Here is a 102,943-nt window from a genome sequence, read left to right as displayed (position 1 = left end):
TGTCAAATAAGTGAGACTGTTTTGGCTCAAATGGTCATTGTTATTTACCTTATGTACATAAATAACACGACAGCTTATAATTCACGAAGTACCAACATCAAATGCCTATTGGATCCACTACAACCAAAATGTTTTATATCAGGAAAAGGTTTCATATTCCACTCATGTGCTCCAGTTTCTCAAGCATGAGATCAAAAAGCAGTAGAACGAAATTTTTAAATAAATGTGAAATCGTCATATTCTTCCCTATGATTTGGGGATTTTGTGTTCCTTCTCCCACCTCGTTCTAACAAACAATCTGGTCATTACTAATTCTGTAACTATTCCTGCCATTGTCAAAATTTATTCTTCGGTTAACTTCACTAACCCTGCAAGAATCACCAGTTTAGTTGTCACGCGTTTATTCACCAGTTAGGCGTCATTATGTGTTCGTAAAACGCGTTTTCCACGCTATTCCGAGAAAGAACTTATGCAGTTGCTAACCAGGGCATGTACAACTCGCCCTTAGTAGTGTAGCGATCTGGCAAAAATTTTCTGACATAATTTCATTTTCTTGGATACACTGAGAAGATTAACATGTGATCTTTCGTACTTGTTTTCCTGTTAGGCCTTTAATTCTACTCTGGTAGTCTGAATCTATGGATTTTACTAATAATTATAACAGCGCTGATCGTTTGCACACCCAATCAACCATATAAATAAACAACGATCGGCGAAAACCCGCTCGCATTTATCTGGTTCAACTCTTATAGCCCTGTCGCCTTTCGTCTGTGAGAAAGTTTTCTGTTTCTAGATGTGATGGGGATTCCCCTGGCGGAGATCACGTACACTATGCACACATCCAAAAATAAACTTACGATTCATTCAGAAATCAACTTAGAATGTGTTCAAAAACCAACAGATGCGTTTCAAAATGATATGAATAATTGATACACCAACATGCATTGGATGCTAGGCGCTTTGTGCAACAAGGTTTTTTCCTTAAATAATATGAATTTGGTGGTCCTGAAATTGCTACATGGGAGAGATATACTGGTTGCCCCCCCGCCCCTGCACCAGAATGAATATTAGAAAGTAAGGTTTTTGTCTGAACAGTTCAGCTTTGTTTTTATTTTAAGGCTTTGCCAAGATTCTAATAGGTTACAGAGGTTACAGGTGCTATAAATATACGTTTGTTTTTCCAGTGCAGTACTGTATTTAATTTTGCAACCAAACTTTGTACTACACTGCATAACAGTCATTACTCAATGATAGTTCCAATACAAACACTCGATGACTAAAGCAAAAAATTATCATCATTATACTGAAATAAAATACACCTTTATAGTATTGACTGTTCTGCAGTAATATGAAGCTCAGCAAGTTCACCCTCAGTCACAATACTTTTTAATTCTTTCTTCACTTCAAACGGTGTTGTGTTACTCTATTAGAAATAAGTTGTTATAAAGAGTTGCCAAATGCTAGAATGATGTCCCTATCACACTGTCTAAAAACATTTTTGCCACATTAGCAAGTATTTCCTAACTTAGTTGGAGTTTATGCCTGAGGAGGATGCTCGGGAGAGATACACCAAACAACACCTTATAATCAGGAGTTCATTTATTCACATCTTCACACAACAAAGGCTTACACAGAACTGGGTAGCGAAACAACACAAAGATGATGTTTTGCTTAGTCCAAATATGATACTAAGACCGATATTGGTGTCGATATCATCGGCGCCACATAGCCCCTCCCCCCACTGCAGTGCGGAGTACTTCTGAGAGGCCGGGGGGGGGGGGGGTGACTAAGGCGTCGGTAGGTGTGGTCCGCAGGAGCCGGACCACGGTCAGCTCAACAGCATCGTTGGGGAGCCGTGTGGTTAGATGTCATGAAGGAAGGTCCGGCCACCGAACCTGGAAGTCGTTGAAGCACGCTGTGTGTCGTACTGGGGTGCTCATCATGCGGCGACAGGTAGGTCGGCGGTTTGAGGGAGGAACGGAGCGACGACGATGATGTCTCCGGTGGGCATGGTGAACACACGAAGCATGTCCAGGTCGACGTTGGGCGAGAGGGGAACACATTTCACCAGGTGGCAGGGAATGGCGGAGGTTGTGTCATGAGAACCGGATGAAGGGAAACACATGACAAACAGTGTGTCATTGCATAGCATTATAGAGATGTCGTGGATTATGTCTGGGGGAACAGGGAAGGTGGTGCGGACAAAGTGTAGTGAAGAAGTAGTCTGAAATCAGGTTTTGTGTTTCCTTGTGGCGGGTTGGAGGTTAGGCAGTTCAGAGAGGTCTAACAGCGAATGGACAGTGTCAACCCGTGAAAGGAAATCAGCAACTATATTGTCAGCACCCTTTATGTGTCAGTTCGGTGTGAAGTGAGATATGAAGTCCATGTATTTGAAGCAGCGAGGAGGCGGGTCAGCAGGTGGGTTTGTAATGGCTGCAGCCAGGGGTTTGTGGTCTGTTAAAACATAGAAAAGGCGTCCCTCAACGTCAGTCTTAATATGATTAATCGCTTCATAGATGGCGAGCTACTCCCTGTCAAACACGGAATATTTCTGTTGTGCATTGGTGAGCTTACGCGAGTAGAACTGCAGAGGCGAAGTTTGGCCATCGATTGTCTGGCTAAGGACAGCACCAATGGCAGTATCGCTCGCATGTGTGGTGATGAAAAGCTGCGCATTGGGATGAGGATGCATGATGGTGCAGGCCTCGGCAAGAAGATTTTTGAGGGCAATGAAAGAGTCAGTCATAGCAGGGGTCCATGGAATGGGCCGTGATCCAGAAGTGTTGGTGCCTGCCAAGGCATCTGTCAGTGGAGCCTGGATCTCCACAGCGATAATAATTAACCATCCCCAGAAAGCGCCAGAGCTCTTTGAATGATGAAGGTCTGGGTAGGTTTAGTATTGTTTGTACTTTCTCAGGAGGCGGTGAAATGCTGTTGGCAGACCTGAAAATCAATAAAAGTGAAAGTGGGTTGATGTAGCTGCAATTTGTCCTGGTTGGTCTCGATGCCTGCTGCCGTGAGAGTGTTCATAACAGTTTGCACATGTCAAATGTTGTCCTCGATGGAGAAGCTGAACACAAGAATGTCATAAAGATATGCAAAGCAGAATTTTAGGTCAAATAGCACTTCGTTGATCAAGTGTTGCCAGGTCTGTGTTGCATTTGTTAGACTGAAGGGCATGAATCGAAACTGAAATAACCTGATCGGGGTGGCGATTGCTGTCTTCTTGATGTCTTCAGGTGCCATGGGGATCTGGTGGTAGGGCCGTTTGCAATCAATGACAGAGAACGTGGTCGCACATGCACCAGGACCTGTCTTTCTTGGGTGTCATATGTATGGGCATAGACCAGCTACTGGCAGAGGGTTCAATGACGCCAGAGCTTAGTAGTTCAGAAATCTGATTTTTAAGGTCGGAGAGGCGCTCGGGACTAAGTCAATGTGGTTTACTGGAGATCAGGGGAACCATGCCGTTGGTCATGACGGAAATGTTGTCGGCGGCATGGGAGGCGGTTTGTTTACAATGTGTGGCGGGTGGGGCAGGTGAGGCATGGTCGTGGTGTTCAGAGCCACTCGGCGGATCCAATGGGAGCCAAGGCGGCAAAGTGTCCCAGGAGTCAACGTGACAAGACGGCCGCCGGCCAGAAGCATTGGCACTGTGGTCGGGTGAGCTTGGTAGAGCCCGTGAGCCGTTAGTGAGTCCATTGTCTGAGGGTGCGGCCTGTGGCAGCACGGTCATGCGTGAAATGATTGGCATGAGTGCACTGTTTGTGTTGTCAGTGGCGGCCGCACGGCAGCGCGCAGGAGCCAAAGTTGCATAGTTTGAGGCGCTGTCCATGAGGGGCGGGGTAGGAGCCGTCAGTTCTGGAACACGTGATGCTTGTCACGCATGCGCACTTGTGTCCAGCGGAGTGTCAAACACTGCCGTGTTAGGAGGGTGTGACCCTGTGCAACTATCAGTACACGTTATGGCAGTCTTGATAGCACAATTGTGAGGGGTAGTGGGAGGTAAACACACGGAGGCTCGATTGCTGGGATTGCAAGCAGATTCAGCGCACTTACTGACCTTGCTTTGTCCTTGCTGTAGTGTCTGTAATTCCTTTGCTGTATCGGAGAGCTGGAGCTGTGTTTCGTGGAGTGGGAGGAAGAGCTCAAAGTTTTCCTTTCGTAGGCGAGTGACTTGTTCAAGCTCGAAAAGGCACTTGTGCGTGGTTTCTTGTAACGTCGTTGACAGCGACGAGCATGTATGGATAAGATGAGCCCGGACCAATGTGTCATGTGGGGGGTTGCTTGACGGAGCACAGGGGAAGTGAGTCTTGGACGGATGATGAAACACGGTGGTTCGCACTAGGTCCGGTGAAAGTTTGTGGTGTCGCAAGAAGTCAATGCCTAGTATAGGTTCGTCAATTTCGGGCACTAAAAAAGTTCACTCGAGTTTGTAGTTTGTGGAGAGTGAGACGATGTGGAAAGTTGAACCCGAGCATTGTAGTTTAGTTGAATTCACCGCTTGCAGTGAAGTATGATGAGGGCAGATGTTCGACGACGCTAAGGACGTAGGCAGTAGCGAAACATTGGCGCCTGTGTCCACTAGGTAAAGGTAACCCGATGAAATGTCTTTAATGTAAAGTGTAAAGTCGTCCGCAATTATCCAGTCATTCCCAGACAGAAAGGAGCAGGGGGGGGGGGGGGGGGGGTGCCTGTCATGTTGTGCACAGGAGGCGGCACCCGGACCTACCTGCGATTGGCGTTTGGGAAGTAGCAGGGTGGTCTGCAGTTCCGTGCCGCCTCACCAAACCATGTGTGGAAGTAACAGTATGGGGCTGCAGATTCCTCGACTTGCGCCATAGGGTGGTGGGGTTTTGGGTTCTGCTGGATGGGTCAGGAGTCCACTACACCTAGCAGTCGGCTACACGGGTAGCAGGGGTTGTGTGGCGTGGACTGGGCGTTTTTTTAGGTTAGATGGCCTCGGGCAAGTACAGAAAGGGCAACAGCCTCAAAGGGTGCAGAGCAAAATCAAGACATGCGGGGACCAAGCAGCAATCGGTATTGTAATTGTAAACTGTCGAAGCTGGGTTGGTAAAGTACCAGAACTTCAAGTGCTGATAGAAAGCATGGAGGCTGAAATCGTTATAGGTACGGAAAGTTGGTTGAAGCCAAGGGTGAATTCTGCTGAAATTTTTACAAAGGCACAGGCAGTGTTTAGTAAGTATAGATTACATCCAACCGATGGTCGCATGTTTGTCACTGTTAGTAGTAGTTTATCCTGTAGTGAAATAGAAGTGGATAGTTCCTGTGAATTATTATGGGTGGAGGTTATACTCAACAACCAAGCTAGGTTAATAATAGGCTCCTTTTACCGACCTCCTGACTCAGCAGCATTAGTGGCAGAACAACTGAGAGAAAATCTGGAATACATTGGTTGGTTGGTTGGTTGGTTGGTTGTTTGGGGAAGGAGACCAGACAGCGTGGTCATCGGTCTCATTGGATTAGGGAAGGAAGTCGGCCATGCCCTTTCAGAGGAACCATCCCAGCATTTGCCTGGAATGATTTAGGGAAATCACGGAAAACCTAAATCAGGATGGCCAGACGCGGGATTGAACCATCGTCCTCCCGAATGCGAGTCCAGTGTCTAACCACTGCGCCACCTCGCTCGGTGGGAATACATTTCACATAATTTCCTCAGCATATTATAGTCTTAGGTGGAGATTTCAGTTTACCAGATATAGACTGGGACACTCAGATGTTTAGGACGGGTGGTAGGGACAGAGCATCGAGTGACATTATACTGAGTGCACTATCTGAAAATTACCTCGAGCAATTAAACAGAGAACCGACTCATGGAGATAACATCTTGGACCTACTGATAACAGATAGACCCGAACTTTTCGTCTCTGTAAGAGCAGAACAGGGAATCTGATCATAAGGCCGTTGCAGCATCCCTGAATATGGAAGTAAATGGGAATATAAAAAAAGGGAGGAAGGTTTATCTGTTTAGCAAGAGTAATAGGAGGCAAATTTCAGACTACCTAACAGATCAAAACGAAAATTTCTGTTCCAACACTGACAATGTTGAGTGTTTATGGAAAAAGTTCAAGGCAATCGTAAAATGCGTTTTAGACAGGTACGTGCCAAGTAAAACTGTGAGGGATGGGTAAAACCCACCGTGGTTCAACAACAAAGTTAAGAAACTACTGCAAAAGCAAAGACAGCTTCACTGCAAGTTTAAACGCAGCCAAAACCTCTCAGACAAACAGAAGCTAAACGATGTCAAAGTTAGCGTAAGGAGGGCTAGGCGTGAAGTGTTCAGTGAATTCGAAAGTAAAATCCTCTGTACTGACTTGACAGAAAATCCTAGGAAGTTCTGGTCTTACATTAAATCAGTATGTGGATCGAAACAGCATATCAAGACACTCTGGGATAATAATGGCATTGAAACAGAGGATGACACGCGTAAAGCTGAAATACTAAACACCTTTTTCCTAAGCTGTTTCACAGAGGAAGACCACACTGCAGTTCCTTCTCTAAATCCTCGCACAGACAAAAAAATGGCTGACATTGAAATAAGTGTCCAAGGAATAGAAAATCAACTGAAATCACTCGACAGAGGAAAGTCCACTGGACCTGACGGGATACCAATTCGATTCTACACAGAGTATGTGAAAGAACTTGCCCCCCTCCTAACAGCCGTGTACCGCAAGTCTCTAGAGGAATGGAAGGTTCCAAATGATTGGAAAAGAGCACAGGTAGTCCCAGTTTTCAAGAAGGGTCGTCAAGTAGATGCGCAAAACCATAGGCCTATGTCCCAGACATTGATCTGTTGTAGAATTTTAGAACATGATTTTTGCTCGCGTATCATGTCATTTCTGGAAACCCAGAATCTACTCTGTAGGAATCAACATGGATTCCGGAAACAGCGATCGTGTGAGACCCAACTCAGTTTATTTGTTCATGAGACCCAGAAAATATTAGATACAGGCTCCCAGGTAGATGCCATTTTCATTGACTTCCGGAAGTTCGATACAGTTCCGCACTGTCGCCTGATAAACAAAGTAAGAGCCTACAGAATATCACACCAGCTGTGTGGCTGGATTGAAGAGTTTTTAGCAAACAGAACACAGCATGTTGTTATCAATGGAGAGATGTCTACAGACGTTAAAGTAACCTCTAGCGTGCCACGGGAGTGTTATGGGACCATTGCTTTTCACAATATATATAAATGACCTAGTAGATAGTGTTGGAAGTTCCATGCGGCTTTTTGCAGATGATGCTGTAGTATACAGAGAAGTTGCAGCGTTCGAAAATTGCAGCGAAATGCAGGAAGATCTGCAGATGATAAGCACTTGGAGCAGGGAGTGGCAACTGACCCTTAACATAGACAAATGTAATGTATTGCGAATACATAGAAAGAAGGATCCTTTATTGTATGATTATATGATAGCGGAACAAACACTGGTAGCAGTTACTTCTGTAAAATATCGGGGAGTATAAGTACAGAATGAATTGTTGGTAAGGCGGATGCCAGGTTGAGATTCATTGGGAGAGTCCTTAGAAAATGTAGTCCGTCAACAAAGGAGGAGGCTTATAAAACACTTGTCCGGCCTATACTTGAGTATTGCTCATTAGTGTGGGATCCATACCAGGTTGGGATGACAGAGGAGATAGAGAAGATCCAAATAAGAGCGGCGCATTTTGTCACAGGGTTACTTGGTAAGCATGATAGCATTACGGAGATGTTTAGCAAACTCAAGTGGCAGACACTTCAAGAGAGACGCTCTGCATCACGGTGTAGCTTGCTGTCCAGGTTTCGAGAAGGTGCATTTCTGGATGAGGTATCAAATATATTGCTACCTGCCAACCATACGTGAGTGGTACAGGAAAGGGAGGTAATGACAGTGGCCTGTAAAGTGCCCTCTGCCACACCCCATTGGGTGGCTTGTGGAGTATAATTGTAGATGTAGATGTAGTGCGGTTGTATTTCCTGCGGAAAGTTCATTGCCAGGGGCGGTGGCCGAGGTTCGGTGGCCGCAGCAGGTTCGGTTGCAGGAGGGGGCATGACCATGGGCGGAGCCAGTGACGTCCCAGTCGTTTGTTTACTGCGTCCCGGAGCGAGCTGAACGGTCGGCACAGTACAGCCCCAGCCGCATCCGGCTGCAGGGTGATGAGCCTGAACCTGAGACTTGTCAGGTATACAATGGCTGGCGAAATAGAGCAGTGATGCATCGTGTAGTTTGTCAGCAATTGTCATTCTTTGCTCAACAGGTTCAGGAGACCTTTGAGCCAGAGCAAAGCGGATGTAAGGAGATAGTTTACCTGACCAGATGGCGAGGAGAGCTGTGTCAGAGAATAGATCGGCACTGACCAGGGCACATAGCCGTCTCCAGAGCTGGGAAGGTTTGTTGTTGCCTAGTTGCTCGATGTGGAGCACTTACCATATTGCTGCCTCAGTTGAGCATGCAAGCCGACGTAGAACTGTCTTTTTGGCTAGAGTGTACTGGGTAGATGAGTCCGGGGCATCGACCAGGTCAGCAGTCAAGTCCTCCTGGTCATGCAGGTGCGTGATGAGGCACAGAAACCTGGTTGACTCGTCAAGTTTGTAATGGTCAAACACTTCGTCCACAATTTTGAACGAGGTTGTTGCTCTGTCGGGATTAAACGGCGGCAGTGTTGGTAAGCATTGTAGAATGTTCGGAAGAACAGGTTGAGTTGAGTTCATCGGGGCACTGCCTGAATCGACCTGTTGTTGCTGTAGTATTCCAGGAGTGTGTGCCTCCAGGGGATGTGGCAATGACGGCTGTTCGGGTGGCAGCGTGAAGGTGACTCGTTGTGGTTGAGCGCGATCCGTCGCGACGCAGAAGGCCGATGCGGGTAGTGAGCTTTGTGGTTAGGTATTTACTGCCCATAGATGTTCAACAGCAAACTGTTGTAACAGTATGCTGGTGTCTGCCTGCAAATTATTAATGAGGCTTTTCAAAAGTTAACCAATAGTGAACTGGCCATATAACTGTGTAATATTTGGGGTTGTGAACTGAAAGTAAAGAGCTGTGAAATGCAACTGTGCAACTATTGGCTACATCATTTACAGCAGTCAGTGTTGAACTTCCACCCCACCCCCCCCCCCCCTCCCTTTTTCAGCCAGTATAACAATGCAGTACATCAACACCAAGGACTATCGGACTATCAACAAAGAAACAAAGCAGGTGCACATCACAGGCTCCTCTCCCACTCTTGCTTTTTGCCAACCTTATAACCCAGGTACTTTAGCCAAGAATTTTGATCTATGTTAGATACAAAGTTCCATCATCACAATCAATGGGAGCTGCTGAAGGTCTTGTGGCTTCACTTAGTTCCAGTTTAGGTAGTGTGGTTTAGCCAAGACCAAAACAAGCCAATGACAGGTGATACCCCTCAGGTGCTTTCCAGTTAACACCACTTAGGAGACACATGTAGTTTATGGAACACTATGGGTTCATCAAGGTTTATCTCTCAAATAATATGAACAAACAAATGGTGTAGCACCGGAGTCTTCAGTCACATCAACAGAAGAAAAGTTCTTCATAGAATCATTCTACAAATTCATATTTCATCTGGTCACAGAGAGTAAAACAACTCTGTAACCTTCAAAGATACCTGTTTTATGAACATAGAAAAACTGAAATGCTCATTTATATAGTACTGCAGATACTAAACCTGGACACAGAGTCTGATAGTTGCATGCCATATCCAAGCACCACACAAAATAAAATCTGCACTACATTAACTGATCACAATAGCTCAATTGATACCATACTGCTGGGAACTTGAAGACAGACCTGCCAGTGGTACAAACTCATTACAGTGAGAGGAACACATACCAATTTCTGACAGCTTGGAATAATATTGCAAGAGTTCCAGAAATTGTGCAGTTGTATGTTGGTCTTCTGTACAAAGGATCATCATAAAGTTTTAATTATCAACTCAAAAAATTAAGTTACATAATTAATTTTCTTTTGTTTGAAATGTAGGACTACTAGACTGCACTCATTTTTAGCAAAACTGGCAGTAATGCCCTCTTTCATGTGTATGTCTAAAATTGACTAGTTGACATGAGCCATGATAACAATTATAAGCTACTGCTCAGCTCGCTATTGGCAATAAATGGCCAGTGGAATGACAGCACTTGCAAACTGCCTTATTGGGTGTGATGGTTAAAAGTGTGGTAGTCACCCAAAAGTTACAGAAAGCAGACACCTCTCAGATACAATTTGGTATGCCTAAGTGTGGTTGAGTTGTAGCTGTGGTTTAACAATTACAATAAATTTAAATCAATGAAGTTCTGGAACTCTTTCCTCATTAGTCAGATCACCTGATTAGTGTGCAGCATTTTTTGTGTCTATCATGTGAGAATTGCAGATACTAAGCTAAATGTCACATTATTAAAGGAATTTTACTGAATATAAAAAATGAGATTCATTACAATTTTCATCATTTCATTCTGCCTTATTTTTCAGTTGGACCTCAAAATCAGAAACTAATTACTAGGAAAATAAAACACATTTCTTGTAATTCTTCCTATATTCATACTTTTTTTACATCCCGAGAAAATATTTATGTATTATAGGATTTAGTAACAGTTGTTGGAATTAGATGACAGTCATTGAAAAAGAAGTTACTTTTTCATTAGAAAGTGAAGCAGTCTATGCATTTTTTAAATGAGGAACTTATAACCATTCCATTTACTAACAAATCATTGTTTATTTTAACCACAATGACATCAGAGTTGACTGTACAGTACATCAATAGATAAACATGAAAGAACACAAGTTTTACGGAATTACTATATTCACAAACAGTTCACTGACTGCAGTCATAATTAAGTGACAAAGGTCAAGAATGACTGTTTGTTTACTAACCTTTAGTATGTTTACCAGGTAATTAATGTCATCAAGTGAAGATATATATGTACAGGTATTTTTTAGTTAAATACAAAGAGTTTTAAGACATTTACAAATTGATGATAATCATTACATAATTAACATTTGAGTATATCTCATTACACATCTAGACAATTAAGCATGAATAAATACACCATCTCTTCCATTATGTAACTGCATATTGATTACAGAAGTACACACACTTTCTTCCAATTTCACGTTATATTATGGTAAATTTACATATTTCATATATGAACAAGTATATTATGATCACACATGTGATTTGAATGATTATGATCACACACATGATTTGAACAAGTACACAAATGTGATATTCTTATTTCCTAGTAATTAGGCATTTTTCCTTGTTATACATGTCTTTCATGTTACTTTGAAGGTGTTCTTCCACTGAATAACATGCCTTATTTTTAAACCATACCTCTATTACAACATTAAATTTACTTAGAATTAGGATTTTTACAGCGGGGGGCAGTTTATTATATATCTTCAGACTCAGTTTCTTGTGGCTGTTATGTATCACTGACTGTATTGAAAATTGTACAACTAGCATGCAGTTTTTTCTGGTACTGTGTGAATGTACATTCATTCTTAGGGTAAATTTCTGTATATTTCCTTTGACATATATTAAGCAGTTGTACATGTAATAACAGTTATAGAGACTCGAGAGTATCATTACACTGAGTCGACTAAAATGCTTCTTACAGTATTCTCTCAGACACAGTCACTGAATACATCTGGTTACTTTTTCTGCCATCTGAAAATACATTTTGTATCTAGTGAACTTCCATGATAACAGTACTCAATACTGCAGGAGTGACTGAAAGAATGTATAGTAATAAAGAACCAGTAAATTTCTGTCAATAGAATATCTTTGTTTATGTAGTAGAAAAATCATACATGCAAGTTTACCAGTCAAATATTTTATAAGCTTACTCCATTAGTCGGTAGATTAGATTAGATTAGTACTTGTTCCATAGATCATGAATACAACCCTTTGTAATGATGTGGAACATGTCAGGTTAATAAAAGGTGTCTATACAAGGTATTACATTACACAAAATATTACCAAATATTACGTGACACTTGAAATATGTCTGCTTGTGGCTGTATGTGTGGATGGATATGTGCGTGTGTGCGAGTGTATACCTGTCCTTTTTTCCCCCTAAGGTAAGTCTTTCCGCTCCCGGGATTGGAACGACTCCTTACCCTCTCCCTTAAAACCCACTTCCTTTCGTCTTCCCCTCTCCTTCCCTCTTTCCTGATGAGGCAACAGTTTGTTGCGAAAGCTTGAATTTTGTGTGTATGTTTGTGTTTGTTTGTGTGTCTATCGACCTGCCAGCGCTTTTGTTCGGTAAGTCACCTCATCTTTGTTTTTATATATAATTTTTCCCACGTGGAATGTTTCCTTCCATTACATTAATATTTATTTATTTATTTTTATTTTATTTATTTATTTATTTATTTGAGGTTGGGGAAACTACCCACTTACCACTTACTATATCCAAAAAGTCATCTAATGAGTAGAAGGAGTTGACATTAAGAAATTCTTTTAATTTCCTTTTAAATGCTATATGGCTACCTGTCAGACCTTACTATATCCAAAAAGTCATCTAATGAGTAGAAGGAGTTGACATTAAGAAATTCTTTTAATTTCCTTTTAAATGCTATATGGCTACCTGTCAGACTTTTGATGTTATTAGGTAAGTGACCAAAGACTTTTGTGGCAGCATAATTTACCCCCTTCTGAGCCAAAGTTAGATTTAACCTTGAGTAGTGTAGATCATCCTTTCTCCTAGTGTTGTAGCCATGTACACTGCTATTACTTTTGAATTCGTTCGGATTGTTAATAACAAATTTCATAAGTGAATAAATGTATTGTGAGGCTACAGCGAATATCTCTAGCTCTTTAAATAAGTGTCTGCAGGATGATCTTGGTCTGTTACGAGGCCCAACATTTTGACACTTTGATTCTCTTCTTTTGATGTCTTTAGGTTAAAATAAACATCCCTTTTTATGTTTTTTATACATAACTAGTTGGCTTTACATCACTGGCTACTTTTTTCAAATAGTTTCTTATTTCTGTCCATTCACTACCTGCATATTCTCACTGGATGAAATCAAAGTCATATCATCAGCATATAGAATATTTTTGCAGCCATATAGTTTGAGAAGTCGTGAACATAGACAATATAGAGGAATGTTCCAAGAACAGAACCTTCTTGGATATCGATGTAAATGTGTGTGTGTGTGTGTGTGAGAGAGAGAGAGAGAGAGAGAGAGAGAGAGAGAGAGATGTTATAGACACAATTGACATTGGTCTATAGTTATCTGGTATGTCTCCATCACTTTTTTTTGTGTTTGAAGGCTTTCAAAGGAAGTAACAACAACAAAAATTTTATTTACAACACAGAGCAGGGGCATTCCGATTTTCTTAATTATACATTTTACAAAATAGTTACTGAAACCATAGTACTCAAGTGTTCAAGAGTTGTTCAGCTTGTTTACAGAGTTAGTAATGTCTGTGGCAATAATTCTTCTCCAAGTGAATCTTTCATTTGTTTTACTCCATAATTGCAAAGGGAAGGGCTCAAGCATCAGATGTATCATTACTTTGTGATACAAGGGAATGTGCAGAGTTTACAAAATATTTGTTGGGAGTGTTAACTGGGAGAGTGATTTCTTCCTTTCCCACACTTATTTTACTTTTTGCTACATTCCTGGCTGCTTTACAGTTTTTTTTAGTATTTAAAATGTTTACATACATGATTCACTTAAAAATGCTGATGTTTTTACTTTGAATGTGTCACTCAGTGCAGTGACTTATGGGGCCGACCATAAAGGCATTTCCCATTTACAATTGCTTCCATCAGACGCCACAGTAAGTGTCAACTTAGTTTGTGCAGATATTACATGATTTCTGTGCAAGTATCAGTGATCTGGCCTAGTAACATCAACCAAAATGGCCTTGATGTGCTGGTACTGCAGATGGCTGAAAGCAAGGGGAAACTACAACCGTAATTTTTCCCAAGGGCATGCAGCTCTACTGTGTGGTTAAATGATGATGGCTTCCTTCTGGGAAAAATACTCCTGAGGTAAAATAATCCCCCAGGCCGGGACTACACAGGAGGATGTCATCATCAGGAGAAACGAAACTGGCATTCTACAGGTAAGTTAGAAAATTTAAAAAGGGACATGGGTAGATTGAAGATAGATATAGTGGGAATTAGTGAAGTTTGGTGGCAGGAGGAACAGGACTTCTGGTCAGGTGGATACAGGGTTATAAATACAGCATCAAATAGGGGCAATGCAGGAGTAGATTTAATAATGAATAAGAAAATGAGAATGCAGGTAAGCTATTATGAACAGCATAGTAAACAAATTACTGCAGCCCAGACAAAAATGAAGCCCACACCCACCACAATAGTTCAAATCTATACCAACTAATTCCATACATGATGAAGAGACTGAAGAACTGTATGTTGAGATAAAAGAAATTATTCAGTTGTTTAAAAGAGATGAAAATTTAATTCTGATGGGGGACTGGAATTCAATAGCAGGAAAAGGAAGAGAAGGAAATATAGTAGGTGAATATGGAATGGGGAAAGGAATGAAAGAGGAAGCCACCCAGTAGAAGTTTATACAGGGCGTAATTTAATCATCGTTATAACTTGGTTTAAGAATCCTGAAAGAAGGATGTGTATGTGGAAGGGATCTGCAGACACTGGATGGATTCGTATTGATTATGTAATGATTAGACAGAGGTTCAGAACTAGATTTTAAACTGAGGGACATTTCTAGGGACAGATGTCGGCTCTAACCAGAATTTTTTGGTTATGAACTGTAGAGTAAAATTGAAGAAGATGCAAAAAGGTAGAAATTCGAGGAGCTGGGACATGGATAAGTTGAAAGAATGAGAGGTTGTTGAGAGTTTCAGAGAAAGCATTAGGCAACAACTGACTAGCTCAGGGAAAAGGAATACAGTAGAAGATGAATGGGTAGACTTGTAACAGGAAATAGTGAAGGCAGTGGAGGATCAAATACATAAAAGGACAAAGCCTAGTAGGGATTCTTGGATATCAGAGGAGATACTGAATTTAATTAATGAAGGGAGAAACTATAAGAATGCAGCATACGAATCAGGTGAAATGGAATATAAACACATAAAAAAAATTAGACTTACAGGAAGTGGAAAAAGGCTAAGCAGGAAAGGCTAGAGAACAAATGTAAGGATTTAAAAGAGTATTTTACTACAGGGAAAGATAGATACTGCCTACAAGAAAATTGAATAGGCCATGGGAGGAAAGAGAAGCAGCTGTATGAATATCAAGAGCTGAGATGCAAAAACCAGTATGAAGCAAAGAAGAAAAAGCTGAAAGGTGGAAGGAGTATATAGAGAGTATGTGGAAGGGAGCTGAACTTATACACAATATAATGGAAAGGGGAGAGGACACAGTTGAAGGCAAGACAGGAGATATGATGCTGTGATAAGAATCTGATAGAGAAATGAAAGATCTACATCAAAACAAGACCCCTGGAGTAGACGACATTCCATCAGAACTAATGGCAGCCTTGAGAGAGCCAGCCAGAACAGACCTATTTCATCAGGTGTGCAAGATGTACGAGACAGGTGAAATACCCTCAGACTTCAAGAAAAATGAAATAATTCCAATTCCAAAGAAAACAGATGCTGACAGATTCCCAAAATATCATTAATAAGTCATGGATGCAAAATACTAAAACGAATACTTCACAGAAGAATGGAGAACTGGTAGAGGCCAGCCTCAGGGAAGATCAGTTTGGATTCTGAAGAAATGTAGGAACATGTGCGGAAGTATTTACCCTCTGACTTCTTTTGGAAGATAGGTTAGGGAAAGGCAAAAACTATATTTACAGCATCTGTAGACTTGGAGAAAGTTTTTGAGAATGTTCACTGGAATATTCTGTTTGAAAGTCTGAAGATAGCAGGGATAAAATACAGGGAGCAAAAGGCTATTTACAGCCTGTACGAAAACCATATGGCAGTTATAATAGTCAAGAGGCATGAAAGGGAAGCAGTAGTTGAGAAAGGAAGATAAGGTTGTAGCCTATTCCCGATGTTATTCAATCTGTACCCTGAGCAAGCAGTAAAGGAAACAAAAGAAAAATTTGGAGTAGGAATTAAAGTTCATGGAGAAGAAATAAAATCTGTGAGGTTTTCAAATGACATTGTAATACTGTTAGGCAGAACAAAGACTTGGAAGAGCAGTTGAACAGAATAGCCAGTGTCTTGAAAGAAAGATATAAGATGAACATCAACAAAAGCAAAACAAGGATAATGTAATGTAGTTGAATTAAATCAGGAGACTCTAAGGGAATCAGATGAGGAAATGAGATGCTTAAAGTAGTTGTTGTTGTTGTTGAGGTCTTCAGTCCTGAGACTGGTTTGATGCAGCTCTCCATGCTACTCTATCCTGTGCAAGCTTCTTCATCTCCCAGTACCTACTGCAACCTACATCCTTCTGTATCTGTTTAGTGTATTCATCTCTTGGTCTCCCCCTACGATTTTTACCCTCCACGCTGCCCTCCAATACTAAATTGGTGATCCCTTGATGCCTCAGAACATGTCCTACCAACCGATCCCTTCTACTGGTCAAGTTGTGCCACAAGCTTCTCTTCTCCCCAATCCTATTCAATACTTCCTCATTAGTTATGTGATCTACCCATCTAATCTTCAGCATTCTTCTGTAGCACCACATTTCGAAAGCTTCTATTCTCTTCTTGTCCAAACTATTTACCGTCCATGTTTCACTTCCATACATGGCTACATTCCATACAAATACTTTCAGAAACGACTTCCTGACACTTAAATCTATACTCGAAGTTAACAAATTTCTCTTCTTCAGAAACGCTTTCCTTGCCATTGCCAGTCTACATTTTATATCCTCTCTATTTTGATCATCATCAGTTATTTTGCTCTCCAAATAGCAAAACTCCTTTACTATTTTAAGTGTCTTATTTCCTAATCTAATATTCTCAACATCACCCGACTTAATTCGACTACATTCCATTATACTCGTTTTGCTTTCATTTATGTTCATCTTATATCCTCCCTTCAAGACACTGTCCATTCCGTTCAATTGCTCTTCCAAGTCCTTTGCTGTCTCTGACAGAATTACAATGTCATCGGCGAACCTCAAAGTTTTTATTTCTTCTCCATGGATTTTAATACCTACTCCGAATTTTTCTTTTGTTTCCTTTACTGCTTGCTCAATATACAAATTGAATAACACCGGGGAGAGGCTACAACCCTGTCTTACTCCTTTCCCAACCACTGCTTCCCTTTCATGTCCCTCGACTCTTACAACTGCCATCTGGTTTCTGTACAAATTGTAAATAGCCTTTCGCTCCCTGTATTTTACCCCTGCCACCTTTAGAATTTGAAAGAGAGTATTCCAATCAACATTGTCAAAAGCTTTCTCTAAGTCTACAAATGCTAGAAACGTAGGTTTGCCTTTCCTTAATCTTTCTTCTAAGATAAGTCGTAAGGTCAGTATTGCCTCACGTGTTCCAGTATTTCTACGGAATCCAAACTGATCTTCCCCGAGGTCAGCTTCTACTAGTTTTTCCATTCGTCTGTAAAGAATTCGTGTTAGTATTTTGCAGCTGTGGCTTATTAAACTGATAGTTCGGTAATTTTCACATCTGTCAACACCTGCTTTCTTTGGGATTGGTATTATTATATTCTTCTTGAAGTCTGAGGGTACTTCGCCTGTTTCATACATCTTCCTCATCAGATGGTAGAGTTTTGTCAGGACTGGCTCTCCCAAGACTGTCAGTAGTTCTAATGGAATGTTGTCTACTCCCGGGGCCTTGTTTCGACGCAGGTCTTTCAGTGCTCTGTCAAACTCTTCACGCAGTATCTTATCTCCCATTTCATCTTCATCTACATCCTCTTCCATTTCCATAATATTGTCCTCAAGTACATCGCCCTTGTATAGACGCTCTATATACTCCTTCCACCTTTCTGCCTTCCCTTCTTTGCTTAGAACTGGGTTGCCATCTGAGCTCTTGATATTCATACAAGTGGTTCTCTTCTCTCCAAAGGTCTCTTTAATTTTCCTGTAGGCAGTATCTATCTTACCCCTAGTGAGATAAGCCTCTACATCCTTACATTTGTCCTCTAGCCGTCCCTGCTTAGCCATTTTGCACTTCCTGTCGATCTCGTTTTTGAGACGTTTGTATTCCTTTTTGCCTGCTTCATTTACTGCATTTTTATATTTTCTCCTTTCATCAATTAAATTCAATATTTCTTCTGTTACCCAAGGATTTCTACTAGCCCTCGTCTTTTTACCTACTTGATCCTCTGCTGCCTTCACTATTTCATCCCTCAAAGCTACCCATTCTTCTTCTAATGTATTTCTTTCCCCCGTTCCTGTCAATTGTTCCCTTATGCTCTCCCTGAAACTCTGTACAACCTCTGGTTCTTTCAGTTTATCCAGGTCCCATCTCCTTAAATTCCCACCTTTTTGCAGTTTCTTCAGTTTTAATCTACAGGTCATAACCAATACATTGTGGTCAGAGTCCACATCTGCCCCTGGAAATGTCTTACAATTTAAAACCTGGTTCCTAAATCTCTGTCTTACCATTATATAATCTATCTGATACCTTTTAGTATCTCCAGGGTTCTTCCATGTATACAACCTTCTATCATGATTCTTAAACCAAGTGTTAGCTATGATTAAGTTGTGCTCTGTGCAAAATTCTACCAGGCGGCTTCCTCTTTCATTTCTTAGCCCCAATCCATATTCACCTACTATGTTTCCTTCTCTCCCTTTTCCTACACTCGAATTCCAGTCACCCATGACTATTAAATTTTCGTCTCCCTTCACTATCTGAATAATTTCTTTTATTTCATCATACATTTCTTCAATTTCTTCGTCATCTGCACAGCTAGTTGGCATATAAACTTGTACTACTGTAGTAGGTGTGGGCTTCGTATCTATCTTGGCCACAATAATGCGTTCACTATGCTGTTTGTAGTAGCTTACCCACATTCCTATTTTCCTATTCATTATTAAACCTACTCCTGCATTACCCCTATTTGACTTTGTGTTTATAACCCTGTAGTCATCTGACCAGAAGTCGTGTTCCTCCTGCCACCGAACTTCACTAATTCCCACTATATCTAACTTTAACCTATCCATTTCCCTTTTTAAATTTTCTAACCTACCTGCCCAATTAAGGGATCTGACATTCCACGCTCCGATCCGTAGAACGCCAGTTTTCTTTCTCCTGATAACGACATCCTCTTGAGTAGTCCCCGCTCGGAGATCCGAATGGGGGACTATTTTACCTCCGGAATATTTTACCCAAGAGGACGCCATCATCATTTAATCATACAGTAAAGCTGCATGCCCTCGGGAAAAATTACGGCCGTAGTTTCCCCTTGCTTTCAGCCGTTCGCAGTACCAGCACAGCAAGGCCGTTTTGGCTATTGTTACAAGGCCAAATCAGTCAATCATCCAGACTGTTGTCCTTGCAACTACTGAAAAGGCTGCTGCCCCTCTTCAGGAACCACATGTTTGTCTGGCCTCTCAACAGATACCCCCCCCGTTGTGGTTGCACCTACGGTACGGCTATCTGTATCGCTGAGGCACGCAAGCCTCCCCACCAACGGCAAGGTCCATGGTTCATGGGGGGGCTTAAAGTAGTAGATGAGTTTTACTATTTGGGCAACAAAATAACTGATGATGCTCAAAGCAGAGAGGATATAAAATGTAGACTGTCAATGGCAAGAAAGGTGTGTGTGTAACAGAGAAAGTTGTTAACACTGAAAATAGATTTAAGTGTTAGAAAGTCTTTTCTGAAATTATTTTTCCAAAGTGTAGACACGTGAAATATGGATGACAAACAGTTTAGACAAAAAGACAAACGAAGTTTTTGAATTATGATACTACAGAAGAATGCTGAAGATTAGATGGGTAGATCACATAACTGATGAGGAGGTACTGAATAAAATTGGAGAGACAAGAAATTTGTGACAGAATTTGACTAAAGGAAGGATCCGTTGATAGAACACATTCAAAGACATAAAGGTATCACTAATTTAGTACTGGAGGGAGGTTTGGGGGATAAAAATCATAGAGAGAGATCAAGAGATGAATACAGTAAGCACCTTCAGAATGATGTAGATTGCAGTAGTTATTCGTAGATGTAGACACTTGTACAGGGTAGAGTAGCTTGGAGAGCTGCATCAAACCAGTCTTCTGACTGAAGGCAACAACAACAACAACACACAACAACATTGATTATTTATTTCAGTCACAGCTGTGCCTCATTAATATCTGAAGTACCTCTGGAAGACAATACTGCCAGTCCTTGTACAATTTGGATAATTAGGTAAACCTTTCACTCAAGCAGATCAAGTGGAAAGAAAGGATGACACATTAATGAATACGATTTAGAAAAAATAGAATAGTTGATGAATTAGCTTTGGGACTTACCGACAAGTGATTATGCATAACTTTAACAAAATAAGGTACATACAGTTTTTGACACTCAACTCCTTTTACAGAGCGAGGTGGCGCAGTGGTTAGCGCACTGGACCCGCATTTGGGAGGAAGATGGTTCAAACTCATCTCCTGCTATTCTGATTTAGGTTTTCCGTGATTTCCCTAAATCATTTCATGGAAATGGTGGGGTGGTTCTTTTGAAATGGCATGGTCGATTTCCTTCCCCATCCTTCCCTAATCCGAACTTGTGCTCCATCTCTAATGACCTCGTTGTCGACAGGATGTTAAGCACCAATCTCCCCCCACTCAACTCGTTTAAAAGTGAAATTTTACTGCCCAAGGTGGTCAGATAATCAGTTAAATGGAACATTTTAAATTCTCAGAATCGAAGACAGAAGAAAATCTTTCCTGAAAATATCACTTTCACCATAACGCGCAGAAACCAAATGGTTACTGTGTGTACTACGAGAATAATCTCCATTGTCTCTGATACTGATACATGAAATCTGGTGTACTTTACATACTTTCACTCTGTTACCAGTGCATCCTGTGGCTTTTGGGACAGTTCTGTGCATTCACAAAGAATACTCTTAGTACAGAAAAGTGCAGTTTGGAAGATATGCAAACAATTGTTCAAGCATGTGGATGCTAGCTCTGCTACCCCTGTACACATACTTTCTCAGGGGGCTCACAGTTAATAAAATGGTCATATTCTAAAGAGACTGCATGCAGTAAACACTAGGTAGAAAAATAATTCCCAATTGGATAATACTTCTTGAACCACTGAACAGAATAGTATGCACTATTTTGCACATTCTGTTTCCAATAAGCAGAACTGAGAAATTTAGTAATCGACCTTAAATTAATGAAATTTAAGTTGTTAGTCTTCCTTGTGGCACAGCACTTTTATTCTTTTATAGGAGTTCCTCACAGTAGTTTAAAACCTGATGCAGTAACAGGTTATTTATTGTATGCAGTATTACTAATCTTTTCTCAATTTTTAAATTATTTTTATACTCTTCTGTCCTGGTTTCTAAATTTTCTTATCAGTTTTATTGAATTACAGTGTGATTTCCTCCTACCAAGTAACTTTGGTTCAGATGTTCCGATGGAATCTTACATAAAAAATAAGATAAAAAAGAAACTACAATGATGATAAACAAAAGTATAAGAATGCCGCCTGGAAGGCAGGTCAGGCCAAGGTGGAGGAGGAGTGATGAAAGCGTAGCACACCCTGGTCAGGCTAGCCCAACTACTAGTACCTCATAAAGGTCTCTTGACAGCATCACAGAGTGGAAGCAGAAGGTCTCTGTTATGCTTGCTACACAGAAAAACCTCATTCTGGATGAAGACAGAATTGCCTCCAGAAGTCATAGTTGCCAAAATTAAGAAGATTGCTATGGCAACTGTGATGTTACCTGTGCTTGTGGTGGGGTTGACTTTAATCAACACACATGTAATTCGGTATGCAACAAAAAAATATCACTTTATCTTTCCCCAGTAAACTCGGTTTTCTGCTAAAAATATTGTAATGAATTTCCCCGAGGTAAATTAATTTCCCATTCAAAACTTCAGGTGGTTATTGCTCTGGTGGATGTATTAGACACAAAGATAATACTATTAAGGGGAGGCTATAACAGGATGGCTGGGTGTGGGCAGTAGTTTCTGACAAGAATGGATGCATGTGTAGTAGTAGAAGATCCTGGTGAGGTTACATTAACATCCTAAATGCTGTCTGTTTACAATCAAGGGACTTCGAAAATGAAAGTGATGATAGCAAACAAGATAAATACTCCATCACAGCATCCCCTAATACAATGGCCTCTGGTTGGTGGCTGTTTGTCCTGCAGCTGCTGCTGCTGCTGCTGCTCCTGTGTTGTAAGGAGCTTGTATCCTCTTGTCAAAATACTACAGCTGTGGTGGCGGCTGTGAGAAGATCTGGCTGTGTCATGGTTTAGTGTCCCAGAGTGCAGAAGTCCTCTGTTGATGCCTTGGTGAAGGCAGGGATGACTGGGCCCTTATGTCATCCTCCCGAGATGGAGTCAAAGTGTTGAGTTGCCCAGGCGACAGGCAGGTATTCAAGGCCCAGTGGCAGTAGATACAGCTGTGTAATCAACACGGCTCTGTTCATCACAGACTAGGCATCACATGACAGCCCCAGCTGTTCGATGATGATGATGATGATGATGATGATGATGATGATGATGTGTTGGTTTTGTTTGGTTTAAATGCTGCAGCCTGCAGCTGAATTTGTGGTAGTGGGTGCATATGCGTGACACACCAAACAATCTGGGACACAGACAATGATGGCCGTCATACCTGGCAGAGGGTCAGGCTGAAGCACTGCCTGGAGACTTGAATTGTCCTGGCAGTGGTACATGTGGTCTGACAACACAGGGGTGATCACATCCACTGAGCATACAGTTCAGTGACCAGAGCTGGCTGGCTTTAGCTGTGGCCTGATTACTGTTCTGGCTCCATCTTCTGCTCCAAGTCTACTATGCTTTTAGTCCCTTACCATTCCTCCTTTCAACCAAAAATATGGGCCCAGATTTCCATTCAAAATTTTGCAGTAACATAGGCACTAATTTACTTACAAGTATGTACAATTTACATTTTTAATTTCACTGAAAGTGACCGTTGCTTCTTTTTCACTATTTATACTTCTTTGGACAACACTAGCAATTGGCTTGCACACAGAGTGTTCATTCACAATTAATTCTATCTTTTGTCAGTCTGTTTCTCACTGGTGAGCAGCTTTCGGCTCTACTATGTGGGAGGGAGCAGGTACCAGGATGGCTTCCTTGTACAGCAATCTGATTTGCTCTTATCTACTTTTCTCTATATCATTGTCTGCAAGTTTACACTACACTACCTGTTGCTAAAGAGTAGCAAGGAGAATACATATACTGTGAGCTAAACCCTTCCTTAATCTATGGACAATAGGACTGACTATGGAAGCAGAATGTTATGTGCACTGCCCTACTGTTTGGCAATACAACACTAAGTGAACCCTCTGATTTTCAAGATAGTTGGTCGTGGTGTCAAGACATTGAGAGTGGGGAATCTATCCAAACTCCTATACTGTAATTACTCTTTTCAGTCTTTTTTTAATTCTTTAATAATTCCTCTGACTCTGTGAGATTTATCCAGTGATAACACTGACCCAGCTATGGACACTATATCAGCCCACCTATGCCGCACAATAACCCTACCATTTTCCCAGCTACAGGCACTGCCTGAAGTTCTTTTCTGACTACAGGTGCTATATCGGCCTCATCTGTGTCACATGTAACAAAAATCCCTTTAACCCGCGTGGTATCAGACCTGGAAAAACATATCGTATGTCTGGGGTCTTTTGACCCCGAAGTGATTCATGCAACTTTATGGCGATACAATTTCAAATTTGTCCACAAACAGAATTATAATTTATTGAGAAACATATGCACAATGTTTATATTACAACTCCATAGTTTCTTAACATAATTAAGTTACATGTAAGTTTTAATTATTTACTACATTTGTTTAAAATATGAAAACAAATTTTGTTTAGTTTGTTTAGTTCCAAAAATTATTTTAACACAAAATATTCATAACCCACACACTATGTAACAATACTGTAATTGATTATTAATGTTATGTGTAATATCACTTACATGGAATTTTATTAGAAATGCACTCCTACTTGCTCTCCATGTCATATGATCAACAATCATTACACAACACACTTATCCTAGCGTGTTCTTTACAGGCAAACTTGTGACACCAGTCACATTGTTGATTCACTTTCCTGTCCTTTGACCTTGGGCAGGACTCACACCGTTTTCTTTTCAGGTTTGGAACATCAGATTCCTGGTTATGGAGTTACTTTTCCTTCCGAAGATCTTTGAAGCCTGAAGATATTATTGCTGAACGAATAGGTTGTGTTCTGAACTGGGGTGACAGGATTCGTCATTCAATGTAAGGTTTGAGTAGTTCTTTTCCTAGTTCTGAGAAGAATTCTCTTATTGAATTTTTACTTCTCATATCACGTAAAAATTTACAATACAGAACATAAGCATTGAGACAAGCTAAATCTAGTATATCAAAAAATACAGCAAGCGGCCACCTTTTTGTTCCACATTTCACTGAATACTGTCTAGCCATCTTATCAACTGTATCAACTCCTGACTTTGTTGAGTTGTAGAATATTATTATTGTCAGGTTTTTTGTGCTCATGCTCACTTCATCAAATGTTTGGTGTAGAGTAGGCAACAAAGTGACTGATTTATTTTGTGTAGGAACATACAAAGCTAAAGCAGTATTCTGTGCATACCCAAAAGTGGTCGATAATGGACGCCTCTGCTTTGACAGTAACATTTCTTTTGGTATCTCTTTTCATTAGCCCAAAGAGTTCCCATAAGTGTCAATTTATGAGCAAGAAGTTCTTGTCCCAAATCAAAACTTGTAAAAAAAGTAATCAGTGGTAATGTTTCTACACCTTCCCTTCAGGTGATCAACTAAATCATGTAACATTTGTTTCTTTTGATTTATTTCCCTTCCTTCAGCAGATTTCCCTATCTAAACTTGTGCATTTATAACATATTGGTCTCACAATCTACAGCAGTCCACACTTTTATCCCATACTTTCCAGGTTTCGAAGAAATGTACATCTTGAATGGACACCGTTCCCTGAAAGTACACAGATACTCATCAACTGTAATACAAGGTCCAGGGACATAAGATGAAATTCATGCATCAATGAACATTTCAAACACGGCCCTTATTGGTGCAGCTTTTGATCCAGAAGCAGCTTTTCTTTCTTCCCTTGTAAATTTATCATCGAAATGGAGGCACATCAAAATATCACGAACCTTGAAAAGCTCTTTGTGGCTCAAAAAATAGGTAAGCCATACTCTTCTGACCAAAATTCACTCAAAAGCTTCCCATGTCCCTTATGCAAGCCAGCTCTTATTAGTAGATCAAAGAATGCCTGTAGCTCTGTAGAATCTAGTCAATTCAGTGTTAAAGAGTTAGATACAAAATTTTATTACCTTTTGCATGATTATTGGTATGTGTTACTATTACTCTCTGCATGTGATTGGTGATAAAAAATCTAAAACAATCTGCCCTTGTCTGTAATTGTGGAGTAAGGTGATGTGGAATATAAGCAGTTTCATATATTATGTTGCTTGGAACCTACTTTCGCACATAAGATGGTACTGTATTATATGTTATTTGTCCACTTCTAGACATAAAAGTAGATGCACTTGTTACCTGAATACCATTGTTACCTTCTTCACAGTCATTCATATCTACTTCATCTTCGACTTGTTTTATCTTCCTCTATCAGATCTCCATCAGCATCACTGTCGTCTTCCTTTCTAAAAATTGACTCATTCTCACTGTCACTCTTTAGTAAATCTGCCAAAGCCTGCTCAAGACTGTAGCCCCTTGCAAAACGTATATCACCATCCTTGACAAAAAAAACTATAACACCATATGTTCCTCCCACAAAACTCAATTCCAAACTGTGAATTTGTCATAACAATGCATGTGAAAGTATTTTCTATTCACTGTTTGCAACAATGTACAAATGAATGTCCGTTTATAAGTGTGTTGTTGCCAAGACTTATTTTCGTAACAACACTGAAAAGCACATATTGTATACCTTGGGTATTTTCTGAACCACTGCAAAAATTTTAAATTGTTGTACTACAGACTGTGATATAATAATAAATATTTTACCCAGTTACAATAAAATCTCTGTGAATAGCGTACCTGGAGAATGAGTAGTCTACACCCACATTAAAATGTTTATTTGTAGTTAAACAAGCCTTGGGTGTCTAAAAAGACCCCACATATTACACATGGGTTAGTTCCTTTACTTCCACATGTTTTCCAACATCTAACTGATTTTCCTGCTATGTCACTACCTGTCTTAGCAAACTAAGTAGTATCTTCCTTGGGGGTCACATTATAGCAGATTATATCTCCTGATATTCTACTCTCAGGCTTTACCTTACATCCTACATGATGCCTATCTTTAATTACTGACATACGTTTTATGCCCACCCTATCATCCTTAACTCATCCTAAAAAAGTTACAGTGAAAACATTATGCCTATTCTGGCTTATCCTTAAGAAATTATTGAAGTTTTTGGGGTCCTCAGGGTTTCCCATGCCCGAGCCAAGCATCCACTCGGCATTGGCTGGCATAATGCCCTTTCCGTTGACATACCCAATAAACTACGGGAAGTGACTCAGTGCATGCACTGAAATACCCAGTTAACTGCACTGCACGCATGTTGCAGGAGTTTATGGTTTGGCCCTCAGTCTATTGCTGAACAATACAGTGGTATCCCACCCCGAAATTATAGGAGAAGTAGGAGAAGGTCAAACTGAAGGGTGTAGGGAACCCCATGAGTGAATATTAAAGTCCTGGCTGCTACTTGCATACCTTGCTTGCTCCAGACGATTCTTCAGGACTCTGCCTTCCATCCACTCACTCCCCTTTCAGAAAAGTGCTGCAATGGAACCAGGGAACTGGCTACTGACTTCTGGTTGCCCACTTTCATCTTCAGGAGCCCTTCTGACACCAATTATAGCAGGAGGCAGGGATGGCTGTGCCCTTGAGTCATACTCCCAAGACAGTGGCAAAGAGCTGTGTTGCCCATGTGTCTAGGTGCTCAGGTGACAGGCAGGGATTCGAGGCCCGGCAGCAGAAGCATCCCACATCTGACACCAATTATAATGGGATGACAGGAAAGCTGGGTGTGGGCAATGGTTCTCTGACAGCATGGATGCAGGTGCAGCAGTAGAAGGTCCTCGTGAGGTTACAATAACTTCTTTGACTTCTTTATTGCTGTTTGAGCACAATCATGGGACTTGGAAACTGTAAGTGGTGACGGTGAGTGAGGTGAATACTACATCACAATGTCTCCCAGTACGATGGACTCTGGTGGATTATCCTGTGCCTCTTTGCCACTGTGTTACGAGAAGCTCGTTTCCCCTGGCCAAAGCATGGGCAACCTGGTAGCAGTGGCTGAATGTAAATGTGGCTGCATCACACTGCAATTTTCAAGGGTGCAAAGATCCTCAGTTGATGCCTCAGCTAAGACAGGTAGGGCAGGGTCCTTGCTTCGTACGCCCAAGGTAGTACCAAAGTCCTGAGTTGCCCAAGCATCAGTGTGCTCAGGTGACAGGCAGCATTTTGAGGCCCAGTAGTGGTAGATATGGCTGCATCATAGATGTGGCACTGTCTGTCACAGATTAAGCATGACATAACTGCCCCAGATGCTCAATGGAAATGGACTGGTTCAGCTGGGCTTAAATGCTGCAGCTCCCTGGTGACACCATGGAAGTCATTGTGTATGTATGTCACACTGAATGATCTGGAACACAGGCAATACACAGCTGTCATAACTGGCAGCAGATTGGGCTGTAGTACTTCCAGGAGATTTAGTCTTGCAGTGGTGCTTGTGGTCTGACAATACAGGTGCAGTTGCTTCCACTGATCAGGCAGTTCAATTCCCTGTGCCGGATGACTCTGGCTGTGGCCTGATTACCATATTGGCTCTATCTTCTGCTCCAAGTTCTGCTACACTTTATAGTCCCTTATAGGGCATAAAGACTGTTATAACACTAAAACAGTGTGAAACTAGAACACTGAAAGATACAACTGGTTAGAGATTTATATTTCAGGAATTTGTAAGACATAACTACCAGAATAAGGATATTTTTGGAATAGGAACTGTAATATCATCCATACTGGGTCTGTAAATAGTAGAACAGGAGTAGAAATAACAGTGAACGTAAAAATAAGCGAGACTGTAAAGGGTTATCTGCAGCATAAAGAAAGAACACTGATGGTAAAACAGAACAGCTACCTAACATAAATTATGACATATTTTGTGCAGTTGGTGTTCCTTAGATTGTAAGTACTTGAAAAGAAGACCAGCCACTGAGAAACCGCAATATGATTTTAAACAATGAAAAATCCAGGATGGAGTGTAACAATATAATGAAAGAGAAAGTTGCTACTCACCGTATAGCGGAGGATGTCATGCGAGAAAAGTGTGAACTAGGTTTCAGAGTATCGATGTTTTCAGAATCGTCATTCTGTTCCAGATACTTCACTGGGTTTGAGCTCAGAATATGTTCTAAGGTTCTACAATAAGTTGATTGTCAAGATATTCAAAGGTACTTTTGTGGATCAGTTCTATGACCCATACTTTCTTCCTATTATTAAGCAAAGTTTTTTGTTTGAGGGATCTATGATGGATTATAGTTAACAGATGGGCTATCTCAGCTATGAATTGGGTATGGAGTCAGACAGGGATTCCAGTAGGTGCTGATGCTGCATTCAGTTTTAATGATTCAGCTGTTTCTCAACACCACCGACACGAATATCTATTTCACTCATATTTTCATTGGTGGAAGAATTAAGTTGTGCCAGTAACTCACTCCTGGGTTTTCCTTTGTAAAGGAATATTTTAAAACAGAGTTAAGCATTTCTGGCTTTGCTTTGCTGCTCTCAACTTCAGTTTCAGTCTCACACATGAATGACTGGACACTAACATTTGTGCCACTATCAGCCTTTACCAGAATTTCTTTGGGTTTTGTGAAAGATCGTTTGACAGTATTCTGATACAGTAGTCATTGAAGGCTTCATGCATTGCTCTTTTGGCTGCCAAACTTGTTTCATTCAGCATCTCTCTAACTACAGCACTGTGCTTTGTTTTATACCTATTATGCAGTAGTCTCTGTTTAAACTGTACTTTGTCTTAAACTAAGCTCTTAATGACTGCTGGAAACCTGTTGAAATATGCGTTGCCAAATATTGGACCTCTTCGACCAAAGTAAGTGATTTTAAGTCTGTATGTAAATTGTTTTTATTCTTAGTATTGATGTTATGCACTGAGCTGTTGGTTGGAAAAAAGACATACGAAATTCATTAAGGAATACATATAGTGAGAATCCATAGTTAGTACAGCTACTTCTTTGAACAGGTTTCAGCATGCTGTTCTTGAATTTACACCATAAGAGTCTTATTACATGCTACTGCTCTCTAAGAACTTTCTCTCGGCTAGTGGAGTTACCACAGAATGTGATACCGTATGACATAATAGAGTAAAAGTAAAGTAAGTATGGCAGTTTTTTTTTTTTTTTTTTTTTAATTTTATATCTTCATTGTCAAACATTTCAAGAAAACCTGATGGGCTTGAGCAGTCAGGTTTGAAAATGACGGATGTGGTGAGATTTATGGCAGAGTGTGAGAGGTGAATTGGAGAAGGGAAGGGGACAAAAAGTTAACATGAGATTTGGTCTCATATTACAAAATTACAGAAAAGTAAAGGAGATTTATAAAAGGGCAATGCTTAATGCCAGGACAAAAGTATATGCTCTGGATTCAGTTCATACTTTCGGTTTCTAGTACCTGTTTTAAACAAAGAAATCAGATGACATGACTATTCATGCCAGGTAGATTTGTTAAGCAGTTGCATTGGGAACTGTGATTGCAGTCAACATCACCAACTCCATTACCTGACAGGATAAACATTCAGTTTTTGCTTTTTCTATCAGTCTTAGTGTGCTTCGGTGCATCTCCTGTTACACAAAGGCTACTTCCATGCTGAAACAGAGACTACAAAAGATTCTGTTTACATCATAGTCAGAATCAAAAGAGCAACTTAGAAGGCTCCTTTTCTGCAAATCAAGTGTTACGTGAAGTGTAGAAGGTTACGGTAGGCCTACTAGAAAAAATATTTCTTAGCTTGATAATGTTTAAACTGCAGTATAATTAACTGAAATTAATGAGGCAAAATTCATCCCACTCATTTCTCACTATAAAGTATCTCATTATTTTTTGAGTGTTTTTAACAACACTCTGCTGGCCACTTGACGGAAGAAACGATATTTCACATGTGTGGTGCTACAACTGTAACAGGCTGGTATGTTCAACATATGGATGTTGACAGGTGATAGTATATTTTAATTCTGTTGAAGCTGTGTCATTGTAGGGGCAGAAAGCAAAAAATGGCTGGATGTAGGGACCGGCTCTCTAGTAGACTTTAATATTATTCTGCTTCCACCACATAACAACACTGATCTTCGAACTAGGCCTACCTTTGTTTTAAGGACTGCCAAGAAACGTTAGTATCAAATAGTAGAAACACAAACGGCTGTAATCATGTGTGTTTTAAGGTAGTGCATATATTTCTGTGTGTTTGTACACATTTCGTGTTTAACAGCTGTATCTGATACCGAAAATGATGTAGGACAAATCAAGTAAACATGTACTATCCAAATGCTACTATTAATCGAACAGTGAAGCAAACGTTATGGTGACAAATGATAATTAAACAAAAGCAGAACTATGCGCGAAGTTACTACTAATTTCGTGCAAAATACACTTTTGGAATAGCAATCAGCTAAAAATGAAACAGGGCGCGGGTGACTAGCAGTTGTGCAACCATCGAAGTACATTTATCGTTCATGACACGCACTTCGCCAAAGGCCTCCCGGCTTTCGTCAGTGATATTTTATGATTATGAATCTTTACAGACTAGTTGACATATGCGTGACAAAGCAATTTGGTATCTTTGTCCTCAGGAATATCTTTGACTGAATATGTAAACATAACGCTGAGTGTCAAATATAGAATTAAATAATCAATGTAGCTGCTCTTAAAAAGAAACCAATACTTAAATTCATAACATTTTAATTTGTTTTCTATTTTTTATGAAATACAGTTCAATTATAAATAAACAAGTTCCCGTTTCTGTTTTGCACGTTACTCCACTGACTACGTAGTCATACTTGGGTTTATATACACGCGGGCGGGGATAGTGTTTACATTATCGTGGTGCTGCCCGGGTCGAGAGGAGCGAGCTACAGCAAACACTAAGCGAAATGTCGCGCGATCCCGCAACAGACCAACTGGTGAACTACAAGAAGGGCATTAAGGTTTGCAGATTTTATGTCATCTTGCATCCATTTGGAAATGAGATTAACTACTTTCGTGAAATCGTTGATTTTAGTTTGGGTCTGTAAAATATATTGATGCTTTTTTTGTGTTATAGGACATCTACTAAAGTATAAGCTAATAACAGTAGCTCGTAAGGCATAGCAGTTATCATTGGTCCATAGAATTTAAGTTTGGTGTGCTCGTATACGTAATAAATCAAAGAAGACTTGCGGCATTTCGCACCCGCTGCCTTTCCGGAAGTGCACAACTGCGTTTTGAATGTGTTTGGGTGGTCATTGCGATCAAGAGCACAATCATTTTCATCTTCAGAACTGGATTCCGCATAAAAATTTATTTTGCGGAGCTACTTTACTAGCAATTTATCTTTTCTTTTTTCTGAACATCGGAGACACTGTGCTAATTTGTAGCAATTTTGTTATACGAATTACCTTTGTCTTCTGCGTCAACTTTTTATTTATTTATTTATTTATTTTTATTGAAAACAGCTTCTGACAATGGCATTGGCGCAGAGAATTGTTGATGAATTACAGTGGCACTGTAGATAGATTTCTACCAAGAATAAAGGAAGTAGCCAACTTCGGTTCATTGGTAGGATACGGCGAAGGTTATTTAAACAGTTCTTATGTGTTTCATTTCAACTCGAGTACTTGCAGCCCATCAAGTTACACTCACAGCGAATGTCAAGCGTTACAATATGTCAGCGGTATACATAATTTCACTCGGAAGAGTGTCGCAGTTATGGTGCAGTGTCAGAGCTGACACCTCAATAGGAAGACTGGAATATCTGGTGGAAAATTTACGTAGAAATTTTGAAGTACTACAAACGCCAGCCTTGCTAGTTTATAGTGAAACAGAGGAAAAGGTGAAAAGAGGAAATGAAAACTTCATATTTTGATTGCACCAGTTTTGAGTGGTTAGTAGCACTAAACAATTATTGTGCCCGAAGGGAAATTAGTTTAATGTCGTGGTCGTTAGGGTAGAACGACGAAGGGAATCTCACCACCAGCGTTAAACAACATTCGAACGCTACCCGAGATCTACATCTTTGATCTTCGCAAGGCCCACGTGCGTTTTATGGACTATCGCCCCTGCTGCTGGCTTCACGAGCTATATAAATGTCTTATTTCTCTGCGTTTCATACAGAACTATAGCGTTCCAAAAGTGGAAATCTACTTCAGTAAAATATTTAACTCTTTTTCGTTAAATTCAAAAACATATCTGCCATTTAGTGTTCTTCCATAATGGCATTAAATATGACTGGAAGTGCTTTTATTCTCATATGGGACGTTCCCTCCACTCTTTGGGAGACATTATGAAGTCGAGCCATTTCTCGGTGACGTTTCCTCTACGCACAAACAGACATCTTGTAAAGGAAACGCCTGTGAATTAAATTTAAAAAGAAAATAACTTGATAAATTGAACTCTTCCTCAGAGTGGAAATGTAGAGCTTAAGTTAGCTAAGTCTCATGATTTAATTAGTGAATATTTAAAGGCGATACAGCATATTTGTCTTCTCGTCGTGATCACTGAATTAAATGTAACAGATACAGAACTTTTATCAGTAATAAAGAGCAAAATCTTGCTTTATCATATTAAAGCCATTTCAATACATTATTCCCATAAGCGCAGTAGTAGTTGAAAGCTTGTATATAGTGATCTGTGCTGCAGTGTAGACACTTTGATTTGGCACGGCAATTACAAAACGCGCGCGACTTTTGAATTTCGTCAGCTGTGAAGATATCGGCTTAGTCGTTCTGAAAGGCAATTGTTACCAAAAGGGAGATTTCCTCCTTTTCCTGTACGCAGACCCTCCTGCCGACAGCAACGGGAAAGTAGAAGTGTCGGAAGGTAAGTTAGATGTTAACATCTATTTAAGAAGTAAATAACTACGGTTAAATTGACAATTTTACTTAATTTGCTGAAGTCTCACGTAACTGGGTTCTCATGCCAGCACGGTAAATGACTGTCTGTACGGCTCGCAGAAATATCAGAAAAGCTTGTGTTCTAAATCAGAGGGCGTACTATTTTCTTGGAGACTGATATCACATTGGATTTTCCTAAGAGCAGATTCAGAATACTTTAAAGTCAAGAAAAATACGCCGAACACGCTAATCCATGTAGCAATTATCTATAGTTCAAAGGTTCCACGGAGTGCCTGGAAGGACAAACAATTACGTAACGTCTGATCGTTCTCTTAGGAGAGTTGGTAAATTGGAAAATTACGAAAATGTTTCTCTTCACAAATGAGATGTAAAGTCATCAGCTTCCTAAGTATTGCATGAAAAGTTAGCTTTTTTTTAAATCCATACTAGAATTGTTATTTATCTGTTCTATATCAAGGTGCCATGATTTTCTGTGAATAAACCTCTATGTAATTTTAATGGAATAAAATAAATTATCGTTTAATAAAAGTCCATATCAGTGGAAAACTTATTTAAAACATTTCTGTATGCATGCCATCCATTAGGAGACTACGGTTAGTAAGAAAAGATAAGGGTATGAAACGTAGTTGTGTGAAAATGTGATGGACGCGGCAACGTATGCTTTAGAATGCATGACTGAATGGCTTTACTATTGACGATGCTGAGAACAGATATTTGTATATGTAGCTACTTAATAACGTATAATACAGGAATTTTGCCAACGGTAGACAAAACCAAAGTGATAAAATTACAAATACCTGCTCTGTACAATTCCCTCGATAATTATTTTTTTATGAAAGGCAGGAAACGTTGTTTCTGCATGGACAACGTAATGTACCTTGGCAGAAAAACATTTTGCTAAAAAAATGGTGAGAATAAACCGTAGTAGTGCGGTACCTATTCTACGATAAAATATAACTATTGTTGATACACTTGTTTTTATAATATAGTTCCACAGCCATAGGCTCTGATCATATGTGTGAATGATGTATGTGAAGAGCGTCAAACATTTTTTCGTATGAAGCTGCAGCGTCCATACGTACTGGGCGTGTGGCCTTGAGATTTTAATCGAAAGCATCCCTATAACTCCCGTGAAAAAATGTCCCGCAATCTTATAGTAATTGAAATCCTTAACACTGCCACGACTTAGACGTTGACCACGGCGCTAGAATCGTATAGAAGTCGATAAAGCCTCCGCGCAAGCGTAAAATACCTATGAACTTACAAGGAAATCGATAGAAGAAATAGGACATTGATCTCGCAAAACGTCCAGTGAAAGTGGAGAACCGGCACAAGCACAACTTCATGCCTTCGTACGGACCGTGAGATAAGAACACGCTCTTTCACGTACCGTACAGCAATTTACGATGAATAAACGTAGGTGTATTACACATCTTGTGTAAAAGAGTGCTCGTTCATAACGTATACATACTTGATAGGCTCACTGCTCGTACTCCATACACTACAGTGAGGAACGACAAGAAGGCTTTCAATATTCTTATAAACCGCCGCACTAAAACTATCACAAAGATAGTCCCTCCCCTGGAAACTTAAGCAATTGTCACTGTGGTTCTTGGTTTAGACCCACATTTGGTCATTTGGAAATAATTTACATCATCGTACTGAGAAGACGCCCTGCTTAGAACAGATATTGCCAACAGCATGACAACAGAACATGTACGGACAACACTCGGCGATATGTGAATAAAAATGCTTCGGTTTTTTCGACAGTTTTGATATGGTTTCCAATTCATTGCGATGTTAGATAACTTGGACATTATTATTATTATTATTATTATTATTATTATTATTATAGGACTGCAACCTTTGCAGCAGGCTTGATACACTAACTATACCCTTTTTACCTGGCCTGTTGAAAACCCTGATTTTTGTATGGCGGTAATTTGTTCTACAGCATTCATCTTGGATGGTACGAGTGGTCTGTAAGTATGGACCACTGTGAACGTGGCAAGAAACATTGCAGATATGTCTGAGCTGGAAACGTTGCTGCTATTTGAAGACGTGACGTAGTGTTGGGTGCACACTATCCCAATAGCTCTTAATGATAAAGCACACACGCAGCTCTCAAACTTAAACAGAAAACATTCCATACATCAGGTCATGGAAAAGGGAGAGCAGTTTGTTAAGAGTGCACCGAGGAGAACGTCATGTAACATGTTGGCGGTACAAATAGATTTTTGGCGTGAAACTATTTATCTACCACCTCTTCCGCTACCACCATCACCACCGCTCTTATAATTAAGAACATGAACTGTATCCTTCTGGCGATCAAAAATTTTGTAGGTTACAATGACACAAAGTAGACGATATTTAAAAGGTAATACTCTCTTCTCTACAATATAAACACAGGGTGACGCAGAGAAGACAGCCTTTGAAATATTTAATAAAAATAGAAAAAACAACAAAACATTTTGTTGATGGCTATTGAACCACTACAGCTTGTCTTTTGAAAGACAGTAATCAAAGTTATCAATGTTTGAAAATTACATCCTGTACCTGCCGAACTCCTGTACGTACGCATTCTTACAAACTGCTGTTTAGGTTCCCCACCGTGCAGCAACATCTCAGCTGGGATGCCACGAATTTCGTATTTAATTCTTTCAGTTCACCCCGTGTTCTTAGGCGAGTCGTGCAGTAACAATAATTCTGGTTACTTACGTAACCTGCGAGATGAAAATGGGCATCATCTAACATCCACAGCTTGTCCAGAAATCCACTGTCCTCATTTGGTTGTCATTATTAGCCGACAGAATTCTGCTCACAGCTGGCAATCGTTCTGCTTCATGCACTATCTGTAGCTTGTACGGATGAAACTTTAAATCAAAATTGAGAATTCGGCGAATACTCTGTCGGGAATCAGTGCCCGCAGAGGATTGCTTACAATATGAACTCCGTGGGGTTCGTAAGACTGAAACGCATACGTCTTCCGTATTCTGTGGAATACGAGCATTTCTCGGTCGTTTTCAAAATTTTAAAGTTTTTGGCGCGTTTTGAGTGAACACGACCATGACGATCAAATTTGAAAAAAGCTCGGAACTCCCTCTGCAGTTTCCAAACTGTCATTGTTTTTTGCAAAACAATTTTATGGTATAAAAAAACTGAGTTTCACTGTTCCATGATTACTATATGACGAGATTGTTACAGCTCAGTGCTCCTGCTCCCCAGTGCCGCCCACTGTATATGGCTGCTCTGTGTCACCTTGTATAATGACCATCGATAATACGACGACGCTGGACCTACCGGGAAAAACTGACACCAGTTTCGAGCGCTGTTGGTCTCCCGTTTGTGTGTATGGCTTTTCACTTTCGAATCTAGAAGTATATGATATTAGCTACCCGTATGAAGATTAGCCTGATAATTTCTGTTGTAGGGAAAAACATTTAGATTGCGTGTTTTTGCATTATTTTTAGGTAAAAGTAAGCACTAACGTTAAAAATAAAAATGCTATGAACAAAATCACACAACATGAAACCTTTAATACTTGTAGGTAATCGACGTTTTAAAAAAGTCCTATTGCTAGCTTTTCTTCCTAATGGGTTGTAAATAGTATATAAAAGAAAGGATGAGTATGATACTATAAAATTACTTCTATAATAAAAGAAATGCGTTTATGTTTAAACACGCCATCAAAATCCCTGAAAAAATACCTCGAATTTTGTTGATGGGAATCGTGGTCCCTCTAAATTGTAACGATGCGAAGTATTATTGCTCGTAGAATATATTAGATTCATACGTATTAAAGACTGAGCTGAACAGTTACGACTGAGTGTTCCCACCATAATATATATTTTCAGTTTGACAGCTTCAACTGCGTTCCTCATTAGCGCGATGCTGAATACTGGTGTATCGTAAACAAATTTGACCGTAGGACATAAGTTGCCAAAGATGATTTACATCTGAAAATACCTTCGTATTTGCAAACATTTCAAAGCGCTGGATAAGTGTAATCTCCTGCCATTTATGGTCATTATTGTTCCTATGAATCTAGGATGGATCTGTTTCACGTTGTATCTAGCAAATAAAGTTATTATGGCGGTGTTTTAAGACCCCCAAACTGCCTAGAGAAACACTGAGGAAGGCGAATAACTTAATCGAAGGGGTGAGAGTATTGTAGTTTTTCAATAAATCACGCTGATTCCTTACTGCTTTAGGCACAGAAAAGTGGATACCGGTGTGATCTTCTAGCGTGTTTTTTTTCTTCTTTTTAAGATGTCACCAGAACTGTGAGTTATCACGTACTGATTATGCTCACTTTGATTTTAACGCGACTGATGACTTTCTTCGCGACAGAGGCCAAAAGGGCAGTCGCTGTCATAAGCAAGGATAGGCGGTCGCCTTGATTACAATTATCGATGTCGCCAGAGTTGTTGCGCACATAGGTTATGCAACTGTGACCCTCTTTATCACTTAACGTGACCTAAATTTTAAAGATTCAAAATATTTTTTGTACATTCCCAGCTTTTACCCCGTCATTACGTAAGACGTTAAACGTCGCTGCCAGTCTTAGTCTCTTGAAGCTGCCCAAAAATTAATAGGACTATAGTTAATTTACAGATTCATATTAAAACAACTCTCCAAAAACAAATCTGGGTGGAAAAACTGAGACTGGTAGAGGAACGACTTGCAACAGGTCTGCTTTAAGCAAAATGATGCACATGTAGTGTTCTGTTCGAGACAGTTCAGAGAATTTCAAGTTTACAAGGAGACAACACGACGGCCGGATTTTTTAATTTATATTTTTCGTACGTGAAGTTCAGCACCCAAGTATCAATTTTGCAAAGCAGTTTGATGGAGCTCGCAGAAGTTCTCTAGAAAATCGACTTTGAAATTTTCCGAGCATCTTTAACCCTTTCCGACACACCGGCTACAATAGTGTCCATTAATATATGCTGTGCTTCAACTACCAGTCTTTCCCCAATGGGACCCTCACGTACACATTTGTGGATGTTCATTCTTTTTCGCTATGCACGAGAGCTGCTACCTGTTGGGCATCACTATAATGATGTCAAGTGAATGCAGCTTGTGACCACTGAATACGCAGAGGTAGTCGGTTAGTTGTTTCCCACTGTATGATTTAATATTGTTACTTAGCGGGGCAATTACTGAAGGTTAAGTTTACTTATTACAAAAATGGTTCAAATGCCTCTAAGCACTATGGGACTTAACTTCTGAGGTCATCAGTCCCCTAGACTTAGAAACTACTTAAACCTAACTTAAGGACGTCACACACATCCATGCCCGAGGCAGGATTCGAACCTGCGACCGTAGCAGCAGCGCGGTTCCGGACTGAAGTGCCTAGAACCCCTCGGCCACAGCAGCCGGCACTTATAACAACATCGAATATTTAAAAATAGTTTCTTCCAATAGATGGAAGCCAAGTGTACGAAGTATGTTTTGGGAAGGGGGTTCTTATGTTTGAATAAATCTGTCATATGAAATTATTAAAAAATCACCTTAGAGCATAACGAAAGTCTTTCTCCAGAAGAAGGTCTGAAAGGATTAATATACTAAAGTAAGGTCGATTTTTCGGCAAGCTGCGTTCTCCTGTGCAAGATGTGGAGGCGGCGGCTGCTTACGATTCTTGGGAATTCAAACTAAAGTACATGGTCTACAAACATTTCCACGAAGCGTAAAATACGTCAAGATGGAAAAAGTATGGGTAGCAATCGAGACTCGTATCGCAGAACCGTGTAGTTTTTTCGTCGCTCAGTTTGAATACTTAAGACATTTCATTATGATTTGCTAATTAGCACATAGTCTGCCACTTTTTTTATGAAAAATGCACGTCTTCTTATTTCTAATTACACATCGCACACAAAATGCAGTTTTAATTGCAAATATGTCCTTAATTACCGATCTTTTATAAAAGTTGTTACTGGCGATTGTTTGCATTTAAATTGTTTTTCCTCTTCATGTATGTTACACTTCACGGAAATGCTCGCGGCATATGCATCTTTGCTTAAAAATTTGCCGTGGTCGCGCTGACCACATTGCAGCTGAGCATTCTGCCACACAGCCATGCGCCCCATCAAAAAAAGTCCTTGCTCTGTTATATTAAAGACACTCTGAAAACTTCAAAGACGACTTTATCGAGAATTTTTGAGAACTGAAGAGAAATGACTGCCGTGTGGTATCCTTCAGATTGACAAGTCTGACTATAGCGTTATTCTCAGTAAGAAAATTTATTTCCTTTGACTACGCATAATGCAACATACTATGCCATCTTGCACTTGGGATCTACCTAAAAAAATGTTTGAACCTAGCACATTTGTGAAATGAAATGTATGAACAGTCATATTTTTTAGGGTAGTCGTTATTTATGAGTACAGTGATTTATAACTGTGATCCTATTTTCCATTGGATGGGTAAATGCAAATGAAATGATACAGGTTTGAGGATTTCACAACGTGATTGAGAATAGAAGTTGTGAGAATCCAAGTCTTTATTATTGGGCCTGACGGAAAACAGATTACCGGTCGCTGCACACGAGGGTAACGAAAAGTGCGGCGGCTGCTGTATTTGGGAGGTGGAAATTTCATTTATTATAATAGTGCTGGTTTATCTGAATAGTTAAATGTAAAGTAAATGAGTTGATTCAAAGAGACGTGACCCTATGCAGCAGTGCATAATCGTAAACTGAATTTATTTGGAGAATGACTAGTATTATCTACAACTTATTGAATACGGTTGGTTCATTAGAATGCCGCAGTTCTTTGCCAGGTATGGTCCTGTCGCTTTCTTTCGACCTCTGAATTGGTTCATATGAAACCACGAAAGCCGCAATATTGAATGTAGAAGTACATTAAGTAGACTTTCGTGAGCCCGCGGAAACTCAAGACTGTTCCCGCCCGAAATGTTATACAACAATGATAGTTTTTTTTCCCAGTTGGAAGAACGAAGCGATGCTTTGAGCAGCAACAGTTGGTTCAGACACGATCCAAGAAATTCAGAAAGTAATGAACTCTATCATTTATGTAGAATTCAAATATGCCAAACGCAGGAACAAACAACGAAACGCACACAAAATGGGACAACCAGCGACTCAAGATCTTCGCGACTTAGAAACCTCGAGATTATAAAACAAAGCAGCTTGGCAGCATTCGGGTGGAGAGTTGAAGACTAAAAAGATGAAATTTAGCTCTAGGAGTCACCTTTCGTACTCGCTAAACCTCAGTTCCTGCGACTTACGCTTCTTCCCACACTCAAAATAGGGTCATAAGCGCATTATTGCGTCAGGTATGGAAGCTAGTCTGAATGTCTCAATCGACGAATCGAAACAATGGTATGCCATTAGTGTAAATAAAAATTTAATAATAAATGGCGAGTCCGTTGGAAGCTGAATGTATGGCCCTGCAGCTCAAGAAATGGTCGTTATGACCGTTTCATTTTATTGAAATGTAAGTTTGCTTTCGTGAACTGCGATTCACTGAAGTTATTAGTCGTACGTTCTGTGAGTACACCATCGGGCGCCCCCATACCCACCCCCTTCTTTCCTCTCCTCCAAATCTCCCCCCCCCCCCCCCCCCCGCCTCCCTCATCCGTCCATGGCACTGTTTAAACTTCAGCCTATTAAGCTCAATTACGTCGGAAAATGGAGGCTGCTGACGTGTCTTCCCTTGTTGCTTTCAATCCATTAGCTTAACGCTGGTAATTTTAATTAGTAGCTAACCATTGTGTAATTAGTCCTTAGAATAATCTGGATAAAATTAGTAGTAAATGAAGCAGTTAAAGTTTGACGAGAGATTATGGCGTTGCACCTTTACCAGTACCAAGGCGATTTGCACTCGAATCCACGCCCAACTACACGAACTCTGACTAGTTTTCTCAGTTTCATGGTGGAGTCTGGAGAAAATGACCTCTTAGTCATTATGACGCCACTATCGAATTAATATATTTTCTGTCTGTGTAAACCATCGGTATGTAGTATAAATCAATCAGAGGACTCATTAATTTCCGCTCGTCACCGTTTCTGGCGTCTCCTAGATGTAGTACAAAATTGTTCATGATAGCATAGAAATACAGGGTGATTCCGCAATGAAGTTAAAACTTTTCAGGGATAATGGAGATTGATAAATGTATCAATCTGAGATGAGGAACCTTAGTCCAGAAACGACAGTCGAAAGTTACAATTAGAAATCTTCCCGATACTCTGACAGTGGAATACATGTACCGGTACTGTTGTTGCTAAGATTGTAGGGTAGGTAACTTTCAGCTATGGCAGTATGGACAAAAACAAGAAAAAAATTCTAGTGAAAGTGCGTATCGTACGAGCTGTGGGCAGTTTTTCATCTTAGATGCCGAGAAACAATCCTTTCTATTGAACAAGTGCCCAAAGCTCGTATGGTCTGCATTTCAGGGCACATATTTACTAGACTTTTTTCTTGTTTTCGTCCATACTATGACCCCTGAAAGTTGCCTACCCTACAGTCTTAGCAACAATAGTACCGGTACACGTATTCCAGTGTCAAAGGTATTCCGGACCAGGGTCCCTTACCTCAAATTGACAAGTGTACCCTTCTCAATCATCCCTGAAAGTTTGGAACATAAAATGAAATCGCTCTGTATATCGTCTAGTTGTCTCGGACTGCTGTATACTTCTAGGCGATGGCGGAAGAGACTTGCTCTCACGAGCATGGGACTCGACCTTGTCTGACCGGTTTCACGTCACATTCTTCTGCCGGCATCTTGATCCACAGTCCTCGTCCGGCGCCTGTTATGCAATGTGTAGGCTGGTTAGAAAAGAATGCACCAGGAGCAAAAGTTAAGAGGTGGATGTGTGCATTTCACAATGCATTCTAGTGTCTGTTTTCAAATGAGTGTTAGCCGTGAAGAGTGCTGTAATTAAAGGTAGTAAAGCAAAATTATAACTGCTGAAGTGTTTTAAAATGTTCTTTTACAACGGAAAATGGAAGAGTACTGACCACTTAAATTCTCCCACCACTGGACAGAGGACCGAAAAAGATAGTAGTTTTAGTTGTGTTGGGAAATGTCTGGAAACTCTAAAATTAAACAAGGCCCCAGACGCCGATGGAATCAGTGTCACATTTTATACAGAGTCTACAGGTGAACTAAACTTCTCAGGTTACCGTAATATATCGCAGATCACGCGAACAAAAAAGTCAGGTTATAGGAAGAAAGCACAGGGCAGGCCCATCTACAAGAAGCGTAGCGGATGTAAATCAAAGAAATCCCGTCCAAAATTATTGCTATCCATGTACAGGGTGTTTCAGGGGAAGAGGTCAGTTTTCAGAGATGTGACGGGAACGATCAGTCGAAGCCAAAATGTCTAATAAAAATGGCTCTAAAATACATAGCTTAAGAGCTACGAACATTTCTTCAGTAGAAGAGACTTGTTTCACAGTAGCGAAGATTGAGTGCTCATAGTTCTTAAGGTATACATTTTAGAGCCCAAGTTTACTATATTTCCGATTCGAATGTTAGTTCCCGTCGCATCTCTGAATACTGATCATTCCTGCTGAGACACCCTGCCTTGTAGAATCTTGCAACGTATTCTGAGCTCTAAGGTAAAGGCTTCCTCCTTGCCAACCAGCATGGGTTCCGAAAACATCGTGCTTTTCTCAAATGACGTCCAGGAACTCGTGGACCTAGGCAGTCAGATGAGTGCAATATTTCTTGACGTCCGAATAACATTTGACGCATTAGAACACCAACGCTTATTAATGAAGGGACTATCGCATGGCGTACAAAAAGACTTCGTAGCTGGATTTGAATATTTATTTTAGGGAACACACAGTCTCTAATTGTGGATAAGAAGCCATCGACTGAAGTAGAAGTAACTTCAGCGGTGTCCCAGGGAAAAATCTTGTTGGTGCCTAATCTTAATAACCTGTCAAACAATGTTAATAGTAACCTCACACTTTTTTCATCTGATGTAGTTATCGATAATAAAGTAATGCATAAAAAACCTTCAGCAGAAATATTCAGGCTGATGTTGTTCACATTTTAAAGTTGTGCAGAGATTGGCGACTTGCTTTAAATTTTCAGACGTGTTAATCGCGCATTTCACAAAACGCAGAAACGTAGCTTGCGTGACTACAACGTGAGTCACAATTCGAACCAATTAACTCCTACAAATAGCTGGCTGTATCATTTTGAGATGATGTGAAGCAGAATGGTCACACTCTTTCAATCATAGGTAAAGCAGTTAGTAGTATTTGGTTCATTGGTAGGATATTGGCAATGGAGCTGGTCTGCAAAGAAGGCTGCTTACAACACACATGTCCCATATTAGAATATTGCCAATAACACAGGCAGCACGAATGATCATAGGTTTGTGTGACTCACACATCACGTAAATTCTGAAGAGAGGAAAAAAAAAAAGAAAATTAGCAGTTGCTTAAAGGTAAAAAAACTAATCAACTGGCGAAAGCTTATTACATAATTTTTCAAAAACCAATGTTAAGAAACCCTGGAAGATACTACGTATCGCTCACACAGGACAAAACAAAATTATAAATGTCATATTAACAATAGATTGACGTAAACACTTGCTGGTAATAATTTCTTTTACTGGACTAGTTTCGGGCATTGCTTACCATCGCAGGCACCTTACACTTAATGTGTTCCAGCATATGCCAGTGACGACATTTCGTAATAATAGCCGTGTAACAATACGATTATGATTTTTGTGTGTATATTGATGCAATCAATATGGAATAGAACTGGAAGAAACCGTAATCTGTGGTACAATGTGAAGTACTCTTTGCAGTATGCTTCATTGATTTGCATCGTATGGGTGTAGCTGTAAATCAGTACTTTCTAGCGTTTTTGCTGTTTTCATAACATATGGAAGGAACTATGGAAAAGATTCCTCGCCTTGTCGTGACCTGTTGAACGAGCTTCCTGGCCTTTAAAAGTATAATATAATCAGCTCGGAGATCTATAAGAGCATTACAGCATTTTCTCAGGTAAGATCTTTTTGAATGCGATACCTCCTTCAATTTTGTAAACTGATTAAAATGTCAGTCTGCAATCAGTCCAGGTGCAAATCGGCTTTTCCACACGTGAAGAAGGCATTAAGGTTTAGTAAAAATGGCTTGACCAGGTGGAAAAATGAATTCAAACCTTTTAAAGAGTTGCATAACAAAGTGACACTCGTCTTGGAAGCCACGAGCTGAGAATAAAACGTCTCTTAACAATATTTCTGCTTGAGACGACAGACTATTATTAACCAGACTTCATCTGCTGAAAAAAATCTGTGCGCTTCTTGCTAGGAAGCACAAAGCACAAACTGGAACAGAAAAAGCAAAATATCCCAGATACCACAGAACTTACAGAAGTTTTTATAAGAAAAATTAAATCGAAAAATTGTGGAATATCTAAAGGACTCAAACTTATCATATTTGTATCAGTTTCTAACTGTCTGTCAAGTGTATAGCAGAAAAAATTTGGCACCTGCATCAAATAATGATGGTAGTTAGATTGTCAGATAATGCACAACTATTACACCATCAACTTAAAAGGTGTAGTTAGTTATTTCAATAGAGGCTTTTCGATCTAGATTACTTCCTCTCCCGTCTTGTCCATGTTCCGGTACGCTTAAGAATAAAAGTTAGACAGTGACCCTGTAACGTTTAAAACGAAATAGTAACTCTTAACTGAAATGGTACCTCTGTCTGGTCACCAGTTGTGAAACAAACGCTCTCTTGTCCGTAAATAGAGGAATTATTAGGAGAAGGGCTTAGAGACGAGTCGTGATACGCCTAATGTAAAAGCGACCAGTGCAACCTTTCTGGCAGGCACAAAATTTACGTGATTAGCACTTCGGAATTTCTGGTTTTAATCAGATGGTGAATTGTCGTAACGGGTATATGACAGGATGTTGAGATGGCTGTAGCCATATAGATTCTCCCATATAGTAATACTGCGTTTAACAATTAAAAACAGCACAATTTGCACTTAAGCAGCACTGTACTCGCACGTTGTTACGCCACAATCCGACTCAGCACGCTAAGGCCTTTTGCGTCAAGGCTTATTTACTGTATGCATAATTAAGTATTTCCCTTGTGAGCGCTTTGTACATCAACCCTTTGTAGCTTAACTTAATACAGTGTGCCAGTATGTACAGCTTAAAAACCTTGACTTTACACACACCTCTATTAGAAGAAAGACTTTTTTCCAATTAGTTTTAATACGTTGTTTCACCAGTGATATTTAATAAAAATGGCGATGGTGTCGAAAGGCAAAACGTAATCACGGGGAAGGCCACGCTTAGAAACTGCTGTAGTTGCAAAGTACTTGAATTATCGTCATTTTACGATTCGGGTATGTTCCATCCTTCTTGCTGTTCCGTATCGTCATTACCTCTACACCACTATTTTTCTACGCTGTTATTTACACTGCCGTTTTACTTACTGTCTTTTTTTCTCTGGCTGTTTTTTTTGTGTCTACTCATTGGCAGCGTTTCTTGTCCTCAGGCGCGTTATCAACTTTTAGCAGTTTAGAAATACATGTAATTTCAAAACAATAGTAACCAATATTTAACCTCCATCATCTAGCATTTGCACTCTACGTATCAGCTTCTCGTTTAAAAAAAATAATTAGAAAGGGTTTAGGTGTTCTGTCACGTTTTTATAAGTTCTGGTGTGACAACTGTTAAAAAATCTGTTCTTTCGTCACAGCTCAATGGATAAGGTTGTCTGAATTTTTTATTACTTGAATGATTGTTAACCAACAGCAACGCCACAAACATACATATATATCTTTTTCCTTTCTGTAATTAGTGTAATTTGAATATATTTAAACTGGTTAATTTTTATTTGGTCTGCCTCCGTAGCTGATGGGTCAGTGTACATGGCTGCCATGCGGAGGACCCGGGTTCGATTCCCGGTACTACCAAGGATCTCTCAATAGTGGGAGGAGTGGCCTGGGATGCACTCAGCCTCGTGATGCCAATTAAGGAGCTACTCGATTGTGAGGTAGCGGCTCCAGGGTCGCGCCATCGACAATGGCCGAGAGAACTGTGTACCGCGTGCGGATGACGCCACGTGGCAGATAATGATGACACGGTGGCCGGCCGAAATCTCGTGGTCCTCAGGGCATGATCGTGGGGTTTCGTTTTATCATTTGGAGATAGTGAGTGGAATTGTGTGTGCTAGAAAATGGAGAGCCAAGTGGGGGAAGTCAGAACATGTCAGACATATTCTACTGTTGGAATTCAGTAGAGCGGAGGCAGAAGCGGAGCTAGCCAGAAAATTTGCACTCTGTACGGGGATGATGCCACTGGACAGAGCACGAGAAGAAAATGATTTTCTTGTTCTAAGGACATTGTTTTGACGTTAGTGACTATCCATGTTCAGGAACACCGTTAGGATGGCGTTTGATGAAGGTCGTGTGAACGCATTAATCCACAATGATCCATGTTAGTGTACTTGGGAACTGGCAAATGTGATGATCTGTGATTTCACCATCGTACGACAGTTGCATGCAATGGGGAAGGTTAAAAAATCGGGGGTCTGGGTACCGCGTGCTCAAAGGCAAAATCACACAAAATCTGTGTGTGGTCGTAAGCGTATCTCTGCTTGGTCAATTGGCTCGTGAACTACACCGACCATTCCCATCATTTATCGTTCTTGGTGACGAAAAATGGCGCTTTTATGCTGACACAAGGAAAAAGAGAGAAATGGTCGAGCCTGGACGAAGAAAGAACTTCCCGTACATAGACCTGCGCCTATTCACCAAAGATGTTATACATCTGGTGGAAAAGCGAAAGTGTGGTGTACTATGAATTGTTCTTCCAAGGTGTAGTCACCACTGCTGACATTGTCAACAACTGAGACGCCTTGGAGACGCAATCCAAGAACAACGACTAGGAAGAGTGTGAAGTTATACTATTCCACGATAACTCTCACAGACTGACAAAAAACAGTATACAGGAGTTAGGTTGGGAAGTCATTCCTCACCCACTTGATTTTGCGCCCTCGTATTTTCACCGTTTCCGCTCTGTCAGCCTTCAAGGAACTTCCTTTCCGTATGAAAATGTTCCGAACATACCTCGAAGAGTTCTTTGCCTCGAGACCAGGTGATATCTTACTGTAGCGGAATCGAGAGTTACACCAGCAGTGGGTGATTGTTGTAAATAGTGAAAAAGAATATATTATTGATGGGTGAAGTCTATATTGTATGTTTGTGTTACGTTTATTAAATTTATGGAAAAACGATATGAACTTACGCACAAATCCAATATATGTTCTTATTTCAACGATGATATCGATTTATGTTCAAATGTGTGTGAAATCTTATGGGACTTAACTGCTAAGATCATCAGTCCCTAAGCTTACACACTACTTAACCTAAATTATCCTAAGGACACACACACACACACACACACACACACACACACACACACACACACACACACACGGCCGAGGGAGGACTCGAACCTCCGCCGGGATCAGCCGCACAGTCTGACTGCAGCGCCCCAGACCGCTTGGCTAATCCCGCGCGGCGATATCGATTTATTTTATATCAGAAACAGTAATACACATCAGATCAAGTACAAAAACAAAACTGCATAAATAACGAGATACTTCTTTAGAGGCCCAATACATGGAAATTATATTTCATTTTCACATAAACATAATGTGAAACTTCCTGGCAGAACTCGGGACCTTTGCCTTTCGCGGGCAAGTGCTTTACCATCTGAGTTACCCAAACACGACTCACGACCCGTCCCCACAGCTCCAATTCTGCCAGTACCTCGTCTCCTACCTTTCAAACTTCACAGAAGCTCTCCTGCGAAGGAGACAAGGTACTGGTAGGGAAAGGTCCCGAGTTTGAGTCTCGGTCCGGCACACAGTTTTAATCTGCCAGGAAGTTACAATCAGCGCACACTCGGCTGCAGAGTGGAAATCTCATTCTGCAAACATAATGTTATTAAAAATATGAAGTAACAGCCCTCTTGGCAGTGCCTGACTGCAGCTTCTCCCAGGCGCTGGTCGCCGTCTACTTCGTCGGAGTGACCTGCCCTTCCACCTGCCTCGACCGCGGGTAAGCACCAGGCCGCTTTGTCACGAACTCGTGCGCTCCACAGGAAACACAAAAAATACACATTCAGAACTAAGGATTGTCATTCATCTGACTTCGCTTAGGCAGGAAATGGCGTCTTTGTTACAGAGAAATTCTGAAAAACTACAGTTTGTCACTATAATTCTTACAGTTTTCCTGAGGAGCAAGCAAGTTTCTAGTACATATGGGGTGACTCAGCTGCCCCTACCTATGGGTTTTATGCAACCAGCAATGCCTTCAAACACCACGGCAAGATTTTCATATTGTCTCGCTCAATATATGCAATCTACTAGTTCTGCAGCAAATTGAGCAGGGCCTGTTTGTAGGAAATCTTAGTTTAATTTTGTACTGGAACTAGTTTTCGTAGAGGCCGTAGTTTTCGAATTATTAAAGAAAAAAAGTGCATAAATGACCTAAAAATGCGTTTCTCCTGAGTAACTCTAAAACTATGGCCTCAAGCAAAAAAGCATGCAGCACGAAATTTAAGTACATCAAATTTCCAACATAAAGTCCCATTCATTTTTTTCTGTGGGACTAATAGTTTGCGTGTAGCGAGTGAAAGAATATGAAAATCTTACAGATGGTTTTTGAAGGTGTTGTGGGTTACTTAAAACCCACAGGTAGGGGCAGCTGGATCACTATGTACACTGCGAAGTGGAAGCATAAATTCGTAGCGGAAATTCGATCTCGTATCTTTGGTCGACTAGTCATAAGCTCCTCGCTAATTTCGGTATGCAGAACAGAAAGTAAAGTCCAAAGAGTGCGTACTTTGTCTTCTTCTACAACGCAGTGGATGTATCCATAGAAATTAATTTACTCCGCATGTTTTTTGGTAATTCAGTTATAAGATAGTTGACCACGGTTTCTTTCTGTCGTTCTAACACTTGCATGTTTTTTTTTTTATCTTTAGTACGGACAGGAGTAAGAGAAATTTCATTCGCCATAGCAATGCAGGGTAAATCGGCCCCCTTCGCCTTAGGAAAAAGAACTCATTGGGTGACTAATCAGGTTATTGGCTTTACTGGTTCAAAAAATCTGCTGATGCTGCTGTGTGAGCTGTTTCGTTGCTGGACAGGATATGACGGCTTTACTGTGACTTTGAACGCTACAAAGTCCAAGAGGCAATGACTAAAGGCAGCTGGTATTACGCACTGTACAACAGTGAGCATCTAGCGAAACAGTGGACAGGTGTGCCTTGTTGTTGATAAAATGAGATCAAGAAAGCTATTTTTTCTCTATAAAGGGATAGGTATTAAACGGCGGATTTTCGTTAGGTTCTGTAACATTTAGTAGGCCTTCCGTCGTGGGTAGAAATCTTGCAATTTTTTACTAAAACGGCAAGCAGTACTTCAGTGAGTTACTTCTGTGATTACGTAAAGTCACAGATAAGGTGTACATCTCTGCGTTCCCTCTTATGTTTTCCCTTCCGCGGAGGAAGACGGTATGTATTCAATTTTTGATAGCGAGTTCTATTCTGCCATTAGGAAGAAGCGCACTCGGTCTGCAGTCGCCATCGTATCGAACTTCAGAATTCTGCAAACCTAGTTGTTATTAATCGTGATTGATTAAATTAACGATGAAGTTCTGCAGTGATAAAAAGTTAGGTCGCAAACTCATACGCTGTTGTGAGTTTTGGAGAACAATGAAAAGTATATAAAGTTTTTATTATTTGACAAATGATACTACTCCCATTTAAAATTGTTCTCAGATCATGCCTCACCATCTCAGTTCAAGGTTTTTAAGATCTGCCCCACTTTTGTCTTTCCTGCAGTGCGTGGGTCGAAAACTATTTTACAAGAAGCAGGGATAGATCATATAGTTATTAGTCCATTGTGGTATATTATAAGAGTCTCTGTAGTCGTTATGTTGTATGGTCATTTAGTGTTCTCCATAAAATTTCTAAAAACGGATTACTCATCTCCCTGGTCCTTAGAATTTTAAATTCATTGTAGAACTATACCTGCACGACATCCCGAAGGCAGATGATGATTGTGGTGTGGGGGGGGGGGGGGGGGGGGAGGGGAGGAGGAGGAGGAGGAGGAGGAGGAGGAGGAGGTCTTTGTCTGCGAAATTCGCGATACCCGTTGGACTGTCGTTCTGGAGGGTACAGATAGTCCAAAGAATGTTAAAGCACGATGGTTCTGTTCTACATTAAGGTATTTTTTTTTTTATATAAGTGTGCAAAACCATGGCACGAAAGCCACTGCGCAGAATACCACCCCAAAAAGTGACTCCTCCATTTCTTCATTGTTACCAGAAAAACGTCCTAAGATGTCATACAATGTCTCGGATAACTATGAACGTTTTTTCTCACATCCTAACAATCGTATTATAGGGCCTTCAATATTACAGTTTCTAAAAATATTTTTGACATAACGTTCGTCTCATAAGGGAATTTAGTCATGTACAGGCTTTACGTAGAAAGCCACAGGTTTGCGAACGGCGAATGCTACAGGCACATTCTTCCCCAGTTATTTGTTGGTTCTCAGTGGAAGTCTATTGGAAAAGTTTCTTACTTTACTCGCTATAGCGTTTGGTAATCGGTATTGCTAATTGATCCTATGGGATAGCTTTCTGACAGGGATGAAAACTCTCTTCGGATGTAAGCCTACATCGATGCTCCTGCTCGCGTTATCACAAATGAGTTTGGCTTACGTGAGTATCTAATACGAGATAGGCAAGTATCAAAATGCTCATTAAGTAAATCGCTACTCATTGCTGATATCACAGGGCACTTTAGCAAGCATCTGCGTCTGGGACGTGTGGACAAATTCTATTCTGTAAAGAGTAATCGGTAAAAAGAGATCGGTCGTGTAGTAAAGATGGAGGTTTCCGAACCGTCACAGTTGGGCGCCAGTGTGTTGTATACAGAATACGAAAAAGATACACTTCCACTCTTTATACAGACGGACAACATGGCTGCTTTTTCTTCCTTGCTGTAACGAATAATATAATTAAGTTTAAACAACAAGCGAATATGAAATTCTTTGATCTACAAGTCTAGTGATAAGCACGAAAAGGAAATTGAAGTATAACAGAAACTGATGGCTAGAATGATTTGATCACTAAACTATCAATACTAAAACAGGCTTGCACAAGAGAGGAGTTTCAGAAATGAGCTGTTGCCTACCTTCATGTTCTCATGGGGCTAAGTGAATACCATACCAGTGCTCACACAAAGGAAAGGAAAAAAAACTCTGGCTGTAATGGAAAACTAACCTCTAAGCTCCACATGGCGACCAGTTAAGTTGAAGACTGCTGTGAAGTCATACTGGAGAGGAATATGTATATTTTAACTTCCATTAGTGTTCTCGAAGAATTCTTTTGTATCTGTTGCAAAGAGGCCCCAGAAACATGTACTCAAACCTGCAGCATTTCGATAAATTCTACTGCCTGACAAGAAAAGTGAACATCCAGAAGACAGGGTCAGAAGTCAATGTAACTTCGTACATGCACATACCATTGGCCGATAAGTAAATGATTGAGTTGCAACGGCCGCCAGAGTGCATTAGTTTGTCATGTTTGTCATTACCAGACCTGGTACGGCATACACTGCGGTGACAAGTCATGGGATACCTCGTAATATCGTGTCTTTTGTTGGATTAATGCAGCAATTCGACGTAGCATAGACCATGGACTCAACAAGTACCAAGTCCCCTGCACAAATCTTGAGTCATACTGCCTCTATAGCTGTCCATAATCGGGAGAGTGTTGCTGGTGCAGGATTTTGTGCACGAATTGACCTCTCGATTATGTTCCATAAATGTTGGATGGGATTCAGGTCGGGCGACCTGGGTGGCCAAATCATTCGCTCGAATTGTCCAGAACGTTCTCCAAACCGAACGCCAGCAGTCGTGGCCCGGTGACACGACCATTGTCGTCCGTAAAAATTCCATCGGTGTTTGGGAACTTGAAGCCCATGAAAGTCTGCAAATCTTCTCAAAGTATTTCCTGTCAAGGATTGGTTCTATTGGACCAGAGGACCCAGTCCATTTCACGTAATCACAGCCCACTCCATCATGGACCATGCACTAGCTTGCAAAGTGCATTGTTGACAACTTGGGTCCACGGCTTCGTCTGCACCACACTCTAACCCTACCATCAGCTCTTACAAACTGACATTGCATCAGTCGTCTGCTGCCATAGCCCATTAACTCCAATTTCACAGCATTGTGTTAACGGATATGTTCTTTGTACATCCCACGCTGATTTCTGCAGTTATTTCAAGCAGTGTTGTCTGTCCGTTAGCACTGACACGCAGACGCCGCTGCTCTGAAATCTGATATTCTCGGCACACTTGACTCTGTGGATCTCGGAATATTAAATTCTCTAACGAGTTCCATAATGGAATGTCCTATCCGTCTAGCTCCCACTATCATACTGCGTTCAGTCTGTTAATTCCCGCCGTGCGACCATAATCACGTCGCATTAATCACCTGAGTACAGCCGGCCCTTGTGGCCGAGCGGTTCTAGGCGCTTCAGTCTGGAACCGCGCTGCTGCTACGGTCGCAGGTTCGAATCCTGCATCGGGCATGGATGTGTGTGATGTCCTTAGGTTAGTTAGGTTTAAGTAGTTCTGAGTCTAGGGGACTGATGACCTCAGATGTTAAGTCCCATAGTGCTTAGAGCCATATGAACCTTTTGAACCTGAGTACAGATGACAGCTCCGCTAATGCACTGCCCTTCTATACGTCGTGTACGCGATACTACCGTTCTGTATATCGCTATACGTGACTTTCATCATCTTAATGTAAACGAGGGCGTGAACAGCGTCAGTGAAAGGCACGGTGATAACGATGATTCGTCAGCATCTGACAGTTTGAAAGGATCTCCTTCTGGGTGATCTATATGGCTGGCTGGTTGAATCGTGCACCACCCAGATTTGTGGAGCATTCGGATGTGACAGTGGCCAGATGTTGGACTCTATGGGAATGGGAAGCCATTCATTCTCGTAAAGGTTCCGGACGATCACATGACACCCCAAGGAAGGATCAACGTATTGTGCACAAAGCACATCGTAACTCCTTCACATCTGCGCCTGCCATGTGATAGAATCCCTGCACCATTCTGTAATCATCCTGCACCATTTGTTCGATGACTAGCTGTTGCTGGACTAAAATAGAGTTGGGTTAAGAAGCTCCCTGGCGGTTCCTATGGGCTGGGAATGGCAGTTCAATTCGCCTACCTCATCCAATTGCGTAACGCGATTTTGTAAAAGTGTCTGTGACAACGCATCTGGCATAAACGCTACTATCAGGGTTCTTCGTAGCTGACTCGACTGTTGGGAATTATCGTCCCATGCGTAGATTGGCGTTAACACAATACAAAAACGGCTTAGTTTGGAATGGTGCTGTGACTGGGAAGCATGAACTGATGATCAGTGCGTCACATTGCGTTCAGCGATGAATCAATCGCAGCTCCGCACTGACCACCGTCGGCGACTATGGTGGCGAGCTGGGAACAGGTAACATTCTTCCTCCACGCTATGGAGGGGCACAGAAGTTACTCCTGGCGTCATAGTGGGGATCCATCGAATATGACTTCAGGCTCTGACTCGCAGTGCCTGACTGAACTATGATGACACAACAGTACGTCCGACATCCTGTGTCTCCATATCACCTCTCCTGCCGCGGTATCGTGGTGCCATTTTTCAGCATGACAATGCTCGTTCAAAAATGGCGCAAGCCTATGGACTGCCTGCATGGTGTTGAGGTACGCATGTCGTCAGCAAAATCCCCAGATCCATCTCGGATACAAAGAGTGTGAGATTAGCTCGGACTTAAACTCCGTTCCAGTGTCGTTGTCGAGTATATCGAGGACCGGTTACAACGGTTGCGGGCCAGCTTGCCTCGGAAGAAGATACAACGATGTCACGACACCGTTCCCGGTTCTCTGTGTATCCATCAAGGCCAGAGGGACCTGCATAATCATACAGGTAACTGCTCTCATACGCCACGTTCTTCATAAATTTGATCCGATATTGCAGTCACTGAAGCATTACATATCCTCAAATCGTAAAGTTAAATTTTCTTACCCCGCCTCTGTATGGGTGCTTCGCCAATGTCACAGTGTACAATGGAGTGACAAGCCGTTCTTAAGATCGGTGGTCCAAGGAAAAACGCAAATCCGAAAAGAAATGAGATAATCGACAGGCCTGTGGAACGGTCAGTCAGCGGCATCTGTACTGAAGACAGATTATAAAAGTCCTGTTACGAAGCCACACAGCTTTTCATCTCGAGAGAATAGATCTGAAAGAAACGACCAGAATATGAGCACGGGATCTAGACGGAGAAGGAACATGGAGACGAATAATCGTTGGAGACAGTAATATCTTTTGAAGTTTCGGTTTCAGCAGACTTACAATTAAGCGCTCAATAGAAACAGCTGAAGTAAAATCTGGCCTGCATCTGGGAGCTTGCATTCTCTTTGATGACTACGTCAGCACGTTTACATTTTGAAAAGTAACCACCCGTATTTTCAAAACGGCCAGTGTGTATATATTACACGCATGCATTGCCACAAAGAGCGCAAATAAATCTGTCGTGGATTTGAGATCTCCTCGACAGTTCATTTGAATTTTACTGTTGTTAAGAAACTTGGCAGATTAAAACTGTGTGCCGGACCGAGACTCTAACTCGGGACCTTGCCCGCGAAAGTCAAAGGTCCCGAGTTCGAGTCTCGGCCGGCACACAGTTTTAATCTGCCAGGAAAGTTTCATATCAGCGCACACTCCGCTGCAGAGTGAAAATCTCATTCTGTTTACTGTTGTTGTTAATTAGAAATGAGCATAGGTTAGCCACTTCCTATGTAAGACAAGTATATGGGGACTGAGTTTTCTAGAGAATACGTCAGTGTCTGGGGAGATTGCAAATTTCTTTACGTGTGGCCTTCACGGCCTACAAATTTAAGCTGGCATCAGGATCCCATGGAAGAATTTATTCCTTTTAGACAGGGTGATAAATGTTCTGTATTAAGTCACAGAATACTGGCTCTACAGTCATATGTTGCTGTTATCTTCAATCCAGAGCGTGGTTTGATGTAGCTCTAGGGGACTGATGACCTGAGATGTTAAGTCCCATAGTGTTTAGAGCCCTTTGAACCATTCTTGATGTAGCTCTCCATGCTGTTGTATCCTGTGCAAACTTCTTCATCTCAAAGTATCTACTGCAACTACATCCTTCTGAATCTGCTTCGTGTATTCATCTCTTGGTCTCCCTCTACGATTTTTACCCTCCACGCTACCCTTCAATACTAAATTGGTGATCCCTTGATGCCTCAGAACATGTCCTACCAACCGATATTTTCTTCTAGTCAAGTTGTGCCACAAATTCCTCTTCTCCCCAATTCTGTTCAGTACCTCCTCATTAGTTACGCGATCTACCTGTATAATCTTCAGCATTCTTCTGTAGCACCACATTTCGAAATCTTCTATTCTCTTATTGTCTAAACTACTTATCTTCAATGTTTCACATACATACAGGGCTACACTCCATACGAATACTTTCAGAAATGACTTCCTGACACTTGAATGTATACTCAGTGTTAACAAATTTCTCTTCTTCAGAAACACTTTTCTTGAAATTGTCAGTCTACATTTTATATCCTCTCTACTTCGACCATCATCAGTTATTTTGTTCCCCAAACAGCAAAAGTCATTTACTACTTTAAGCGTCTCATTTCCTAATCTAATTTCCTCAGCATCACCCGATTTAATTCGACCACATTCCATTATCCTCGTTTTGCTTTTGTTGATGTTCATCTTATATCCTCCTTTCAAGACACAGTCCATTCCGTTCAGCTGCTCTTCCAGGTTCTTTACTGTCTCTGACATAATTACTATGTCATCAGCCAATCTGAAAATTTTTATTTCTTCTCCATGGCTTCCGTTTCATGCCCCTCGACTCTGCCATCTGGTTTCTGTACAAATAGTAAATAGCCTTTCGCTCCCTGTACTTGACCCCTGCCACCTTCAGAATTTGAAAGAGTATTCCAGTCAACATTGTCAAAAGCTTTCTCTAAGTCTACAAATGCTAGAAACGTAGGTTTGCCTTTCCTTAATCTTTCTTCTAAGTTAAGTCGTAGGGTCAGTATTGCCTTTGTTCAACCATTTCTCCGGAATCCAAACTTATCATCCCCGAGGTCGGCTTCTACCAGTTCTTCCATTCGTATATAAAGAATTCGTGTTAGTATTTTGCAGCCGTGACTTATTAAACTGATAATACGGTAATTTTCACACCTGTCAACACTTGCTTTCGTTGGGATTGGAATTATTATATTCTTCTTGAGGTCTGAGGGAATTTCGCCTGTCTCATACATCTTGTTCACCAGATGGTAGTGTTTTCTCAGGGCTGGCTCTCTCAAGGCTATCAGTAGTTATAATGGAATGTTATCATATATAACATATAAAGAAACTGTACAATATTTTTGTGCCGACTGTTCATAAAAATTCATACCTTCCAGGGCGTATTGACGTAGTTGGCCACTAAAACTCGGAAAGCTATTTTGCTAACTGTACAGTAACTTTCTGTTTTGGCTTCTTAGATTTCTATAGATGAACTAATAAATGCACGTTGGCTGTACATTAAAAACTTTAATAGTAGGTGATATTGTACTGATGAGCATCTGTAAATGGTGGTTCCTTTTCCATAATCCAAATCCAGTAAAATCTGTTTTATTATATGAACAGGAGCATGAAATAACTGATAGAATCAGAGCATCACTGATCCAATAAATATTCAGCGCTTTGGAGATTCTTGTGCCTCTTTTTCCACGTCTTGATTACATGTACGCATTCTGCAGAGCAGACTAAGAGTCATTGTAAAATCAGTGTTTGAAGAATGGTTTGAGTCAGCCAGGAATTACTCATTAGGCTTGCGATTTGCAAACACCTTATGCACGTGTCAGCTTGTACTCGACAGTGAAATCAGCAAAAATGTGCCCGCCACTCTGCGTGACTTAATTGCTTCAGAAGTTGCTCGTAGTAGTTGCGCAAGTACCAAAGATACTTCAAGGTCTATAGATTAATGTTCATTGTTCACATCTCAACTATCCGTTGAATCACTTTGTCATTTTAAATACTTGTCAAACCATTTATTTCCAGGAGAGGTGTGATCACTAGCAAATGTACCAGATAACTGTGCAGCGTCTTCAGGAGTTCTTCAGCCTTACAAAGTGACATCTTTTCAGTCGAATCTTCGTTTTGAGATATGCCAAAGGCCCTACACTGCTTATCCTTCCTTGGGAAAGAACAATTCAGTGCTGGAACTATATGCTCTAAGATTGTTTCGATGAAGGGACAGCCTTTCACCGATCTTGTCTTTGACGATGGTTCGGAGAGCACATGTCCTAACTAAGGTAGACGTTCTGTTTAACACAGCCAGTTAATTAACAGAAAAGGAAAAGAAAGTGGCTCAATGTGTTTGACCGTTCCCCTTACATGAAGGAAACAGCCATTGCTCACTTTTTGGTAGATTTTAGTATTGCTAAAGGCGCATATTCACATTCAGTGTCCACCTGTTTTGTAATCCTAACACCATTTGCACTATTTTTATACCCAAAGTGACACGTATTATTACCGTCAGAATGGGGAGCAAGATTTCTGTGTCTCGTCTATATTCGAGCAACATATTAAGAAAGCTTTTTTTTTTTTTTTTTTTTTTTTTTAGTAAGACTCAATCTTTTGTCCGGTAATTTCCCTGTATGTTCTTTTGAAGATTTGTGGTGCCCATATGTGACAATGATTCCTCACTTTAATGCGGTATTAACAAAACTGATCAAAGTTTACGCGCTTATCTAAAGCAACACCGCCCTGATTCCATTCTTTTCTTACTGAAAATAATGTAATCTTCGCAATCTTTCGGCACTGAAGAGACGTAAGAGTTCGGTGTCGTTTAAAAAAGCCGGGACACCTGTAAAGGAAACTGACTAGTTTCAAAGTACACAAACAGTCATCCGTCACGAACTCTCAAAACTACTGTATTTAGCCGTTCACCGTTATTCTCCTTGCAACTGAAAATCCCAGGTGGTTGGGTGTTCTAAACGCTTCCAGTTGCGTTGTACCTTAAATTCAGGATCTCTTTTTGTTTCGTTACTAGCGAATCTCTTAAACAAATTGTATTAAATTGTGAATATATAAATTATTTACTTACCTGACATGTACAAAATTTATACAAAATGTAGTCAGTTAACATCATAAGTATTATACAACTGTTATGAAGTGGTAGCATTAGTATGTATGTAATATGTAGTAGTATTAATAAATAAAGCTTAAAGTACTTTTATTTTGTGAGAAATAGTGCTTCGTTTTCTCCCTCCTTCCATGAAACTAACGAGTTGTAGTTACCTAACTCAGATCCTTAGTTTGCACTTGGCTTTCGAGACTTGAGGACAGGTAGCCTTCTTCCACCGCAAACTTTTTTCGCGAAGAACTCTTCTGCCGTCAGCCCTCCAAAACTATGGTACTATTTAGAATTAGCAATTGCAGCTTTTTAGCATTCCATCTTGCTAATCGATCAGCAATTACTGTAAAGCTATATAACGCTAGGCTTTGGTGTCTTATTTAGGCATAGCAGAGCATGAACAAAATCGTACGGTGACATTAATTTTGTGCTGTCTTCGTGTTTCTGGTAATACTCACATGAACAGAACTCGTCTTTGTTGTTAATGTAGCGAGCGATGCTCGTGGGAACATTAATTAATGATTTTCGAAGAAATCGAAGGAAAAAAAATAGTATTTCCTCAGTTGGCATACATCCTGAAGACAAAGTAACGAATGAAGTCAGATGTGGTTAAGTACAGAGCTTAAAATATCCAGAAGAGCCCTTGACTGAATCTTCGTGTAGACGCAGGAAAGCTTAAAATAATTTTACTTGAACAATGTTGTCATGTTACTTAGTGCAAAACATCGGGTTTCAAAACGGGTCAACAGCGCGCGCGTGTGCGTGTGTGTTTTGTGGGGATGTGAGAAGATCCATATTTCACAAGACGATGTTAGTGTTTAATTTATCAGCCAAACAGTACCAGCTGTATTTCTTTCAGATAAGCGGGGCTTCTAGGAGCAAAGGCGATGCAACATACTGATTTATTTTCACTGTTAGCTGTGGCGGTGCGCAGAGGATGAACTGCAACGTGTTTTGCTCGTCATCTGCGGCTAGCCACGAGTCATCTTCTAGCTGACTTGGCTCGTGTGAAACCAATCGTGACAAGCAAAGTTAAAGCTGATGTAACGCCTCCACCTCCGCAGCCCATGTCATTCAGTTGAGACATGTTAGCGTCAGATATTCTCGGTACGAACAGGGAAAATATTATATACTGGTTAGTGAGCGCAAGGTACAGATTAGTAAAATGAATGAGAATTTTTAGCTCACGCTATTTCCGGTCGCGTTACTTGATTGAGTTATTCTAGTCCAGCGATAGTAAACCTTGTATCTACAGCCCCATTAGTGAGCCTTACAGCTTTGTCGGTGGGCGATAAGCCGTAGGGGTTTTCAAAACATTTTCATTAAGTTTTCATAAATTTTTACATTAATTATTTGGTAATTAATAATTATGATATGCCTTAACTTCCTGTAACTCTGCTTTATAAATTTTATAAAGTAAGGCTACTTCCCTAATTTATAAATCACCATTACTGTGGAGCCGGTGGATAGTTAGAAAATTTTGCATAATAGAGATACAAAAGTGGACGGTTGGTAAAAAAGTTTGATTACCCCTTTTCTTGTCGGTGAACGTCGCTGAAAAACGGAAGACTTCGCTATATGGAAGTATTCGTTGTGGGTAGCCAGCACAAGCAAACTATTAAGTTATACTCAAAGATTGCGTAGAAAACCATTATGGTTCTTAGCCGCCCATAGCGTCTAGCTGTATTTTGGAAAAAAAGAGAAAATGAGGTACGTTCGTAAGTGGCGATTAGTAGTGGTAGGAAAAGGTGGAGGGATGGGCAGTAGTCACCATTTAATGCGGGATAACTGTGGAGATTAGAAAACCTAGGCATGGAGCGAAATGAAGCAATAAACTTAAGTTCTGTTCTTCTCCTTGCGAAATGAAGTGGTTGAAGCAGGTTTCGCCGTACCACATTACTCCATACATACTGAATGTTAAGCAGTTTTGTAGTGTTTAGTGTTACAGTAAAAATACAGATGACGCCCAGGATAGTTTGATGTGCTGAATGCGGCTGATACCCACGATTGTTACCTATAAGAACAATTCAGCCAATAGCAGATTAAATGACAGCGAAATTTTGTTTCCGTCAATACTAATTCTTACGCGTATTACTAATCCGGCGCCAGCAAACTGGAAAGCGTCGCTCGAACTTGTGGGATTTGTTTTTCTCTTTAGAATCTTTCCGGAAATGAATGCATGGGTTGCTCGCTTTGGCACTGGACTGGACTTCACAAAGAATGAAACAGTTCATTTTGTGCATTCCTATATTATGTTATCAGCAAAACAGCTTCATTTGGTGCACCCTAATAGTACATTTTGCAGATTAAATTTGTGACAAAATCTGACTTTACTTAGACGACTTTGAATAATTTATTCTAAAAAGAATATCTAGTTAGATGTTTGTAAGACTTCAATTTGTTGCAGAGAATGGCAACTAGTTTCAAATGTATACAAGTAACTAAACGTGGTGGTAGTATTAAAGGATTAAGCAGTACCACGTGCAGTCGGTTCCGTCATACGCAGATAAAACATAATTTCACCTAGGATTAATTGTGAATCAAAAAAAGTTGTATGTTTCAATCCATTTTGAGATATGCCTATATCAAGTCACACTAGCGCACTTACCGCATGCAAAGGAGGGTGGAGTAAATGGTCAAAGGTATGTGCGATTCGCGAGTATAACCGAAAGGCTAAAAAAAACTGAACTGGCGGACTCTTAAACAAATAACACACTCTCATAAGTCCCTTACCAATTTCAAAAATAAATTGGTAACGGGCGAAGCGTTTTAACTGCACAGCCTTGCACGGTGGGTGTGGAAATAGCTAATCATATTGTGAATGTGGGTGGGGGGAGGAGGGGAGGTAGGGAAGAAAGTTATGATAGACTACAAAACTTCGCTGCATCTTAATTTCCTCCGTTACGGAACAGCATGCATGCATGTCTGAAGCAACATTGCATCGTTCTTCTTCATGACACAGGGACTGCTATTTCTTGTTTACCAGGTACTCGATTCTCAATAAATATGTCCTTCCTGGATGGGGATGTACGTAATGTAAGAGTGCAGGCTGAACGAATACATATGGAAGTTTGGGTCTGGCCGTGATTCGTGCACGAATAGCCGAAGCGGTTAAGGCGACCACTCGCGTAGGGCAGAGAATCAGTGTTAGTGCTGGTCCAGTGCAGATTTCTAGTCCTCATTCAAATATACTGTCAATGGTTCTTCATATTCGCGACTACGAATACATTCCCTGTATTCCTCGACTTACTTTAATATAATTGCAGTTAGTACAAAGATTTTTCTTGGAGGACCGTACTGGATATTTCGTAGTAGAATGTACAGATTCTTAAGAAATAAGAGTGCAGTCAAAGCGAATGCTCGGTGCATGGTGGCGACTATAAACATAAAAATACGTTGGTGCTAAATCTTCTCTACAAGCAAATTCACCCGACAAATCAGTCCCTTTTAAAGAGCAAACTGGTAGCTTCGTAGCACTGTAGACGGTAGATGATGTAAAACTGACACAAGGTCATGTGACCCTTTACCTCTGACACTTCATATCAGTGAAGTGAAGTGGCGTGTACTGTTTGTACCAATCTGTTTTACAGAATCAAAAGAGCGCAGCGGATCCACTTGGAGACAAGACAGAACGACAGAAAGGAACTTTTGTATTTGGACATATTCATGACGACATCGTGAATGAATTTGCCTAGTTTCTTGGTGTATCGGTGTGGACTGTCCGATATGTCTACAAGGAATGGTGTACCACTTGCAGCCGTGGAACACGGAGTAAGAGTAGTGGTCGTAAAAAGATCCTAACCGACAGGAGCCAGAGAAGAATGTTAAGTCTCGGCTGTGACGGTAGGTTTCAAACCCGACAGGAACTGCCGCTGTCAGTGAATTCAGTTCCATCTGAACAACTTCCCAAGCGAACATTACGAAGAGAACTGCATGCAATGAACATCTGGAGTCGGATACTTCGCAAAAGGTCATTTTTGACAGTGGAACAGAAAGCTGCACTTGTTAACCGGGCCAAGCATTACAGAAACTGGACACTACCTGTTGGAGGCATGTAGTGCATTCCGACGAGTCATGGTTTTGGCTCCTTTGAAAGACTCAAGGCGCAGGGTGCACCGATGGCTCAGAGGCGCTTATCCGGCGGTGTGTGGACAGTGCAGTCCCTTGTGCCGTGATGTTTTGGGTGTGTTTTTTCGTACCTTAACATGGGCCCGTTCGTTCAGGCTGCGGACGTGAACAAGACAGTTTGTCAACGTTCACAGTGACCATGTTGTAGAGGAAAGCACATCTCCGTGGTGAATATGATAAAGACACTCCCGTCTTCCAGCTGTAAGTTCCTTGTTTGACAACTATTGAAGGACCCTGTCGCACATAGACTGGCCCCCTGAATCACCCGACCTTAAGCTCACTGGAAGTTTCTGGAACTATTTGGAACAGTGGTTGAGCTAAGAGATGTGTGAGAGAAGTAATGAGACTGACAACACTGTGAGCGATGTGGCAACCTGTGTTCTACTTTGTAGACCGGTGTGTTCATCCCTTCCAGACGCTCAGTCAGTTTAAGCTATACACAGCCGTGACGTGCTTTTTTGAGAGACACATCATTTTTTTTATGTAAATGGGACAACGGAATTTAGAGCAACGATATGCTATCAAGTTTTGTGTTAAATTTAAGGAATCCGCGAGTGAGAGCTTTGAAAACTTACACAGGCTTATGGGGAACATTACTTATCAAAAGCACAAGTTTTTCGCTGGCGCACATTTTTTTTTTTTTCGGAAGGCCGAGAACACATTAAAAATGAACCACGCTCAAGGACATCTTCATCTTCAGAAACCGACGAAAACGTCGAACCTGTGCGTGGTTTCGTGATGTCAGAGCGACGTTTAGCAATGATGATTGCCTGTTACACACATTCACTGTACATCAAATTTTGACCGAAGATCTGCACATGCGAAAGGCTAAGACAAAGCGTCAAAGCGAGAAGTGGCACACTGAGACATCTCCTCGGCCGAAAAAACTTTAATTAGTAAATCAAAAATCGAAAGAATGCTGATTTGCTTTTTTCACAGTAAGGGTATCGTGTGTAAAGAATTTGTTCCTCCAGATAAACTATCAATCAAGTGATTTACAAGGATGTCTTTGAAAGGCTCAAGGAAAGTGTAAATAGTGAGACCGGACATTGCAGACAACGGATGATGCATCATGACAACGCCCCATGTCACATGCCCATTTCCATCACGGAACTTTTGACCTCAAAAGGCATTCTTGTTGTTCCACTGACCTCTTTCTTTTCCCAAAATTGAAAAATGTTGTTAAAGGACGTCGTTTTGAGACTGGAGAACGTTCAAAAAACGTGACCGACATGTTAAAGGCCCCTACCAGTTGAAGCCTTTCAGTGCTGCTACTAACAACGGAACCTCCCCATCGAACACAGATCAATCGAGAAAACAGGAAGAAGTTGTGTGGAACTATGAAAAAATAAGCAAAATATGAGAACTGAGTAGTCCATGCGCAAGATAGGCAACATTAAGAATAGTGTAGGCTCAAGAGCGCCGTGGTCCCATGGACAGCGTGAGCAGCTGCGGAATGAGAGGTCCTTGGTTCAAGTCTTTCCTCGAGTGAAGAGTTTACTTTCTTTTCGCAAAGTTGTGATCTGTCCGTTCGTTCATTGACGCCTCTGTTCCCTGTAATAAGTTTAGTGTCTGTTTTGCGACCGCACCGCAAAACCGTGCGATTAGTAGACGAAAGGACGTGCCTCTCCAATGGGAACCGAAAACATTTGTTCGCAAGGTCATAGGTCAACCGATTCCTCCACAGGAAAACACGTCTGATATATTCTATACGACACTGGTGACGGCATGTGAGTCACATGACAAGGATATGTTATCGACCCACCTAACTTGTACACTTGGTGAATGGGTAAAAAGATTCTTCTACCTTGCCCGATTTAGATTTTCTTGTGGATGTGATGATCACTCCCAAAAAAGTGATGACAGACAGATAATAATTGTCTGAAAATAAAGAAAGTAAACTTTTCACTCGAGGGAAGACTTGACCCAAGGACCTCTCGTTAAACAGCTGCTCACGCTAATCACGGGACCACGGCGCTCCTCAGTTCAGACTTTCCTTGATGTTGTCTATCTTGCGCATGGACTACTCAGTTTGTATATTTTATTTTTTTCGTAGTTCCACACAACTTCTTCCTGTTTTCTCGATTGATCTGTGTTCAGTTTTTCAAGGCCTATCCACTGTGCCAACTTGTAACTAAATCTGAGGGGGGGGGGGGGGGGGCGGGCGTGCGATGGGGAGGTTCCCTTTGTAAGAAGGGAATCGACTCAGAAGGGACCTACATTGAAGGGGAAAATAGTGTTATCTGAAAAACATAAAAACTTGGAGATAAAAAGTCTCACTACTTTTGCGCACACGTCGTTTAGCAGTCAACATATCTAAAATTTGGTAGTGGTAGATATAATCATAGCGAATTCAGCTGATGAAACCTCTTGACTATCTTCTTCGCTGAATTACGCCCATTATCGAGGCTAGTGGCATGGTACGGGTGTGATCACGGTTTCTTTTTTCCCGGTGAGTCTATTAGGGAAGCACGCAGGTAATTGGAACAGTGATAGTCCTGGAGGGCGTCCTCTGTTTGTAAGGAAGAACAAGGAAATTCTTCAACGCAGTTAACGACGTCGCTCCTTCGAAGGCCTGAACAGTGATAATGAGCATTGGGGCGACGGAAACTGGACTACCCACACGAGAACCTTTATCATACGTTACGTAACGTCAGCCTGTCACAGCATTCAGTTCATGTCTGCCAACGTCGTTAGAAAAGTTGTGAACTAACGAGATTAGAAGTAATGCGAAACGTACCTGTAAACGCTCATAGGGACTTGTTATGTACAGGAGTTAGGCCTTGTTGGGATCGTGGGTACGAGGAGGCACGCGTGGAGCGTGCGTGGCTTAGCGACTAGCCGTTGCTGGCAAGGACGGCAGGTCATCGTGACGCAGCGGTTACTGCGCCACCGCCCCCCTACGGCGGCGACGCAGCTGTTTACACTCTGCGTAGCCGGCCGCTCACGGCAGACTCAGTGAAGACTAGTCACTCACTACCAGACTCAGCGTTTTTTCTCGACACTCTCTCGGCTCGCATTTCCCACTTAAATAGTGAAGTAAAAATAGCAACCAGTGTACAAGCCAGCATGCAACTTGTTCTACGCGTGAAAGATACAGTCTTCAGCTATTGCAAAGACAACAAGCAGAATTTACGCAACAGAGGAAAAACTGGAAAAGCGTTTACTACGTAATTGCACTAGATTAAAAACAGGTTTCATTACAAGCAAGACGTTATTTCACAATATATCCTTCCCTTGCTGCTGTATTTCTGTTTTGCTTTCGGACTTTATCCCGGGTAGCTATTAATATCTCGACCAACTCTAGCATGTGGTTGTAAGGATAAGCGAGTTTGATATTCTTACATTTGACCCGATTATACGATTTGCGGATTATGTGTGTATTGTCTGGTGAGTTTTTCCAAAGGAAAAAAGCCTCAAGTATTCGGTGGTCGTTGACACTAATATTTTCGTTTACAATACACTATTATGTACGATTATGTGTCTCGTGTATAATCTCTGGGATACGATGCGAGCCCCCACACCAACCCGTCGCACGTCCTCGAACTATTTTTCCGTTCCGTTCTTTCCCTCTTCACATAATGTAGGAACATTTCACTTTTAACATGTCCTTGGACGAGTTCATGCCTATATGTTTGTCAAGCCTTTTCCTCGAGAGCTAATAGTCGATAATTTACAACTCGTTGTTTCTGGTGTATAACGCACAGGCAAAGCAGTGGGCTTTCAAACGTAACATGGTTTTGCAAGTAAATAGGTGTGTCCGGTAAAAGTGTATTTTTGACTATCATTGTCTTTAGGTTATCTTGTACTCTCGTGTGCGCGCCAACTAGAGCTTGCTGGGCCATACTATTGACAAGACTGGAAACAATTTTAATAGAGGTAAATTAGTGTTCATTACGAGACACACAGTTTTAGTAATTTCTGGTGACATGTGAACAAATGAAGTAAATTTACGCCGGGGTAGGGGTGGGCTACATTGAGCTTACTACTAAAAGTTCCAAATTATTGATCTGATGGTGTCAGTAGCCAAAACGTCGTTATATAAGGAGCAGTCGAATGAAAACAAGAAAGATGGGGGGAGGGGAAGGAGGAAAGTAACTGAACTGTTCACTATTTCAAAAGTAATCGCCGTAACTGTTAACACATATAGCCCTTTGTGAGATCAGTCAGTCAATACCTTCATTGAAAAATGTTTTGCAGTTGCCTACAGAACCAGTATTGTACCCAGGCGTACACCTCTACGTACGAATCTAATCACTAATGTCTTTCTGACTCCCAAAATATGCATACGTACGTGAAGACATCGGGACTGTATGGAAGATGTGTAGGGATTTTCCAGCGAAACTACTGCAGCGTAGTAGACACAACAGGCACGCCATCTCCGGGAAAGCCATGACGACGTTTTTAACTAAAAGGGCTCGGTACTCCTTCCTGGGACACAGCGCCACAATTAACGCACAGCGGTATGTGGAAGCTTTGCAGAAATTGAAGCGCACAATCAAGTCCAATCGCCGAGGAATGTTGATGGAATGGTGAGGCATCATTCTGTTGCAGAGTATTGCACATCTTCCATACATTCCCGATCTCCATCATTTTGGAGCCCCCAAGAAAAACATCGTGGCCGTCGATTCTCTTCGGACCAAGAGGTGCACACCTGGATACAAGCATAGTTCTGTAGGCAACCCCAAACATTTTCCCATGAAGGCACTAAAAAAGCTGTCTTGTTTCACAGTGGGATAAATGTATTAACTGTAGTGGAGATTTTTTTGAAATGTTAGACTGTTGGAAGGTTTATTTACTTTTCTCCATAGGTCTTGTTTTACTTTGAGTGGCCTCTACGATTAAATATATGTAACGGTCTAAAAGGCTTTTGTTGCAAAAATTTTTACACTAGTACCGCCTGCACTCGTAGAGGCATCTGGGAGTAACATTTTGGTGAGATAAAGAGGCTGGGTTATCTCAGATTCAGTTGCAGATGGTAGCGTACTGTGAAACTGCTATGAGCCTACGAAATATTGCTTACAAAACGGTTCGACAGACCACGCTGGAATTCTGCTAAAATGGATGGGCTTATTTAGCGAACGAGAGTGACAGAAAATTCGAAGACGCTGAACATCTCGCCAAAATCTTTAGTTCATTCAAAGAAATGGATAGCAGTATGAAAATGACAGATACTTTTATACGTTCCCGTGAAGTTTGTGAGGCTGGGGGGGGGGGGGGGGGGGGGGGCGGGGCGGGGAGAGATTGCACTGATCCCTCATATAGAGGGATGTAGTCAGTCATTCTTCTCACACACCAGCAGTGAAAGGAACACGAAGAAACCTTGATGTGGAAAACAATCAACGATAGGCATATTATTCGCAGAGTTTAGAAGTAGCTGTACACGACTTCGAAATACATGATACACAATATCGCTAGACAGTTTTGCTACATTTTCTTCACGTTTTTCTGAGACAAATCCTCGTGACTATATTTTCCGTTTGTCCTGAGCACACCTCCGAAGCACGGCGTTGGTCGTATCACCAGTCACGCACCGTGCTTGGTCGGACAATACAGACTCTGGAACCGAAGTTATCTCCATGCATCCGTGTACATATGCGTCGCACTACTGAACGACGCTGAAATGCGTCGCCATTTATCAGTGTGGCTACTACAAACTGGGTTTTAAGCGGCGTACAACCATAGACCAAGGAGGTAAATTATAAATCAAAACTAACAAAGAAATGCACAAGATACGTCACATAGGTTTTTGCAGTCAGAATTCATTAAGTAAGTTTGGATTGCTATGATACAGTATGTTGCAAAACATTCTTCCGATTTCACAAGACCAGTGTTCTACTTAAAAGAAAATAGAAACTTTAGGCGAATTTGAGCTTACGCATAGGACTAAACATTTTTATTCTCAAGAGCCATCAGATTTTACGAGGATATATCTTTTTCACGCATTCATGCATGCATGTGCATTGTTGCAGGTTTTTCAATTTAGTCAGTTTTATCTTATCTTTTCTGAAAGTTCAGTGTCGTGAAGTTACGCGAAAGAAAAAAGCTCACATAAGCATTTCACTTTATGAAAAAAGGACGACAAAAGTCGTAACTCTATAAACATTTCTGTAAAACCAAAAAAATTCAGCACTGCAGCACACCCCCTAAGTCATTTTTAATGAAAGTGTACAAATCACTTCAGCTCCAAGGCGGTTTGTTATAAAGGAACACAGCATGCGGAAACTCCGCTTCATCGGTCTAGTAAACGTAGCAATGAAATCTGCATGTGAAAAACGGATTTTAGTTCAGCACTTCGCTTCAGGTCGACTGATTTATCCAGCGCAATGTTTCAAGGCAGTACAAACCAACTGAAGGGCTGACAGTTGAAAATGTCTAAGAGCGAAAAAAAAAAAAAAAAAAAAAAAAAATGACGCAGTGGTTAACACGCTGGACTAACATTCAGGACGACGACTGTTCAAATTCACCTCCTGCAATTCAGACGTTTACCTCTATTTCCCTAAATAGATCCAGGCAAAGTCCGGATAGTTCCACTGAAAGAGCACGGCCAATGAACTTCCATATCTTTGATGATCAGTCAGCCTGTGCCCCGTCTCTAATGAGCTCTGTCAACGGAGCGTTAAAACCTAGTCTTCCTTCCTTCCTTCCTTTCAAGAGTGTGACGACTAAAAGTGTACTGTCAACAGTGTAAACCCATTTGTCAATTTTTGAAATCCCTTATGAATAGCACTAAACACTGCACACGAAGTGTTGAGTGCTATTGACAAGGGATTTCAGATCGATTCCGTATTCCTGGATTTCCGGAAGGCTTTTGACACTGTACCATACAAGCGGCTCGTAGTAAAATTGCGTGCTTATGGAATATCGTCTCAGTTGTGTGACTGGATTTGCGATTTCCTGTCAGAGAGGTCACAGTTCGTAGTAATTGACGCAAAGTCATCAAGTAAATCAGAAGTGATTTCAGGCGTTCCCCAAGGTAGTGTTATAGGCCCTTTGCCATTCCTTATCTATATAAACGATTTGGGTGACAATCTGAGCAGCCGTCTTCGGTTGTTTGCAGATGACGCTGTCGTTTATCGACTAATATAGTCATCAGAAGATCAAAACAAACTGCAAAACGATTTAGAATAAATATCTGAATGGTGCGAAAAGTGGCAGTTGACCCTAAATAAGGAAAAGTGTGAGGTCATCCACATGAGTGCTAGAAGGAACTCGTTAAACTTCGGTTACACGATAAATCAGTCTAATCTAAAAGCCGTAAATTCAACTAAATACCTAGATATTACAATTGCGAACAACTTAAATTGGAAGAAACACACAGAAAATGTTATGGTAAAGGCTAACCAAAGACTGCGTTTTATTGGCAAGACACTTAGAAAATGTAACAGACCTACTAAGAAGACTACCTACACTACGCTTGTCCGTCCTCTTTTAGACTTCTGCAGCGCGGTGTGGGATCCTTACCAGGTAGGACCACGGAGTACATCGAAAAAGTTCAAGGAAAGGCAGCACGTTCCGTATTATCGCGAAGTAGAGAGTGTGTGTCACAGAAATGATACAGGATCTGGGCTGGAAATCGTTAAAAGAAAGACTTTTTTTCGTTGCGACGGAACCTTCTCTCGAAATTCCTTTCACCAAGTTTCTCCTCCGAAAGCGAAAATATTTTGACACAGACCTACATAGGGTGGAACGATTACCACGATAAAATAAGGGAAATCAGAGCTCGTACGGAAAAATATAAGTGTTCATTCTTTCCGAGCGCTATACGAGATTGGAATAATAGAGAATTGTGAAGGTGGTTCGATGAACCCTTTGCACTTAAATGTGATTTGCAGAGTATCGATGTAGATGTAGATTCTCACTCGTGTAATAGATTAAACAGCTTTGAGACGCTCTAGATCTAGAAACGGCATCTAGAGTTTTCTAGAAGGATGGATCATGTGAGTTTAAATGTTTTTCAATTAGCTAGTTATCATGAAAATCCCAACGAGTACAAAGTTCCTCGTTATCACATATCGACTTTGTTTGTCGCATACAGTGCCTGCTATCTTTGGTAGATGAAGGCCAATGACGTGTGAAGTATATCAGGTGAACGTTTCCCATACTTGGATGAAGTATAAATTATTTAATGTGTTACTTAAAGGAAGACGAACAGTTCTAAAACTCTAATATCTGAAACGGCTCTTTTTGCAGAATAAACACTTTAAAATATGCTGAACCAGACTTGTTAATCATTAAGGCTGAAATTAATTAGAGCGGATTTGTAGAAGCTTCCACGTAAGTGGATGAGCAAAAATATTTTGTAGCAAGATATTGCTTTCTTACTTTTCGTGTTGATATATGGTAATGAAACGCAGACACTATCTTCGAAGCTGTCTGTTGTAGGATCATACACAAGCTGTAGGTTTCACCGAAACTCCTTGAACCACTTTCTCCTTGGAACGCATGCGCCTGTAGGGGCGCTACAGGCATGTGAAAGAGTTCTGCAGCGCAGCAAGTTTACTGCGGGTAATTCACAACCCCAAATCACATAACTGCGATAAAGAGTATTACATTCCAAAATATGAAGTGCGCAAATTCATAAGAGATTATTGGGGTATTACCATAATCTATCAGCTTGTGAAATTGGTTCACACATATATTAAAAGTACAATTATTGTAACGGTTGCAGAGATTCGCTGCAGTTTTTTCTGCGAAAAGAACGCGGGAAGAAATGGCCGTGTATCCCTGTGCACATGCTGTAATTATTTTTATTTGCTATTATTAAAAAAGGCGCATGGTTTTGCTACATTAACAGCCACACCACCTCAAACATACAAGCCTACTATAAATAATTCATTTTTTGTCACAGCTGTATAGTTTCTATTTTGCACTCTATAGATGTTCTGTAAGTACTAGTCTGCCCGCACGACACGCTCTTTAGCGTTCACCACGCAAAGGAAGCAGTTCCTCGGGCTGCAGAGTACTTGGGGAGAGTACACGAGGATTTTTTTGACTAGGCGTTAGTTTGACGGACTCAGATGACCAGTCGATACGCAGCAAGGGAAGTCAAACAGCGTTCAGAGTAAAGACAGTTAGACTGACAAAATTTTGTTGGTAAATTGCCGAAGTATTCGTAACAAAGTTCCGAAACTACTGGCCTCCAAGAAAGTTCTCGCGCTCAAATTATTCTCGGGACCGACAGCAGCGGAAGTGGAAAGCTCTGATATACTTAGCGAGCCATGCTGCGTATATCAGAAAGCCGGATTAGAGGCTATAGTAGGGGGTGTTTATTGCCGTTCACAAAAATGTTGTCTCTGTTGAGGTCGAAGTTGAGTGTGACAGTCATCTGGTCGCGTATAACAGGTCTAGGTGAAACAAAGTTAATTTCTGGATGTTTTTACGGCCACCCGATTCTGCTGTGACAGCTCTAGAGTAAATCAAAGAAAGGCGACGGTCAGTGGCGCGTCAATATCTAGATCGTGTAATACTAGGTGGAGGGGACTTGAATCTACCGGGTATGGACGGGAGAGTGTGTGGATTCACTGCTGGGGGTAGAGACAGATCATTCGAAGTACTTTCGAACACAGTTTTCTGAGAACTGTATTAAGCAGCTAGTTCGGCACCCCATACGGAATGGAAATATCGTAGTCAAGAAGGCTAGGGGAGTGTTTCTGCTAGAAAGAGCAGATAAGCAGTTGTTAGCATATCACGTAGCGAACTGACACCACATAGTTCCAGTAAGATGGACGTGAGGAATTATGGGCAAATTTAAAGAAAAAATTTAAATCGTGGGCTGGAGAATTCTGCGTAGTAAGTGGATTAAGGGGCGGAATGATATGCAAAGGTTGTTAGAGATTCATGGGTATGTGAAAATACCTTTGCGCGAAGCATACAGTTACTACCAACGTCATACCTTAGCGAAAAGTCTGGCAGGGAACCAGAGAAAATACCGGTCCTGCGTAAAATCGCTAAATGTGTCTAAGGCTTCCAGCCAGTCACTTGTTTGCCAGTGTGGTGAGGCAACTGAAGATAGCACACGGTATTTATCTGGCAGTAAGTTTCACTCAAAAACATTTTGTCGCTTTCTCGCAATTTTTGTCAAGCCACTGCACTCATAACGCCAGCTGCTGGGCACAATGGAAACTTTGTTTTTATGATTTGTTCATGCATTAGTCGTACGTCTATAAAGTCTTTTTCTATGTTACGCTATTATTATTATTATTATTATTATTATTATTATTATTATTATTATTATTATTATTATTATTTCTATTTTTCTCAGACCTTAGGTCTGGTTAAAAATGGAAAGTGACGCGGACGTTCATCAAGCGTGACTTCCTTTTAACTGCACGGTATATGTTATATTGCATTTAGGAACTTTCGGGTGATTAAAGATGTATCAATAATTACGGATTTCTGTAGTTGTATATATAAGTTTGGATGTAGCTGTATTGCGTTGATGTACTGGTGGATATTGTGTGGTATGACTCCTGTAGTTGATAGTATAATTGGTATAATGTCAACTTTATCCTGATGCCACATGTCCTTAACTTCCTCAGCCAGTTGGATGTATTTTTCAATTTTTTCTCCTGTTTTCTTCTGTATATTTGTTGTATTGGGTATGGATATTTCGATTAGTTGTGTTAATTTCTTCTTTTTATTGGTGAGTATAATGTCAGGTTTGTTATGTGGTGTTGTTTTATCTGTTATAATGCTTCTGTTCCAGTATAATTTGTATTCATCATTCTCCAGTACATTTTGCGGTGCATACTTGTATGTGGGAACGTCTTGTTTTATTAGTTTATGTTTTATGGCAAGTTGTTGATGTATTATTTTTGCTACATTGTCATGTCTTCTGGGGTATTCTGTATTTGCTAGTATTGTACAGCCACTTGTGATGTGATTTGTTGTTTGCAAAGTCTGCATTTATTTGTTGTGGTATTGGGATCTTTAATAATATGCTTGCTGTAATATCTGGTGTTTATTGTTTGGTCCTGTATTGCAATCATGAATCCTTCCGTCTCACTGTATATATTGCCTTTTCTTAGCCATGTGTTGGATGCGTCTTCATCGATGTGTGGCTGTGTTAGATGATATGGGTGCTTGCCATGTAGTGTTTTCTTTTTCCAATTTACTTTCTTCGTATCTGTTGATGTTACGTGATCTAAAGGGTTGTAGAAGTGGTTATAAAATTGCAGTGGTGTAGCCGATGTATTTATATGAGTGGTTGCTTTGTATATTTTGCTAGTTTCTGCTTGTTTTAGAAAGAATTTTCTTAAATTGTCTACCTGTCCATAATGTAGGTTTTTTATATCGATAAATCCCCTTCCTCCTTCCTTTCTGCTTAATGTGAATCTTTCTGTTGCTGAATGTATGTGATGTATTCTATATTTGTGGCATTGTGATCGTGTAAGTGTATTGAGTGCTTCTAGGTCTGTGTTACTCCATTTCACTACTCCAAATGAGTAGGTCAATATTGGTATAGCATAAGTATTTATAGCTTTTGTCTTGTTTCTTGCGGTCAATTCTGTTTTCAGTATTTTTGTTAGTCTTTGTCTATATTTTTCTTTTAGTTCTTCTTTAATATATGTATTATCTATTCCTATTTTTTGTCTGTATCCTAGATATTTATAGGCATCCGTTTTTTCCATTGCTTCTATGGAGTCACTGTGGTTATTCAATATGTAATCTTCTTGTTTAGTGTGTTTTCCCTTGACTATACTATTTTTCTTACATTTGTCTGTTCCAAAAGCCATACTTATATCCTTGCTGAATACTTCTGTTATCTTTAGTAATTGGTTGAGTTGTTGATTGGTTGCTGCCAGTAGTTTTAGATCATCCATGTATAGCAAATGTGTGATTTTGTGTGGGTATGTTCCAGTAATATTGTATCCATAATTTGTATTATCTAGCATGTTGGATAGTGTGTTCAGAGCAAGGCAGAACCAGAAAGGGCTTAATGAGTCTCCTTGGTATATTCCACGCTTAATCTGTATTGGCTGTGATGTGATATTATTAGAGTTTGTTGGGATATTAAGTGTGGTTTTCCAGTTTTTCATAACTATGTTTAGGAACTGTATCAATTTAGGATCTACTTTGTATATTTCCAATATTTTTAGTAACCATGAGTGGGGTACACTATCAAAAGCTTTTTGGTAATCAATGTATGCGTAGTGTAGCGACCTTTGTTTAGTTTTAGCTTGACATGTCACCTCTGCATCTATTATCAGTTGCTCTTTACATCCTCGTGCTCCTTTGCAACAGCCTTTTTGTTCTTCATTTATAATTTTGTTCTCTGTTGTATGTGTCATTAATTTCTGTTTAATGACTGAAGTTGGTAGGCATGTTATGGGGCGATATTTAGCTGGGTTCGCTGTGTCTGCTTGGTCTTTAGGTTTCAGATATGTTATTCCGTATGTAAGTGTATCAGGGAATGTGTATGGGTCTGCAATGTAACTGTTAAATAATTTAGTTAGATGTGAATGTGTTGAGGTGAACTTCTTTAACCAGAAATTTGCTATTTTATCATTTCCAGGGGCTTTCCAATTGTGAGTAGAATTAATTGGTTGGGTGACTTCATGTTGCAAAATTATCACTTCAGGCATTTGTGGTATCATCTTGTATGTGTCTGTTTCTGCTTGTATCCACCGTGCATGCCTGTTATGTTGTACTGGGTTTGACCATATGTTGCTCCAGAAGTGTTCCATGTCTGTTATGTTTGGTGGATTGTTTATTTTAATGTGTGTGTTATCTATTGTCTGGTAAAATTTCTTTTGGTTTGTGTTGAATGTTTGGTTTTGTTTCCTTCTATTTTCACTTTTTTTGTATCTTGTGAGTCGTTTGGCTAATGCTTGTAATTTCTGCTTCTTTTCGTCTAATTGCTCTGTCGCTTCTTGTTGTGAGATTTTACCTAACCTTTTTCGTTTTTTTCCCGAGATTTCATTTCTTATAAATTGTGTTAGCTGTCCAATGTCTTTTCTCAGTTTTTCTATTTTGGTCTGTAGCCTGTGTTGCCATGCTGGTTTTGTGGGTTTCTTCTGTGTGTTGGTTGGTCCTGATCTCTGCCTAGTGTGTCTATTTAGTGTAGTGAGTGCTCCTATATAAACCAGTAGTTGTAACTCTTCCATAGTTGTGTTTTCATTTATTTTGTTGTGTATGATTGTGTTGATAGTTTTTATTGTTGTTTCGACTTGTGGGTTATTTGGTGGTCTATGCAAGAATGGTCTAATGTCTGTATTTGTGTCTTTGTATTCTATATATGTTAGCTGAAATTTTTCTTCTATATCTAACATCTGTGTCACTTCGTGTTCTATTTGTGCTTGTTCTGGTGGCTGTCTTAAGATTTCGTTTTCCTCTGATTGTTTTATTGGTGCATGTTGTTCTTTGTTTGTTTGCTCTGGGATGTTTGAGTCCATTACTGTATTTTCTTCTTCTTCTGATTGCACATTATTTTGTTCCAGTATTTGTTGTACTTGTTGTTTGATGTTTTCTAATTCTGACTGGGGTATCCTGTTATTTTTTATTATTACATGGATCTGATCAGCTAGTCGTTGTTCTGTTAAAAATTTTAATTCTGGGTATCTGGTAATAAATGTTGTGTATACTTGTGATCTGTATCCAGTTGTGTTGGTTCCTAGGTTTGTTGCTTGGTAATAACAGAACATGAGGTGTCGATTAACTTCATCTGACCATCTCATCCTCTGTCTTTGTTTTCCTTCTAGGGTGGTTGCAGGAAGCATATCCTGCAAAACACCTCTATTTGGATTTAAATCATTTTCCAGTTGGCTAGCAGTGTCGTTACCATTGTGGGCGGGCATAGGGTTCAAGCGTCGTCCCCGACCATGACGGCGCTTGTCCGAAGCTTCTTTAGTTCTGTCCTGAACCAACTAATCACACTAAAAGGGGGGTTAGCCCTATTAGTGGTTTGTTCTTTTCGTCGCCTTTTACGACTGGCAGAACATACCGGAGGCCTATTCTTTTCCCGGGCCTCCACGGGAATTATTATTATTATTATTATTATTATTATTATCAGCAATAGTAGAAGTACTGCCAGTATTAACTTTATTACTGAAGTCAGTATTATTTATCCATATTGTCACTATACATACGAAAATCATTTTAATACTATTTGTCAAATTAAAACTGTTAATTCTTGTGTAAATAGGATGTAAAAGAGGAATTGTGCGAAATCCTGGTCCGATGTAAGGGAGGGCCTGATGATGCTAATAAAATAGATAGATAAATAAATCAATAAAACATATTTATTTGTACATGTAATGCACTGGGAAATACATAACTCTGAATGGGAATAAATCATTGATAATGGTCTTGTTTTTTGAAACGGCATCCTCTTCGCCATAGATTGGAAACATGAAACTGTCATAACGAAATAACGTCCCTGCGTTTACGGCAAAATGATGGATTTCACAGAAACCATTTAGCTCGCCTCATCATCCAAGCATACCTCAGAATCGTGGCCGCCGACGCCTCTACTACTTCCTCATACGTAATTAATGTCCCGCTCGAGCTTTGCGACAAAATGTTTTTGACGCGTCGCAGGAGTTACTTCGAAATGACCATACGTATTTTGTTACTGGTTTGTTCTTCATTCTGAGTATGAAACTTTTAAATCCTCTCGTTAGACCTAATTATTAGGACTTTACTTTGCTTCAGTATGTCAGGCGTTTCAGTTTCAACTCCATAGTTTTTTCTGCACATCTACGCTAGTAGACCAGTTTTCGTGGCTCGCATCTGTACATGGCCATAAATACGTTATTCCTGAGGCGTGGATGCTGTGTACTCTACTGCTTAAAGACGACCCACTTGAGTGATTTATAACCGTCTGCCCTAGAAGTACTTGCAGTTCCTCAGCGTCTTACCATTCTGCTAATCTTTTCAGTGACTTTATTTGCCTTTATGGTTGTAGTTTTTATTTACGTTCATTGCTGCTTGGAAATACTGTGGCATGTATCTTTCCATTTGTAGTTCACGCAACTATAAACCGAAGTAAACATTGGTCTGAGAGACATGTACTTGGCAATCGTCCGCGTTAAATCCCGTTCTCTCTCCGAAGGGGCACCCTTCTCAACATCCGAGAGGAAGTTATCTCGGATAGATCCGCTGTGATACGTGATAAGATGCGAAACCTTCTTAAAATGAGAGCAAGTAAAGAAACAGATTGTTTCTTAGAAAATACAGTGACAACGCTTCACGAATACTTAGTATTAACGTTCCCGTGTCGATATTACTGATGGAGAATCGATAAAGCATTGCGGAACTAACGTGTATATTTCCCAACGCATTACGTGGGTCACCGTGAAATATGAGAAAGCGTTCAATAATTGGGTGTGGTAGGTCGTAGAAATCTATTCTGAACATCTTGGTTATTTGCAAAGATATGCCACCTTCTTTGTTCTTCATTCCAGAACAGAACAAGTTAGCTGAAGTGTCGAATTCGTAAACGGCGAGCACAGATGCTGCCAGTACTAAAGGAACCGTGGCGGATACGTCTTTGCTTCGTTCCTTCCTCCGTCAGCAAGCTTATTGAAAGAAAGTTAAAACAAAAGGCTAGAAAAATGGAAGCAAATGCTTATATGCTCAGGCACGTCTGTGTAGCGTTGGGACAGGGAAGTTGATAATGAATAATGAAGAAAAATTGTTTTAAAAGCACATCAAAGAACGATTTTCTGATTGTTTGTTCGGCCGTACCCATATCTGGTGAACTGAAAAAAAGGGAACCCATGGATAGCCGTCCCTTCGCGATATAATAGCTTTTGTGTCTTCATAATGTTTTTCATAGTTTATTTTGTTTTCATGACTTAATTGCAAAGGTTGCATGAGGATCTCATTTTTTTCAAATGTGTGCTTCCACAAGGGACCAAATATTGGAAAACAAAACGATGTTTAATGGTTTATGATACCTTGACAAAGAAAAAGCCTACACTGTACACGTAGAAGAAAGTAAATAGATAAATGTTTTTCATGAAAATAAAGTAATTTTCCGTGTTTTTTGGCACTTAGAAAGAAAACTTGGGGCAAAAGAAAATGATAGGTGATCTGTACCTTTTAAGTGTTATTTGCTCTTTGTATGTCTATATTTTCCCAAGCAAATAGGTGTTAATGTTTTTAAATGTCCTTCAATTCTTAGTAGTGTGGAGAATTTGGCGTATGACCTTTATCAAGAGAATCCACTTTGAATTTCGCTTTGGTCATTAATAAACTCTATTGTCTTCGCTAGTTTCTTAATTCTGTCACCATATTTCATCATTTCATAAGAAAGATGGGTCCCTCATAACGTTACTTTCTGTGTTCGAATGCCAGACCGTACAACATATAGCTCTACCAACAAGCGCAGTTTTGTCGTCGACGTGTCAACAAAAACGACTATTCGTAGCAGGCGAGAGTAGGTGCAGGAAAATACACCAGGGGCGCTGCTGCAGACGAACACTCACTTGCCACTAGTAGTCACCTTGTTGCAAGGTACATAGATTAGAGACTGATGCAAGAAATTCGCTCTTCGGGTGAACATACGCAAGAGCCATCGTCAAGGCTGGATGTCAGAGTATATGGTGGCGGCAATTTCGTGTGTGGCTAACGCGTGGCATACACCATCGTAAAGGTCGTACAGTCACTGCAATTTTTATGTGCCACCGTGTCAAGGGTATACTTCAAATATGTTGGCTCGAAGAGAAACTGCTGCCGCAAGAGTCTACTGCCGCAGGCAACCACCTGTTGAATAGAGGGATCGTCTTCAATCATCGCAGATTTTAATAGCGGATAGATGGGCCACAGTGCAATAAATCACCCGCAATTCCAGTGGCGGGCAACAACTGGTGAGCAACTGTAGGATCCATAGTCATCACCTGGCGCTACGGTATAAAAGTAAATACCCACGAGTATAGAGGAAAGTTGAGTAAAGTGGTTATCCAAGGGAAAAGTTGTTTTTCTCTAACGTCATGTCACTTTCAAGCGTATGCAATAAAATGATTCAAATGGCTCTGAGCACTACGGGACTTAACTGCTGTGGTCATCAGTCCCCTAGAACTTAGAACTACTTAAACCTAACCAACCTAAGGGCATCACACAAATCCATGCCTGCTCAACAGGCTGAATGGCCAAGTGGCGTAAATCAGTTACTGGTATGCCGTAATATATCAGTTCCACGTCAAAACTATGGTTAAGGAGTTCTTCCTCTTGTTCTTGGTCGAATACACGCCTGAAGTTTTCAAAAATCTTCTTGTCTATAGTAGCATCGCGGTTTCTTTTTTTTAAGAATTCGTATTTGGAGGGTTTTTTGAGACAGTGAATAGTTTCGTTGCTATAGCAAACGAAATCTTTTTACAGCCTTAAATACTTGTTGCATAGCTCGGAAGCCCAATGATTGTTGTAATGATTTTCTTAAATAATTTTATGGCATCTGCATACACCTATAATAAGAGCATAGCTTTTCATCAAATTCTTAATACTCAAATGATTTAGTATATTTTATGAAATGCACTTGTATCAATTCCTTAGTCTTGAACAAAGTATTTGTTCCGGCAAAGTGGTCACCATGAAACTACTGGCCACTGTGCCCGATTAGACGCCATTACGTTAAATGCTGTCTGAATACGACATCATACACTCTCGGAAATTGAAATAAGAACACCGTGAATTCATTGTCCCAGGAAGGGGAAACTTTATTGACACATTCCTGGGGTCAGATACATCACATGATCACACTGACAGAACCACAGGCACATAGACACAGGCAACAGAGCATGCACAATGTCGGCACTAGTACAGTGTATATCCACCTTTCGCAGCAATGCAGGCTGCTAGTCTCCCATGGAGACGATCGTAGAGATGCTGGATGTAGTCCTGTGGAACGGCTTGCCATGCCATTTCCACCTGGCGCCTCAGTTGGACCAGCGTTCGTGCAGGACGTGCAGACCGCGTGAGACGACGCTTCATCCAGTCCCAAACATGCTCAATGGGGGACAGATCCGGAGATCTTGCTGGCCAGGGTAGTTGACTTACACCTTCTAGAGCACGTTGGGTGGCACGGGATGCGTGCGGACGTGTATTGTCCTGTTGGAACAGCAAGTTCCCTTGCCGGTCTAGGAATGGTAGAACGATGGGTTCGATGACGGTTTGGATGTACCGTGCACTATTCAGTGTCCCCTCGACGATCACCAGTGGTGTACGGCCAGTGTAGGAGATCGCTCCCCACACTATGATGCCGGGTGTTGGCCCTGTGTGCCTCGGTCGTATGCAGTCCTGATTGTGGCGCTCACCTGCACGGCGCCAAACACGCATACGACCATCATTGGCACCAAGGCAGAAGCGACTCTCATCGCTGAAGACGACACGTCTCCATTTGTCCCTCCATTCACGCCTGTCGCGACACCACTGGAGGCGGGCTGCACGATGTTGGGGCGTGAGTGGAAGACGGCCTAACGGTGTGCGGACCGTAGCCCAGCTTCATGGAGACGGTTGCGAATGGTCCTCGCCGATACCCCAGGAGCAACAGTGTCCCTAATTTGCTGGGAAGTGGCGGTGCGGTCCCCTACGGCACTGCGTAGGATCCTACGGTCTTGGCGTGCATCCGTGCGTCGCTGCGGTCCGGTCCCAGGTCGACGGGCACGTGCACCTTCCGCCGACCACTGGCGACAACATCGATGTACTGTGGAGACCTCACGCCCCACGTGTTGAGCAATTCGGCGGTACGTCCACCCGGCCTCCCGCATGCCCACTATACGCCCTCGCTCAAAGTCCGTCAACTGCACATACGGTTCACGTCCACGCTGTCGCGGCATGCTACCAGTGTTAAAGACTGCGATGGAGCTCCGTATGCCACGGCAAACTGGCTGACACTGACGGCGGCGGTGCACAAATGCTGCGCAGCTAGCGCCATTCGACGGCCAACACAGCGGTTCCTGGTGTGTCCGCTGTGCCGTGCGTGTGATCATTGCTTGTACAGCCCTCTCGCAGTGTCCGGAGCAAGTATGGTGGGTCTGACACACCGGTGTCAGTGTGTTCTTTTTTCCATTTCCAGGAGTGTATAACCTAGGCAATTCATCAAGATGTAGTTTCGTAGGCTAAAAATGTTTTACCAGCATTCTAGAATTAGCGGTCACTATGTACGCAAATGACTTTCACCTGTCTTATATCAGACGTAAAGAAAACATACAATATTTCACTGCGAAGGAGCGCGCGCAACTTCCGCCATTAAACTCGCTGACAAAGCCACAGAAAACTCTCGAATTTTTATAAGTTCCACACTTAGCTGCGGTAATCTTAGAGACTAAAACGAAGTGGCCATTATTGCCGTCCTTAGGTCCTTAACCTGTAGCAACGTGCTTCTGGTCCCAGCGGGATACAGTTTAGCATGGGCGCAAAACACCTGCTCCGGACGCTGAAAAAGGGAGAATAGTTGCCTGAACTGAGTTGCTGTGTTTGTATGGTACACGTCCACGGCAAGGTTCGATGCCTCAAAACTGAGGTGATGCACACTACTTCTAAATTTTAGGCAGCTGGTTGAGATATTACCGTGTAGGGTTTGTTTGCACGGGGTGAAATGTAAACGCCTACGTTTATTGTCTCTAAGCAGAGAAAGATACAGGAACCTACTGCACGATAAAGTACACCACAAAGTACGCCCAACAGCATCCTGCAACCGATCTAATACTTTAGATATCCCGAATTTTCGCAATAGTTTGTACAACATTCCACTAAAAGTTCTAGCCTCCTCATGAATACTGAAGATAATTCAAACTCTATCCAGATACCAATAACACTGGCTTATCTGTAATAAACAGATTAATTACAGCCTCGTTCGACGTGATTCTACAGTAAAAGGCACATGCAGTGTCTTAGTTACGCTGAATTGTGGATGACTTCGAAGGCACTGGTGTCCATCGCCTCTTTGCTTTCTTCGGTCAGTTGGAGAAACACGCTTACTGAAGCATAAAGCGACCAGATAAATGGTTCTGATATGCTTAAAAATGTACTGACGTAAGAGAGTTTTTGAGATTTTTATTCTCTGTATCTACTACTTATCCCATAATTGTCTACATTCCTAAGCCTACAAGGCTGCAGAACATGCTGTAATAAAGTCATGATGGTTTTAAATGATGCTAGCCGTGAATAGGGAGAGAATATTGCCTGATAACTACATATTTTTGCAACTTTGTCTCGTAAATAAGCAAAGTTCAGCTAGCGACCTTGACTGAAGGGGACGAGATAACTGTATCAAACAGCGAAGACAAGTTGCTAATCTACAGCTGAGAAAGATACGGGCCCTCTAATGTACCCAAACAAGTGATAGCATTTAATGAAAATTCGTCGTTAAACTAAATGCTCCGAATTTACGTATGCGACTTGTTACTTCTCTTCGGCATAAAGATCGCTCAGAAATGTTGAATAAACTGCCAACACTTGTCAAAGAGTATAATTGGGTCTCTAGTTTTCCTTAAGATTTCAAACACTTCACCTGAATTGATTACCATTGCTACCTCGCGCTTTGGACACCTTCATTTAATTTTTCAAGTTGGGCACTGTTCTTGGGAAAGTGATTGTTCATAAATTCAACTTCGCCGCCTGTCGTACTTTCGCTGTACGACGATGAAATGAGCCAGTAGTTTAAATGACTTTCGACCTGACATTTCAAGACGAAGTGCACAGATCCTGGTTATGCAATTTCGGTGTTTGCAGTAACAATAGAGAACACACTTGAGGGACTAAAGTTCCCATCTAATATGTATTCTCCAGAATAATTTGTAAAGTGTCATTTGAGTTTGCCAGTCTTGTCAAACTGCTCACAAAAAAAAAAAAATACACTCCGCACGAAGACTGCATGAGAATGAATCTATGATGAGAAATATTTTCCCTATTCATAAAATGCGATGTTTTAGTAAGAGTGATAGTACAGAGCGTAGCTGGGAGAATTAAATTACTTGTTAAAATAAAGCATGCTTAAAACACACATCCAGTTCGGAAATTTGTGTATCTACATCCGTATTGTGCAAACCACTGTGAATTGCATAGCGGAGTATGCTTCCCATAGTGTCACGAATCAGGATTTCTTCCCCCAATATAAGCGGAAGGAGAGCGAAGAAAATGCTTAAATGTCCGTGGGTGGGCTGCAATTAATCCAGCCTTGTCTGGGTGGAACCGAAGCCTTCCGTTTTATACTCGCTGCATAGTGCTAACACCACTACAATTCACGCGCATGTCTGAACTTATAGTAACACCGTATAATGGCTACGGTAAATAGAAGCAAGCGTTCGGAATTTGCAAAGGCATTTAGAACCGTTAATACAGATATGCGGAAGCTTAAAGGTGCGAGAGTGAAATAAGCTGTTGCGGTATGGTTCAAGTGGCTGTGAGCACTATGGGACTTAACATCTGAGATCATCAGTCCTCTAGAACTTATAACTACTTAAACCTAACTAACCTAAGGACGTCACACACATTCATGCCCGAGGCAGGATTCGAATCTACGACCGTAGCGGTCGCGCGGTTCCAGACTGAAGCGCCTAGAACCGCTCGGCCACACAGGCCGACTGCTGCGGTATCTTCTGAAATAGTTTAAAAAGGGTCTCTCTCTCTCTCCCCCTCTCCCCTTCACCTTCCCTTATCCTAGAGTAGTAAGACCAGGCGCTGTTTGAGAACCGGTGTATTGCAGATGGACGGAAACAGAGGACTGGAGATATTTTTGGTTCCTCTCTGAGACTGTTCCAGAAAAACCATGAATGCCTCACACTGGTATTTCCCAACCCTAGGGGTATTACCCATGAAGAGTAAACTGAAATTTTCTGAGGGGTGGAAACTAAAAAGGTCTGATTGTGTTTGTCATGAAACTAAGTTATTTTTAAAAGATTATTACTACTGTAATATTGATTATATAATTTGTTAATATTAACTTTTTTCTCAAATACCATTAACGACACTCTGCTATGAAGATTGCTGATTCCTCACATAGTCAGCCCACTATAAACATACTGTGTACCATATTTTGATGATGGTAAAAATGAGACCTATGCAGTGCTGTTTTTCTGGGAGATGCGTACCCCTAAACTTTTTCGTCAACAAAATAATTTTTTTGCTATGTTGAGAACTTGGAAGAGTGCCAAAGATTTATTTCACTGACGTTAATTTTTTATTTCATTTTTTCGTGTTGGTAATTGCAATACGAACGATACCAGTGCAGTTTTTAGTGGGAAAAGCGATGTCATTGACTGTTTCAAGCATTTAGAAGCTGCGGCAACCGTGCTTGACAACTGAATCGCTGGCAGCCAGTTGAACAAGCATGTAGTGCCCTCGCACGCTAATAGTGGGCGATGGTAGTGCTAAACGGATATGTGTACGCTCAAACGCCGAGCTACCGATAGATGTCTACGGTCCCGCTACATGATGATGATAATGACGTCATGGCTAAAAGCAGACGGGTGGTACCCCATGCTTCAGTTATAAGTAATTTTCGCTGGATTATATCCAATGTCGGAGCACCGTGAAATTTAGAAAAAAGCACTGGACATATGCACAACAAACGTAAAATATCTCCTGAAAATGCCTTCTATGATTGCAGATAGTTCCAACAATAGATCATAAATTGCTTCATTACTCACTTCGAAACAGAAAATGATCTAATTGACAGCACAAAACACTAAGGACTAATAGTGTTCTACACAATATTGTTATTATTAAAGAGGTCTGAGGCGAAGCGTTGAGAGCCTGGAGTCTGCCATTTTCTGCCAGTTCAGAAGTAGGGATTCCAGCAATCAAGTGATTTACAAACATTAAGTATGATGTACACATTTAATGTGGTTGATTTTAAATGGGAGCGCAGGATGCAGGTGAAGCAAGTGTCACTAGGGAGAGACGCACATTTTGTAACACGTCTCAGCCCTCGCTGTGGATAGATTTTTTTTATTCTAAACCCCCCCCCCCCTCCCTCGCTCCCACACACTACCAGATTACAAAGTACGGGAAGAAAATCATCACATATATAACATGTTTTTTTTCTTTTTTACTATGATAGCAATGAAAATAGACAACGAACTAAAGGGCTTTTGACCATGATTTATGCTATATACTGATTGAGCACCACTCAAATTTAAATTGGATCAACTTGGGGTGTGTGTGTGGGGGGGGGGGGGGGGGGGGAGATACTCGATAATATCTGACTGCACTTAAGGATAACGGTAAAGAAAGGTTGGTAGGCACAGCCTTACAGCAGTGTTTCTGCATTGAACAAAGACTGAATTTAATTCAGTTTTCTGGCCAGTTGTAGGAAGTACTGGGAAAGGCAAATGGTATGTTTGATCCTCATCTGTTTATACTTAAAGTTTAGAACAGTCTCGCCTGCAGTTGAATGGTTCAAATGGCTCTGAGCACTATGGGACTTAACTTCGGAGGTCATAAGTCCCCTAGAACTTAAAACTACTTAAACCTAACTAACCTAAGGACATCACACACAGCCATGCCCGTGGCAGGATTCGTAGCGGTCGCGCGGTTCCAGACTGTAGCGCCTAGAACCGCTCGGCCACTACGGCCGGTTGCCTACAGTTAAACACAATCCTCTTCCCTGGCCATTTAGACGATACCACTTAGTTTGAACATATTTCCGTATAAACTGTTTGAGGCTATCTCAGATCCATATTTGCCACTTGTCTCGCTTAATTTGCGTATGAATTATAAAATACCAACTCCAACTACAGCAGCAGAAAGCACTGACATTGATTGATCCACCAGTGCCTGTGAGGTACGATAAGTTTTGTTAAAAACTGGGCTCTGGAAGTGCATTTCACTCCCGCACTATTCGTGAAGAGGCGTTTGCTCTGTCATTTCGAAACAGTGCACCAGCGCTTAATCAGAGGAACATGGAACGGAATGCTCGCATTGGATCTAAAAATTATGAAATTGACTGATCGCTACGGAATTCGCGACGCCAAACACGAGGGACGAAAGTGCATCACGTGGAATGACGCAGTCGGAGGAAGTCCTCGGATATGGCAAAACGCCAGGCGACGTTACTTGCAGCAGTGCATTGTTTTTCGCTGTTAAATGGATGGCGCTCTGTGTGTAGTTCTATTGTCGTCGCTGTAACTGCCGTTCCAGTTTCAGTTTACTATCACTCCATTCGTTAATTGGCTTCCGATCGAGTACACGGGCCATTGAATCTACTTATCCGGTGTTAATTGGATTAGGCAATAAAACTTCGTGTTCTGCGTAATCCATTTTCTCAAGCTGTTCTTATTCATAATGAAAGAGCATTCCAGCGTGATGCAATGTTCGTTCACTACAGTTAAGTGGTTTAGATAGTAAGACCTGAGAATGTCTTCAGAACCTGAATGTTTGAATGGCGGTGAATGTAGGGCAAACTGCACACTGAAGGCAGTTCGCCTTGAAAGCAGCAGTGAAAGATTTCGGCGACCTCGCTCTCAATATGCACTTGCAATGCGGCCAATCAATCTGATACTGTATACAAGCCTTTTCCTAAAGGTCGTATGTGCAAATAACTTGTAACTAAACCAATTCAGATTACTAGAAGTAAGAAAGGGAACAGTTTTCGTCCAGCGGGAAATTGACTTGCCACTGGTAGTGTGTAGTAATGTTTATCTAAATCTGCATCACCAGAAACCGCTATTTGTGATGCCTTTCTGATGATCCTCAAATTAGTCACTTGCGAAGCCACAGCAATACATAAAAATTCTTATAGACTGTCCGTGATCATAAAAGACTTGTAATGCAGAAAGATTGTCATTATTCCACTTGTCGTTCTATATTTGTGCCCAGATTAACCCTTTATTTGGCAAATGATGAAAATAAAAACAAAAAATTCCAGTGCTTATATTTATTTATTATGCTTAAAGAAATACAATTCAGTCAGTTTTAGAAATTTTTGACAAAAATTATGAAATGTTGCTTACAAGCAACATTGACAGCAGTAGACCACATTTATACATATTATATAAAAAAGTGTTTGCCAATAACCTCAAGCAAAAGGTTCCTGTACGTGGATAATATAATTTATAAACACATTTATGCATTCCTGCTGTGTAATAAAACTGTTTCATTTTCCCTTCTAGTTCTTGCAATGGAACTTTTGGAAACAGTTCCTCTTTGGAACGAAACACAATACTAGATTGCATTTTGAACACAAGACTGTAGAAAATCCAGATGGACGATAACGACAACGACCTTTGGGACCGTATACAGGCCAATGCTCCATATTATCAAATCGGACATCTTGTGTAACAGTCGGAGATCAATTCTTGTTTTTTTCATTGCTGTCCCATCATTTTACTGTTGAGTGGTTGGACACCACAAAATGAGCTTGCAAGTGTCACGATTTTATTGTTTTGAATATCTGCCGTAAGCATATGTAATATACTAATGGCTGATGTCCCAACTATGGGCAATGTTGCTCACAGGCAACATAAGTTTTATACTATTTACGTAATTCAAAACAATATTAGATTGAAATATTTCTGCTGTAAACTCACCTCTGGGTATTTATTGAAGAAAATCTGCTAAGATTACTGCCAATTTATTGAAATCCACTCTTTCAGAACCAAAATAAGGTACCGCTGTTGCTCACACGAGGAGACCTCTGTAACACCATTGCACAAACTGCCATCTCGTGTGGAAAACCTTGAACTGTTACAACTGGCCTCAGTGTGTGAAGGAACGTTGCCTGGAGGTATCTATGCCAGTAAAAATCACTGGGAAGTGTTTGTCCCATAAGGCCAACGTAAATTTGATGTTGCTTGAGAGCAACGCTGCCAAATAAAAGATTAACAGCATTTTATTCCACTTGGCACTATAGCATTGTTATATGAATTAGCGTATTGGGTGCCTACACCAGTGGTTCTCAAACTTGTTTGGCGACGGAACCCCATTTGAGATACTAAATATAATAAACAAAAACCTAGTTTTATTTTCATTCACTATTTATAATCATTCAATGAAAATCGTGCAAAAACAGATACATTATACACTACTGACTAATAAAACAACATCTAAAGCGACACACAGTGATATAGTGCGGACACTATATCCTTGCAGTCGGCCTTGACCGTAAACAAATAAGAAATCTGACTGTTCGGGTGAGAGGAGCGGTGCGGTGAATACGCCCCGACCCCCTCTCGAAGAACTGCCATCCTACGCCCGCGGTCTGTGCTTCCACGAAAGCAGAACTGACATAACGGTCATATTTCAAAATTAGAAAAACGAAAAACAAGAAATCCACAACATAAAGCAAATTGGAATACACAAAGCATTTGGTAGTGCTACAGCGCTATTGATTGCTGCAGTTGGCAGTGTTAGTTCAGGACCGACCTATACCTGCATCTTATGGAACCATAGTTCAAAACACCCCCCCCCCCCCCCCCACCCCACCTGAAACAGGCACTATATACTGTCCGCATTTTACAATACACAAGTAACCCTGTATTGTTTTCCATTGTAAATTTATACAATTGTTTCCATTTAATGGGAGGTATGAAGGTTTTTAATTATTTTTGACCAACTGTTTGTCAGGCTTGATAGCAGTGTGTTGAAGGCGCATTTCAGATTCAGCAACCAGTCTCTTACGATATTTTGATTCTGTTGCTGCATATAATTCAGTTTCGTACAAGTATGTTGTTACGAACGAGATGGCAAAAGTTACAGCCTGTGTGGCATCTCACAAATCCTGCACAAAAATATCATAAAGAGCCCTTGTTTTGAATAATGGATCCGTGCTTGAATAGGACGTATATATAAAGGATACATAGGTTTCGTTTAACATATTTTCTGGCGTCTGCAAATTCTGTAGGAAAGGATTCTGCACCGTTCTGATCTCCAGAAAAATCGGTCTCATAAAATGCGCGCATATCGTGGGGGACAGTAGACCAATTCTTCAGATATTTAATTTGCTAATTCTGCTGTCTTACCAGCGAAAACGTTAGTGTTACCAAGCTACCCTCTTGCAAACACTAACAATCCAAAAAATCTATTTTTAAGGATGTTATTTTGTTATTAGTACACATATTGAAAACTGTTACCGTTTTCTTTGTAAAGACAGATTTAATTTATATAATTTTTTCAGATACATCTTCCAACAAAATTAGTCTGAACAAGTCACATCGCTCAAACGGTCTTTCAATTAAAAAGAAACGTCAGTCATAAAAGCTAGTAATTCAGCTCGTAGCTCGGTTACTCATGTTAAGGTCTTAACCCGAGATGACAATCTAACCTCGCTGTGGAGCAGTAGTGTTTTATGTCTGCTCCCATTATCTTCACATAGTATTGAAAACAATCGGCACTGAAGAGGGCGTCACTTAACGTAACTGATTATTTTTACTGCTGGCTCAAGAAGCATCTTCTTTATCGCGAGTGCTTGTCTGTGCAGGATACAATATCTGGAACTACAGTTTACATCTTTACTTTTTATTAGTGATACCGCCCCTGCTGTATCCAGTCATTGGCTTGGCCCCAACTGTACAAATATCAATACAATAGTTCCAACGAGGTGGTTTATTTCTGTTATTGGTAAGATGGCTAGTCCTGTAACATCAGTCGACGCCTATAATTGCAAGACGAATTTGTTGTGTTGGTGTCAAACTAGTTCTTGTTTGATAGATCCTGCGACAGCGTTAATTCGACGCGAAAAAGTTTCGTTGGAAAACGACACTATAAGATTATGATCTGCAGATTTTTCATTGAGCATACATTGGTTTTCGTCTGCCACTCATGTCTTTATGAAATTCTCAGCGATAGTGTGCGCTTCATCCGCCTGGTCACTGCGATAGATGACTAAAGACGAGGCGTGCTTGTTTTTTTTTTTTTTTTTTTTTTTTTTTTTTTTTTTTTTTCATTCAGTTTGCGTCGCATACTTCAGTTTTCAAGTTTATTAATAATTATTTCGAACGAATAAAATTTTTTTATTCTCGGCTTTACAAGCGGGGTGTGTAGTTCGGCATATCTCAGCTTGTACCATGGAACTATTCGGAGGTAGCTTGCCACATATTAATATGCAGAGATGTCAGCCGTTAGGGTCAAGAAATCAAAGACAGTAAGATTCTTAATATTTTCGTTTTTCACCTTTAATGTGTAGTTACACCGCCTACTAGAGTACGGCGTGGCTTTATACAAAAATGGTTCAAATGGCTCTGAGCACTATGGGTCTCAACTTCTGAGGTCATTAGTCCCCAAGAACTTAGAACTAGTTAAACCTAACTAACCTAAGGACATCACAAACATCCATGCCCGAGGCAGGATTCGAACCTGCGACCGTAGCGGTCTTGCGGTTCCAGACTGCAGCGCCTTTAACCGCACGGCCACTTCGGCCGGCTGGGTTTATACAGCCCCGGCCAGTGAAGCAGAGACAGCGAAGCGACAAAATCCTTTGGGGCAGTTAGAGGTGTTTGTGGATGAGGGAGAGATACAAGAAAAAGCGTATTGGAATGTTTGTGCCGTGTGCAGATGGGGCAAAGATATATGTAAAAAAGCGTCATCACGGCTGCTGCGTGCCTGTACCGTCGCTTCCATCAGCGACCGCGCCGGGTCTACATAGTTTGCGCGAATAGTACAGAGTCGTCACATACCTACTCTTCAAAGCTAAATTCATTTGCATGTAGTTTTTGATCGTAGCATTATTGTAGATTCATTATACAGCTTGCTGTCTCATTTTCACTCTGAAATAGGAAATAACTTTTATAAAACCAATATTGCTGTGATAAATTAATATGAACTGTTTTTTTTCAGCGTGTGATGAGACTTGATAAGCTTTGTTCTTTACATCTACTCACATTATCCGCAAGTCACCGTACGGTGCCGGATGGAGGGTAATTCATACTACTAGTAATCATTTCCATTACTGTTCCACTCGAAAATAACGAGGGAAAACGACTGTCTAAAAGCCTGCGTACGAGCCCTAATTTCTCGCGTCTTATCTTCGTGGCCCTTACGAGAAATGTACATTGGCTGTGGTAGAATCTTTCTGCTGTCAGACTCAAATGCTAGTTCTCAAAATTTCAGCAATAGTGCCTCACGAAAAGAGCATGGTCTTCCCTGCATTTGATATTTAGCATTATCAGTCGAAACTTCTTGTGTCTTGTTTACCTTTTTAGTCGCCCATTTCTTTTGGAAGTGCTGCCACGCAGCTCTGACTTCGTCTGTTAAATTCTGGATGTGATGTTGACACCTGTATATACTTAAAGTTCTGCTGCATTTACGAGGATGTGCTGAAGAGTAATGCCCCAGAGTTTATGGGAAAACTCTTAAAGCTTTTTAAATAAAACTAACATTATCAACGTTCTACATCTTTATTCTTAACGTCTACAAATTTATTTCTCAGTATAGTCACCCTGACGACAAACATGTCTCTCCCAATGGGAGAGACCAGTTTGTTGAAACTATCACTGTACTAGCAGAATGTTCGATTTTGTTGATGGGGCCACAATCTCCCCTCTGCTTGCACCACTTCATGACTATCAAATTGAAGTCCTCAAAACTATTCTTTGTTTTGGAAATCGATGAAAATGGGATGGGGGCGAAGTTGGGACTATATGGAGGATGATAGGTGACCTCCTGTGTTCATTGCTAGGTATCCCTTTATTTAGATATGTATGTATAACTTAAGTTACATCTTATCCTTTTTCCTCCAAGCTGGTTTGCAGTTCCCATTTGCTCTGTGAATGGGTATTTTCAAGACAGCTTCCAGTTGCCAGGAAGTAGTCATAACAGCAGTGGTAGTCACTGTCTACTAAATGAGAGTTCATTAAAGAAGTTGCTCACACTGCTTATTTCAAATTAAACATAATGTGATGTGATTTACTCGTGAAAAGCTAGAAAAAAAAAAAGAAGCTTCTGTCTTGCCCACCTGTGTTCAATGTATAAGAAAAATAATTAGTATCAGGTGTTGCCATACAAACGTATTTAATATTGATTTAGTGTCTGATCATTTGTAATATCACTCAGGCTTCTCTGTATTTTAATAGAGTAGTTCCTTTCTAGGTTATAGAAATTTAAATATGAGCAAAACACGGGAAATAAGTGACCATTTAATATGAAGAACTTTAATATAATTTTGGAGGGAGGAGGGGAAATGGGAGAGTCCTCTCATAGAGGACCCTGAGCATAATAGTGTGTACTTTAGGCAGCTCTTATCGTAGAAGCAGTGAAGATTTTTATCTTCATAATTATGTCCAGGTGTTATGAGAATAAAATTTTGACTTGGCTTTCAAAGAAATACTCAGGACCATATATTGGTTTGACCGAAGTGTATATTCAGAGTTGATTTAGTTATTCACAAGTTCCATGGATCATAATTATGATTTCTTGCCGTGATGTGACATACTTCAGTTTAAGATTCTTCTTGTTCAATGTTAAATGCTGACATTGGTTTGCAGCCATAGATTATTCCACTCTTCTGTGTACCTCCTCCTGCATACATAAAGTATGTAGCACATCCTACTTAACTCGTCAGCTGCTGCGCATATTACACCTTTGCTTATCGCTAGGGATTCCCTCCCTCAGCTGCTTCTTCTGGCATTGTTCCAATGTTATTGTTTCTTAATATTTGTCTGAGAGAAATCTGGTTTCTTGTATTCTTCTTAGCATGTCTTCACTGGCAACAATCTCTTCAGCTAAACTTATGTAGCAGCAAATTTAAAGACTTTTAGCTGTCTTCTCTCTTGCTGCATATTGTAAAGGGTCACACTTGTGTTAAGGACACTCCAAACAAATGCTATATGAACCCTTACTTATTTCTGTATTGTCGTTGCTGATGAGAAAGTTCTTTCTCAAGTGAAACACAATTTTGGCCCCCTGCATTCTGCTCACCCTTTCTTTCTGGTTTCTCCCTCCCAAATGGGTAAATTCCTCTACAAATTCTAAATCCTCTCTTATAACTGTCATTCTTAGTTTCATATTCTTGTTCAGTACTGCATACCATCACTTTAGTCTTTCTTGTGCCATACTGATTACAGAAAACTTCATTCATTGCACCAAGAATCTTATCTGGATCTTTTGTCTCCATACCCACAGCAATAGCATCTGCATATTGCAGCATGTCTGTCTTTTGTCCAGTAATGTTGACCCCAGCCTCACTTGCTGCAAACTAAGTATATAGACTTTCTGGATGTAAGCACTGAATATGAGAGCAGTCCACACATTTGTCTTGTGACATTTCTAATTTTTGCTTCTCATTCCTTATTAAAATTCCTCATCACAGCCATTTTATTATTACAGAAGCTGTTTCTTTTTTAGACCTGCTTTCTTCAGCATTCTGAAGATATGCCGAGTGACATTATCAAATGGCTTATTGAGCTCTAAAAAGGCAACACTTTTTTTTTTTTTTAAAAAAAAGAAGTATCTGTGCCAGAATTCTTCTTGTTACAAATCCTTTCAAGAGGCCAAATTGAACTTTGCTGAGCTTAGCCTCCTCCCCCCCCCCCCCACCTTCTTTTCAACTCTCCTCGGAATTACCCTCTTGAAAATTTCTGATTATATGATAAGAGGCTTGAAGTTTGATACTGCCAACATTTTGTAGCTGCTGCCTTTTTCAGAATGGGAATCATGATACATTTCTGGAAGTTGGCATATCCTCTGTTGTATAAGAAGACAATTACAGTACACTGTCGGAGAGAAAATTATGGCAATATGCTGACCATTTATGTAATTTCTTAATCAGTATAAACACCTGTGACTAGAATATTCTGTTCCATCTGTGGATTTATCCTTATACATCATCTCTGATCGCTTAAGAGATCGTATTGTTAGTCATAACTATTTTTCTTCTTCTCATATCCACAGTCAGAAGAAGACCAGGGGAAAATCACAACAGGCAGTGGTAATCCTGTTGACAGCCATACAGCCAGCTTAACAGCAGGTCCAAAAGGACCTATTCTACTGCAAGACTTTACGCTTATTGATGAACTTGCCCACTTCGATCGTGAACGCATCCCAGAAAGAGTTGTACATGCCAAGGGTGCAGGTAAACATTTATGCAGTGATAATGTGAAATTTTGTTGTAAATAGTTGAGACAAAGAAAGGTTGGGAGATGTGAGGAAAGATTGGGAGATGTGGAACACATATACATGCAGTAGTAAGTTTAACGTATGCTTAAATTTATATTAAATGGTTAAACTGAAGAAACAATACATTTAATGGAAGCAGCATAGTTAGTCTCCTTTGATGATTAGGTAGTATGTACTTGTCTTTTTATTTTTTATAATTGTATTTAAGAAATTATTTTGAAATGCCCATAATAAACACTGCTAATGATGTATTCCTTTTCTTTTTTCCCTATGTTTAGGTGCATTTGGGTACTTTGAAGTTACACATGATATTTCAGCTTACTGTAAGGCAAAAATATTTTCTGAAATTGGAAAGAGGACACCATTAGCTGTAAGGTTCTCCACTGTGGGAGGTGAGAGTGGGTCAGCTGATACTGTAAGGTGAGATTTTGTTTTGGTAACTGATCACTAAAATACTAAAATAGATGAGACAGGAAATACTGCCTCTTACAATGAACTATCAAATTTTTATTAATTCCTATATTGCGATGAAGTGGCATTGTTCAAAATACTGTTTAATATCTTTCGGATTTTCATTTTAACTCCTGAGGATAATGAAGTGATTTAATAACTTCAAAATGTTATATTTGTACTTTTGCATGTGGAGGATAAAATTCTTATTCTTTTTTTTGCTGATTTAATTTTGTGTCAATGGCTCTTCATTGATTTCATCCGGATTGATCACATATTTATTTCATTAGAGTGAGTCTAACTTAATTCATAGAAAATATGTATTTTAGTAATTACACAAATATAAATATTGAAATATTATTATTATCTGCAGGGATCCCCGTGGATTTGCAGTCAAGTTTTACACTGAAGAAGGTATTTGGGATTTGGTGGGCAACAACACCCCCATCTTCTTCATAAGAGACCCAATATTTTTCCCGGTCTTTATACACACTCAGAAGAGGAATCCAGAAACTCATCTGAAGGTTATTATTAAAAGAATATCATTTTAATTTTTAGAGCTCTGTTATGGAAACCATAAAGTTAAACTTGGTATATAAAAATAATAGGGTGTATTTACTTGATGAAACTTTACGATCATTTTGTTTCTTAAAAACTACAAAGAGAATGTTTGATACCCTCGTTCAAGCTTATAACCAAGTTGTTATTGTTCAGTTGTTCACCTCATAAAATTCTTATTAGCTTTTTATGAAGAGTCCTTTAAGAGCATAGATTTTTGTTCAATATAGGAAGAAAATAAATAAAAAAATTCCTCATGTGTAAATGTTAAATTCCTACATAACATACCAAACCTTAATTTAAGTGGACAGCCTTTTAAAATTATCATAATATGCAGAATATTTTAATGTAATTGTATTACACCCTTGCAAATATTCTCTTACATGGCACCGGACAGTTTCTTTTTCAAGTTACTTGTACTTGAAATGCAGGATTACAGCATTTGCTAGAATTATATTTCTGAACTGGTTCTCTCCTAGTGTCCCTTAACTGTACTGTATCACTGTCTTCAGCTGTGTGTATTTGCACTTCTAGTAAATTCTCAAATATTTAATTTAATTATATTTTGTTCATTTCTCATTGCAAGAATCACTTTTCTGTACTTAGCAAATCTATAAGCATTTATCAAATATTTTGGTATATTTTGTATACAAACTACACAAATAGATGTAGATGACACCCTATTTGTATTACCAAGTATACTATATATAAAACTGGTTGAGTAGTATTTCATATAAATTCTTTAATTTCACAAAATGGAAAACTGACTTTGTTTCTAACTCTTCCAGGCAGTGTAGAGACTCTAGATATGAAACAGGGTTTGATTACTGTTCTTGAAGGTTTCGTTTCTCTCCTGTCTTCAAATTCATCCAAATAACATTCAGTTGCTATGTTTAAGTGTTTGTTGATGTAAATAATTTCTGTTACAGGATGTTGACATGTTTTGGGACTTCATAACACTTAGACCAGAGAGCACCCATCAGGTCATGTTCCTCTTCTCTGACAGAGGAATCCCAGATGGATATCGCCACATGAATGGCTATGGTTCACACACGTTCAAGTTGGTCAATGCCAAGAATGAAGCTGTTTATTGCAAATTCCATTATAAGGTAATACCTAATCTTTAAATTTCAGAGTAGTACGGAAATTATATTATCTAGTTTGATAATCATATGCAACAATGTGTTTCCTTTTCCAGACGGATCAAAAAATAAAAAATCTTCCAGCAAAACAGGCTGGTGATCTATCTGGAAGTGACCCTGATTATTCAATCAGGGATCTCTACAATGCTATTGCAACAGGAAACCATCCGTCGTGGACTATGTACATACAAGTCATGATGTTTAAGCAGGCTGAGAACTGGAAATTCAATCCGTTTGATCTCACTAAGGTAAGGGACCTTTTTAGCAGCAAAGAACATAAATCACAGTTGCTTTATTGTTTCACTTATTTTTAGATTTGGTTTTGTTACTCTGATTAGTTGGTTTGCCTTACTTCAAACCAAAGTTTAATGGTGTAATTTCAGGTGATCAGGCAAGTTGTTGATTCAAAAACTCTTAATGGTACAAGTACCTTATATCCATTCTATCCTTCATCATTATTACTATATATGTGATTTTCTCATTGATACTTTGTATTCACTTTTATGAGATTATTCTCAAGTTGACAAGAAAAACTGTTTGACATATCTTTTTCATTAGTTTCTAAATTATACAGTGTTAATACCAGTACAAACTTCGCAGTACATGAAATAATATTAGAGTTTTATTTAGGTTTGGCCACACGACGAGTTTCCACTCATCCCAGTGGGCAAAATTGTGCTGAATCGCAACCCCAAAAATTATTTTGCAGAGGTGGAACAGATAGCTTTTAGTCCTGCCCATATGGTTCCAGGAATTGAGCCTAGCCCTGACAAAATGCTGCAGGTAATATATTGCTCGAGTTGGCTGTCAGTCAAGTGTTCTTTTTTGCACTTTCACATAAAATACAGTAGGTGTGTTTTACCACTAATCTGGTCTTCATATTTTCAGGGAAGACTGTTTTCTTATTCTGACACTCACAGACACCGTTTGGGACCTAACTATTTGCAACTGCCTGTGAACTGTCCTTATCGCTCAAAGATTGCAAACTACCAACGTGATGGGCCACAAGCTCTTTACAATCAAGATGGTGCTCCAAACTACTTTCCAAACAGTTTTGGGGGACCCATTGAAGTTCCAAGTGTTGGTCTTTCGAAGTTTACAACAGTTGGAGATGTCCAAAGGTAAAACTTACTTGTGCAGAATTTTTGATAAGAATACGTAGTGATAAAAATTTGAATATATGCGAGCAAATTGCAGCTGTTACTAGAGAAAAAACAATACGTCCTCTCAACAGTTTCTTTGTGATAGAGTGGTTACGTGAAAGTCAGATTGCACGTACTTGAGTATATTTAGACTTGTGTAGGTCTCTGATATCTAAATGGATTTTCCTCCCTTTAAAAAGAACATAATGATACGCTTATTTCAATGGCATTGTTAGCATAAACCATGGTTTAGTGTAAAACTTTATTTCCATTAATTTATTACAACATCCACAGCAAAATACTGCAATACGTAAAAAGGAAATTTAGAAGCCAGTCAGTGACCACCAGCAATGCTTAACATTAGATCAACTCATTTGTCAAAAAATGTATACTCAAATGATTTCCGAAATACATAGACAAATATTAAGCTCAGTGGTTGACATTCTAAATGTCTTTAATGAAAGCCAGGAGGGGTTACCATCACTTATGATGCTTTTTCCACACTGAGCACGAGTTCATTTTTTAGACACAGCCTGGTGAATCACTGAATTACACTTTCAAGGGAGCTGTAACTGCAAATCTCTCTAAATGAAGAACAAAGTTTTGTGATGAGATGTTTCTGCTAATGATAATTTGTATTTGTACATAAGATTTTTCACTCTATAAAAATATAAAAAATTGCAGGTACAACACAGATGATGATGACAATGTATCTCAACCAGCTGTCTTCTGGAAGAAGACATTAAATGAACAAGAACGCCAGCGTCTTGTTGACAACATAGTGGACCACTTGAGACATGCTGTAGGATTCATTCAGGTAAAACTAATTCATCACAAATTGAACAACCTTGTGTCCTCATAAGTAGCACATTAAATACTAATAAATATTTTTAAAAAGGCTTTCTGGTTTGGAGTTTAATTCAGTTAAAACTTTTAAGCTGAGAGAGCATTTTTTGAAGTAAAACGTTATTCATTAGTATTTTGTCCTAATCATTTGATGCAGTTAATTATTTACCTTTGATAACACCCTGTGGAGAGAGAGGAAACATCATTGAAACGTTTATACTTAAACCATAGACTCTTACCCTCAAAGTTTTAACTGAAATATTTATCTTGTTTTTGTATAGAACCTTAACATTAGTCTAAAATGTATTTCAGGAACTTAAAATAATTCAAGAAAATTTTTTGATCAGTTTCCTAGTTATAGCTGTAGTTATTTATAAAGACCAACCAATCGGTAATGTAACCTATGCTGTTATTGTTACACTGTACAGAATATATTTTGTGAAGGTTTTTCATGATGTCTGTGATGCGTTGGATGGCTAAGAACTGGGGCTTTCACTGATGTAAAGTCCAGATGTCTCCCATGTACTAACTGAAGTTTTGCTCTTTGTTTCACTTTGATCAAATCTGGTATCTCACAAGATGTGTCAAATTGTTGATTCTTGTTGATACAATCATCCAGAAGTTTGTCCTAGTCAATGTCCTTCTCCAAATGGTATGCATATAGTGAAGATTATTTTGTACTTTAATTATCCATTTTGTGTTTGCCAAGTACTTCTCAACAAAGTCTTTCTGAACTACCTGTCCCCTCCAGAAAAAAGGAGAGCTGTTAGTTCAATGGTAAAAGGTTAAATCTCTAGTGAAACTGCCAATTTCAGACACTTGAAATTGGTTAAATGAATGACTGAAATTGGTTATAGAATTTTTTTCATAGTTTCAAAGATAAAACATACAACAATAAAAGGCATTTGGATTAGCACAAAGACGTAGTGGGATAGATAGTATTAGAAAGCTCCAAAGTTAAATGGTGGATAACTGTCAAACTAGTGGAGAAGCGGTATTTAACACCAGTGGTCTAATCAGAAAGAATTTGATAGCAATTGTGCTGTTTCACATAAAAATTAAAACTGTGATCATAGTAGTGTTGGTGACAAAGTAGTTTTGGTTACTACAATTAAGACTAATGAGGCATTTGTTACACAAGGATGGGTCACTGGATTAACATGACCAAACTAACTAAACAGGAAATTATGACATGATGAGAATGTTATGTAGTTTGAGCGATGAAAACAAACTGATATGTTGGGAAGAATGAAAAAGAAATGCTTTTGTGTAACTTCGTGAAGCTAACAGTAAGTTGTAAACAAAGTAGCGTAAATGTGAATTGTTAGGATAAAGGTTATTATTTTTTAATATACATTAGGGGATCTCACTCATTGTGTTTTTCTTCATTGTCTTGACTTTGGTTTCCTTACTTGATCCTTGAAATATTGAATCTAAAGATTAAGTAAGGTAGGCATTTTAAGCCTCAAAAGTTAAGTAACAGTTTTAAATACAGATGAAGAAATTACACTAAGATGAAACTCAGCAAGATTATGCAATTTGCAATACGATGTCAGGGTGGAAGTATCCAAAATAAACAAACCCTAACTCACAAAGTAATTATTATATAATTTATGGCTTAAATGGTGCAAAATGATATTCCACCTTTTGCTCCATATAGCCTGAAGGGTGTTTGGTGTAACTGTTGCCATAGCATCCCATATTTTGTCTTCAGGTGTTGACAGCTATCAATCTTAACCTGGTAGATAGTTTTTCTTTCCCACTTAAACCCTTAAGAAAAAATTCAGTGGGATCATGTCTGGATGTGTAAAAGGTTATGTAGTTGGCCCACCTCTTGCAGTCTACCTCCTGGGTAATTTGCTATTCAGAAATTCCCTATCAATAAGGTGGAAACATGGAGTTCTGTCCCGCCGAAAGATAGTTCCGCAGTCAGTCAGTAGTAGTTCAGTCAGTCAGTAGTAGCATTTCTAATGTTTAGTCCATACACACAACTCTGCCAGTAGATTTTATTGTATGAATTATTTTAATCTTGTACGTTTTTAGACAAAGAGTTTCGTCCAATGCATCATGCACTGTTGAACATGGAATCTGTAACTGCAAACTAGCAGCACATAAAGATTCATGTGGGCTACATTGAATTGCTTCTGTAATGCAATCGAAGTTTCCTTCAGAAGAAATGGTTTTTCGGGAGATTTTACACATAACATGCTACCTGTGGTTCTAAGTTGATCGATCCAGAATCAAATGCTTTTCACCTTGAACACCTTTCAATTGTACACCCAGTATATGACATTTACAAAGTGATGACAGTGAATGTAGTAAAGACTCTAAAAATGAAGTTCGAATTTGAACAACAGTTTTTTTTAAGAGTAAGCCAGTTGGGGTCAATGTCTTGAAGACTTAAGTATCATTTTATGGCACACTTATTTAGAGGATTTTGCTAAGAAAATCAAAACCCTGCAAGTATGTGTCATAACACATGGTTTGTTTCGTGATGAAACTGCTGTTTCTGAATACACAAAATATATTTTCTTGTTTCCTGCTTTCATTTGGCATACTGAGTAGAACAAATTTGAATGTAATCTAGTGAGGATAAACTAATGGCAAAATAAATTCTGTAACATTTCACAGTGGTTATGCCAAACTCCATTAATATGCATTTCTTATCTTTGCAGGAGAGAGCAGTCAAAAATTTTGCTAAAGTTGATGCTGAATTTGGGAAAAGACTTCTGGAGGGTCTTCGCAAACACGGCCAAGGCAATTTCCAGGCCAATCTGTAAATAAACATAATTTACAGTGTTAAAAGATTTGGTGTGCAGTGGCTTCAGAGTATTAATACTTTGTTCAGGGGACCACAGACTGCAACTACTGGCCATTTTAGATGTAATCATTTTTCTTTATTTAGCAAAGAATATCTACAATTGTAATTTGAATAGAGTTGTGGTTAAAAAAATTTCCACATGTAATTTGTACTTTTACACAATAAATAGGCAGTATACATTACTCCGAATGTTTTCATACATCCAAACCTACAATCTTCTTTCATAATAAAAAGATCTCTTATTTGAATAACAACAATATTAACTGAGATCAGTTGCTAAATTCAGATTGTTAAACTGTGCAGTTTCATACTTAATTTAGAAAGAACAACAACTCTTTCCTGAGGTGGAACAATACAGGTTATTTGTTCTGACAGTCTACAGCCAAACTTGACAAATTTGACACACCATTCGGATAACTTTTCAATAAAATAGGACTACTCACTAAGGTAAGGATGATGACTTTGTGTGCAGCCACTCCCACTTTTGTATTCCTGCTTTCACAATATCATGTTTACAGCTTTCCATCTGATTAACATAGTTGTTTTACTAAAACTGACACCGATAACATTACCAAGTGAGGTGGCACGGCACCCAGCACACTTGACTTTCATTCAGGATGACAGCAATTCAAAATGCTGTCTGGCTATCCAGATATAGGTTTTCCATGGTTTCTCGAAATCACTTCAGGCAACTTACAAGATGGTTATTCTGAAATTCTAATTTATGCTCAACCTCTAATGACCTCATCCACAGTTACTCTAATCTTCCTTTTCCCTAATAACAATGCTCATAAATTAGTGATAAAAAGCAGGTTTTGTAAAACATGTATGCTCACTTGACATTTGTTGATTAGCAACCTTAGCACCAACAGGTTGTTCAACTAAATGTCCATGATTCTTGTAACAGGTTTCTATTATGCCACGCGTGAGGCTATAACAGTGTTATCTGTGAACAACTGTCATTGTCATTTATATAAGACTGTGATGGGCAGTAATCTTCCTCCCTGTATTTTGATAAAATATGGTCTTAGCAGTAGCAAATCTGTCCATTTAAGGGATTAGCCCATCTTGTATCAACAATTATACTGTAGGTTTGTCTTCGAAAATTCATAGAACCTTTGGTACTGATTAGGATTAAAATGGGTGGAAGACATTTTTGGATTTAGAGAGAACTTTTGACTGGACTACTCTCTTTCAAATTTTGAAAGTAGCAAGGAAAAAAGTTCAGGGAGTGAAATGTTATTTACAAGTTACACAGAAACCGTAAGTTAAAAGTCAAGTGACAGAGAGAAGCAGCACAAGGAATGAGATGTGGTTGTAGCTTATAC

At 40.2% G+C, this 102,943-nt stretch overlaps 1 protein-coding gene across 1 annotated transcript; it reads left to right on the top strand.

Annotated features, from left to right (window-relative positions):
* The first annotated feature begins 31,222 nt into the window (after nucleotides 1-31,222).
* Nucleotides 31,223-101,797, top strand: LOC124616102 (catalase). The gene is made up of 10 exons (XM_047144365.1): nucleotides 31,223-31,366; nucleotides 94,432-94,612; nucleotides 94,935-95,076; nucleotides 95,480-95,630; nucleotides 96,594-96,773; nucleotides 96,863-97,054; nucleotides 97,437-97,589; nucleotides 97,695-97,927; nucleotides 98,633-98,765; nucleotides 101,470-101,797. Exons 1-10 carry the CDS (start codon nucleotides 31,313-31,315, stop codon nucleotides 101,572-101,574), a joined length of 1,524 nt encoding a protein of 507 aa, XP_047000321.1. The 5' UTR covers nucleotides 31,223-31,312; the 3' UTR covers nucleotides 101,575-101,797.
* The last annotated feature ends 1,146 nt before the right edge of the window (nucleotides 101,798-102,943 follow it).

The sequence above is a fragment of the Schistocerca americana genome, chromosome 1 (assembly GCF_021461395.2).
Source record: "Schistocerca americana isolate TAMUIC-IGC-003095 chromosome 1, iqSchAmer2.1, whole genome shotgun sequence".
Classification (NCBI taxonomy): Eukaryota; Metazoa; Arthropoda; class Insecta; order Orthoptera; family Acrididae; genus Schistocerca; species Schistocerca americana.
This window is presented reverse-complemented; position numbering and strand designations above follow the sequence as displayed.

What these genes read in the sequence shown, in the direction of transcription:
- LOC124616102 (XM_047144365.1), top strand. Translation starts at nt 31,313, where the DNA reads ATGTCGCGCGATCCCGCAACAGACCAACTGGTGAACTACAAGAAGGGC. An exon ending in ATCCGTTTGATCTCACTAAG is followed by an intron (nt 97,055 to 97,436) that starts GTAAGGGACCTT and finishes AGTTTTATTTAG; the next exon opens with GTTTGGCCACACGACGAGTT. An exon ending in ATGCTGTAGGATTCATTCAG is followed by an intron (nt 98,766 to 101,469) that starts GTAAAACTAATT and finishes TTATCTTTGCAG; the next exon opens with GAGAGAGCAGTCAAAAATTT.